Source organism: Equus przewalskii, chromosome 4, assembly GCF_037783145.1.
Source record: "Equus przewalskii isolate Varuska chromosome 4, EquPr2, whole genome shotgun sequence".
Taxonomy (NCBI): domain Eukaryota; kingdom Metazoa; phylum Chordata; class Mammalia; order Perissodactyla; family Equidae; genus Equus; species Equus przewalskii.
In genome coordinates, this window is record NC_091834.1 from 55,997,737 (window position 1) to 56,119,632 (window position 121,896).

The following is a 121,896-nucleotide window of genomic DNA, read 5'->3' on the forward strand; positions in this document are numbered from 1 at the left end:
CTGCCATTTTCATGGTCTCAATCACTCCATCATTTGGGGCCTTCTTTTTTTGTTTTCATTTTCGCATTCCTTCACCCATTCTTTCTGCTCACTTATTCATTCATTATCCATTTTCCCACAGCTTTGGTTGCCGTGATTAATTTTATTAATATTCCCTTCCATTTCCTCACTTCCTTGCCCGTAAAATGAACATCCCTAATTTACTGTGTAATCTTTTCTCTCATTCACTACGTTATTCCCCATCTCATTTGTTATATTTCCTCACTCCTTGTCCATTCTTCATCTCGTTTTACCCATTACCTCATTCATCCTATGTCACTTTTCTCCCATTTTCTTATCCCTGCAATTAATTCTCATGTAGTTTGTGTAATTACTTCTCATGGACTTTTTGCTGTTTTCTCATTTTAGACTTTCTTTTCTCATAATCTTCGCCTAAATTCCTTCTACATCTAGATTTTCCATTCTATTATGCATATTTTTAGCTTTTCATTCACCCCATCTGGAGTGAATGGAGTGTAACTCTAAAGCAACATCATAAGGTGCTCTTTTTAAAAACCAGGTGGGAATTTATTTGTCAGTCCACCATGGCATACCCTTCTTCCTCACCCCACTCCTTGCCCTTTGCATGGGCAAATGGCCACCACTCCGCCTCCTCAGTATGTCACAGACCTGTCCCCCTTCCCTGTTCCCACTACTGTTGCCTTCTGTCCCATCCCAGCTTCAGTTTTCTCCAAAGCAGGCTCTGAGGCAAGGATATGGGTACAAATAATTTGGGGGTTTTTGCTTTATTTACTTTTTTGGAAGTGGGAAAGTGAGATAGGGAAGAAAGGAAGTGTAGTAAATGTGCCTTAATGAGCAGGTTACCATGGGGGCACCAGAGCTGAATCCCACCAGGACCCTTTGAGAAACTCCATGGAGCACACCTCAGAATGGGCCCCTGAGTGGGGAGAAAGCTGGAGAGTTATCCCCCAGGGCCCACCTGCACTGGCGAAGGTCACCCCTGGGGCATTGGCTCTCTAGCATCCTGTCCTGCTCCACAAGCTGCGCACAGGCTCTCGAAGCAAGAGATCGTCCCCCAGCCCATGTTCCAGAGCTGTCACTTGTATGGGACTGGTCAGTACACGGCCTCCAGAGGAGCTGGCAAGGCCTTGGCAGCGTCGGCCATGTCTGCCCATCAAAACCACCTCCCCACAGTGCTCCCTCTGTTCTCGCTTACCCTAATCTATCTTCCACATAGTAACACCCACACTGACAGGCACATGGGAAAAAGGAAAAACCCGGCAGCACAGGCACCAAACTGTTAACAGTGGTTATTTTGAGGGAAGGTGTGTAGGTGGAAATTATAGAGGATATTAATGTTCTACATTTTACATGTTCTTTTATTATAATGAGCATATATTATTTATTTTTGTATATTTATATATGTACGAATATATACATGTATACATATACATACATATACTTATGTGTGGTATATACATATATAAATTCCTCACCTCACTTTCTGTTTTCTATGTCTTTTATATGTCTCCTCTTTTGTCCGGTTCCACACCCTCCAACCATCCTAAACCACCCATGTGTGTCCTTTTCCAACTTTTCCCACCTCTTTCTTTATTCATTTCTTTCCATTAGATCACCCTTACTTGTTACCTTGTCTGAGTTTTCTGTTCATTGTGCAGCTGTGTTTCCCAGCTTCCTGATTTATTCTTTTCTGTTTGGGATCAATTCTCCCTCCTATTGTCTCGACTCTGTGACTGGCCCTCGGCTCTCATGTAGAACTAGGGAAAGAGAGGTAGCTTTGGAGAGACCCACCCCGTCCGGGCTCCCTCTCATGTCAAACCTCCTTTTCTCCCTCCTGCCAGAGCTGCACCTGCAGCAGCCCCTGGAAAACACAGAGCCAGTTATGAGCAGGAGGCCCAAGGACAGCTGTTGATCCTGAAAACGATTTTAATTTGTCTCTGTCTCATTAGCGTAATGCTGATGCTAGCAGCCCCCAGGCTGCTGACCAAGCTCGGTGACTTTCTTTTCAACTTGGCCTGTGGCTTATCAGGTCCAAAGATGAAGCTGACAGTTCAGGCAACCTTCCCTTGGTGACTCTGGCCCTTTGTGTCCACTCACCAAGGACTTTCATTCATCCCTGAGCCTACAGTAATTAAAAGCAAGAGGGGAGAGTGCCTTCGTTGGCTAGCCTCTCTCTGTGAATTGGCATGACAGGCATAAATAAATGCTTACCGTGCAGGAACCACCTGGTAAGTATAGAGGTTGCTTTGATGACCAAGCTGGGAGAATTATCTCCCTGACATGTGCTGCTGTGAATAGGAGTCCAGAGGCTAAATCATGGCAAATTGCTTTTAAAATTGACCCCAGAAGGCAATCCATAACTAAGAAAGACACGAAGCTTAAAGAAATGTTTTTCTTTTCAGTAAATGAGTCAAGGTGCCACATTTGAAAAACAGGGGCTTGGGTTTGAAACTCTTCAAGTTAAGAATCAGTTCAGGCAGTATAGTAGGTAAATCTCTAAGACAAGTAATGGCCTATCTCTTGGTCTGAACCTCTATTTCTTGGTATTTCAGGCCGTTCAACTTGAACTTGACATCATGTGTATTTACTATGTTTAATGATCTTAATGTCCCCAGATAGTAAGCAGTGGTGACCCAGAAGAACCTGCTGAACTGGAAGATACACAGGTAGTTTTGCACGTACTCCACCAGCCCAGTATTCTAGATTCAGAGTCTGATCAGTCCTGGGCTGATATGTTTGTTTGGGTTTCAGGGAGCGACCCAGCTCCAGGGCAGAGGTTGATGAGGGTAACCATTCCTATCTAGACCTCATTAAGAAGGCACAAGCCTTGAACTTTGCCGTACCTCCCCACACCCACACTCCTCCAGAGCCTTTAGCATCACTGTCCATCACTAGGAGCCGTCCCTCTTCCCTCCCGGGACCCACTCTCCTCTTGCTGCTCTCTAGGCTGCCCACTCTGGGAGGCATCTCGTTAATCCCTTCATTCAAACAGCATTCCCTGGGTGCCCACTGAGTATCATGAACTGGTGTATGAGGACCTAGAGATGTATCCATAAGGGCTCCCACCTTATAGGAACTCTCAGGCCAGAAGTGACAGACACAGGAAACAGGTGGAAATCCTTATCAAGGAGGGAGCCACCATGTCTGGGAGCCCAGAGGACAGAGTTGTGGGATTGGGAGACGAAGGGTGCAAGGGTTCAAGGAAACTCCGGGAGTCTTCTCCCGCCGCAGCAAGCTCTCTGCTTGGTTGCCCAGCTGCCAGACAAGCTGCCAGTGTCCTGCAGGCAGAGCTGTGTGTGCCCAGCTCACCACGACATCCCCGGGGTCTGGCTGGCACTTTGCACAGTGCTTAGCACATAGCAGGTTTTCATGTTTGTTAATGAAGAAATCAATGTGGTGACTTTTGAGTTGGGCCTCAAAAGACACAAAGGAGTTCAGTTAGTGGCAGAGACAAATGGTTTATTAATTATTTTGCTTTATTAAAATTATTTATGTATTTGAATAGCTAGTATATACACATGTTCAAAAATCAAATCAATATAACAGGAAAGACATTAAGAAATCTCACTTTCACCCCATCTCCATCTAACCCTTTCCCTACCCCATCATACTCCGTTCCTGCCTACTGGGAGTTGTCTGGGTTTTTTGGTTTTTATAGATTATTCCAAAGCACCTCACGCAAATAAAATCATATACAGATACACATATATTCTTGTTTTTCCCCGCTCCTCACAAATGGTGGTATACTATAAAAATTGTTCTGCTTTTTTTACTCAGAAATATATCCCGGAGATCTCACCCTGCCAGTACATTGAGCATGACCTCATTCCTCTTTGCAGCTGCATAGTACTCTGCTGTGTAGCAGCACCTTAACTGAAAGGGCATTTTAAGCACTGATGTTGAAGTAGGCCCTCCTCCTACCCCACCTCTGCCTCAAAACTTGCCCCCAAAACACTAGTGTCCTTTAATTTAGTAAGCCAACTTGGCGGGCTAATTTAATAAGCCAGTTACACCAGTGCTTTCAGAAGATGGAAATTTATTTATGGGTATACTTTGTAAAATAGGCCTTTAGAGCAAACGTCCTATTGCAGAGGAGTCACCTCCCAAAGGAAGTAAGCTGTGAAGCATCCTGTCACAGGGACTGTCTCCAGGTCATTCAGATTCTTAAAAGGGTCTCTTCCCATGCTGGAGACATGGCAGGAGCTCAGCTCAATATGGCGGAGGAGAATTGATTCCAGTGGCGGTTGTCCCAGGTTCCACAGGCTGTGGATGAGGGATCTATGTGAGCTCGGCCCCCTGCACACCTTCTCAGCAGTCAGACACTCTGCCCACATACACGACCCTGGCTAGTGTGAGGGTAGAGAGTGGGTACCTTCTGGTCCAGTCTACCCGAGTTGCTCCAGATTGTAATAAGAGCTGTACCAATATTCCCTCACATTATTTTCTCCCTTAACTAAAAGCATTCTTAAAATTAAACCAGACGATTTTAAAGGTAATAGCATATTCAATTTTCCCTAAGTAAATTCCTTCTAGCCGAAATGCTAGAGTGCAGCACGTAAGATGTGAAACCTGAGAAGAGAATAAAGCTAACATTTTTATGTTGGTAATTACTGTTGCCTTGTTTTTGGCTTTTAGTATTCCAGGCAGCTCCACAGCTTTGTGTGACTGCTGTCTTCAGCCATTTTTTATAGGGTTTCTCCTCTCTCAACACTTCTTTTTTTTCGTTCCCACAGTTAAGGAGCTCAGGTATGTAATTCTTCCTGTGGAAGGATGTGGCTGTGCTCCTGCATGTGAAAAGACTAGATGATGCTGGCTGCCCATTTGTTTTGGTTGTCTCAACCGGGATTGTGGATTGCTACAAAACCAATTGGTCTGCAGCCTCTGGGTCGATATGAGCGATGGCCGAAACGAACAAAGTGGCCATGCTGTATTGCTGCTCTCTCGCCCCGTTCAGAAGTGGCTGGGAAGTAGATGATGGCCAGGGCAGGAGGACAGTCTGAAGGTTGTAAACTGCCAGGAATATCTGCCTCCCCAAATTCAGGGTGGCTTTTGTGCCCGTTTGTTCTCACTGGAGAAAGACTGAAGGACTGCATGCAGCAAAGAAAACCAATTGTTATTTCAAAGCCTGATGATGGAAACCCCCCTAAGAAGGGCCTTTTGTTGCTCCTGATTGCCCATTTAGATATGAGAAATGAGGCTCCAGGGCAGAATGCTGAAGAAGGAAGCAGAGCAAAGGGCTACGTTCCTTTACAAAGAGAAGAGAAAGTCACCCAGGGGAGATCCTGGCAGAGGCTGGGGAAGGAAGAGAGAGCAAAGGCCAGCAAGGTGTCGCGGCAGCAGAAATGGCCGAGGAATGTCCAATATCCAGTTACGAGTTGTTGTCTGTGCTGTAACTCCTCCTGTTCTCCCTCCTAAACCTTCTGTAAAATCTGCTACAAACGCAGCCTTATGGCAATAGTCCTCTGGGAGGGCACAACGGGGTGATCTGTGATATGAGGTGACGGGATACAGAACGGAAGCTCCACACACAGCAGTGGAAAGACAGACCTGAGGCTGAGGAAGGAGGCGATAGAGCTGGAGGGGCATCAGCCCTCTGGGGATTCCCAGAGATGTCTGAAGGGACTCTGGGTTTCTCACTCTACGTAGGCTGACGGCTCAGGTCACTTTCGTTCAATATTACAAAAAAGGGTAACCCCATAACTCTGGAAGAATGAGAAAACCCAGGCTACTGACAAGTATTATTGAGGTTAATTTATACAAATTTTCTAAGAAAAGAACAATGAGATGTCCTTGGACCAAAGTAATACAGATTTCTCCTTTGCGTAGGTCTACAAGAAAACACAGCGGGCTCAGAGTGCCATGGTCTTTGGTAACTGTAGGGGAGGGGAAAGTTTTCTCAATCCTCTTAGAATCTCTGGGTGAGTCTATAAATTAAACTGACAAAGATGGATTGATGGGAGAAAAGCATACACAATTTGTTGAATTTTTACCTATACACGGAAGCCTTCACAAGAGAATGAAGACCTGAAGAAATGACCAAAGCAGGAAGCTTTTATACTTTTTAGACAAAGAAACAATAAATTTGTGAAGAATTGACAAGACAAATGGGTCTAGGCCAAAAGTAGTCAATGGTGAAGAAGTAACTAGGAAGATAAAGGTGAGTTTAACAATGTTTGTTTGTATAGATTTTGGGGCCCCAAATTCCCTGTCTCTGGTGATAAGAATGTCTTCCCTCTTCCTGGCACAGGCAGAGTAACTTTCACTTGGGTGTTTTATGACTTGTTGCAGGGAAGAAAGGCAAAAGGAGGGAAGTCAGAGGAAATTTCCTGCTGCTGCTATTTTTTAAAATTCCTTCAGCTTAAGATATTTCATATGCCAAGGTACCATATTTTGGGATAGCGTGTCCTGAACCCCATCAAAAGAAAGAAATGAAACTTATATATATAGCAAAACTCAATTTCTGTTTCTATTTGGAGTTCCCATTCATCTCAGTCATTCGGTATATATGGGGTTGCATCTGAGCTGGGAGATAGTGGCTGAGAAGGGAAAGGTGTATATACTGCCAAGGTCCCACTGAGGTCATTCTACCTTCTGCTCTTGGAGAGACACCCAAGTGTCTTTCGTCATCGGTGAGTTGGGTAGAATTGTGCTGCATTCCCAACCAAAAAGCCCTTCCAGGTCCAGCTTGCCTCGAGCCCTTCCTATGTTCTCACAGGTTCTCAGGAATCATCTGCTACTTCTGGAACACCCTGATGGGAAGAAAGCCCTATGGATCTGCCTAAGACCCATGACCACCTGTGAGTCACTCTTTGGTGCATGCAAAACATCCCACCACTCCTGAATCATGCTAAGGCACAGGGAGCGCAGGCCTACCTCTCAGAGTAGACACAGCTGGAAATGAGGCTGCAGACCTGCCCGGACATCAGTTCCCTCAACCCATCTGGAGGTTTTATTTCCCCACCCCAGTGGGGGAAGAGGCAAGGCCCTGAGTCTCCTATCTCAGGGACTCCCAACTTCTAAGACTCCTCTCTTCCCTTCCAATGGTGCAACTCTGTGCACCAGCTGCTCTCCAGGGTGCCTCTCAGGAAGCCATGCTCGTACATTATCAGCTACTCTCCAGACCTGCAGGCCTAAACTGAGACTCAAAGAGCCTGTTTTTGCACTGTTAGGCACCTCTTCCCTGAGACAAAGGCCCAAGTGACAGTGTCACTGTTTTGACTATCGGTACGCATCACTGGGAGTTAACTGAGAGTCATCTGTCAGGGTGCCTCTCAGAACACTTCAGTTCAAGATCACAAAAGTCGGGGCTCGCAGGACACCACAAGCCAATGAGGAATGTGTGGAAAGTATTTGCAATTCATCCTCTTTTACTGAGAATGAGGATGAATTCTTTTTTAATTGAACCAGAAAGAATCTGAATCCTAAAGTATTTCCTTTCTTAAGGCTTCTTTGCGTATTCAAGTGTCTTCTGTCTTAATAACTTTTATTCAAATCAGAGATTCTGAACATAAGGTTCTTGAACTCTTTGAAATTACATGCAGAATTTTCTTGGTGCCTTTTTCTGAGGTGAGCATCCATGGATTGTTTTTTTTTCTTTAATCAGATTCTCCACAAAGAATTTGTGACCCAGATAAGATTAAGAACGGTTGCTTTAAGCCAAGGTCACAAATCTATTTCCCCATAACTTTCGTGCATCCTCTTGACCACATTTTGAAGTTCAGAAAATACAGATGTGTTCAAATGAAAAGGGAGATTCTGTGAACTGAATTAAAGTCTTAGAAACCCAAATTTTATGCCTAATGTCCCTTCCCACAGGTTCAACCCACAATGGCACCTTACAGTTTTGAGGGAAAGCTAATGTGACAACTGACATCTCTTGGTCACAAGGGCTAGACACATGGTTCTCTTCACTCTTCAAGGTGCATGCTTTTTGAGGCTGGGCATCTCATCTTCAGTCACAGCACGTGAGCGGCTGTGCTCCCCTGCTTGGGCATCCATCAACTTACCTCAACATAGACCTCTGCAGAGTAGGAAGTGTATTGTATTGGTTGACTGTGACCACAACTCCAAGGCAGATATTCTTGGCTCCATTTTATAGATGCAGAAGGGAAGCGTAGAGAAGATGATCTCTGGTCTACGGTCCTGCTGGAGCTTGTGCACAGCAGGGTGATGACCACAATTCTTTCAAAAATTGTTTTTAATTAAAAAGTAGTTACAAGACACTCATTTTGTTTTTATGCTCTGTTAAGGATTGAATTGTCTCTCCCCCCCAAAATTCGCATGTTGAAGTGCTCTCATCCCCCTCCAAGGTGCCTCAGAATGTAACCTTATTGGAAATAGGGTCCTTACAGATGTAGCTAGTTAAGATGAGATCATACTGGAGTAGGGAGGGTCCCTCATCCAATATGACTGGTGTCCTTCTAAGAAGGGGATACTTGGACACAGACACACCCATGGGGTGAATGCCACGTAAAGATGAAGGTAGAGATCAGAGTGATCCTTCTACGAGCCAAGGACGGTCAAAACTGCCAGAAGCTAGGTGAAAGGCAGGGAACAGATTCTCTTTCAAAGCCTTCAGCAGGAACCAGCTGTGCCAACACCTTGCCTCCAGAACTGTGAGCCAATAAGTTTCTGTTGTTTAAGCCACACAGTTTGTGGTACTTTGTTACAGCAGCCCTAGCAAACTAATATATATTCTGCAATTTTAAAAATTAAAGAAAAACATGAACTTTTGGTTGGTATAAGATACTAAAACAACACAGAAATATGTAGAATGAAGTGTGAAATGCCCCCTTCACCATGCCAATACATCCCTCTCCCAGTGTAACATGGGTATATGGGGTGGTTATCCCTCTAGAATTTTTTCTGGGCCTTTACATACATATTTGTAGAGACTCCTATATGGGGTTTTTTTTTTTTTTTGGCTGAAGAAGATTTGCCCTGAGCTAACATCCCTTGCCAATCTTCCTCTATTTGTATGTGGGTCACTGCCACAGCACGGCTGCTGACAAGTAGTCTGTGCCCAGGAACTAAACCCAGGCGACCAAAGCAGAGTACGCTGAACTTAACCACTAGGCCATGGGGCTGGCCCTCCCATATGTTTTTTTAAACCCAGTTTTTCTGACTTTGAGTTTTCTCCACCTGTTATCTTTCTGTCAGATACCTGAGGTAATGTTTACTCTTCCACTAGTTGTTGGTCAGAAGTGTTCTAGCTCTTCAACAACCCACTGCAGTTGTGTGTGTGTGTGCACATTTTAACAGTCATTCCCAGGAAGAGAGAAAAATTCAAACAAAAGGAGTGCCCTGAGTCAAAATATACACGTTGGAAAAGCTTTTAGAAATCGCAAAAATGGGTATTCCTGCTCTGCATTCATCCCAGCCAGGCACTGGGTGAAGGACGTGAAACTAGTTTTGTGAGAGATTTTCCACACAGCTCAGAGGATAACCCACGTTCCCACATAAACGCAGGTGGCAGTTGTTTACCTACAAAGATTTGACCGGCACCCTCCAAGTGCCACCTGTTAAAAATATAGCTTTTCCCACTGTCTGGACAAGGTGCCACTTTCTCCTTCTATCAACTCAGAAATTTCTGCTTTTTCAAACAAAGCAAAACAAAAAAGACAACAGTATCCCCAGATGGCCATTGTTGCAGAGCACATATGGTGCCTGAGAGGAGAGGGAGAACCTTGGGCTCCTCTGGTATTTTCCAGTGGAGACATGGACAAGGGGTCTAGAATCCTCAACCTAAAACAGGAGGGGAAGCTTAAAGTCTGAGAAGTGAAGTCGCCGCTCATGTCCTGCAGCACCGGGGGGCCTGCCCTGCTCCCGCGCCTGGTGTTCTTTCCACCTCACTCACCACTGTCCTTCGAATACTTCATTCCCTGAGTGCCAAACAAATGAGGCATCTCTGCATAATAGCCGAGGTTGGAAATATTTCATTAACTTTGCTGCCAATGGAAAATAAAGCAGTAGAAGAGAGACAGGACACACAACAGGAGGTTGAGCCAGAGAAGAGGTGCCTGGAGTCAAAAAGGAATAAAAGTAGAGAAAGGAAGATACAGAGAAGCAGCAGGGGTGGAAGGATGGGAGGAGGGGGTGATCAGAAGAGGTGTGAACAGAAAGAACATTGGCCTATTGTGGTACCTGGGTTCTAAGGTTAGTCCTTGTGCTGCTTAATTTTATGTGTCAACTGGTAGGCCGTGGTATCTAGATATTTAGTCAAACGTTATTCTAGATGCTGCAGTGAAAGTATTTTTTGGCTGAGATTAACGTTTAAATGAGTAAACGCTGAGTGAAGCAGACTGTTCTCCATAATATGGGTGGGACTCTTCTAATCAGTTGAAGGCCTTAATAGAAAAAGACTGACATTTTGCATGGGAAACCGGAGCAAGGAGAAATTCTACCAACAGACTGCCTTCAGATTCTAACTGCAATTCTTCCCTAGGTCTCCTGTCTACTGGCCTCCCGCAGAGATTTTAGACTTGTCAGCCTCCACAATTGCATGAGTCAGTTCCTTAAAATAAATCTCTCTCTCTCTCTTTCTCTGCATCCTATTGGTTCTGTTTCTCTGGAGAATCCTAACTAATACAGCCTCCAACAAAACCCCTCCTCCGTGGATATCCATGCCACTCCTCATGTCAAAAGGTATGGCTTATTTCTCCTCCCCTTGAATCTGGGTTGGCCCTGTGTTGCTTTGAGCAATGAAATGTGACAGATGTGAAATTCTAGAATCCTAAATCTGGGGCTTAAGAGACTTGGAACGCCCACTTCCTTCTCCTTGGAATGCTTGCCCTTGGAATGCTCCCACTTGGAACCCAGCCTCCAGGCCGTGAAAGATCTCAGCCACATCGACAGACTATGTGGAAGAGAACGTAGGTGCTCTGGTCGACAGCCCCCACTGAGGATTCAGCACCATCTTGGGTTTTCTAAAACCAGATGAGCCCTCAGATGACGGTGACTCTAGATGACATCACATGGAGCAGAAGAACTGCCCAACTGAGCTCAGTCAACCCATGGCATCAAGAGAGAGAATAAAATTGATGCTGTTTTAAGACACTAAATTTTGGGTTGGTTTGTTACACAGAAATAGATAACCCACCCATACATGGAATTAAGAGGCGCTGATTCTCTGACAGCTTAGATGGAAACAAAGATGATGTCCCCGGAATGCTGTGGAGAGGGATTCAAAAGTGACTCAAGTCACGTTAGTTACTTTTCTTACTGGGGAAAATAGGAGATTTCTTTATATTTAGATTTATTTTACTTGGGGACATAATAGACAAATGTGTATTTGTTTTGAGCTTTTCTGCTGTTTCTTTCAATTGACTCTGCACATACACTGAGTCACATTGGGTCCCAGCTAAATTCAGCTTTCACAATATAGTCTTTAAAGCCTACCTAAATAAAACAAGCAAAAATAACCCTTTTGTCTAAATTTCATTTATGTTTCAAGAGAAAATATGGCATTTAGAATCTATGTTACCCCCAAATATTTGTTCTGACATTTCTTCACATGTGAAGGCAATTTCAGAGAAAACTCAAGGTGAAATCTCAGAGTTGATAATCACACGTAAATGTGTTTTGAGCTCAGCACATAATTTCGTAGTATTACTTTAACTTGGCAAAGGAGAGAGTACAAAAGGAACTAGAACAAAAGTTTCTTTAGTCCTTGTGTTGATTTGGAACAAGAGAAGTGATGATTATAAGTATCTAGTCTTCTCCTGATGTGGCCTCGGTTGGGGGTAGAAGTCGTGAATTGGCGCCATGTAGGTCAGATCTGACCCACGGACTTGCTTTGTTTGGCTGCACAGTGTTTTCTGTTTGTTTTTACTTTTAATCAGTCCCCTTTAGATGGGTTTCACCAGCATCACCACTACTCCCTAACCTGCTTGCTTTAGTCATTTATGTTACCTTACTGGTCTCTGTAGACATTTTGTTTTGCAATCCTTGATGAGAGTTTATAGAAATTAGTTCCATAAGTTGACCATAAAACCTACAATCAATTCGGTTGTGTGTCAGTTGCTTTTTTTTAAAGATTGGCACCTGAGCCAACATCTGTTGCCAATCTTCTTTTTTTCCTCTTCTTCTTCCTCTTCTCCCCAAAGCCCCCCAGTACATAGTTGTATATTCTGGTTGTAGGTCCTTCTGGTTGTGCTATGTGGGATGCCACCTCGAGCCATGCCGTGTCCGTGGCCAGGATCCAAACCCGTGAAACCCCGGGGCCGAAGCCGCGCCCGTGAACTTAACCACTCTGCCACCAGGCCAGCCCCAAGTTGCTCTATCATTTCCAGATTTATGACCCAGTGGCCTCAGAAGAAAAGAGGGAGCATTTAGTTGGCTCTCTATGTGGCTTTCTTAATATTATGCTTTCAGTTTACTCATAACTGTGGACCTAAATACAATATTGTGGCACCTAGTTACCATGACGGTATTGGACTATTCCCTCTGAACAAAGGCCTTTCATGTTACAGCAGAATGAGATGCAGGTTCTCATGCTCATGAACATCAGAACTGAACTCCCTGAAAGAAAAGTCTATTTCAATGGTGAATAAAGCCTGGTGCAGGCATTTCAAACATTTCTTGAGGGCTTACTAAGAATCTATAGCATTTTTTACCTGTCAGCGTTCATTGTGTATTTCTTTTTCCCATTCTATTGACTAAATAGATTACAAAGAGAAGACTTTATTCTGAAAAGACCATGTCAGTCACATTAGCATCTACTTGAAATGATATTCCTGTGTTAGAATCCCTTAGTAAATCTCCTTCCATTTTTCTAGAAAAAATATCTGGGTAGCAATAATATGTGTTTAAAAATAAAAGCCAGCTGCTCATCACACATTCACAGCTTCCCCCCTCCCCCCACCTCTCCCTTGTGTGCAGGGCATACAGGAAGTCAAATTTTCAGTTTTATTTTGCTTTTTTTTAAATCTTCCACTGCAAGGCTATTTTCTGTTTAGATAGATCTGGTGCCTGGAAGTGGGTATTTTTGTGCCCTGTCTCCCTAAATATAAAAGGTATTTATCCGTTTAACGTCACCTATCTCAGCACTTTTTAGACCAGAGGAACTAGACAATGCTTACATTTGGAAGACTCATGTGCTGTTTCACCAATTAATAAAACTACATTTTAAGCAAACATCTTGTTCTCTTATCTACTTTTTTTAGGGGTAAAAATATCTAAGATATTAGACGTAGTAGATTAATTGCAAAAACGGCCCCAATTCTCTACCCCTCCTCATATCCAAGCTCTTTGCAAATCGACTCTTTAGCTCTACCCATCAAGGAGTAGATTCTGTTTCCCCCCTCTGGAACCTGGCTAGTCTCGTGACTCTCTTTGGCCAATGTGGCAGAAGTGGCCGCATGCCAGCTCCAAGCCTAGCGCTCAAGAAGCCTCGTGCTTCCATTCTCTCTGGGAACCTTGCCGCTGCCCAAGAGCAAGGCTGGGCTAGGTCGCGGAAGGACGAGAGAACACATGGAACGGAACCAAGTCACCCCAGCTGAGGCCATTCCAGATCAGGCAGCCCCCAGCTAACCTGCCAGCTGGCCATAGTTGCATGAGAGACGCCAGCCAAGCCCAGCCCACATCAGCAGAACTGCCCAGCCAGCCCATAGACTCGTGAAAAATAATGAAGAGTTCTTCTTAAGCCACTATATTTTGGGGTGGTTTGTTGTGCAGCAATAGCTATTTGACACACTTCCTCATAAAACAGGCCTTTTAGGATATGTGCACATATATCACAGAGAATGTGAACACAGATGCAGGTGCTGCTACGTTGTAGTTTGGAATTTAGTGTCAGTTTCACCTTGTTCAAGCCCCAGCTTTTATCATTCACAAAATGTGTGATGAAATAATACCTCTAAACTTCAGTTTCCTCGTGGAAACTAAGGAGAATTAGCACATTGAAGGGCTATTGTAAGGATTCAAGATGATATAGATAAAGTGCCTGGAAAATAGGCGCTCAACAGACGCAGGTTGGTAGTACATATATGTATATGTTTGATGTTATGTGACTTGTAACTAGTAAGTGTCCCCTTCCCAGAGCCCACAGGTTACAGGTAATGAATGGCTAACTATGAGAGTGCTCTGTGTATCTGGCCCTCACAAGGAGGGCTGCCTAAACCCCAGCCCCTCTAAGTAACTTTCTTCTCCTAGTTAGTTCTCCTTAGAGACCAGACCTTCACTCCCCAGCCCCTGGCAGTCACTTCTGTTGGGCTCCTGCTACGGTCCAGTGAGACTGTACAGACCTCCGTCTGCCTCCCTGGTTTATGGCTATTGTTTGATTGCGCCTCCTCTGGTCTTCATAACTGCTGACATGTTGACATCATCACTGTGGCTTGGCTTCTCCAGCCGTTAGCTCTATGCTGTTACTCTCTTTCACAGTACGTTTATCAGGTTCTCCTGGCAAAGACTGGCTAGATACCAAACCCCTTTCTCTCTCCGTGTATATAGTCAATCTACATTTTCCAGTCCCTTATATCTATTGGGGCCACGTGACGAGTTCTCAATAATGGAAATTTTTTGCAGAACTGATGTATAACTTCCAAGATGAAACCATTATAAGTGAGTGCACCTTCTCCATGCTCTCTTTTCACTCTGTGGTTAGCTGGTTGGAAAGGACAGCTCAGAGAACAATGGTGGCATACGGGATGACAAAAATACTAGACGGAAAGAGCCTAGATCCCTGTGTCACCATCTGGAAAAGAGCCACCTAAGAGAATGACCTGACCAGGAACATCTGCATTGGACTTTGCATGAGTTAGAAATAAAGTTTTATTTTGTTAAGTCTCTAAGATTTGGGGGATTATTTGTTACCACAGTACAGCCTAACATATCTTGACCAATACGACTCCCAAATTTTGTACTCCTGTTTTTTTTGTTTGTCTCTTAAACTGCTCATAGCATAATAGCTACAATTTGCTTCATTGTTTCTCACAGATCCTTTGCATCTTTAAAGCTGAGCAAGTTCCCTAGAATTTGGGTGGAAAGAAAATATAAACTAACTCAAAATGCCTACCATTTGAGAGATATTGTACTAGGCACTGAGGATGGATAGATGAAACACAAAAATGACATCATAGTGCCTCACTCAATGTTCCACCTCCCCAGGACTGAGTTCTGATATCTCCACTCTGCCCCCAAGTACAAATTCCCTGCCCATACTGGAGACTGCAAGAAGGGCAAGAGATGTCTTTCTCCCTCTGCTCCTCCTTCACAAATCTCAGTCCTGAGGCTACAGGGTAGCTCCAGCATCTTGTTCCTTTTTCCTCATAGAAGATTCTTTGGAGACTCCTGCAAAGAAGATCTCTCTTTGCCTCCCCTAATACTCCAGGAATTCAGAGGTGACTACGAAAATTAGGCAACCCCCACAAACATCCTCACGGTAGATATAAAATTTCAATGTCATAGTATTTTTGCTGTTATGTTGTTCATTCTCTTGCATAGATGCCAAGCAAGATGGATCAGAAGATTATGAATCTACGGGTTTCAGCCTAACATTGTGTACAAGCTGGAATGAATGTGGTTATTTAAAATGGAAAAATAAGTAATTGGTAAGTGATGCTTAGCTTTATTTCTCACTAAATAAATAAATAGATACCTGGATAAAGAGAGAGACTATTTGACAGAGGAAAGGTGAGGTTGATTTAAAAAAAAAAAAAAGTCCCAGCAGTGATACTTATTATACTCATAACAAATTTGCGTTCCCAACTTAGCTTCATAGTCCTGAAACATTTCTCCTTCCAATGCTTTTTGGTTTTTCATCTGCTACCAAACAACACGTTGCTAGATAATTAAAAAGTCACAACTGGGGCGTTTTCAAGGTGCTGTGTGTTAGTTGGATGGCGTTTGGGGCCAGGTAGGAAGGTGGTTCAGTAGAATTTCAGATTACATTTGTCTGTTGTACAATGTTAAAAGGGATTTTTTTTGAAAGCAGAGGTGTCTGCTGAGCCCAAAAAGAATCAGAGGAGCCACAACAGCTGGAAGCTATAAATGCCTCAGTACTGGAACTCATCTTTCAATCATTTCACTAACCATACACAGAATATTCAGCAAAAGGATGTTTGCCATGGAACCATGATCTGTTTTCCAGCTCCGCAGTGTCTGACACCGAGCGAGATCCTCTCGCTTTCATACTGAGTGTGTCGGATAGAGATAATTAATTCTCCGTCTGTGAAAGTAAATCATTGTTTCCGCTCTCTTCCCAGCTTTAATCAGGCTCCCACGGGCCTTCCACTGAGCATGCGCACCAGACCACGCACATGCTCCCTGTTAACGCTGTCAAATGCCGTATGCCAGAAAGCAAGCTACTTTAGATTTTAGACTGGATTTAAAAGACAAAACAGTGGGCTTCACTGAACAGTAATGAGATTCTACTATCTCCTTGATTTACAGACTAAACGTGACAGATGTGGCTAGTCTGGTGTTGATAATACTACAAAATACAATAAGATTCTATTTTTAAAATAGTGCCAGATGAGAACCTTTCTTCCATGTACATAACTCACAAGTTCCTTATTGGAGAAGAAACTCTGTTTTCTGATTATGCTGTAATTGGCACAAAATATTTCACTAATGAATTGGAAGCATTGCAATTGCTCAGTGTTAAAATTAAAAAAAGAAAAATTTAGAAGCCCAGCAAGGATAGCAAGACTGACTTTATTTTTACGGTTCTCTGACTATTGAGTTCAAGAACCTGGTAGCTAGTACAGAGCTGGCCACTCAACACACATCTATTGAACTAAAATCTTCGAATGTTTGTTGGATTGAAATGTCTGTTTTATCTTCAGCCTGACTTTTATCTCTTTGGAATGTTCCTCTGGCAATACTACTGTATTCTGACACAGTTCTTTTTTTTTAAGTACTAAATTACATTGCTGTTGGAGTTTTAGACTTTGAATATGCCCCATGTGGGACATTTCAAATGGTAGATGGAACTCCTATGCCACTGAAAATTCTAAACTATGTGAAAGAAAAATTTGTTCCTCTTACTCATTTCTGTTGAGCTATAATATTTTTTTATCTGTGCTGAGACAATAAATTCAACTGAAGTAAATAAATTACTCAGTTGTTTTTTTGTGTGTGTTTCTGCCTTTATTTTTCTTATGACCATTCTGAAATTCTTCTGTTGTTAAAAGGAGAAAAACTCAAAAGGATGTACCCTTTGAATTAAAATTTTGATAAAGACATATGACAAGAAAGAAAAGGAGAGAAATAGAAAATGAAGCGAAGGAGAGGAAGTAAAAGATGCTTTGATATAGACATAGGGGAGATCTTGATCTGGAGCCTTCTACTGTTCACTGTAGGGTCCAGACCCTTCTGGGCACATCTCTTGAACTAACGTGACATGTAGGCCTCACTGAGGCCTTTGACATGGTTGTTAAGAAGCCTCCTGAGAAACAGTGCTAGTTCTGTCCATTGCTAGGATTCAGAGACATGAGATACTTACCAGTTGAGGGGGATAATGGAATCCCAGGGGGAGGGGAGGTTTGAAGAGCTCATTTAGAGAGAGCTTACCCTAAGGGAACAGACCTTTAAGTGGAATGGTGCTATGGTCTGAATGTGTGTGTCCCCCTTGTATAAAAATTTGTATATTGAGATCCTAAGCCCAAGATTATGGTATTAGGAGGTGGGGCCTTTGGGAGGTGATTTGGTCCTGAGAACAGAGCCTCTCATGGTTGAGATTTGCCCTTGTAAAAGAGGCCTCATAGGGCTCCACTGCTGCTTACGAACCAGAAAGAGGGCCCTCTCCGGAATGCCAGAATCTCCAAAACTGAAAAGTAAATTTCTGTTGTTTATAAGCCACCAAGTCTATGGTATTTTTATACAGCAGCGTGACAGACTAAGACAGATGCGGACTCCTAACTGTGGCTTGAATCCATACCCAGCCTCACTTTCGGATCTATGTCTGAGTCTGGGATAAAAAAGCTGTGAGTGAAAACATGAAGAGTTGTTTCTCTAAACTGTGAAGGGCAACTGGGCACAGGCCGTACTGCTTTAGGATGCTCTAACAAGGAGGGTCCCAGTCTCCCCACCTTCCTATAAATCATGGTGTGACCCTGGCATTTGACCACTGTAAGAGTGGACACTTGGATCCAGCAAGCAGCCCAGAGCAGTGGCACGTCAGCCTAGGGGAGAGTGCGGAGTGACGAGCCAAGTGCAGTGGCCGCAGGCAGAGAGGGTGGCTGCTCCTGTGGATGGGAGGAGGAGTGGTGAGGTCCAGCAGAGTCCCATGGTCACCAGGGCCATAGTGCACATGAAGGACACCTTCTGGGGACACCTAATTGTAGTGGAGAGTGGGAGAATGGCTTCTCAAGGGATTAGAGGTGCCACAGAAGCAGGTGGAGGCACTAGGCCAGCAAAATGTAGGTATAGGTATGAATATGGCCTCATTTGTCCCCCAGAGGCGTCTGAGGCCAAGAGACACTTGAGACAGAGAAAAAGGGATCGTGAAGGAGATGTGCTTATCAAATGAAGTAGGTCAAGGAAAATTTTGTCTAAAAAATTAGGAAAACCAATGTAAAGAATTGAAAAACACACACTTATTAGACACCCAAGTATGCCAGTCTCTCTGCTGGGGGCTTGCCAGGGCTACCATACCCAGTCTCAACCACCTGGGGCCTTGGTCCTAGCTCATCCCTCTGGAACACTTTTCCCCCAGTATCAACCAGCCCTGTGAATGGACATTGCTAGTCCCATTTTGCACAGGATTAAACAAAACTCAAGGTATTTTAAAATAATGTTTCTAAAATCACAAAGCAAGTAATGGTGAAAACTTTAACTTCAATTCACATCTTTCTCGCTCAAAACCTTTATCCTTTCCATGGTTTCTGAGAGAAAACCATGCCCCCTAAAAGCAGCAAAATAATAGCAATTGACAAATCTAGCTGAAGGGTATGTGGAAATTCATTGTACTGTTTTACGATTCTTATGTAAGTATAAATTTTTCTTAAATAAAAATTACACAAAACCAAAATTTGGAAAGTGGAGGGAATCTAATTTATGATCTGCAGTGCTCACCAAGAGACTGTCCGCCTGGCATCCGTTTTCTAGGAACTGCTCCTCCCCTTCCCGAACTTCACTCTCACAATCGCCTGCGACAGGTAGAATTCTAAGTGGTCCCTCTGTTAGTCTCCTAGGGCTCCCATAACAAAGTATCACAAATTGGGAGGCTTAAAATTGGGACAGAAATTTATTCTCTCATAGTTCTGGAAGCTAGAAATCCAAAATCAAGGTGTCAGCAGGGCCATACTCCCTCTGAAGGCTCTTCCTTGCTTCCTTGGCAGCATCCTTGGCATTCCTTGGCTTATGTCAGTACACCTCCAATCTCTGCCTCCATCTTCACATCTTCTTCCCTGTGCCTCCTATGCTTCTGGGTCCAAATTTCCCTCTTCCTATAAGGATACCAGTCACTGGATTTAGGGCCCACTCATTCATTATGACCTCATCTCAACTTGAGGACGTCTGCAAAGACCCTATTTCCACGTAGGTTCACATTCACAGATTCCAGGTGGCCATGAATTTAGGGTGACACTCTTCAGCTCAGAGCTCCCAGGAGCTCCACCTCCTGGTGTACATGCTCAGAATAAAGCCCTCCCCTTGAGCTTGGGCAGCACCCGCAAATGCGATGAGAGAGTCATGCCTGTGATTACGTTATGTTATAGAAGACTCCATCGCAGCAGACTGGAGAGAGATTCTCCTGCTGGCTTTGAGCAAGTGCCTGAGGGAGGTCTTAAGGAGATGAGAGCAACCCCCAGCTGATGGCCAGCAAGAAAATGGGACCTCAGTCCTACAACCACAAGGAGCTGAACTCTGCCAACAACCTGAATGAGCTGGAAATGGATTTTCCCTGAGAGCCTGCAGACAGGAACTCAGACTGGCTGACACCTCGATTTCAGCCTGGTGAGACCCTGAGCAGGGAACCCAGTCAAGCCATACCCAGACTCCACACACACATAAACTGAGTTAATCAATGTGAATTGTTTTAAGATGCTACATTTGAGGTAATTTTTTATATGCAATAGAAATTAATGCATCATCTCAGTGGCCTTGTTCCCTGTAAATTGGCCTCCAGATGAATCAAGTTACAGGGGACTTCCTCAGAAATGGGAAATTTGGACGAGAGACAGTAAGGCCAGACAGCTTGCGTCCAAGTTAGACTTGTCCCATTTAGAGCTGCTCTGAATGATTCCTGGCTTCATCGTGACTTCGTTTTTATTGTGTACCTGGGGTCTTCCCCTACAATTTGCTCTTATTTTCCCCATAAGGAAACCAGAGTTGGTTTCTGCCTTTTGCAACCATAAGAACCTTAACTAATACAAAAGTATAGAATGTAACTATTGTGAAAGTATATAGTAAGTTGCCGAAATGATCAAGTGAGTCTAAAAAATGAAAGCTGCAATCTTTAAAGAAAGGTTTCTGTTAAGAAAATCAGTACTAAGATGTGGAGGTGACAACAGAGATTTTACTATATGCTAGTTACCAGGCCATACGCTGTACATACGGAAGCACATTTAATCTTCACAAAGACTGCATGGGCTCGGTGCTCCTGGAAATCTCACTTCTATTCGCGGATTTCAGAAGCGGCAAAGCTGAGGTTCTAACCTAGGCCTGTCTGATTCTAGAGCCTGCTTTATTCATCACTAAGCAATACTGCTTCCAGCGAAATAATTGGTGCCCCATGCTGGCCGCAAGTCATAACCCTGAACTTGGGAGTCTCTTATTCTACCAAATGAAAGAACGAGGAGTAAAAATTCAGCTTTTAAATAACGAAATAAAATCTGGGTGAAATTTTAAAAATTATTTACTGATAATGTCAAGACACACGAAAGCTATTTATGCTGGGAATTGATCTGATAGGACCAGAACAGCAGATAGATCGAACAGGTTCACAGCCGTTTGTGCTGGGAATTGACAGTATTGACCCCACTACCTGGTTTTCAGGTACCCCTCAGTGTCCCCCCACACCAGAGCTGACACAACTGACCCCTCCTTCTGTGGTCAGTCCAGCCCCAGGCTCCAGGGCCTGGGCTCTCAGCCTTGGCTGCACATTAGACCCACCTGGGAGTTTTTAAAAATCCCAGAAGCTCTGCCTGCACCTCAGGCCAGTTACATCAGAACCGCACGTGTAGGACTCAGGCTTCGGTTTTTACAGCTCTCCAGGTGCCTCCACTCGGCAGCCACAGCTGAGAACACTGCTCCGGGACCTGTGCAGGCCTCAGGAAGATGGGCTGAAAGGAAGCCTCGCCCAGCATTGTGCCCTGGGTCAGTGACAGGGCAGAGGGTGTCTGGGGGGCCACCTCTGCCTCCCTGACAACAGGCTGTGCAGGGGTGCCTGGCCCAGCTCCACGCTGGCATGTGGATCCACAGGTGAGAGGATTGCTTTTTCTAACAGGATCCTTATAACACTGCTGGCGTTATGGGATGACGATAGACGGCTATATTTATCTAAGTGATATTCTGAGGGGCCTTTAGTCTAGTGGCACTTGATGTGAAGACTTCAGATGTCATTTTGCCTTCTCCCTTCAAACATAAGCTTTACTGCAAAAGGGCCGGTTACATTTCTATTTCTCTCCACCACAGGCTTCTGCTAACTCGTGGTACTTTTTATTCGTTCTATTAAATATTCTTGAATATATTAAAATTGCTGAAATACCCACACACGCACAAACGCACAAAGTCACACAGCTGGCTGCCATCTAGCTCAGCAGGGGCCCCAGGCAGAACGCTGGACTTCCGCCTTTATCCACAAGCCCAGTCTCCATCGGGTGCATCAGATCTAATTACAGAGACTCTCCTGGTTCCTTGAGGCTGAGTTCCTGTTTTAATTACCTGCCTCAACTCCAATTCCTACTGCTTTGGGGCTTCACCTCTCTTGTTATTTCTTCCTGAACCAGAGTTCTAACTGCAACGTATCAAATTGCTTTAAGCCTGCAATTTGTGGACAGTCGTTCCTGAAGCCATCACCGATTCCTGCATCACCTTCGGCTGCGCTTTGCACACGGACACACCCTCCTGCTGGTGGCCATTAGTTGCCAAACTGGATCATTATCCTCCTTGTCCCAGAGTCTTCCTAGTCCCCACCACTGGGTTTGCCTCTGCCCCCAGCTCTGTCCCACACTGTTAGCTCCTCTCTGTCACCCCACTGCACTTAGTGGCATCCTCTCATGACCACGCAGGAGCGCTTACTTAAGTAAGCATCAGTCCATTTTAGATATTAATACATCTCATCCCCAAAGCTGTCTAGTGGTGTTTAAAATGCTTTGTAGAATATACATACAATTTACAATGCTTATTACCCAACAGATTAATAAAAGAATATCTATAGTTTATATGATTAAATACATTTTCATTCATTCAATAAATATTTAACCTGCCAGTCACAATTCCAGGTGTGTAGGATACAAGACAGACTAGATTCCTGCTCCATGGGGCTTACGTGTAGTTAGAGGAGACATATTAAGCAACTAAAGAAAATATTATTGAAGAATGGTAGGTGCTATGAAGCAAGTAGAACAGGGTGAAGTGATAGAGAGTGACTTTTAATTGGGTAGTTAATGAAGAGGTGATATTTGAACTAAGGGGTGAATGACAGAAAGGTCTGGGGGGGAAAGTGTTGTAGAGAGATGAGCTAGGACAAAGGTCCCAGGTAGGAACAAGTTTGGCATCGATGGGGACCAGTAAGAAGTGGAAGTGGGTTTACTGGGGAGAGTGGCACCTGATGAAATCAAAGACAGAGAATCTAACGCCAACGTTTGGATTTTATTCTAAGTGTCTTGGAAAGCCACCGACAGGTTTTAAATAAAGACCTGAGGTGGTCCGATTTCCGTTTGTAAAACATCACTTGGGTTGCCAGGCAGATGTTATAAGGGGCAGGAGTGGAAGCAGAGAGACCTGTTCAAAAGGAAAAGTGCATCAGTTCAGACACACTTGGTCTGCTTGGATTAACCGGTTATAATATAGATAGAAAGAAGTGGGTGGTCTCTGAATATATTTCGGGAGCAGAGTTGATACCACAAGGGGTCAGAGGTGTAGGAAAGTAAAGAAGCAAGAACAACTTGTAGATTGGAAGTTAAACAAATGGCTAATTGTGGCGTATTTTACTGAGATGGTGAAAACTGGGAGAAGAACAGATTTGGTAGAAGAAACCAAGAGATCTGTAAACAAGTTAAGTTTAAGATGCCTGTTCAGCACCAATCACTAAATAATCTGTTGCACACTCAATGAACTGGGCAATTTACACAGAAAATAAGAAAGCATAGCATCCCTACACTTTAAAAGATCTAAATAACGTTCAGTACGGGACAATGGCACACTCTGGCTATCAAATAATGTCGTCAATACTATTCTATTTTATTATTAGTGCTTTCAACAAATTGGCCAAAAAATACTTTTGACAGTCATCTGGTATTCAACACACACTTCTAACCTGGTGCCCATGGAATTGCAGAGTGTGTCAGTGGTAGAGCGAACAGACGGAGCTGGGGAGGGATATGTGGAGGGAGCCAAATGCAAGTCCTCTCACATTTCATCCTGGCTGCTGACTAACATCCGAGTATGGGAGGGAATTTCTGCTGAGGTCCTGCTTTCTTTTTCCACCCTTAGCTCCGCCATGACCCTGGGAGTACAGCACCCTGACCAGGAGCTCTCCCAACTCTCCTTCGAGGATTCCAGGCTCCAGCTCTAAGGTATTGATTCAAACATGGACTTGATAGCGCTCACATCAAAGTTTTGAATTTCAACAACTCTAGGAAGTAGTTGATTGCTACTTTTTTCTGAATTATTATTGTAGAGACTTTGGAAATTATAGTAAAGAAAATAAGCATCATTCATGATATCCTCAGCCCAGAGAGAGACACCCTTCACCTTTTGATGTATTTTCTTCAAATATGCATATATATACACACATGCATATTTTGCTTTTATAAAATTGGTTTTCTGCTTTTTTCACTTAAAAATATATACATTTCCCCATGTCATTACTTTTCTAAAACATGGTTGTGAATGACTACAATCATATGAATATCCCATTCTTTTAACTATCCCATACTGACAGATATTAAGATTCTTGAAGATAAATCTTTGTATATGTATCTGATGCATTTTTTAAATTTGTAATTAATTTTATTCTTTCCTAGAAATTAAATAACCGGGTCAAAAAATAAGAATTTTAAGGCAAATTGTCTGCCACCAGAATTATGCTAGTAATGATGACAACAGCTGTTTGAAATTGCCTATTTCACCACAGCCGTTAAGTGTGGCTGTAAGATTTTCTCAATTTGGAAAAAAATAAAGAGAAATGGCATTTTGTCTATTTAAGAGGATTTTTTTTTTTATTACAGTTTGAGTCTGAACACTTTTAGATGTCTTTTGGCCACAATCATGAGTGAGTGTATTGATAATTTGCCCATTATTCTATTAAGAAAGTTTATTATTGATTTAGGAAGCCCTTTACATAGTAATAAATGAAAACTGTTGAAAGTGAAAGTGACATCATTGTAAACATTTTCCTAGTTTATCCCTTACTTTTTAATTTTTACTTTTGTTTCATTCTTGAATCATACTTTTTGACGGAATATTGCAAAATTAATAGCAGATATTTGGGAGTCAGACCTGAGATCGAATCCTGGCTCTGCCTCTTACCGGCTGTGTCCTTTCAAATTATTTAACTTCTCTAAACCTCAATCTCACTATTTTTTAAAGTTACTGTAATAAGACCAATGTGGCAAGTTTATGGTAAAATGTGAATAAAATAATAATAATGATAATTTTACCATTTGTTTCAGGTACTATATGCTCTTTTATGTGGATCATCTCGTTTCATCCTCACAGCAGCCTTATTAGGAATCTTCTGACATTAGGGCAGATTACTCATGATGGAAAATGCAAATGCCAGGCTCTGGGGAGGCCCGTCGTAAAGGAACCTGGTAAGCTTTATTGATCCCAGCGTTTGCCAAACTTATTTAATCACAGAAATTATTTTTCAGGTAGAAACTCATTAACGTTACTCAGTACTGACATTTCAAGGACAAACTTATTTTTAATTGAATTTTGTTTTGAGATAATTGCAGATTCAGATGCAGTTGTAAGAAATAATACAGAGAGATGCCACAGGTCCTTTAGCCAGTTTTCCCCAATGATAACCTCTTGCAAAACTATAGGACAATATGGCATCCAGGACAGGGCATTGACACAGCCAAGATACATGTACCTCACCTCAAGAATCCATCCTGCTGAATTTCTACAGCCACACCCACTTCTCTTCCACCCACCCTCTCTTTAAGCCAAACTTTTCCCAAGTGGCTGCACATTTTCCCTTCTCATTAGCTACATATGAGTGATCTAGGCTCTCCACAGCCTTCCCAGCATTTGGTGTTGTCACTATTTTTTGGTTTAGACATTCTGATGGACGTGTACAGGCATTTCACTTTGGTTTTAATTGACATTTCCCAATGGCTAATGATGCTGAACGTCTTTTCTTGTGCTTATGTACCATCTGAATATCTTCTTCAGTGAAATCTCTCTCCATGTCTTTTGCCCACATCTTAATTGGATTTTTTAAGCTCAAATCTCAAGTTATTTAGTTATTCTAGATGCTAGTTCTTTGTTGTATATATGGTTTCAGACATGTTCTCCCACTCTGTTTCTTGTCTTTTCATACTTTCAACAGGGTCTTTCATAGACCAAAAGTTTTTAACTTTGATAAAGTCCGACTTCCCAATGATGTTTTCCCTGGGTTTAGGATTCCAGATGACAGTTCTTTCAGCATTTGAAAAACAAAGTGCCACTTTTTTCCTGGCCTCCATGATTTCTGATAAGAAATTCACTATATTCTAATTGTTTTCTCCCTATAGATAAGGTGTCATTTTCCTCTGATTTCAAGATTTTCATCTTTGTATTTAGCTGTCAGCAGTGTAATTATGATGTGTCTTTGGCATGGATTTCTTTTGGTTTTATCTTTTTCAGGGCTTGCTCAGCTTTTCAGGTCTATAGGTTTATGTCTCTTGCGAAATTTGGAAAGTTTTCAATCATTATTTTTTGGGTACTTTTTCAGCCTCACTGTGATATTGTGATTTATAATAAGAAATATATATTTGGTCTTCCTCCCCTTCCTGGCACAGAGCTCCTGAAACCCTAAGTGTGAGACCCAATAAAGGTGTCTTTTGTTATGTTAATGAGGTGACTTTGGGAATGCCCCTTGGTCACCTAAGGATGGGGGCTGCTTGCCAGTGGAGCCACCCATTTCGTTAGAGGATTGGAACTTTCAGCTCCACTCCCTGACCCCTAGGGAGGAGAGGGGGCTGGAGGTTGAATCAACTGCCAATGGCCAGTGATTTAATCAATCATGCCTATGTAATGAAGCCTCTGTAAAAACCCAAAAGGACAGGGTTCAGAGAACTTCCAGGTCAGGGAACAGGTGGAGATGCTAGGAGAGTGGCATGCTCAGAAACCATGGAAGCTCTGCACCCCTTACCACATACCTTGCCCCATGCATCTCTTCCATCTGGCTGTTACTGAGTTATATCCTTTTATATGAAACCAGTGATCTGTAACAAAGCTGTTTCTCTGACTTCTATGGACCACTCTAGCAAATTAATCAAACCTGAGGAGAGGGTCTTGGGAATCTTCAATCTATAGCCAGTCTGTTGGAAGCACAGGTGATGATACAAATGTTTTATCATTTGTTATAGCCCTATAGGTCCCTGAGGTTCTGCTCATTGTTTTCCAATCTGATATCCCTTTACTCTTGTTGAAGCAAATAACAAATAACCATTCTATATGTAAGAGAGAGAAAGTGAATTTTACTTGAGCCAGGATGAGGACTATAATCCAGGAAGGCAGTCTCCACAAAAGAAGAATGTTCTGGAGAAGAATTGTTTTTGGTACAGTTTTATACCTTTTTAGAACAAAGAACATACATCAAACATGCCCAGGATACATGTTCATCAAAGTTTCAAAGAGACATTCTGTTGCAAATTAGCAGGTCAATGTGACCTGATGTCCGGAAAAGGAAACTTATCTTCGGGAGTACTGATATGGGCGTTACTTGATACGTTACCCAAGAGCGGCATGGCATCGTAGAAGAGGACTTAGGGATTCTTATCTTCAAAGAGTGCATTCTCTTGCTTTGAGATAATGTTTAATGCATTCTTTAATGGTTAATGCAGATGTACAGTGTATGTTTGACAAGCTGTAAGTCAGGCTTCTTTAGTTCAGGCTGATTTAAAATCTTTGTCTGGTGAATCTACCATTTCTGTCATCCTGGTGTTTCTTTTTTCGTTTCACTTGCAATCTTCCTGATTCTTGATATGATGACTGATTTTCTTTTGAAACTTGGATATTTTGGTATTATGTTATGAGACTCTGGATCTTATTTAACCTTCTGTTACAGGCTCTTTCTGGCCCTGGTCCAGCTTGGGCAGTAGGGGATGCTGCCTCATTTGCCAGGTGCAGATAGAAGTCTGTGTTTCCCACTCAGCTTGCATCGACACCCAGGGAGGGAGCTCCTCATTTCTGCTGGGTGGAGATGGCAGTTCCAGCTCCCTGCTTGTCCTTCTCTGACACCACCCCGGAAGGGATGTTAAGTTGCCTCATTACAGCCTCTAAAGAATCAAAGTCTAGGTTCCCCCACAGCCTTTACTGGTGGGGGTGGGAGTAGGGCCACAGTTTTTCCTATGCTATTGGCTGGAAGAGAGTGGTTATTGTCTAGAAGTTTTCTGTTGTGCTAGGTTGCCCTTTTCCTGGAGCTTTGACTAGAGAGGGCAAGTTTTGTTGGGATCTTTTGATCCATGTCTGTTGGCATTTCCAGATGGCTGGCTTCTTCAGCTGCAAACCTGAGATACACGAGGCAAAAGGAGCTCTAGGAAATTCACCGTTGCGTCGTTCCTGAGGTCCCATACTCCCTAGCTGGTCTGCCTTTTCTCTCCACCTTTCCAAGTTGTGTTTGTTTTATATATAGCTTCCAGGATTTTTAGTTGTACTTGTCAGAGGAGCGGGGAAAATTATATCTGCTCTATCTTCCCTGAAACAGAAGCCTTTCAAGGGCACACTTGGAGAAATACAGCTCTTTATCATGCTTTGCCATTGTGTTGCAACATCCCAATATGTTCAATGTACTTTGTTACTTATAAAATGCCAAGGCTTATAAATGACTTACTCTTTGATAGATTAGAGCAGATACAAAGTTATCTCACCTTCCTATTAGTTTTTGTAGGATAACCAACCACCCCAAAACTTCGTAGCTTGAAACAATAACCGTTAATAAATAAGCTAAATAGCTCATGGAGGGTCAGAAATTTGGGCTGGGTTCCTAGGTACTTCTGTTCTTGACTGCGCTCCTTCATGTGTTTGTGAGTCAGCTTCATGAGTCAGCTAAAGTCACCCCTAGGCTGGGCTCCTCATATCTGGGGCTCCAGCTGGACAGCAGGGCTGACTCAGGACTGGTATACATGGTCTCTCATCCTGCAGGAAGCTAGCGAGGTCTGTTCACATATGGGAGTCAGGATCCAGGAGAGAGAGCAGAAATGTGCATGGCCTCTTGAGGTCTAGGTGTGGCTTTGGCACACAGTCAATTTTACTTCATTCTAATGGCCAAAGGAAGGGTCAAAGTCCATCCAGATTCAAAGCATGGGGGAAAAGACTCCATGAGAAGCAGCAAAGTCAGTTTATAAAGAATGTGGATTAAGGGAGGGGTGGAGGACTTTGGCCAGTTTTTCAATCTACACATCCCTGTAACAATGTCTTCTCCCTTACTTTGTCTAATGTGCTTTCTTGAGTAGGAAAAAACCTGGCCAGTAATTGCTCATAACCACTGGATAAACTCATGGGAGAATGTCACATGTTTCAGAGTCACTGGTAATAGCAGGAAACAGCTGATAGCCAGTCAGGGTGATTGACCTAAAATGCAAATCTGATCATGTCACTCATGAATTTAAGACTCTTAAATGACTTCGCAGTGTCTACAAAGAATTCCAAACTCAGCATAACATATAAGGCTGGGCGTGAACTCACCATCCTCCCTCCTATCTCACGCTCTGCTCACATATTCCCTTGGGATCTGCTCACAATTCCCTTGCACTCTGTGGTGTTCTAGACTTTCCACAATCCTTTGTGCAATTTCTTCTGTCTGCAGTACCTTTCCCCACCTGCTCCTCAGCCATCTTCTCTGTCCGGCTAGCTCCCCCTCCTTCCAGGCTTAACGTATGGGTCCTGCCCTCGAAGTAGGCTTCTCTGGCCATCCCTTCCTCCCAGGCTGTATTCATTGACTCATCTCTGTGCTCAAAACGTGCCCTGTGCATCATGCTAATTGGGTATTTCTCATATTATATTGAAATTTTCCATTTATAAATCTGGCTTCCCCACAAGACTGTGAGTTCCTCCAAGACAGAAAGCCCATTCTTATTTAACTTTGTAGCTATACTGCCTAACACAGTGCATATAATATTGAATAAATAATATAGCAGATGCTAGTGGTCCCCGCATCCATATCTCTGGGGCCTTACCTCTTTCCTGTGCTCTGGGTTTGACTTCCATCTGCTGGCTCATGGCAATTCTAGCTCCTCTTGAAGTAGTTCTCTGTCCTTGTTTCTTCAGATAAATAAGAGGTGGGGCAGAAATGCCTCCTATTTGAAAATGACCTAAAAAGAAAACGGTGATTTTTATATGCCTCAGCCAAAAAAAATGAATTTATAATAATTTGTTTATGGGATGAGGCATGCTTTGGTCTTAGTAGTTGAGGCCTCAGCTTTGGAATCAGAGCAATCTGGGTCCAAGTCTCTTTCTCATTAGATATTCGATGTAGGCAAAGAATCCAGCCTCTCAGTTACTTCATCTGTAAAACGGAGCCAGTATAACTGGGTTCTTGTGAGAATTAAATGATATGATCCTTGCAGACTGCATAAATACATGGAAAATTGCTATGATTGTTTTTGTTTTCAGGAAGGTTATGGCTAGAAATTTGCATATCTATACATAATCTGAAAAAAGAGTTTTGCAGAGGTCGTGCACTGAAAAAGCAAGTGTTTGTTGTAAAACCCAGAAAAACGTCCTTGCACAGAGGCATAAAAAGGTTAACTTCTTACATTTCAGATTGTCCAAGACCCAGTGATCTTTGGCCCTTTTTCAGGTTAAAGGGATAGAGTGAATTGGAGCAATTGATCTCTAGAGGCAGGGTTTGCTAGAGTCTCTAAAGGGGTGTGTGTGTGTGTGTTTTATAAAAAACTGGAAACTTCTCTGCTAAATGCTCTGTAAATAATTCTGTTGGATTAGCAGAACCTGCAAAAAATATGGCGACTGAAACCAGAACCGTCAGTATGCTCTGCTATGCTGTGGTTCTCAAAGGCTCTTATGTAAAAGCGATTTCAGCAAAGCTGCTCTGGTGGAAGAGGGAGAGGATGCCCTCCCTGCTTTTCCTTAAAGTGCCTGCCCCCCTCCTTGTGGGTACGGGGAACTGGGAGACCTGAGTTCCAGACTGAACTATCCCACTGACTGTGTGTGATCTTGAACAAGTTCCAGCCTCTCTGTTCTTAATTCTCTCACCCATAAGATGAAGAGATCCCACGGTCCCTTCCATTCTAATAGCTATGATTTTCAAAGTCTTCCTACCAGCTTTTTCTGGAGCCCCTCCAGTCTCTCTGAGCTATGGGAGCTCCACTTGTGGCTTCCATCTTCGGCGAAGGTTGTACTTTTCCCTTATCCAATGAGGAGTCAGAATTTTCGAGGTAACTAAATGATACTGTATCTAGTGCTGTAGATGAGATGATAGGTTGTGCCTGTCCAAATTTGCATTGTGGTTCGGGAGAAACTAGGAAAAACAAACATTGGAAGCCACAGATAATGAGCTAGTGTTCAGAATGCAAGGGGCAGGATTTCTGTGAACAATAATAACGTTGATGACAATAAACAACCAATGTGCATATATAGGTAACAATCAGCATTAATTGTATTTAAATCTACACCTCAGATACTTTTTGCTATCGTGTGAGAATGGTGATCCTCGATTCTGGTTGGGGATTCCACATTCCAGAAGTCCCCTCATATCCACCCCATGTATACACAGAAATTCCAAACCCAATTGATGTGGGTAGGGCTTAATTTTCTGTATTTGGGGAATTCTGAAGTCAGCCAAGGTTGAGAATCAATGTATTTAGAGAGCTGATGGGCCTGTCTGCTGCTTCCTCCAGGCAGACATTTCCATATGCCCATCAAAAGCAAGTAACAAAACTGAAATCCTTTTATCATTTACCTGAGTAAATCTAGCTTTCAGCGACTGTCATTATTGTTTCACTATTACCCAACCCTGGCTTGGCATGCAATAGACAAAGTTAATATTTATACTGTTTACGAAACAGTTCCGTAAGTACTGGAACCACGGCCCGCAGAAGCCAATTTGCTGCATCATGATCATGTTGGAACTCTCTGTTGGCCATTCAGTAGTCTGTGTGGCAGAGAGTTCAGGGACTTCGGACTATCAAAGCCTCAGACTTTGCAAGTGCCAGATAATAGCTCCTGATCTTCAATAATGTGACTATATATATAAAAAAAGTTTGGGTGAGCAGGATAATATTGCTCCTGCTGAAGCTTATTGCCTGGCACCGTAACCTTGTTTACTTGTTCTCTGAGACGACTGGCATCCCCGGTTCCAGCCCTGTGCTGCCAGCAGCTGTCCCTAAGTGATTAATGCAAGCAGGCAGATAAACCTCGGGTCATTTCTAAATCGGAGAACTACCTGAAAATTAATACACCAGCTTAACCTCGTCTGACTAGGATTGAAGATTTTCTCAAACTGATGTCCGTTTGACGTCGTGGAGGGGCTGAAGCTGCCCTTACTCTAAATCATACCTCTGTCACGGTGATTCAATCACCCATTTGCTTAACTCGGTCAACAAACTCATATTTCCAAGTAGTACTCCTCAAAAGAGCTTCAGAGTGGACTCGGAAAGCATCTCCTGCTTTCTTCCCTGCCTCTAAGACCAAGAAAACCAAGCGTCAGAAATGAAGAATTTCAGTGAATGGGGTCTACTAATTGAATCCTGTCTGTGCAGGGTTTTCAATCAGACTCCACAGTTTGCCTTTTCTAAAACACATAATATCTCCCCACTTTGAAAGAGCTCAATAAATGATTTTAAAAGAAATAAAAACATTATTCTTTTTGTCTCAATAATTCCATTGCCGGTGCTTTATAGTCTGCCTTTTTTTCCTCTTCCATGCTAGAAGGAAAGAAGAGAGGAAGGATGGGAGGAAAGAAAGAAAGGAAGAAGAAAGCATGTTACGTCAATAGATGTGCTTCAAACGAGAGATGCTAGTTAAGTAAATTGTGGTATATCAATCTGATATATTATAAATTGTATAATTATAGTATTATGACTATTATAAAATTATAATTATGAAGAGTATAGAATAACATGAATATGCTATGTTTGTGTGAAAAAAGCAAAATGTAACAATACATCCACACTCTACATTGTAAATGTATGTATGTATAAGAATAAGAACTAGCAAGAAATATGGAAAATAAAAAGTTGATATCTGGTAGCTGTGGAATAATGAGGTCTTTTATTCATTTTCAAAATTTCTATTACTGGTGTTACAATATGGGTTGTACAATAAAGAAAGTAACAATATCTCTTTTTTATAATAGCTTAAATGCTCTCTTATAAGATTGATCTAATGCTTAAGCGTACTCCAAAAAGTATAAACTCATTCTATCCTGAGAAGGCTTGAAGCTTCTTGAAGATTTCGTAGATGTATAATATTTAATATTTATAACACGGGTAGAACATATATATTATTACCCCTTGTTTGATAGATGAAGACTCAGAGGTGCTGAGACATGCCTGGTTCGACCAAGGTTGTATCATTTATCAGTGACAAGCAGGAACAGAAGGAAGAACACTGTAAATCCCCGAGCGCTGAAACTAAATCCAGTTCACAGTCTCGACCGTATTTTTCAGAGAGCCCAGTAGAGTACCACATCCTCTGTGGGAACTTGGTGAACACTGGTTTTTTTAAGTGCTAGGATTAGTATAGTATAAGAGACTGTTCGCCAGTCTTCCTGACTCCAGCCTCACCTTTGTCTAATTCATCATACACATACAACTGTGAGATGAATCTTGAAATAGAGCGTATATCATGTCACTCCTCGGGTCAAGAACCAAAAATGACTACAAATTAATAGTTGGATTCTAGAGGCTGGTTTCCAGAGCCATCCATAACTCCACTCCACTCCAGCTAAAGATTTTGCTTAAAGCTACCTGAGTATATATCCCTTCTGGCTTCTGGTCCAGCCAAGCTCCCTAAAACCTTCCATGTGGTGGGTAATCCCCTACAACAATTCTTAAATTTTGTATTTTCATTTTCGTGTTAATCTAAAAAGAAAAATATTTTTAAAAATCTGGGTTCTTTGGATGACCCCTTATAATTGAGTGCTGACACTCAGTGTTGGTGCCTGCTTTCTTGTCTATACTTAGGATCATATTGGCATCAAGGAGAACCATCTTTAATTGTGTTAGGCTGATGTGAAAAGAACAGAGGCAGGAAAAGGACACGATGATATGCCAGCACCGCATGAAGGCCAGATGTCACAGTGCTCCATATCAGCAAGGTTTCCCGGGAGCTGGCATGGAGCAGTGTGGTGGGAGAGTGGTCCCCACATGATGCGCATGTATCAGTCTGCCAAAAGCTTGCACTGTAGCATTCACCTTTTAAAGACGTAAGCAACAATTTGGCTACTGCAACACATCAAAATAAATTAACCTATTTAAACCGACCATCACTGGCTTTGTAGTTTTGTCGTTTACTTTGTAAATTTGCTTTGGTTTATAAGTGTTCTAACGCCTTTGATTATTGTTCCAGTTACTATGGGTGAGTAAAAAATTACTCCCAAATTTAGTGGCTTCAAATAGCATTTTATTATTATCTCTCAGAGTTCTACCAGTTGACTGGGGTCAGCTAGGCAGTGCTTGCTCAGGATCTCTCACACAGTTACTGTCAGATGGAGGCTAGGACTGGAATTAGCTGAAGGCTCGCTCACCTATCTGATGCTAGAGCTGGAAAGGCTGGAACAGCTGGGGCTCCTTGGGCATGCGTCTCTCACTCTCTGTGCTCTCCCCACATGAGAGCTTCAGGGTAGCCTGACTTCTGACAAGGAAGCTCAGTGCTCTAAAGGTGATAGATAGATAGGGCAACAGACAAATGGTATCACTTTTTCTAATTTAGTATCAGAAGTCACACAGGCTCATTTCCACCACATTCTACTCATTAGAAGCAAGGCATCAAGGCCAGCCCACTTTCAAGGTGAGGGGAATTAAACCCGACTTTTATGGAAGACAAGTACAACAATTCACAGACGTGTTTAAAACCACCACAGTCACACAGTTCCTTCCCCTTCCTATCTGCTTATCCAAATCCTGTCACCCTTTGCAACTAGGTTAAGTTCCCCCAGGCCCTGAAGACACCCCAGGTTGCTCCAGACCTCACTCATTTCTCCTTTAATAAAAATCGCACGGCCTATGGGCTATACCACAGAGGTAACCCCTGAATTGTATTCTGCCTTATATAGTTTTGTTTCTGATGATGGTAACAAAAACTATAACAGGCATTATACACATACGATCTAAGTAAATTAAAATCCTCACACCAGTTCTGTAAGGGATGCCCTATTAGCCCCATTTTACAGGTGAGTTTTTTGTCCAAGGTCACTTCAGCAGGGCTGGGTCTGTCTGACTCCAGAGCCCCTTCTCTTAAGCACTATGCCATGTGCTGCTTCCTGTAATTTAAGTCACATTTGTGGGGTATTATTGGGAAGCATAAAAGGCGAAAAACAGAAAAGGAAAAGGGGAAAGGGAACAAATGAGAGACATCTGAAGACACTAATGTCAGAGGAATGACCACAATGACTGCTTTGAAGGTGCCCCCCGCCCCCTGGATAGCCACTCTGCCCTCTACAGCTCTGTCAATCTCTCCACTTTTGAACTAGCAATCGTAAAATGTGCCCGCATCCACAGTGACATTTGGAGGTCAGAGGCACTTTGCAAATGTAAATGCCAAATGTGCACAGTGACCACTCTGAGGTGAAAAGTGGGTGGAGAAGCTGAATTATCCAGCGAAAGTGCCCAACACTGATTTACCGTTAGGTTCGGGAAGACCCTAAACCCAACACCCGCTCCAGTGCACACACAATATGACCTGTCACTCATCACGTTTGGTACAATCAATTTAATGTCTTCATTGAAATATCTCACTGAAAGAGGAGCTCTGGAAATGGAACAGATTGTCAGTGTTACCCTCAGCAAGTGAATTCCCATAATATGGGGGACCCTTTCTAGAGGTTTGCAACAATGTAAATAAGAACTGATAAATTTCATACAAATTTATTGCTGCTAGAGTGCTTTACATTAGCAGGGGTGCTGCAAATTTGCTTTTCATTAACCTGATGAGCTGAATTCAATAGTTGAGCAGGACTTGGAAAAAGCCTGCCAATTAGGTGAGGCACCACAACTTTTCCACTTGGAATCTGAGGCCAATCCATTAGTAAGATTGCACAATGATGAAAATGAATCTAAGTGTCTAGATATGTCTTCAGTTATATTTATGACATGCAAACTGGGTTGTCCTGCCAGAAATCTGAGACCTGGCCAGTTTGTGACTGCCAGAGAGCTAAATTTAAAAGCTATTTTTTAACCAAAATTGTTAATAAAGACAGAGAGGAGTAAAGTAAAATTAAGCTGAGGACTAAAGGGATAATGGTTAAGAGGGCAGCTTTGGGCATCTCTCTCGGGCACCTCCTACGCACATGACCTGGAACAGTTAATAGGACTTTCTAAATCTGAGTCTCCTAATTTGTAAATTAAAGATAATGACATAGTTGTTTGGAAAATTAAATGAGAATATCTTTGAAAGTGCTTTGAACAGTGCCAACCACAAAATGTGTTCAATGAATTGTTGTTAATGCTATCACCTGGGAGTAAATAAAAATGGCGTTTCTTCTACCTTCTCTCAGCAACGATGGGTTATTTAACCTTTTGTGATTTAAAAAATTCCTTTAAGACTCTGATGCAAAACTATAATCTATTTCTCTAGACATGTATACACACTGAAAATTTTGCAACTTCAGGGGGCCAGCCCCATGGCCAAGTGGTTAAGTTTGCATACTCTGCTTCAGTGGCCCTGGGTTCGCTGGTTTGCATCCTGGACACAGACCCGTGTACTCCTCATCAAGCCATGCTGTGGCCGCATCCCACATAGAAGAACTAGAATGACCTCCAACTAGGATATACAGCTATTTACTGGGGCTTTGGGGAGGAAAAAAAAAAGGAAGATTGGCAACAGATCTTAGCTCAGGGCCAATCTCCCTCAAAAACAAAACAAAAATTTTGCAGCTTCAGAGGTTCAAGAACATTTTTGAGTCTAAAAAGCTCTGCCCTCATCTATCTTTCCATTCTTCCTGTTATTTTTAAGTTCTGTGGCTATCTATATTTTACAACTACTTAGTCTTCCTTAATGACAGCTTCTGGAAGTAAGAAAGCCAACTCTGAATCTTTCAGTATTTATATTTAATATTTGAGAAAATTTAAGATCAAAGTAATCAGTCAATCAAAAATTTACATGGGGCTAATAATAAGAAAATAAATAACCTAGTTAAAAAATGGACCAAAGACCTTAACAGACACCTTACCAAAGAAGATATACAGATGGCAAATAAGCACATGGAAAGATTCTCCACATCATATGTCATCAGGGAAATGCAAAAAAACAACTAAAAGATACCACTACACATTTATTAAAATGACCAAAATCCAGGACACTGACAATACAAAATGTTAGCAGGGATGTGGAGCAACAGGAACGCTCATTCACTGCTGGTGGGAATGCAAGATGGTACAGTTACTGTGGAAGACAGTTTGGTAGTTTCTTACAAAGGTAAACATACTCTTACCATACGATCCAGCAATCACACTCATTGGTATTTACCCAAATGAGCTGAAAACTTATGTCCACACATAAACCTGCACATGGATGTTTATAGCAGCTTTATTCATAATTGCCAAACCCTGGAAGCAATTAAGATGTTCTTCAGTAGGTGAATGGGTAAATAAACTGTGGTACAGCCAGACAGTGGAATATTGTTCAGTGCTAGAAAGAAATGAGCATGAAAAGACATGGAAAAAAATTAAATGCATATTATTAAGTGAAAGAAGCCAATCTGAAAAGGCTACATACTGTATGGTTCCAACTATATGACATCTGGAAAAGGCAAAACTATGGAGCCAATAAAAAGATCAGTGACTCACAACTGAAGTATACAACTATTATCTACTGGGGGGTTTGGGGAAGAAAAAGGAAAAAAAGAAAGATTGGCAACAGTTGTTAGCTCAGGTGCCAATCTTTAAAAGAAAAAAGATCAGTGGTTGCCAGGGGTTCGGGGAAGGTGAGATGAATAGGTGGAGTGCAGAGGACTTTTAGGGCAGTGAAACTATTTCACATGATATTATACTGATGGATACATATTATTCGTTTATCCAAAACCGTAGGCTGTACAACACCAAGAGTAAACCCTGATGTAAACTTTGGACTTTGGATGTGTTCATGTAGGTTCATCAATTGTAATCAATGTGCCACTCTGGTGGGGGATGTTGATAATGGGAAGCTATGCATGAGTAGGGGTAGGGAGTAAATGGGAAATTTCTGTACCTTCCCCTCAGTTTTGCTGTGAACCTAAAACTGCTCTAAAAAGTAAAATCTGTCCCTTTTCCAAAAGAGTGATTCTACGTTGATGGTATAGAACGCAGAACACATTAGCTCTCAGTCACCATATTAAAAATGACAGTTCCATTACCAGGACAGTACTGAGGATATATTTAGCCTGTGAGCTTGATGCTGAACTCATTGGTTCAACCACCTCAATCTTCTTCCTGCCTTTTCCATCTTAAATTCTTGGGTTGATTCATTAATTCATTCTTTAATTCACCCATTCAGCAACTATACTAAGGCCTGGCAAGGTGTAAAAGAACAAATCAGACCCTACTCTCAGAAATGTAAAGTCTAGAGCAGAAAGATAGCTAAACAAAGGCGTCTGGGGGCTATAATGAAAATATGTACCAGGTGTTGGGAAGTGGGGTAAATTGTATGATTTTTCCCAGATATTCAATCTGTCCTTCTCTAGAACCAGTAAACTTCCTACATCACTGATGTTGGCTTGGCCACACAACTTGCTTTAGCCAAGTTTTTCCTTTGTTTCAGTCTTCAAAATATTTCATTACAAATTACAGTACAGGGCTCATGGACTGTTTCTCAATGTTTTCTAATACATACATTGCTGAATGAAGCACTGCAAAATACCTGGCAGTCACCCACATGCATCTAACTTCTATAACAATTTCAATCCCCTTAGAGTTACAGAAGAAATCTGTAGCAGGCAGTGGAATGGAGGTGGGCAGTCACTGCAGCTGGCTGGGCTCTTGACTGCTGAACAATCACATCGTTTCCTCCAGGGGTTGAAATCTATGTGCATGGCTGACAACCCACCAAAACTAGAATCCAAATTCATACAGAGACAGGCAGAATGGAGAGAAAACAACTCCACATAACCCAGACATCTCCAGCCACTACTTCTTGTTCCTGAGTTTTGGTTTTTCAGCTGTATCATGCAAGAAAGCATAATTTTTCTTTTGGGGATTATAAAATTCATGTCCCTTCAATAAGTCGTAACTGGAAGCATATGCAAATATGTGTCCATTGTAATTGATGCAATAAGCCGATATGGGTTGATCTAATGGTTCTGAAGTTTGTCCCAGCATCTTTATCTCTAAAGCCGAATCCACCATCAGATCCCATGGTCACAAGGGTTTCATGAAGAATGGAATGTGAATCATTTACTGCGTAGATGTTCTGAAATGTGAGCAGAAGCTTCAAAGCCAACCCCGGTTCTGCGAGGCCTCTCACTTGCACTTCTGACCCCTGCGACAAGAGGAGCACGTCCCAGGATTGCTGCTCCTTCCGCCTGGGTCCTGAAGGAAGACAGTCATGTGGAGGAAACCTGAAGGCAACCTGGAGCCTGGAGCAGAGCCGCAGCCCACCCTCGGCACTCCTGTAAAAGAGCAAGAGATGGGTGTTGGTTGTTCTGATTTGGAGTTGGTCCTGCAGCAAAACGTGACTGATACTGATGGACTTAAAGGAGAGCATGTTCATTTCTACCTTGGTATCTGAGAAGAGAGTATGATCAGAAAAAGACTGGAAAACTAAGGATGGTAGGGGTTGGTATGGAGGTTGTCCAGGTTTCGAAGCAAGGTACAGAGGTGGAGGTATCTGTATTGGTAATGAAGGACCTAGTATAGCATGCTGAGGGATTTGTACATATTCTCTAACACGAGAGCTTTGAAATAATATTAAGCAATACAGCAAAAGGGGCCAAATTTGCATTCCAAAAAATTATTTAATTGTAGTGTGGTTGTGTGGAGGATGTATAGAGATCTAAGGCCAGTAACAAAGATATCAGAGGACTAAAACAGTCTAGGTGAGATGCTTGAAGCTTTGAAGCAGGGCTGTTACGTGGTGCAACACTGCAACCCCGAGCAGCACTGGAGGAGAGGAAAGGGGGTGACATGTGGCATGACAAAGGAGTACAATTTAAGGACTAGGACACTGATAAGATACAGGAAGTGAGATAAAGGGAGGAACAAAGAGTGGCCCCACAATTTCTACCTTGAGTAACAAGGTAGATGGTAATGCCACTAACCAATATAAGACTTAGAATGACAAGGAAGAGGGAAAGGAAAGATAAATCATTTAGTCTTGGACACGCTGCCCTGAGGTTCCTTTGGGAACTGAATTGGAAAGCCTACTGTGGAGAGAGGAGGGCCATGCAAGGAATGCACCTGTAAAGGGAAGTGACAGTCCTGAAAACCACTAGCGCTGAGGCAGAGAGAAACGGAGGACGTGAAGCCCCCAGAGGAGACAGAGGTGGACTGGTCAGAAGGGTGGAAGAAAAGCTGGGAGGCTAGTATCACCAGAAGGAGTGTGCACACGAATGCCCTGAATCTTCTCTCCATTCAACCCAAGGTGAAAAAAGGCTCCCTCCAAACTGGAGAGAAGGGGCCTCTTCACCAGCCATAGCCACTAAAAGCCACAGAGAGAGGGTGAGCTGCTGTCATTCTGGAAAGCAGTCCGCTGACCATCACAAGAAAACTAATGAGGTGGCCCACACGGTACGATGGGAAGGGGGTGCACCCACTTCCATGCACAAAGAATCCTTTGTTCTGCCAGGGCCATATTTGTATCTAGAGTGCGGTTTGGAAGTCAGGCTTTTCACATGCTGGGGACTTCCGTCTTGCTGCACTATATGGGAAACTTGAGGCTGCTGAGTTAAGACAAGGAATTAGGGTGTCCCTGGGGGGCCAAGCCCAGCCTGGAGTCAGCATCAATCAGTTCAGTTATTTAAATACATGACCATGGCCAGTTTCATTTATTCATTCATTCATTTATTCCTTACTACTTTCTCAGTGCTTACTTTGTGCTAGATACTATGCTAGCAGTTGAGGATGCAGGAGTGAACAAGGTTGACGAGCTCAGCCTCATGGAATGCTTGCGTGGCAGGAGACACTGGCGTTAATTATGTAAATAAATAAACAAGATAATGTCTAACTGCGGTCTATGAAGGAAGTAAATAGGAAGATGAGATAAGCCAGAGGCACTCACACTCGAGCGAGCGTGGATCAGAACCACCCGGAGGATTTGTGGAAACACAGGTTGCTGCCGCCGCCCCCAGAGTTTCAGGGGTCTGTGGTGCAGCCTGAAAATTCTCATTTCTCACAAGGTCCCAGGCAATGGGGATGCTGCTGGTACAGGGATGCCTTTTAAGAACCAGTGAGATAGAGAGTAACTGGGGAGGGGGGGGTCATTTAGATAGTAATAAATAACACCTGTGTGGGCTTTAGCACATTCCAGGTACTAGTTTAAATGATTTGCCAATGTTGACCCATTTAATCCTTAGAGCACCTTTGGGAAGGAGGAACAAATCGGATGTGCCCATTTTAGAGATGGGAAAACAGACACAGAGATGTCAAGTATGGCGTCCAAGGTCTAACAGCTATTGGGTGTAAGTGCTGTGATTCAGCCCCAAGCAGCCTGGCTGCAGGGCTTACCTGCTGTCCCTGACTGTGCGTGTGCTTTGCAGGTAAGGGATGGCTGCTTTAAGCAGATGGTATTTGAACTGAGCCCTGCAGGATCAGAAAGAGGAGCCATGCAAACAGCTGGAGAGAGAGCATTTCCAGGCAGAGGAAATAGTAAATTCAAGGAGCAGGGGTAGGAAATAGCTTGATGTAAGTAAAGGAGAGTAAAGCAGTCACATGGCTCAAGTAAGAAAGAGAAAAGTAGTGTGACAAAAAGTTGGAAAGTTAGGCAAAGGACAGGATCACACGGACCCCTGTGGGCCACAGTAATAAATTTGCATTTCATTTTAAAAGCAACAGGAAGTAAAGAAATAACTGTTTTAATAAATGTTTTATTTTGAGGGGTAAATATAAATTCACATGCAGTTGTAAGAAATAATAGAGAGATAATGTACACACTTTACCCAGTTTTCTCCCAAATGGTGACATCTTGCAAATCTATTGAGCAATATCACAACCAGGATATTGTCATGGATAGGGTCAAGATCCAGAACATTTCCATCACCACAAGGATTCCTCATGTTGCCCTTTTATAGCCACACCCACTCTCCACTCACATTCTCCCCCAACCCTCCATACTTAACTCCTGGCAACTACTAATCTGTAATCGACTTTTATGAGTTTATGATTTCAAGGGGTTATATAAATGGACTCACATAGTATGTAGCCTTTTGGGGTTGGCTTTTTTCACTCAGGATAATTCTCTGGAGAGTCATCCAGTATGTTGTATGTATTGATAGCTTATTCCTTTTTATTGCTGAGCAATATTCCGTGGTAGGAGGTACCACAGTTTAGCCTATCACCCATTGAAGGACATCTGGGTTGTTTCCAATTTTGGTCTATTACAAACAAAGCTTCTATAAACATTCGTGTACAGGCTTCGTGTGTCCTTATTTTGCTGGGATAAATACACAGGAGTACAATTGATGGGTCAAAGGTAGATGCACTTTTAGTTTTTCAAGAAACTGTCACACTGTTTTCCAGAGTCGGGGCTCCATTTTACTTTCCCACCAGCAATGTATGAGCAGTTCAATTTCTCTGCATCCTCACCAGATTTAGCGTTGTCACTAATTTTTTTAAGTTAGCCATTCTGATAGGTATGTAGTAATATCTCAATATGGTTTTAATTTACAATTCTGAATGGCTAATGATGTTAAGCACTTTTTCATATGCTTATTGGCCACCTGTACATCCTCTTCAGAGAAATATCTCTTCATGTCTTTTGCTCATGTTCTAATTGGTTTGTTGGCTCTTTTACTCTTGAGTTTTGAGAATACTTTATATATTTTAGATTCTAATCCTTTGTCGGATATGTGGTTCACAAATATGTTCCCCACTCTGGAGCTTTTCTTTTCATTTCTTAACAGGGCCTTTCACAAAGTAAAACTTCTAATTTTTATGAAATTCAATTATCAATTTTTCCTTTCATGGATTGTGATGTTGGTGTCAAGTTTACGACTCTTTGTCCAGCCCAAGATCCTGAAGATTTTCTCCTACATTTTCTTAAAGCATGATAATTTTAAGTTGTGCATTTAAGTCTGTTATCCATTTTGAGTTAATTTTTTTGTGTAAGGGGTGAGATTTATGGTGAGGCATATTGTTTTGCTTATGGATCTCTAATTGCTCCATTTGTTGAAAAAAGCATCTTTCCTCCATTTAATTGCTTTTGTACTTTTATCAAAAATCATTGGGCGTATTTGTCTTCTCCTGGGTGCCCTATCTGTTCCATTGATTTACGTGCCTGTCCCTTCACCCAGACCACATAGTCTTGATTAATGTGGCTATCTAATAAGTCTTGAAATTGGATAGATTGGTTCCTCCCACTTCATTATTCTTTTTCAAGATTATTTGAACTGTTCTATTTCCTTTTGTTTTTTATTTAATTTTTGAACAATCTAGTTGATATCTTCAAAAAATCTTGCTGGAATTTTGGTAGAAATTGGGTTTAACTGTATGTTAATGTGGGGAGAATTGATATCTTTATTATGTTGAGTTTTTCAATCCATAAACAACATATGTCTCTCCATTTATTTTTTTTATTTCTTTCATCAGCATTTTGTAGTTTTCATCAAAGTTCTATATATGTTATCTTAGATTTACATCTAAGTATTTCATTTTTGCTTTTGAGCAATTGTGAACGGTATTGGAGTTTTAATTTCAGTGTCTACAGATTCATTGGTAGTATATTGAAATTTAGTGGAATTTTTAAGTGTTTATCTTATATTCTGCAACATTGCTGAACTCACTTATTAGTTTTAGGAAATTCAATAGATTCCTTGGGATTTTTCTATGTAGACTATCATGTTCTTTGCAAATAGGGAAAGTTTTATTTTTTCTTTCCAGTTTATAAGATTTTATTTCTTTTTCTTGCCTTTTGCACCAGCCAGAACTTCCAGCACTATGGTGAATAAGAGTGGTGAGTGAGAACATCCTTGCTTAGTTCCTGATCATAGGGAGAAAGCAATTAGTCTTTTAACACTAAGTATGATATTGGCTGTAGATTTTTTTCGAAGTGCTCTTTGTCGTGTTGATGAAAGTCTCCTCTATTCCAATTTTTCTGAGAGATTTTATCACGAATGGTGTTGAATTTTGTTGAATACATTTTCTACATTAAGTGATATGATCATGTGATTTTTCTTCTTTAGCCTGTTAATATGGTGGATCACACTGATTTATTTTCAAATATCGAATCAGTCTTGTGCCCTAGAATAAATCTCACTTGGTTATGGTGTATAATTCTTTTATATGTTATTAAATTCTATTTGCTAATGTTTAAAGATTTTTACATCTATATTCATGAGGGATATTGGTCTGTAACTTTTCCTTTTTGTATTATCTTTGGTTTTGATAGCAAATTAATGCTAGCTTCAAAAAATGAATTGGGAAGTTTTTCCGTCTCTATTTTTGGAAAGAGATTATGTAGAATTTGCTGTTAATTATTCTTTAAATCTATGGTAGAATTCTCCAGTAAAACCATCTGGGTCTAGAGATTTTGTCTTGGAGAGTTTTTAAATTACAATTCAATTTCCATAATACTTATGGGGCTATGCAAATTACCTACTTCACATTGGGTAAGTTGTGTTAGTTTGTGGTTTTTGAGAAATGGTTTATTTTGTCTAAGTTGTAAAATTTATGTGTGTAAAGTTGTTCGTGATATTCCCCTGTTATCTTTTCGGTGTGTGCAAGCTCTATAGTGATGTGCCCTGTTTCCTTACTGATATTGGTAATTGTGTCTTCTCTCTTTTTTGGTCAATTTTTGCAAGAGATTTGCCAATTTTATTGATATTTTCAAAGAACCAGTTGTTTCATTGATTTTTTACTATTTTTTATTTTCAATTTCATTAATTTCTACTCTAATCTTTATCATTTATTCCTTATGCTGGTTTGAATTTATTTTGCTCTTCTTTTTCTAGGTTCTTGAGGTGGGACTTAGATTATGGATTTTAGACTTCTTTTTTTTTTAAATGCATGCATTTAGTATTATAAATTTCCCTCTCAGTACTGCTTTAGCTGTGTCCCACATATTTTTTTATGTTGTATTGTATTTTCATTTTCATTCAGTTCAATGTTTTTTTGTGGGGCGGTGGGGCACGGTTTTTTGGTGAGGAAGATTGGCCCTGAGCTAACATCTGTTGCCAATCTTCCTCTTCTTGCTTGAGGAGGATTGTCCCTGAGCTAACATCCGTGCCAATATTCCTCTATTTTTTAATTTTTTTGGTATGTAGGATGCTACCACAGCATGGTTTGATGAGCGATGTGTGGGTCTCTGCCCAGGATTCAAACCTGCAAACCCTGGGCCACCAAAGCAGAGCACATGAACTTAACCACTATACCACCAGGCCAGCCCCCAGTTCAATGTATTTTTTAAATTTCCCTTGAGACTTTCTCTTTGATCCATGGATTATTTAGAAGTATTTTGTTTAGTTTTCAAGTATTTAGAGATTTTCCTGTTATTTTTCTGATTGATTTCTATTTTTATTCCAACAAATAAACACATTCTATGTGATTTTAATTATTTTAAATTTGTTAAGATTTGTTTTATGGTCCAAGATGTGCTCTATCTTTGTATGTGTCCCACGGACACTGCTATTGTTGAGCAGGGTGTTCTATAAATGTTGCTTCAATCCTGTTGCTTGATGTTATTGTCAGAGTTCTATATCCTTACTGATTTTCCATCTAGTTATTCTGTCAATTGTTGAGAGGTGTAGTGAAGCCTCCAACTATAATTATGGATTTGTCTAGTTCTCTTTTCAGTCCTATGAGTTTTTACTTGATTTATTTTGCAGATCTGTTGTTTGGTGCATACATACTTATGATTACTATGTTTTCTTGGAGGATTAACCCTTTTATCATTATATAATATCACTCTCTTTCTCTGGTAATTTTCTTTACTCTGGATTCTACTTTATCTGATATTAATATAGCCACACCTGCTTTCCTTTGATTAATGTTTGCATGGTATGTCTTTTTCCATCCTTTTACTTGCCTATATTTTTATATTTGAAGTGAGTTTCTTACAGACAGCATTTGTTGGGTTGTGTTTTTTAATCCACTTTGCCTATCTCTATCTTTTAATTGGTGTATTTAGACTGTTTACATTCAATGTAATTATTAATATATGAGTGCTTAAGTGGGCTACCCTAAAGGAAGAGGGGGTGTTTACTACTCCTGCTGGGTGGGAATGGGAATTCTGGTTCCCCATGTGGTCTCCACTGACACTGCAGTGGGGAGAGCGTTCCTACCATTGGATGATGGTAAAAGTCCTTACTCTCCACTAGGCCTCTCTGAGGTCACTCCAGTGGGGACAGGGAGAGCCATCTCATTACTGCTGGGCAGAGGTGGAAGTGTAGGCCCCCTAAGTGGTCTCCACAAATGTTGCAAAAAGAGTGGGCCTCATTGCTGGCTGGGGGCGATGAAAGTCCTAAGTCTCTACTTGGCCTCCTCTGACCCCACCCCAGCAGGGATGGTGAGCTGCCTTGTTACGGCTTCATGAGGGTGGAAGTCTAGGCTCCCACTTGGCCTTTGCTGGTGTGGGTGGGATGGAAGTCACAGTTTTGTTTCTGTGGTGTTTTGCTAAAGAAGAGTAGGTACTGTCTAAAGGCTTTTGTCTTTTTCCTGATCCTTTTACTAGAAAGAGCAGGGTTTTGTTGGGACTTGTTTCGTCTGCTCCTGTTTTTGGCATTTCCAGATGCTGGCTCCAAGTCTGAGATGTATGAGGTGAAAGGAAAACCCAGAAAACTCACCACAAGTTCATTCCTTGGGTCCTGAGATCCCTTGCCCACCTGCTTTCTTCTCTCCACTTTTCAGAGTCTTTTTGTGTTTGTGTTACATATAATGTTCTGGCATTTTAGTTGTACTTGTGTATTAGGCATGTTTCTTAATTTCCTTTATATTATAATATTTTGACATCTTAAAAACACCTTTCTGGCTGGAGAGAGACTGTCCTTCCTTGGGCTAGCCAATTCTTAGACACAGCAAAGGACTCAACCAGGAGCATGCCTTTGAAATGCAAACTAACCAATCCAGAGCTATACCTTCTCTCTCCTGGTACGCAGGAGGCAGTATTTCTCTCCCCTAATCATCCCAGACTAGTGCCAGACAACTGGAGATCACCACTATAGCCCAAAGACCCCTGCAGTTTTTCAAACTGGCCAGCCCTAAAGTGTTTACACTGTCCCACCTTGCCTTTCCCTCAGAAACCCCAATAAAGACTTCTGGCCTAGGCTCTCCCCTCACTTCTGCTTCTACTTTCTGACCAAAACCTGGTATTCTTCCTGTGACCCTGTGTAACAAGCTGTCTCTCCTGTTTCTAGGGAAACTGTGAGTAACAGTAAACTTTGTTTTCAATGGCATTGACCTCTCCATGTTGTCATTCAGTCGCCTTTATAAATTAAGACCCAAGCATGAAACAACTTGGCAAGAGGAAGGGGACAAAGTATATCTATTGCATCTTTCCAGAAGCAGAAGATTGAAAATGATTTTTAAGAAGGCAACTAGCCTGATTTTTATAATCACTCCCTTGCAAACACCTCACCCTATTTCGCGTTATTCATAGTACTCGCTTGGCAAAACTGCATCACTGGTTCAACTCAGTTCTCCCCTTGCTCTGTGTTTCTGCATGAATGCAGTTGAATCTGGCTGAAGCAGAACACATAACCATGCTGGCTGGTCTCATTTTATTTCATGACTGCACGCAGGACTCCCTCTGCATCCGTAACACTGCCTACAATCCTACCACATTTCTCTGGTCCATTCCATCTGCCCTCTCGCTTGCCCAATACAACAATTTCACAACTTTTCCTCTCCCCTCAAGCCTCCAACACCTCCTCCTCTCCTGTCCTTACTCAGTTGTCGAGCCTGCTCACTCACATGGTTGTTGCACCTGCTTCCTGTGTCACTGAGAAAATTAAAGCAATTTGAGGAGAAGCTCCACAAATTTCTTACTCCACATCAACTCACCTACCACAGCCTCTGTACTCATATACTCTGCCTTCTTGCCTGTTGCTAGAAAAGAACTGTCCATCTGTATTAGCCATTTCTTGCTGCATAACAAATTACCCCTAAAACTTAATGGCTTAAAACAATAAGCATTTATTATCTTGCAGTTTCTGTGGGTCAGAAATTAAGGAGCCACTTAGTTAGGTAGTTCTAGCTCGTGAGGTCATGGTCAAGGTGTCGGCTTGGGCTGCAGTCCTTGGAGGATTGGCTGGTTCTGGAGGATCTGCCTCCAAGATGGCTCACTCACGCCACTGTTGGTTGGAGACCTCAGTTCTTCTCCGCATGGGCCTCTCCATGGGGTTGCTTGAGAGTCCTTACAGCACGGCAGCTAGTTTCCCCAAGGAGGAGTGTTCCAAGAGAGAGCAAGAGGGAAGCTACAATGCCTTTTATGACCTCGTCTCGGAAGTCACGCACCATCATTCTCTTTGTTAAAAGCAAGTCATTAAGTCCAGCCCACATTCAAGGGGAGGAAAAATTAGACTCCTGCTTTTAAGGGAGGTGTGTCAAAATATTTATGGACGTGTTCTAAAAGCACACACTATAAAATGAATCCCTCCATTTATACTCAAGGACATCATTCCAGCAATTGTGTCCTTTCTCCTACATTATCCACTTTTATTTCTCTACTTGACCATCTCCATCATTATACAAATGTATTGTTATTTTCCCACCTTAAAAAAGAAGACCGCCCCCCCCCCGCCCCGATACACTCTAATTGTTTTCCCACTCTTGCACAAAAATCCTCAAAGGAGCTGCCATTAGTCTCTTCCTACTCCCAAACTCGCTCCAATCAGGCTTCTTTCCCTAACAATTCATGAAAACCGTTCTTGTCCAGTCACCAGTGACCTCACTGTTGCTAAATCCAATGACCAGTTCTAAGTTCTCGCCTATTTGTCAATCAGTAGCGGCGCTCATTCTCTGCTCCTTAAGACACTTTCCTCAGTTGGCTTCCAGGTCACCTCAACCTCTTGGTTTCCCTCCTACCTCATTGGCTACATCTTCTCATCCCCTGCACTGATTCCTCTTCTCTCCAACTTATTACAGCTGGAACAGGTCAGTTCTAGGACCTTGGTCCCCTTTTTTCTCTAACTGCACTCACGCCCATAAGAGATCTCATCCAATCCCATGGCTTTAAATACCGTCTAGAGGCCATGACTCACAAACCGTTATCTGCTGTGCAGACCTGTCAACTGAATTCCTGATGCACACGTTCTGCTGCTTCTTCAACATCATGTCTTCTCAAACGTTTGCTAGATATCTTAAATTCAACGTGTCTAAAACTGAGATGTCCATCTCGTACCGCAGATCTGCTCTGCACGCAGCCTTCCTCATCTCAGCTGATGGCAACTCCATCCTGTCTCCACTACCACCTGGGTCCTTCACATCTTTTCTCGGATGTCACCTTCTCGTTGAAGCCTATCCTGATCACACTGTTTAAAACTGCATCCCTCACTTCTGATCACCCGTACCCTGCTTTATTTATTCTTCTCCCCTATATAGCACACATCATCCTCTAAAATACTATGTAATTCACTTATGTATTGTGCTGATTACCTTTCTTCCCTCCACAAAGGAGAGGGTCTGCTTTGTTTCTGATGTGTCCCAACTTTTCTTGATTTGCTTACCGGTATGTATCATATCTCTGAGCACTTAGAAGCATTCACAGCGCATAGTATGTGCTCAGTAAATATTTGATTACTGAACAAATCTTGCTTCTGTTTAAAAACAAAAAAGAAGATTTTTCTGGATGTTGTGTGGATATGGATTGATGGGGGTGGGGAGAGAAGGTATATCAGGAAAGTTTTCATATTATAGGAAAATAATATGACTACTTTGGATTAAAGAACCAAGAGTTATTTTTCTCTCAGAAAATGATGGGTGAAGATGTGGCCTTTTTAATTAGTATATTAGAGCTAACGTTGCTATGATTCTGATGCCTTTTCTCTCATACTCACAAATGGCTGCAGCAGCTCCAGCCATCAAATCTACATTCTAGGCAGGAGAAGGAAAAAGGTAGATGAGGTGTTGCCAGCAATCAGCAAAGTTTAGGCAAAAGTGGAGATGGAGAAATGAAAAGAGAAAAAAAGAAATGAAAACAAAAAATATATATATTTTTGTTATGGATTGGGGAGGTGGTAAAGAAAAGAGTTGTTTTTTGTTTTGTTTCGTTTTGTTTTTAATGAGAAATTGTGTGAATTGTGGAACCATTTACTTAAGTGGTTAAAAATCAGGGAGAAAGAGACCCAGAGAGGAAAAAAAATCAAAGTCTCCAATTTGGACATACAAATCTGGAGATGCTTGCCCCTCATCTAAGTGCAGATGTCAAGTAGGCAGTTAGATATACAAGTCAAGGAATAAGGGGAGAGTTTGGGGCTGGAGATAGACATCAGAGAGCCATGAGCATATGGCATGGCTGGTGCTTACGGCCATTGTACTGGATGAGATCACCAGGGAATGTAGACAGAAAACGTCCAAGACTGAGCCAGGGATGAAGGTGGGAAGAAGAAAGAGTTAGCAAAAAGGCTAAGAAGAAGAAAGGAAAAAAATCAGAAAAATGTGTCATTGAAACATAAGAACAGAACATTTAAGAAGAAAGTTACTTAACCTTTCAGAGTCCCAGTTTTCTCATCTATAAAATGAAGTGAATGAGAATCGCTATCTCCTAGGGTGTTTACGGGGATGAAACGTTATAACGTACATAAATGACCGGGATATTGACTCATGATAGGCACACAATCAATGTCTGTTCCCCTCCTTTTTGGGTAGCCCTCTAGCCATGTTACCAGACCCAAGGGAGGAGAGAACATTCCAGGAAACCTTCTTATATTCCAGCAGTGTATGTTGATTCAATATGGTAAATAGCCAGTCGTCTGGGAAAATATTTATGCAGAATAAGTAGAACAAATATTGATTTTTTAAATTCTGGTATCCATATAATTCAAGGACAAGGGAGACTCAGTACATGAATTTTAGAAACAGTAAATGTGCTGCTCATATTTTCAAGTCTGTATTAGTAATGAATTAACACTCTGACAAATAAATGAACGTATGGATCATGTGAAAGGAAATGACATAATGTCTATTCCAGGACAGCATTAAGATGTTTGTGAGTGAATGTGTGTGTTAATTATCTTAAGGTGGTTGACATAGCTGGCTCCATAATGGTGTTATGAAGTCAATATTGAAGACTACTTGCTCTAATACTGCACACCAAACTACTGCCCACCCAGCAACAGATCAGTGGTGAGCCCATCACCACTATAGGAAACAACAAAAGCTCAACTCACGGAAGATGAACTCTACCTTAGAGAGTGAAGTTAGAGAGTGCACTCTACCTTCTGGAGAGTGAGTATAGGATGTACATCCTCGTTATATATTAAGACCAGGATTAGCTTCTGAGACCTCTTCATGCTACAGGTGTATTTGTGGATGTGTCTACCTGTCTGTGCAGGCAAGGTCAATTCATGTTTTAGGACCTTGATACCAGGAAAGATTTACCCACTTAGGGTCAAGTGAATGAAAATTAGAGGGGCTGGGTCTGGCCCCATGGCCGAGTGTTTGGGTTCGCGCACTCCGCTTCAGCAACCCAGGGTTTCACGGGTATGGATCCTGGGCGCGGACACGCAACCATTCATCAAGCCATGCTGAGGTGGCATCCCACATGCCACAACTAGAAGGCCCTCCAACTAAAATATACAACTATGTACCAGGGAGCTTTGGGGAGAAAAAGGAAAAAATAAAATCTTTAAAAAAAAGAGAGAGAAAGAAAAAAGATTTTTAGAGTGGAAAAAGCAAGGAACTGTAACTTGAAGTGAGAACAGTTTGGGGGTTTGTTTTATTTGTAGTGATTCTGAGTTCTTGGAGTCAAACATTTTTTTCTCATCTCCTAGTGCCATTTTGGGATTTTTTTCCCATTTGCTTTCTTTTTTGCAGCTTGCTTTGAAACCACTCTGGACAAACCAATAGTAAAATCAAATGGAGGGTTTAACTATGACCCATATAAAACTAGTCTGACATTTGGGGGCCAGGTACCTGGGAACTGTTCAGCAGCACTTCATGTACCAACCTCCTTTCCTTCACTAATGAGTGACTAATGTACACACTTTAGAGGATGTGGTTGAATGGTTATAGGACCTAATCTAAACCTGTTTTTAAACAGCAAGCAGTGTGTACTGGGCTGAAAAATCCATCTTGCAGCTGCCTACAGCCATTTTTTAAAAATCACTCTTTTAGGCAGCATCCCTGGAAAGTCATCCATTTACCCAACAGAGGGAGCAAGGACTCCCGCAAGGAAGCACTTCGGAGCTCACTGAGCACATATGGGAAGCACTGTTTATAGTTTGAAAACCTTCAATCTGTTGCACCCTTCAAATCTCGGCTGAAGATGTGGCCTAACAGATCGCAGTCCCAGAGTTTTGCTGGCAGTACTGATGAAACGAAATCAAGAAGCCAGTAAAATAAAAGTATGCTAGTCTGAGGAGTTCAAGAAACTCTGGTCAAAAACGTAATGTTTGTTAAATGGAAGGGAAATAAGAGTCTATCCTCTAGTGCCTACTCAAAACTTAATGATTGTCCTGGCAGGCTTTAAAGAAAGGGCAGATCATTGTTCCAAGTTCAATTTCATATGGCCCCTTGAGAAAGAAAACTGAAGGCAGAAAAGAAAAATTCTGATCGGGAGCAAGAATTTTGTTGCTGGCTCTCCCATCCAACCCCTGTGAGCCGGTGGAACAAGAGCAAATTTGAACTTGTTTTTCTCGGTGCCTGTGGGAGGCATTAGGAACCCCGGTGAAGTGTTGAAGGCAAGGTGCTGGACTTGAAAGTCTAAGCTAGGCAATAGACCGGTGCTCAGAGATGAGGCTGGCAGAAGTTAGGGCCGACAATGTTGTTGGGCAGCCTAAATTGGAACTCAGCTTAGAAGACAGTAGGGGACTGGCCTGTGGACCAGCGCTAGCTTGGGAGGCAAGGGGTTGTAGTCAGACAATAACAGCTAATTCTTATTAGGCACCAGGTGTACACCAGGTGTTGTACCAAGCACATTACACGGATTATCTTTTTCTTTCATAGAGGTTAGTTACTATTATTACTCCTGGTTTAAAGATGAAGAAACGGAGGCTCAAATAGGTTAAGAGCCTTGCCCAAGGCTGTCCTGCTGTGATTGGGGGAGCCAGGACTTAAATCCAAAAGATACGACTCCAGAATTTGGCCTCTTATCATATGGTGCTAGATCAGGCCTCTAGGACACAGCAGCTGAGTTCCTAGATTGGGCTGTGACAGTGACATCCTCCCCTCCTCTTCTTCTTCCTTCTGCCACACTTCTGCAGGCCTGGTCGTGAAACAGGCTCAAACACTGATGATGGGAGAGCAAAAGCAAAGAGAGCAGGTAGAAAAAGGAATCAGGGCAGGACTCCCGCTCCGTATTGGCTCTTCAGAAAGCTGTTTGCTGTAACTTGGAGAGAAATCTAAACTTTTTCTCTACAGTTGTCCAATTGTCTCATCAAGAAGTCAAAATAATGAAACTGGGACAGGAGAATAGCCAAATAGTGAATCAAAATCCACATTACAAAATAGTACATCTAAGAGTTTAATTTAAATTGGTGTTTTGGACCATAGTAAGGAAAAAGTTATAACTAATGTAGTTTAATATGTTGCAAACTGTACTGTCTTCAAATGTTTGAAGGGCTAACGAGTGCAGCAGGGAGCTGACTCATTCTACGTGGCTTCCAGAAAGGCATTAATTCCTTGATTCTAACAGGAAAAGGCTGTCTATCAGTGAAGGGCCACCCCACAAATCGGGGACTCTTTGTCACGGGGCAACTAAGCAGAAGCTCAGTCATTGGTCAAAACTTGGTTGCATATCACAGTCCTCAGGAAAGATTTTTAAAATGCTGATCCTTGGCCCTATTCCCAAAAATTCTAATTTAATTGATTTGGGGCAGAGCCCGGCTTGGGGGTCTTTAAAAACTCCCCGGGTGATTCTAATGTGCAGCAAAGTTTGGGAGCCACTGAGGGTGTCAGGGATGCTGGAGAACAGATTCTTGCTCCAAGTGGTTGGTTGGTCCAGATTATCTCCAACACCCCTTTCAGTCTAAGATCTTCATTTACTACCTAAGGCCCTTCACTCTGTGTGTGTGGTTTATGAAGGCTGCTGATAATTTTATCATCAATTATTAGTGAAAGAGACATGGACAAAGAAAACAGTTCAGTGGTTACCAGAGGAAGCGGGTAGGGGGTGGAAACAGGGGGTGAAGGGGAGCACGTATGTCATGACAGACAAGGAATAATGTACAACTGGAATTTCGCAATGATGTAAACTACTGTGAACTCAATAAAAAAATTATTAGTGAAAGAGGGCTGCAGGTTTTAACGTGAGGAAAGTAACAAGCTGTAAACAACGAAAGACCACATCCTCTATATTGGATTCCTGTCTCTTCAAAATTACATTCAAGGAAAAGAAGCAAAGAAAATGCATGATAAATTTAGAATGCTATTAATCTGAAACTGCCTTTCTTCCCTGGCCCTGTGTCCTGGCACACTGTGTGAAGAGTGTTTCTAGAGACTAATAATAACAGTGCACATGGATATACTCGCATCCTGAACATCCAATCTAATTATTTCAAGGGAAAAATGATTTGGGATTTAGAAGAATTTTCCAGAGGGAAAAAAAGAAAGTGGGGTCTGATCACCAGTTGAAAAGCAGAGGAAGAGCTGCCCCGTTGCAGGCTGTACTTGCTATCCCTGCCATCTTGCATCATTGTTCTCACTCCTAGATCTGAGAATTGTATTTGGCAGAAACGGTCAGAATCTCTCCAAGCCGCAGTCTGGACTCACACAGGGCCTCACCCCTTCCACAAAGGGACTTACAGTCACGACTGCCCGTGGACTATGTACAGCCAGAAGGGCAGCACTGGCAGCAGCAGCACCGCGTCCGGGATACGCGAAAAGGTTCAAGGAGTCCTGCCTGGTGGGAAACGGTCCTCCGTGTGATGTGAGCCTGCCACGAGCCTGCAGCGTGACTTTGGACAAACTCCGTCCCCCTCAGCGCTTCAGTAACCCTAGAAGTTAAACAAACACAGAAATGCTGACTCACTTCAGAGGGGGCATTGGACAGCTGAGAAAGACTCCTAAAGAGGCCCTGTGTCAGGAACACAAAAGGAAGCTAACCTGGGTTTTCATGATCCCAGACTAGAATCCCCAGAACTTTTAACTTGATACAGCTCTGTGGTTCCTGCTGCAGGAAGGACTGGGACAGATAGCAGAGTTTAAGTGGAGTTAGTGAGCATCTGTCCACAGGAAAATCCTAAAGTTTAATGTTTGGGATACTATGCTCTCTAAAAAGAACAAAAAAATATATGGTAACTGCACTGTTCCTCTGTGGGTTAAGAGTTTAATATTGATGAAAAATCTATTTCAAACTGTTCATGTTGAACGTGTCAAGCAGCTTTGGCAGGAGCAGAATGGGTTGGCAGACAGACAACTTCCTCATGTGTGTGGGTAGAACCATTTAGAAACCTGTGAGCCCAGAGAGGAGAAGGATGCTGGGAAAAGAGAAACAGGAGCTGGGCTTTGACATGTCTGCTCCTATATGAAAGTAAATCTCTATGGCCCCTAAAATGTTGACATCAGCTCCTCAGGTGGGTAAATGATGACTGGCAAGAACAGAAGGTAATTGTTGATGAACCCCTCCCCCCAGCCTCGTATGGCTGCAAATGATGGGGAAATCAGAGGGAGGCTGGGAAAGAGAAGACAGCAAGCCATATCCCACTTATCAAAGAAGAGGGATCATTCCCAATCCTATTACAAGAAAAGAAAAGGAAACAAGTATTACAGTAGGAGATTATGGCACACAAAACCAGTTGGCCAAAGAGCATTCTCAAAGAGATACTGAACTTTATTGAGTGTATTTTCCTAAACAACAATTTGGAACCTGATCCACAATTTTCGCTTTCTCTAACTTTCCTGATATCCTGAGCAAGGAAACATCTTTGGGGAGTACCCATCTCTCACTCTCGCCTGAAAGTTTCTTAATCTACTCAGCTCCATCCACCTTCACCTATGCCCCAGTTGAGCATGTGACTCTTGCAGCCACACCAGGATCTGTTTATGACTCTGAGCTATTCCACCACTGAGACCTTGAACTCTGATCAGCCACTCCCTGGCCATATCCCTTATGCGGCTAACTCCCTCTCTCTTTGCTTTCACTGTACTTGCCTGTTGACACCTTCTAAGACCTCAGTGTATGTATGCTGAATCCACCCATTGTTGCAGGCTCATCAGTTATCTGGGGCTCTACTTCCTTTCAGGGTCCACAGATAACCTTGCTCCTACTCCACGGAGAACAAGAAGTCATAAGATGTTAATTCCTTGTCATCACAGTCTCACCATCGAATTTATCTACATCTGCATTCATCCTCTCCAACTTCCCCCTGGTCTGGAAGGAAGAAGGGACCTTCCTGCATGTTTGAAACCATTGCTTCTTCCCCCTCAGTGGTCTCAAGCTTGTCCCTCCCTTTCCCCTGGTTTCATGCCCTCAACTTCACACCTACTCAAAAGTCTGCACTCTTTTAAAACAACAACAAAACCACCACCACCTTTCCTTCAATTCTGCAGCCCCCTCTAGTTAGCCTGTCTCTCTTCTTTTCCTTTCTAGTCCATCTGCTTTAAAATTATTAGTATGTTCATTGCTTCCAGGTCCTTACCTCCCATTCAAGCTTTGGTCCATGGAAGTGTGGCTTCTGTCCACTCTACTGGAATTGCTCTTGCCAAGATCACCAGTGACAAACCTCTAGATCTGAGGTATATTGTTTAGTTTTTATCTCATTGAACTTATTTCACTTTTCCGAAGCCCTTATCTCCCTTGACTTTGGTAACTCACCCTCTTCAGTTCTCCTTCTGCCCCCACACTGCTCTTGCCCCCTAAATGCCGCGCCTTGCTGGCTTTCTTTCCTCTTTACTGTTCCCCAGCTCCTGCCCTTGCTTCTGCAACACCTGCTTTTCATCTCTCCTCCATAAAGCCACACAGTGGGCTCGCTTTTCCCAAAGCTGATCATGTCATCACCCTACCTGACATTCTCTAGTGCCTCCCCAGCACCCACACAGTGAAGCCCCTTCCTCTTGCTGTACACAGGGCTCCATGTAATCTGTCCGCCTTCCCAGCTTCATCTCTTTTTCTGCTGAAAGGCATCCTGTGCAGTAGCCATTCTGAAAAACTTGCAAGATCCCTATTAAACAAGAACAAAATACGATAAATATTAATTACTATTCAACAAGAGGGCATTCTAATTACAAAGCATTTGACTAATGTCCCTTATCTTAATATTATTTAATATTTAAGTGATTTTTTTCCTCCAAAAAGGCTTTTTCATAGCTTTGTGTTTTTGCACAGCTGTTTCCTCTGCCTAGAGTGGTCCTTCCCAGTTAGTGAATTCCTCAACCTTCAAAATCCAGCCTAAACTAACGTCACGTCCTCTACAAAGCCACATTCGCTGCCTTCTTTCCAAGTGTCCCCTCCTGGCTCAGCAGAATCTCTGGCTCCCTCTCTCTTATCCACAGCATCTTGTAAACTTCCAGTGTAGCACTTGTCCACCTGTATTGCAATGTTTTATTCAAGTGTCTGTTTCCCTCCCTGGTCTGAGAGCTCCCTGAAGGTGGGGACCAGGTCTTAATCATCTTTAAATCCCCAGAACCAGCCCATGCTGCCACACAGCAGACTCAATAAATGATGAATTTTATTCATTTAAACCATATGAAATTGCCATTTTTAAAGGTTATAAATGGTCAAATACCAGCAATTTCTTATGGTTCAATCTCTTACCAAAAATATTTTCATTGTCTTTCTCCACACAGCTGAAAGCACCTTATGTGCATTGTGTAATTAATCCTGGGGAGATCCCTGTAGGATAGTGTGAGAAATTACGATCGTCATTCTATCGATGGTTCAGTAGGTTGTGGGCAGAAGTGGAGCTGGAACCAGATCTTCCTACACTCATTCCCTCATCCTTGGGTCCACCATACAATATTCATGGAATTCTGGAGAAAGGAAGAAATTCAAAGGGTCACCTGCCTGGCAGCTCCAGGCAGCAAGACACATAAATCATCCTCAGACGGTTTTCTATCTTTCCTCTCATGTATCCAAAGTTGAAGAGGATCTGCTCTCTCACAATAACAATTTAATATTTTCCTCTCACCTCCTCACCAGGCAGTCCATGTCCAACCCATCTCTCTCTTGCTGTAGTGTGTCAATTTCTGACTTTATGGAGATAAAGCGGCTGTGATGTCCCCAGCTTTGTAATAACCCTCCTACTACTTACAACCACTTGTTCTCCCCTGAGTTTTGTTTTATTCCTGAAAAATATCCCTTCTCTTTTAAACTCTATTTGTAGGTCCTTCACATCATTTTAATCAAAAGATTCCAGGGTTTTCTATAACAATGTTTCCCAGTTTCACTAGACCACATTAAAAATGGAACACCATTAACATCCTGCTGACCTAACATACACTGGAATAAAATTTGGGAAACAGGGCTCTGTGATGTTTGCACATTCCTTTTAAACATTAAGATTAAAGCTAGATGTACTATCCTTGTAAGAGCATCATTTGTGTCACACAATATAAAGATGACTTCCCAGACCTGGCAATGTCACATTTCTGTTTACATATTCATTATTGCAATTGTCTCTTTAACCACAGACTCATAATGCCACCTCATACTTAGAGCATTTTTGTGCTTTTATAGTCTTGAATAATAATTGAGCTTTTATTGTCTGTCTTGCATAATAATTGAGTTTGGGTTTATTTATTGCATATGCTGTCTTGATTGGGTTCTGACTACCATTTCATTTTTTCTCTAATTTTTTCTCATCTCTTTAAATTCCATCTGAAGTCTTAGCAACCACCCTATTCTGTCATCCCCTACCCCTTCACCCCTCAGAACTGGTGTTATGTACAAATTGTATTAGGATGCTTCCAAATATGCCACCTTCAAAATTTATTTTATTTTATTTTTAAGTATTAAATAGCTTTGGTGGGAGGTGTCCTGATAAGTTTCAGCAGGCATTTATTGCACGCTCGCTATATGTTTACCCCTGTGCTAGATACTATGACAGCTCTCAAAGTTCATGGCCACTGTGAAGAGGTTGTTCATCCGCACAAGTAGTTAACTAAGAATAGAAGGTACTATATGATCAAAAAGATAAAGGAATAATAAAAAAGTAAGTGTCATGCAAGTCATAAGAAGACGGATGTCAAGGTTGGACTTGATCTATGATATGAAAGGCTGGGAGTATTTAGGTGTTTAAAAAGAATAAAGAGGTGACAAGATGGACCACAGAAGCAACAGCAGATGCAAATTCGGGCATTAATGGTCCATTGCTATGGGGGCTACCCAGCTGGTACATAAATAAGTTACAGCCCCTATTACTCTGCACTATCATTAGGTATATAGAATTCTGACATCCTCACAGGTTTACAACTACAAGGACGGCAGGGATGAATGAATAGAAATGAATTTGTCCTTGTATACGCAATGGTTTTAAGAGCGCCTGGCCTATCAATATGTACACATTTAAGATTTTTTTAAAAAATTGGTTTGAGTGAAAAAGCAGGCTAATATGGGGAACGGTGATTGAATTCATGTTATGGAGGCCTCTGAAAGGCAACAGGGCCATTTCAGCTTCACTGGGTGGGAGACACTGAAGTCCAGGACAGAAAAGACAAGATAATGTGGTTTTAGGGGAATTTATCTGGCAACAGCGTGCAGAATGAATTAAAGAAGGGAGAGGGGGAGTTGGAGGAAAAAAGGAGTTATTGTCTAACTCTACCTATCACTCTATCTCTCGCCCTCCCATCTCATTCAAGCTTCTAGAAAGATCTTTGGCATCTCATTACCTTCAAGCCCCATTCACTCCTCAGCTTATTCTAACCTACCTTATGTTCTCACTTCACAGTATTTAACTACTCAATCTCTCTGCAGTATTTAACGTCATTAACATTTTGTCTTTTAAAAACAGCTTTATTTTTTAAAAAATTTTATTAAACTTTATTTTTTAAAGCAATTTTAGGTTCACAGACAGAAGGTACAGACATTCTCTGTATACTCCCTGTCCCCACACACGCAGCTCTATTTTTTTAATTATATAATTATTATAAAAAATTTAAGCAATACTTAAAATGCAAAGAAGAAAGTAAAACTTACCCCAAATCTCCTCTTCCAGAGATAATCACCATTAACATTTTGGTGAATATTCTCCCAAACGTCTCTCCAGTCTATGCCTACACGCACGAGCAGATGGCTGTGTGTATAGAGATTTACATAAATTGGAACATATAATACTCGTTTTTCAGTAACTTGCATTGCTTTTCCTGAACAATAAGTATAAATGTCAGTAAGCATAAATCTGTGTAATTTTTGATAGGGGCATAGTCCTCCGATGACTATGTGTACCATTATTTATATAACACGTTTGCAAATGTTAAAGTTTGTTTCCAGTTTTTAGTATCATAAATAATGTTGCAGTTCACATTTTTATCTTTGAGCCATTTCGCCATTATTTTAATAGACACTCTCCTTCTTAAAATTCTCTATTGTATATTGGGGGTTCTTATGATCTATCTCTGTTGTCCATTGTCTCTAATTCCTCTTGGTTCTCCCACCTCTCTGATGGTTTCTTCTCAGCCATCTTCATGGGCTCTTTCCCTGACTTGCCTTTAAGTACTCATGTGTAACTGGCCTTTATCCTTGGCTCACTCTTGCCCCCATTCTTGTCCTCCATCCTTTTCCCAACCAATCTCATTTATTCTCATAGTTTTGCAACCTCATCCTGATGGACAACTACAAATTCAGGATGCCTATCCCTGACGTCTTTCCTGAAATTCAGATAGATATCTGCAAGCTGCTGCACCCAGACATCTCGAGTAACTCAGTGCATCCAGTGTCTCCACTCTACCCTCAAGCCACCCAATGCTTATATACTCTGCCTTATAGATGCTTCACACAATAGCTTGGGGGTCATTTCTTATTCCTTCTTCTTTCTCGTCACTCTCCATCCAATCAATTATCAAGTCTGTGAATTCGGCTTCCTAAAAATTTCATGAAACGCCTTAAGATATTTCTCAGGAAGCTGCTGGAGGGTATGCTGCACCAAAACAAGAGAGTAAACCAAATAAAGGAAGATACGGTGACCAGGATACAGGGGACTCAAGACGGGAGGGAGAAGAATAGGATTCCCAGGATGATGAGGATGAGAAATTCCAGGGCAAAGGCTGCTCAACAAGGCCAAGCAAGAACCCATCCAAGGGGCAGTGGGATGACAGAGGACTCAGAGAGGGATACCTCCAAGAAGCAAGTGACACTGCCACCACATACGATGTGTTTGAGCACACTGGGAGATGTGGTTATGGTTCAGCAAAGGTTTGGGGATGAATTAGTGATGGCTTCACAGAAAAAATATATGTGTTTTTGTGTGTATGTATACGTGTATGTGTGTGTGTGTGTGTGAAAGGAAATGTAATCATTCAAACCTACATGGCCCAACTCTGAATAGTAATTCCATAATCACAATATTGTCAACACTGAATATTGATTTAATTGAAAATATGGATATAACTATACTAGAAAGATGGAATAAAAGAAAGTATTTAGTGTATGTGTTGGGAGGGAGTCTCAGAGAACCTATTGCTCATCTTCCAGTTTAGAATATGAATATATAGCATCTAAAATTGAAAAATCAAGAAACAGCACTTAAAGAGTTGATGGGAGTTGCCTGAGAAAAGTGGGAATAGGAATGGGGAGAAATGGGACAGGAAACTCCTGTTTTTCCTCATAAGCCCAGTAGTGTCATTTGCTTTCTTAAATTAGATATATACATTATTTTGATTTCAAAGATAAATTTAAAAAAAGAAAGAAAAGTTGGGAAGGATCTAAATATTCACCAATAGATAGTTAAATAGAAAATGTTTCATTCGTATAAATAATATATGCTGTCTTTTAAAAAAAAAAATTAGATCTATGGGAAAATGCAAGTATCCAAAATACACTGAAAAATGAAAAAAGCTAGTTGCAAAAAGATATTACGGCATTATCTGATTTTCACCCCACCCCAACATTAATAATAAGTCATTTATAGAATGAAACTAATTGGAGGAATTGTAACCAAACCATTAATGATTTCAGGGGTGAAATTTCACTTTTCCATATTATGTGTTTCAGTAATGTTTGAATTTTGCCTAAGGAAAATGTTTTGTTTGGTTCTGGTTACAAAATTATATCACGCAGATATTTCTCATTTCCACTATGTCCTCTTCCTTCCTAATACTCCTGCCCTGAAAGCCCTTAAGTGGCTTATTGGCAGCCTCAGAATAAATCCAAGCTTATTAGGATGGCATTTAAGGCTTTCTAGGGAGGGCGGCTGCCGATGTGTCCAGCCCAGGCCTTGGCCACTTCCTGTCTCGCACTATGGGGACTGCTTGCTCCTCATTCTTATGCTCATCCTGCTCCTCCCTGGGAGACCCGTTTCTGTACCTCTGTCCCTCCATTGACCCACTCTCTCCCCCTGTCAGCCTCCAACACAGTTTAGGCATCACCTTCAGGAAGTCTCCCCTTAATCCTGAGCTGGGTTTGGGGTCCCACCTCTGTACTCCCCAAAGCAGCTTACGCATGACTTACCCTAGGACTTACCACATTGTACAGAAATGATTATTTTCCGTGCCAGCCTCCTGTCACTAAACTATTAACTCCAAAAAGACAGAGGCCATGGCTTACTCATTTCTACATCATCAGAGCCTAATATAGTGTCCAGAATTTAATAAACTTTCAATTCATGTTTAAGTTAATTGAATAATTCAGGCATGAGTTGAGAATTTGTTATATGTCCATTTGGGTTAAACCTCACTATTAATCTCTACTTCAAGGGCCAGAACACTTTGAAAAATGTATGTGCACTGGCATTCTGGGATGTGGGAGAATGGAAAGGGAGTGGGTACGGTTGTCTTCACACCAATCTTCATGTGAACATAGCAGGGATCCTGTGCTAACTGGTGGAGAGGGTGTGAGCAGACCACCTGTGACTGGAAGTGGCAATGCTCACTGTTCCTAGCCTGACACTTTCCTAGATCTGAGACCCTCTCCTCAAGGCACTTGTGCCACACAGACACATGACATGCTCCATAAGGCTGACCTTATCTAGCCATTGAGCCAATCTTTCAATCAGTTATGAATCCACTCAATGGCAATCTGATTTAACACTGATAGGCCTAAATTCTCATTATGGTTGTGGGGGCAGAACCAATGTTCTTCCTTAAGTCCAGGCAGGTTCAGTCTATGACCACAGTTCTTCGACCTTCACAAGTCTGTGGACTCCTATGGGATCCCACTAATGGAAACGATCCAAATTTTACACTTACTCTCACACTTACTTTGACAGACTGCAAAGTGTGTCCCCCTACACCAGGTAGCATTTGGAGTCATTGAGGTGGTCTAAAGCGCTCACACATGTCTTTCCTCTCCCTCTGTTCTGGCCTGCTTCACTAACACCACAGCCCCCACCATCTCCAGGCAAACAGGCACCAGAGACCGTGTCACAGGGACCTCTTTCAGTGTCACATGGTTAGAGGGGCCCCAAATCAGGGCTGCATGGGCTGCAATGTCTTGGAGAGGTTTTAGTGAGATCACTCATTTTGTTTTCCCTGTTCTTCCTCCTCCCCACATACAAATGGCCCTGGGGCCTTCTGACCTTGAGACAAATTCACTCCCAAAAGGATCTATATTCAAAGTATCCAGAATCTGACTTCTCACCACTCTTACTGCTACCACCCCAGTGAAAGTCACCATCTTTTCTCATGAGATCACTAACGTCCTAACTCCCTGCACTCACCCTTTCTCCCTCCAGTCTATTCTCAACACACCCACCCAGAGTTCCTGTTAAAATCTAAGTCAGATCACAGCACTCCTTTGTTCAGAACATCCAATGGCTCCTGTCTTACTCTGCATAAAAACCAAGTTCCTCTCATACGATCCCACAAATCTCATCTCAAACTATTCTCTCCCCTTCTCTCTCTTTTGCCGCCATATTAAGCCTCTCTCCTTTGGCACACATCCACTGTTAGAATCGTCTCCTAGAACTTAGTAATCCCGAAGATATAAATATCAAATATTTTACATTTGGGAGTGTTTTTTATATTATATTTTCTTGGTAAAAATAGAATCTGTTTAATCAGTAAAATAAATAGGTACTAGATTTATAAGTGCCTATAAGGCACTCAGGTAGAAAGAATGGGGATAGAAGCTAAACTTTTCAAAATATATCTTGCTTTGTAGATTTGATTTTTGGACCATGTAAATATTTCACCTATTATAAATTATAAAACAAATTTTAAAAAGCAATCCCCATAAATAAAAGTAAAATGAAATTTAATTGTGAATCTAATTAATCTAGTGGCATAACCACACAGACAGGAAATTTACCAAGTGATTTTAAACACAGTAATTATGCACATCCCTAGTGATATATACCCTAATAACAAAAATAACTTCAGAAAAAAATCTTAAACTGTTTTCAGTAGTCTTATTACTGGTGGTAGTGTTGGTGTTCCTATTCTGAGACTGTTGTATGTATATTATGCAGTAAAAAAAGTGAGAAATTATACTGGTAGAATTGAGAACCAATTATTTTTGACATTAAGTAAGAGGGGATACAGATACAACAGTCATGAAATTAAATGAAAACACTATAGTCCTAAAATGGAATTGCAAGAGTCAATATAAACTCATGATATATTTTATCTTTAAAATAAAAAACATATTTCCTAGCTCTGTCCACTGAAAACAACTAATCCAGTGGCAATGAGCACCCCTGCTAAGTAGATTATGGTCTCTAAATACCATTTCCCAATAGAGGAACCAAGGTTCTTTGGAGGAATGGCTGATTCCAGGCCTGGGATTGAAAAGTACAAATAAGCCTGGAATATCTTATCATAACAGATAGCTCAGAATATATCAACGGCTATCAGGGTCATAACAAAAAGTACCAGGAGCCAACATCAGTAAGGAAAATAATAGCAATGAATTCAAACTCATCAAGTATGTTTTAAATCAATGAGTTCAAAATTATTCTAAAAGAAGGAAAATCTTATTTGTCATGTTCAGAGGATACTAGAGAGCCAACTCTTTGCTTTGAAAACTGATAAATATAGGAAAATAATTAAGCATTTATCCTTACTTTTTAATAATAACTGTACCACAGGAAAACTAAATAATTGATGAGAGGACATTACTTAGTATGGAACTATTTTAGTTAATAAAATGAAGAAGGAATAATAGAACATCTCCATTTTACAACTTTGAATGAATTGATGGATCCAGTCAATAATAATTAGGAAAAAAAGAGACAACCAGACAAAGTACCACCCAATGGAAAAACACAACACCATCTATAAGCCAGTCTTGCCAGAAAAAAAAAGATTAAATCTAAATCTGATCAAGTATCTAAATCCAACTACCAATTTATAAGAAATTCAGGACACTGAGGACAATGTTAAATGAACCACAGGGATACAATTAGCAAAATATGAAGTTTGGAAAACTCTACAGAATTAACAAATTCAGTTTCTTCAAGGAAATTTCAAGAAAAAGAAAAGAGGTATAGGGGGAACTTGTAGATGAAAGGAGAACCAAGAGACATATGAACCAATCACAAAGTACGGACTTTGTTTGGAGTCTAATTTAAATAAGTCAACCATTTAAAATTTTTTAAGGTAATTTGGATAATGTGAACATTAACTGGGGTACTGATGATAACGAGGAATTATTGTTAAGTTTTTTGAAGTGAAAATGGTATTATTGATTTACCTTCAAAAACAGTCTTTTTTTTAGTGCTATATTCTGAAATATTAACAGATGAAATTATATGATGTGTGGGTTTGCTTCAAAATAATCCAGAGTAGGTATTGTGGGTAGAGATGTAGGTGAAATATGACAACAAGCTACAGTTGATAACTGTTAAAGCTGAGTGATGGGTAAGTTCATTATACTATTCTATCTACTTTTTCTTGTTTGAAATTTTCCATGACTAGAAGTTTTTTTAAAGAAATAGATAAGTATATGTCATCAGAAAGAATGTCTGTTCTCAAAGAGATATTTGTACATCCATGTTCATACCAGCGTTATTCACAATAGCCAAAAGGTGGAAGCAATCCAAATGTCCACCTATGGATGAATGGATAAACAAAATGTGGTATACACATACAATGGAATATTATTCAGTCTTTAAAAAGAAGGAAATTCTGACACATGCTACAACATGGATGAATCTTGAGGACCTTATACTAAGTGAAATAAGCCAGTCACAAAAAGAGAAATCGTACACAAATACTGTATGCTTTCACTTATATGAGGTATCTGGAGGGGTCAAACTCATAGAGACAGAAGGTAAAATGGTTGCCAGGGGCTGAGGGGAGGAAGAAAAGGGGAGCTGCTGTTTAATGGGTGTAAAGTTTCAATTTTGCAAGATAAAAAAGTTCTGGACATTGGTTGAACAACAGTGTGAATGTACTTAACACTGCTGAACTGTAGTATACTCAAAAATGGTTAACAAGGTAAATTTTATGTTATGCATAGTTTACCACCAATAAAAATAAAATGTTTTTGAAAAAGAATGATTCTGGATCAGCAAGATTCTGGAAGAGAAGGCATGATAAAAGGGAAGAAATCATACAAGTAAGATAGTCTTAGGACCTTAAAACTGAGAAAGAAATTTAAGTGGAGTTTGGGAGTTGAAGAAGGGGACAGACATTGGAAGCCCATGGAAAAGCAGCTGAGCTATGGAGAAAAGGGGGCATACAAGCAGCCTCTGAGCTCCAGAACACCTTGGATGCCAAAGACACTGTACTGGCCTGTTTGGAAACCAGAGTAAATGAGCCACGTGTTCTGGGAACCATATTGCCTTACCAGTCCTGACATTGCAATGCCTGAACGGAGGGTCGGCATAGCTCATTCTCCTGCGGCCTTTTGTAGGTTGATACTGACTGATGGCTACTGAGCCAGCATAATACCTTGATCCTTCTCCCAACCTCTTGCTGTCACTCACAAGGGTCAAGACTTCCTGGAAATGGTAGACTAGAGGGAATTAAAAACTGCCTTTAAAGTTGCTGGCTTAATTTTAACAGCTTGGAGATGGTACATGAGCTTTAAGACTAAAATTTTTCCCAAAAGTTGGTAAAAAAGCTTTTATACTTAGATACTTAAATACTTTTTTAAGACATCAAGCATTCTGTTAAAAGATAATAAAGTATTAAGGCTAAGAAAAGGGTACTTTATATAATTGGAAAAAGCAGACTATTATACAACACCCATTAACATCTTTTACGACTGATGTGTAGTAAATTTTTACAATGTAATTAAAAGGAAAAAATAATGCAGATTAAGCATTAGGACTAAAAAGGGTGTCAGCACTCCTTGCGAAAACATCCTGGTGGAGTCTATGTCCAGAACAAGTCTTTAAAACTAATGAACAAATATGCATTCAGAGATTTGGTAGCTGTGAAAATTGTAAACGGATTCTGAATTATTTCTGTTCTAGATCATCTTTTCCAAGGCCCTAATGAAGTTAAACACTGCAACCAAAATAGCAATTTTCGTTGGATGACTAGAGGTTTTGTTTTGTTTTGTTTTTTAAGTATACCTTCTCTGCTACAGTACTTAATGGGGCAGAAAAAAGGAGTTGACTCAGGAATATTGAGAAATGAACAGAAAGAAGAGACATTGCCTAAAAAGTTTTTCGAGGTGATATCCGCATATCTTTAATATATTTTAAGGGAATATCTTTGTTATCATCAGTTGTTCATGATGAGTCAAAATCTCTACCCCTACGGTATTTTGTTTTCAGTGCCAGGACTATAGGAGGCTACAGAATGGGACAGACTGGCCAAAGTACTGCATAGGAGTAGGTCTCTTAAGGAAGGGGGCACAGGGACAAATTCTAATGATCAGAGCAGAGTCAGGAGTATGAATATACCCTATTAATGCAAGCGACATCCAGGCAAGGATCTGGAACCACTTTAGGTGTCCTTCCTTTCTATTCCCCTGGCACCTTGGGTAAACCTCAAACACTGCCCTAATGGGCGATATAGCACAATCATTGATTCACCTATCCGTTGTCTCCTAAAGACTGTAAGCTTCTTGAGAACTGTCCCCTTAACTTGTTCAACTTTTTGATTCTAGCCCTTGATACAGTGTCTGGTATGTAGTAGGTGTTTAATAATTGCTTCTTGAATATCTAACTAAAATATCGAATGAATAATATCTTCCAAGTCTACCTTCTTAGTCCTGATGTTTATTGTGAGCTCAAGACCCATATTTCCAACTGGGTTTTGGACAGGGCTACCTGCCTGCCCCAACGGCACTTCAAACATTAAAGCCAAAATCAAATTCGCCATCTTTCCCACCCCACACCACATAAGACTGTTCTTCCTCGCATTTTTCCTCTTCTTCTCCACAAGTAAGTCTTGAAGATTCAAGCAGGCAGGGTTTAGAGCAGATAACAGCCAGTCATGAAAGAAATGTAACTTTCTAGCCCTCAGTCTGAACAAATTGACAATATGGAAATGAAGGAGACCTCAATAAGAATCTCAAACTTTGCTAAGAAAATAGGGTGAATATGTGTGGATTTTTCTCCCTGGCTTTCCTTTCTTAAGGGATCTTCCCTGTCCCAGCTGCTGAGGTTCTGTTGGGCTGCCAGTCACAGGTCTTCACACCTCTTGTTCTCATTGGCCAGTCAGCCTCACTCCTAGGTTACGGCATATAGAGCAGAGACACACAGGCAGGGAGTTGAAGCTGAGTCACTCAATAACCCAAGCATTTCTCAGACTCCTAGAGCTGGCCTGACTTACTCTTCCCAGCATCTGGGGGTACCCGTCTTCCCTTAAGTCTGTGAGCATCCTCAGCATCCTTTCAATAAACCCTTTCTTCTTGCTTCAGAGTCTATTTCTGCAACCCGAAATCAAAGAACCCTGATACAAAGGAAAATTGAAGCGTACTCAAATAAGTGCACTGATCTTTTAAATTATTTTCAAAATGGCTAAAGAAAAGATGGGTGTTAAAGTTTTATAATGAAACTCAAGACTAGAGACTCTAAAAGGGAATAATTGGTCTCACAAAGAGTGAGGATTCAAGAAAAGAAAATTCTGAAAGAATTCTCTCTCTCTCTCTCTCTCTCTCTCTCTCCACACACACACACACACACACACACACACACACACACAGGAAATCTAAAAGAGAAAGAAAGGAGGAAGCATCTACAGAAAACTTTGTGAATATCAAAGAGTTTTGGGCAGAGTCCTTATTTTTAAAAGACATGTACAAAAATGGAAAAAGGGCTTAGAATCAAGGCCAAAATGCAAAAGATCCTACATAAATAGGATTTCAAGGCTCAGATCAAGGTGAAGCTTTTGAAAAATGCTGATGTTTGTAGTTGTGCTTGGAAGATGGGAAAAGTGAATGTGAAGGGGAAAAAAATGAGCATTTATTGAGCACCTCCTGTGTGTCAGCCTCTGTACTGGGTATTTTACATAGACTGACTCATTTGTTGTTAAAAAAAAAAAAAAGGCGGGGGGGGACAGAGTGGAAAGGGATAGAAATGGTCAAGTCTATTGTTTGAGGAAATTACTGTAACCCTAACAGACAGAATTGTCTTCCTTTAAACTAGAGGCATTGTAGTGTCTTGTCTGTATCCTGACACTTTTAGGCTGGGTAAATGAATATAAATGGAGACCACTTACCAGATGTCTAATATTTAAAAGTTATAAGTCAAGCTTTACTCATTCCTAGGCCATGTTTCCACCCAGAGCCCCACAGCCATCCTGGGGAATCATCCTTGAAATCCAAAGGCTGAAAGAGTTGTGCTTTCCCTTAAATGGTGGTACAGATGTGCTGGGGTAGGGGCAAGGAGGAAGCTGGTCCTGGGGCCCAGGAGCTGGGGGCTGGTATTAGGATAGGAACGGGCCTGGTCACCCTGGTCACTGCCAATGCAGGGAGCCCAGCAGGCTAATTCCCGAATCCCATGGCCTAGCTTTTCCAACTGAGGCAGTTATAAGCACTACCCCAAATTACTCCTTAAAGGGGTGGGGTCGGCTGGGAAGCCCAGTGGCCTCGACAATGCTTTGAGGGATTTGGAGTGGCCCACGTTAAACGGATCAGCCGAGCTCTTTCTCTGGTTTCCAGAAGGAGTCTGTGCTTTTCTTCTAACCAATACCCATTCTCACACCCACTACCCCATCATGCTCTTAGCCCAGCATCCTCCATCCTCAGGTGAGGCAGGGGTAGGGTCCAGTTCCACACGTGTGTCCCTTTCCCCAAATTCCCATTTGACCAATCAATTCCAAACATTCAAAGCTTTTTCTTAGGAGATGTAAAGAGGTAAAAGGGTCTTTTTGTATTGATGTTTGTGACATGTGGGCCCTTCTTGCCAAGTGTAATGGTGATAGTGTTTGTATGCATAAACCTCTTAAACTGTAGCATGCAAAACTGAACACACCAGATAAATATAATCTGACCAATGCAGAATAAATTGGGGCCATTACTTCCCACGATCTTGACACTGTTCTCACCGTGCAGTCCAAGATGATTAGCTTCTTTAGCAATCACGTCACACTGTTGGCTCACATTAAGTTAAGAGTTAATTTAAACTCGTAGGTCTTTTTCACAGGAGCTCCTACCAAGCCAGTCTCTCCTATTCTGTAATTGATGTTTTTGAATCTAAATGCAGGATTTTACATGTATTGCTATTACATCTCACCTCATTAGCTTTGAATTTCCTCTCAGTCATTTGCAGTGTTTGCCTTCCCTCCTGTACTTCCATCCTGGGGAGATTGGTAAGCTTATATTCCACATCTCCATTCAGCTATTTGATTAAAGTGGTAAGTAGGGCAAACAGCAGATACGGAATCAATGAGGGAAGCTCACCAACAGCAGGTTTCAACTCAGCTTTTTTGAAATGTTATTTCCAACAATTAGTTTTCCAACAATGGAATGGACTTCTCAGGAAGACAAGTGACCTCAGCAAAGGAGGCTATAGAAAGAATTTTTGGATCTGTAGACTTCTGAGGGCCCTTCTAATTCTAAGCTTCCGTGATTATATGATTCAAAGCCCAGAGTTCTGGGGGACTACCTCAGCATTCCGTGAGCCCTTCTCAGATTCCCGTAGGAAGCCTTCCTACGCCCCTAAACCGCTGTAACGGCTCCTCTAACCCGCCTCCCCGCCACTCTCTCCCTTTTACTGTTCTTACCATAGTCCATCTTTTATAGGGTTGTTGGCATAAGGGTCTTGTTTCACCTTTAGATTCTTACATTCAAGAACTACATTTTGTTTATCTTTATTTCTCTTATACCTTTAGAATCCGATCTGCACCTAGCAGGGATCAAATTTCGGGAAGGAAAAAAGGGGTGGATTGGCATTTTGAACTCAAGAGACAGATTTAGAGTTCCAACAGCAAAAGGGACTCTTGATCTTGGTCCCCCCGACTGGGCACTCCATGAAGGCTCTCTGTTCCTACTCCTCAGAAACCAACACAGTGTTTAATACATGATAGAAACTCAGTGAGTATTTGTGGAATGATAAATGAGTTGACAGTTCCTCCGGGAAGGAATTCGTTTTAATCTGTTTTCTGGGTATGGCTACAAGGGACGGGGGTCGGGTGGGGAGGAAGCAGGCCGTGGGCAGGGGCTGGGTTGATGGAATAGTAGACTCTGACATCATTTTGAAAGCACAACACAGATACCAAGGCCTGAATTGCCCTAATTATTCTAGGAACTTATCCCCAACCCTGACTTCAGACTTCCCAGCCCAGAATAATCTTCTATTTGGAGAGTCTCAGATCTCTAACCTCTCCCTCCTCCTACTCTTTCAGTCAAACCCCTGTCCTAGCTTAGTCTTGCCAGATTTAGCAAATAAAAACACAGATGCCCAGTTAAATTTGAATTCCAGAAAAACAACAATTAAATTTTTTTTAGGATAAGTATGTTCCATGCAATATTTGGAACATACTTATGCTAAGAAAATATTTGTCATTTGTGAAATTTGAATTTAACTGGGTGTCCCTTATTTTATCTGGCAATCCTGTTCTGAAGACACACTCTGGATTCGCTTTCCATACAAATTGCCTTTTCCTAAACTGTCACTGGGCACATGACCTCCATCTCATCCCCTTGCACACCATTAAATCTGGGCTTGTGATTAATATTGTGGAAGTAATGCCAAATGTCAAAGGGCCATTCATTAGCAGTCACACAACATTTGATAGAACTCTGATCCAACTTAGCCCTTGCACTCAGGTTAGAGAGGTAACAGAAAGAAATCAAGTTCCTTTCCTTAGTTTGCACAGCAAGTCACCGTCAGAGCCAGAATTGTGATCTAAGATTCTGAATTTGGAGGCTCGCTGGATTCTGTTGCCTCTGTCTGTGTTGAGGACTTTATTCTCTCATGCAGTCCTTCATCTCTTAGGAGTCTTAAAATTGCAGGGAAATCCCCTGGGGGGTGCAGCTTAGGGGTAAGGGGAGGGGGAGCAATGGCATTGTTCAAAGGAAAGCATCTATTACACACGAGCCTTCCAGCAGGCAGCCCATACGACCTAAGACATCCGAATCAGGCTGGAGCCCACCTTAGCATCAGCAGGCTAACCCCATAATGTTCCTTTAGACAGCACCTGAGGCAAGAGAACAAACACAGGTGACTTTCTCACTGTCTGCTGCTGTGTGTCTCTGTCTTGTCCTCGGCCTTAGAGAGATTATAAAGGGAGAAAAAGGAAAGAAGAAACAACAAGCCGCTTGGTTGATTTTTTTTTTTCCCTTAGTCTCTTAAACACTCTGAGTGAAACTCAAAATGGCTTAATTATTGAAAGATATTTTTGTGCTAAAAGACTGGATGTTTGATGCTTTCCCCCTGCAGCTCTCTCTCCAGCCCAGCTAGGATCCAAATCATCTTTCAGTAAAACCATCTGCTCTTTAAAAATTCCTATGTCTTAAAATGTGCAAAACTCAAGACCTACCTTCTCATCTAGACTCTGAATACATTCTCTTTGCGCCGGGTTCCTTGTGGAGGACGATTCATAACACATCGCTTATTATTTGGAAACTGGTCTACAGTTGGTCCAAGTTCATCCTTTGCCTGCCTCGTCATTTCAGACACGCTGGTATGGAAACAGGTTATTCACTTCTTAAGCTTCTATCTATAATACTGTACGGGAGTCATTCCATTTCATACCAAAACAAAAGACACATAACCTCCATATGAAAGTTATAGACGTGTGCATATAGAAGTGAACCAGTTCTTCTTCACCGGAGACTGTGCCCCAATTGTCTGAACTACAGTCTTCTGTGAAACCTATTGGGGATCCAGGACATGGAAAATGTCCGGGAATTTTACGAAAAGATCAAGCCAAAAGCACCTGTCTTCTGTGTTATTAAGTACTTAAGTACAGGCACCAACCATGATGCCAAGTCTCAAAAGGGCATACTTTTTTCGGATGAAAATATTTTAGTGACTTTGGACTAAACTTGTCCAGAAATACCTTCTTCCTTTAACTGCCAGAGTACGCTGACAGATAAACTGATGCTGTGGTATAATGACGAGAGCAGCACTTTGAAGCCTGGGCTGATGTCTTTGCATTTCTGCCAGGAAAGCAGCCTAGGTCACAGAAGCCTGACTTCCCAGCTGCAAGCCCCTCTTTGAACAGAGAAATTTTGGGGTCAAGCTCCTGCCAGTGTTTGTGTCTCAGAGTCCAAGAACTAAATAACCACATCTGAGCAGTCTTAGATCTTATTCTATTTTAGAAATAGATTAACAACATTTAATATTAATGAGGAAAAAATTAAGACATCTTAGTATAGAGGTGCATGGAGCCCTGGATGCAAACAATGTAGGTTCCTAAAAGTTCCGATAAGAACAAGACCACAGGCAGAGAATAACATGATGTTTGTAAAGCAGCCTGGCTCAATGAAGAATTTCTGTTCCACAGCCTGCCGGGGGCTGTGGTACAGGGGGAAACTGCATGACAAGCTCCAAATTGCTTTTCTGCAGTCTCGAGAGGCAGAATAGAGCAAAGATGGGCTGCCGAGGCTGCCGTGGCTTTTAAAGAATGAACTCTAAATGGACCCTCTGGTGACAGCTCTGTCAAAGAAGAAGGATCAGCTAGTTAACAATGAACGTCTCCATTCACATTTTGTGGCTGTGGTCAAACCTGTCCTGTTTTTGCTAAAAGATCAGCAAACTTGAGGGAGGGCTCTCAAGATAAGAAGCAGTTAACGTTTTTGAAAAGCACCACCCCAGGGAGGGTGGATTCGTATGTGCCTGTGAGCGGGAGCTAGTTTGCAGAGCACAACTTGGCTGTATTGTGCAAGATGAACACAGAATACAGATGTGGGGCTGAGGAGGGGCTGGGCGGAGCTGGACTTCGACATCACCTCCAGCAAGGAAAATGTTGGCAGCATTCTTCACGGCTTTCTGTTTACACAACTCGGCTCAGAACGTATTGATTTTTTGGTAGTTAATACCAAGCCATTCAGGGAACTAAAAACCCAAGCAGCACAAAAATCCTCTCTGGGTAAGATGTTTCGGTTTGCAAATTGCTGTGAGACAGACTCAAGCAAAACTGGATCTTCTGATGTTGTAGGGGTTTCCACACCGCTCTGCCTCTTTGTCCTTCTAAATGCTGGCTCCCAGGAAAGCTGGAGAAATGTCTGCCTGCCCAGGCACTGTCGCCTAGCAGGAAGCAGGCTCAGGCAGGATCAACATCTGTGGACAGCCTCTCTGTGGGAGATTTGTCTGCGTGAGATGTGCTGATCCCGCGTGTTCAGCTTGAGGTTGTCTTGAGTGGAAGATTTCTCTCACGTTGCTATGCTGTCTTTGCCAAGACAAATGCTGAATTATTTTTCTCTCCAAATGATATCCTGAGTGCTAAACACTGCAAGAGGAAACCAAATTCCTCTCTTCTGGATTCAGCTTGCACATGGCAAGTTGTGTAATCTCTTGGGACCGCTACTGTTGCCAACAGAAAATTAAAACCAATTTGGCTAGATAATAAGGAGCCACGAACATAACTCTTTTTTCTTAATTTGCCAGGAATTTGATGTTCCCACAGGGATGAAAGTCAGGCATTCAGAGCTGTTTTAAGGGAAAAGGAGTTGAAGGGGAAAGAACTCGATTCCATTTTCTTTTCACTAAAGAATTGTAATACTTAATTCAGACGTACAGCAAAAAAGATTCATGGAGTGAGAAGGTGTACAAGTTGTACTTTCTACCAAAAACACACACCCATAGTGCTGAATTAGTGAAAGGGAATATTTCTGTGGGGCCAAGTAGACATAGAGATCCTACGTAACAGAGTGTAAGTCAAAAAGATTTTGAGTTGTAATATGATTTTGTTGCTACATGTTTTTAATAAAGCCCTCAGAATTTTTTTAAGTCTGTAATAAAGATGACAATGAATGTCAAATGATAGAGATTTGAGTTAGGCAATAATTGTCTGTATTTATCGAATGCCTGCAGTGTGCCATGTGTGTTCTAAGTGCTTTGCACGTAGTGGTATATTCTTAATCCCACTTTACAGATACAGAAACTGAGGAACAGAGAGGTGTGCAACTTGCCCCAGGTCACCCAGCTAGCAAGTGGCAAAGCCAGAATTTAGACCCACGTGAGCTGGCACCAAAACCTGTGCTCTTAACTTCTGGGCTTTGCTGCCTCTCAGGAGCCCTTAATCTTGTTTTTTGCACTCTGGCAGATATGCCAGATGTGATGAGATAAGCATACAAAACAGCATTTTGGAGTGTCCCCAATTTCTGACACACACCCCCAATTTTACAGTGAAATCACATAGAGCTACACGCTCTTGTTTTTAACATGGCATCCATTGAAGTACTTATAAATGAGTAATGAAATCAGTTGTTTAAAGGCTTCCAATAATAAATATGCCTAATCTAACTATTTAATTGATTTTTTAAAGACTCAGTTTTACTCTAGACCTCCCCTCCCATGTTAATATTAATAAAGTCAGTGAATACCACAAAGAATAAATATAAAGGCACTGTGTTTCTATTGTTAAACATAGAAAATAAAACATATAATTTTAGTGTTATTAATATGAATAATGTTACTGCAAATTTTACTTGCGTCATTGCTCTGCCTTTGACTTAGTGACCATAAGTCTTTTGTCATTATCAACAGATAAGTTCACAGCATCATTCTTGCTCTCATGCAACGCAGATATGGACGTCGTTTACATATGCCCTTCATCTACCCTTGACTTCTTGCTAGTTAAAAATTTATTTGTGGGCAAAATTTAAAAATAAACAGAAGCAGCTATGATCACAAGCTGCACAGTCACTTGTAAGCACAACTATAACAGCAGATCAGTAACTATCAAAAGAAATCATATTAGGGACCGGCCCCGTGGCCAAGTGGATAAGTTCGCGCGCTCTGCTTCGGTGGCCCTGGGTTTCCCCAGTTCACATCCTGGGCACGGACATGGCACCGCTCATCAAGCCATGCTGAGGCAGCATCCCACATGCCACAACTAGAAGGACCCACAACTCAAAATACACAACTATGTACCAGGGGGCTTTGGAAAGAAAAAGGAAAAATAAAATCTTAAAAAAAAACAAAAAAGAAATCATATTAGAAGGGAAAAGAGTGAAGCAACATCATTATAGATATAACCTGAATTAGCTGCAATTTCTTTTACAAAATGAAAAGAAAAATCATTCCAGAACCCCAATATTTTATAATTATTAACCAATTAGTTGCTATAGATTTCATAACTTGTCACAACACATTGGTCTATCCCGACTTTACAGTTAAGAATAAGCTGAGCTGGATGAATTTTGCCATAGTCCAGTTCAGCTATTCATTCATTTATTCATTCATTCAACAAATATTTACTGAGTGCCTCCCATGTGTCAGGATCTGTTTGTCCTCTGGAGGCATGCTTGTCAGAAATTGAGTTCCTTACATGTTGTGCCCAATAAGAATGCTCTGTGTATTGAATGATAGCATTTTTATTAAAAACTTTGGGTTTTCTGCCTTCTAGCTTTTAATTCTCTTTCTTGGCAGCATCCCAGCCAAATGACAGGCTTCCTCCAGGAGAGCACAGTGGAAGTTAAAGACCTTTCATCTTAGTCCAAATCACCCTCTACAGATTTTGTTTCCCTCCTGAGTAAATCAGAGCTTAATAATTTCAACATCTCAGTGATAAAGCATCCTGAGGCTGGTGCTCATTGTCACCTGTCTCTGGCTGTTTGTCATCAGCCTTCCTAAAAGGTGAACTATGTTGTCTGTCCTTGTTGGGAAGCAGATGGAACAGAAATGAGCAGGGATGGTCACCGTTAGTGAAAGGAATCAACATTCCTAGTGAGAGGCAGACTCCTTAAGAAATAATTCAAGGGCTTTTCACTAAAAAGAAATATATATATGATTAGTAAATGGCTGTTGACTTCTGACTTTAATGTTGATTTTGGCTACAGGGAAGTAAAAGTCACTACTAGGGAGAAAGTCAAGGTGGTGAACCCTGAGAAAGAAAATTATACGGTAGTTCTGTCATGACTATATTCCAAGTGCCATAATTAGAAACCTCTGAAAACCTCTCTCTCTACAGCTATGAATTTCAAAAATATGATGGATTTATTCTGCTTGAAAATAACATTCTTAAGGATGAAAGACCCTTGGGAAATCCTAGAACAGGAAATTATCCAACCTCTACAAGGCAATTAGCAGTCAATCAAAGTATATTTATTTGCTTTTCATAAAAAAAACTTCATTGTTTACATGACTGCATTGAATTTTTATGAAGCCCGTAATAGAAACCTACTGACTCATCGACAGAGCTTGAATTGATTCAGAAAATGCTGTGATAAAAATCCCAGCTTGGTATTTTTGGCCTTTCTATAGAGGAGAGGGTTTCAGCAGCTCTTTAAAACAAATCCTGAAACACAGTCCATCACTCGAGAGTTTGTTTTTTGCTTTTAGCAATCCCGTATCTAGGTTTTTCTCCTGTAGTTAATCATTTAGTGGCGTTCTTTGTTCTACCATGAAATAACAGACAACAATGCAAATCACAATTGCAAAATTCGTTTAGCAAACAGTGGAGCAAATGAATCACGGGCCTGTTGGGAGATGGATTTTTAACTTGTTACCGAAGCACAAAACAAGACTTGGGTCTGAACCAGCAGCCTTTTTCCTTTCAGGGCAGGTGTGAAATGTGTTCTCTCCCAAGGGCGATGAGCCACAAGAGGTTGGGGGAACTGGTGTGGTTTAATTCAAAGTCACCTCAAGTCTTGTTTGAAGTTCGTGAAGGCAATTCAATTCAATTGCATCAACATTCACAGAGCTCCCTTGTTCAAGGAGGTGTGTGTGCTGAGGGGTGTGGAAGCCACAGTGATGCTCAGACGTTAGCACATCCACTCAGAACTCAAAAGACTGGCATCCCCAGCACCAGCATCGCACAACCTTCTTCCTAATTGGCTCAGTGATCCTATGAAATTCACTAGGCATTGAAGGATCTTGAAAATCAAAGCAAGTCTAAACAGCCTATTTCCTGGAATTTCAGGAGCCTGCACATTCTAGATCAAAACTGGGAAAGGAAAAGTCAAGTATCTAACACACCATTCACTTTGGAAACCCTTTTTGCATACGTCAGTTTTTATAGCTATGTGATTCACTAAGATTCATTAAACTTATTTAGATGTATTTCGACTAAGTTAATTTCATTTTTGACCTGAGTTCCAATTTTTAATTAGAACTTTAAAGTTTTCGTACTTAACTCTATATCTCTCCTATAATTTTTTTCAAAGCCTAATTATCATAGCTAATGTTCATTGCACTTGCTCTGAGCCCAGAATCGTATGAAGCACTTTAATACATCACCTCATCTAACCCTCACTTCACCCCTAGGAAGTGTGTGTGATTACCATCCCACTTTGACAGGCGATGAAATTGAGATTTGGGGAAATTAAGTAACTTGCCAGAAATCATAGCGCCACTGAGCGGCCATCCCGGATTTGAACGTTGGCTTATTTCCTTCCTCCCCGGCCCACTCCTCCTTCCACATTCCCTGTCTATTATGTTCTCCAGCCTTTCATGCTTCAGTTTTATTTGCTTCATTTACACTCTTTTCTCCACATGAACCAACCAGCAGAGCTCTGCCCTGGACTTTGTGAGCTCAAGCTTCTGCCAACTCTGAAGTCTCCTGACTCACTCCAGACCATAGTTCATCATTGTCTATATGAGTGGTTCTCAACCAGAGGTGATATGCCACCCTGGGGACATTTGGCATTGTCTGGAGACTTTTCTAGTTGTCACAACCAGGAGCAGGGATGTGCTACTGGCTTCTAGTGAGTGAAGACCAGGATGCTGCTGAACATCCTAACAATGCACAGGACAGGTCCCCACAGCAAAGAATTTTCCAACCCAAAATGTCAATAGTTCTAAGGTTGAAAATCCTGATCTACATGATACAGTCGTTTAAAATAGGCTCACTTCTCTTGTGAATTTTATGTTTGTGATATCCCATTTCACTAACTAGGTTATCCCTAGGAACTAATCCAATACTTCTGTGTCCCCAGTGTCCAGCAAATGCCTTGTCCAGAATAGCAGGCTCTTAATACATATATCAGGAGTGATGAGTCATCATCTCTTTCTTCACTCACTTCCTTCACTGTTCCACAGGTATTTATTGACTATCTTTTTGTGGTGAGTTCCAGCTGGACACTGGGAGTAAAATGTAAGCGATATAGACACACCCCTACCTTCAAGAAGCTTATAGTCTAGAGGAGACTCAAACCGTAGAACAGGTGCTGAGTGCTGGGATGGGAGACGTGTAGGAGCCACGGGCAAGGGAAGGCATAGCAGGAGCAAATAACTAGAGGGGACAGGTGGTGAGAAAGGCTTCCTGGAGGACGTGACAATTAAACAGACACCTGAAGGATGAGTAGGAGTTAAACAAATGAAGTGGAGGAAGTATTCTAGACGGGGGAAATAGCATGCACAAAGGCCAAGAGATGAGACAGTAACACAAGCAGGAGGTGGGCGCTCAGGCTGCAAGGGGCAAGCACAAGGAAGTTAAGGGCCTCAAAGCCATGTACAAATGTTTAAATTTTGTATCAAGGATAACAGGAAGCCAATGAAAGTCTTTAAGCAAAAGAGTGACAGGATCTGATTTTGTTTTTAAAGAATCACTCTGGCTCCACATCATATGTTATCAGAGAAATGCAAATTAAAACAACAATGAGATACCACTACATACCTATTGGAATGGCCAAAATCTGGAACACTGACAAGACCAAATGCTGGGAAGGAAATGGAGCAACAGGAACTCTTATTCGTTGCTGGTGGGAATGTAAATTGGTACAGCCACTTAGAAGACAGTTTGGCAGTTTCTTATAAAACTCCTATAAACTCTTATAAAACTCTAATAAACATACTCTTACCATATGATCCAGCAGTACCTCTCCTTGGTATTTACCCAAAGGAGTTGAAAACTTATGTCCACACAAAAACTTGCACATGGACACTTAGCTTTGTTCATAATTGCCAAACCTGAAAACAACCAAGATGTCCTCCAGTAGATGAATGGATAAACAAACTGGGGTACATCCAGACAATGGAATATTATTCAGCACTAAATAGAAACGAGCTATCAAGCCATTAAAAAACCTGGAAGAAACTTAAATGCATGTTGCTGAGTGGAAGAAGCCAATCTGAAAATGTTCCATACTGTGTGATAACAATTATGTGACATCTGGAAAAGGCAAAACTACAGAGACAGTAAAAAGATGAGTAGTTGACATGGGTCGGGGGTATGGAGGGATGAATAGGGACCGCACAGAGGAATTCCAGAGCAATGAAATGACTCTGTGTGCTACTTTAATGGGGGATACATGTCATTATACATTTGTCCAAACCCACAGAATACACAACACAAAGAGTGAACCCAATATAAACTGAGGACTTTGGGTGATAATAATGTGTCAATGGAGGTTCATCAGCTGTAACTGATGTATCACTCTGGTGGGGGGGTGTTGTTAATGGGGAAGGCTATGCATGTGTGGGAACAGGGAATATGGGAAATCTCTGTACCTTCCACTCAATTTTGCTATGACCATAAAACTCTAAAAAATAAAACCTATTAAAAAAAAGAAAAAGAATCACTCTGGATACTGTGCCTAAAATGAGCTGGGAGGTTAACAGCTATGACAGTCACAGGGAGGAATTTCCTTGGGGCAGCAAAGTGCCCCTGCAACTTGATGTTAAGGTTTTGAAAGACATGAGGGATGACTGAGCAGCCCTCTAAATCCTAATCAAGGAAGGTGACTGCAACACACAAAGCTGAAATCTTTTCAATTGTATCACACTCAGTCTGAAGAAGGCTGCATTACTAAAAGGGCATGCCAGACTTGGGGGCTAAAACAGCACAAGCAGAAAGAGTGAACATTTAGCAGTCTGTCTTCAGCACTAGCGTCCAGACTTGGAGGTGCAGCCCAATGGTATAAATAAGTATATTAGTCCATCGTAACTCGATGACACCAGCTGTTAATTTCATCCTGCCCAGTAGACATTCAATAAATATCTGTTTGCAGTGAATTGGATTAAATTGGATTCCATGCTCACCAAGCAACTTTCTGATCATGATTTGGCTTCCTGTGAGTCTTTTCTATGAGCATATAATGTCCTGATTAGCTGACACAAACTTTCTAGTCTGGTTTACAATCCTTTTTTGCCATAAATGATTACGCTGGCATTATGATTGACGTATCCATCTCCTTTGTGTTTGTTCAGTATAGCTGACACTTGGGGTTGTTTATCCAGCTTCCATCTCCCCTTTCCCCCTCCCATCAATAAACCTTTTTTCCATGTAGTTACCTATCCCCCTACCAGGTAGTCCATGGGCCTCTGAGCTAAATGACCCCACATCCATCTCCAGATGGACCCTGACTGTCTTAAGTCAATCATCACATTTAACCAAGACCACAGCGATTGGTTTAAGTGTTGACACATGGCCTAAACCTGTCTAAGCAAAATTCAAGAGTCTTTCTTACAAAAATTGGACAGAGATGGTTTCCTTCCTAAGGATGAAGAAGGAAGCACGTAGCTCCTGGACACTGCTGGAAGCCAGTTTGCTACTGGGCTCTTTAATTTTATGTGTCAATATTGTAAGGCTATAGTGCCCAGTTGTTTGGTCAAGCACCAGTCTAGATGTTACTGTGAAGATATTTTTTTTAGATATGATTAGCATTTAAATCAGTAGACTTTGAGTAAAGCAGATTACCCTCCAAATGTGGGTAGGCCTCATCCAATCAGTTGAAGGCCTTAAGAGAAAAGACTGTGCTACCCCGAAAAGGTAGGAATTCTGCCTCCAGACTGCCTTTGGATGCAAGACTGCAACATGGATTCTTCCCTGGGTCTCCAGCCTGCTGGCCCACTCTGCAAATTTGGGACTTACCTACCCCTACAATCATGTGAGCCAAACTTTTAAAATAAATTCTCTCAGTAGATAGATAGATAGACAGGTAGACATATCTATATAGATAGATAGAGATAGGAAGATAGAGAGATCTCCCATTGGTTCTGTTTCTATGGGAACCTAACTAGCGCATCTACCATCAGGGAACAAAGCAGACACACAGAAGAAAGCAGAGCAATTACAGGGGACAGAAGCCAGAGCCTGGATAAAATCTAGCCTGAAGCCCACATGTATCAACCAGGAGGATTTCCGCTGCAAGTAACAGAAAACCCAACTGTCCTAAACAATATGGGAATGAATGACTCACAAAGTCAAAATCCCAGTTGTAGAACAAGCTTCAGGGTCAGTTGATCCAGCAGCTCAGTGATATGGAAGTGGGAAGTGGGTGATGGAAGTGGGAAGTGATTTGGAAGCTCAGTGACGTCAAGAAAACAAGTTCTTTCCTTTTCTCTGCTCCGCTATCCATAGCGCCCCATCACAAATCTGATACCCTCATACTTTACTGGCAAACATTGATAACAATCATGGCTACCCACTTCCTCCTTCACATCCAGTGGAAGAGATTGAATTTCCATGGTTCTGTCTCTCAGAAGTAAGAATGATGCTTCCTTCACATCACATTAGTCCAGATTGGCATAGGTTTGCCCGACCATGAACTAATGATTGTCAAGAAGGCGGGAAGAAGGGAGGATTACCATGATTGGCTTAAATTAATCTAGACCAACCCTCAAAGCCCTGTCAGCCCCTCACCTTGCACTGCTGCTACACAATGAGGAGGGATGGAATGGACGTTAGGCAGGCAACAATAATGTCCACTGCAGAGTCCAACTGCTGCATTTCAGGTATATGAGCTAACAAATTGCCTGTTCAAGCTATTTTGAATTGTATTTTTAGTGATTTACTACCAAAGTTATGCTAACTGTTACAGCAGCCATTGAACTCATCCTTCAGATCTCATGGCCTCTGGGTACCTTGACAAAATTAACTTCCTGGACCTGCGGAATTGAAGACCAGACCCTAAATCGTGGTGAGCTCCCTGGGCTCTGTCACTCTATGAGGTCTTACCTGCACCTCCCGTAGCCCACCCCACACCTAAAACTCCCTGGATCTGTGACTCACCCAGCTTATTAGCACCCTCTGAGTGCTACAATCCATAATTAACCACACGGGGTGTCTCTTTCTCCCTGACCCCTGGCCTTGTGTCATGTTCTATGCACAAGTCATCAATTCAGGATTACATCCCTTGCCTGCTTCCTTTGGTGCTATTACTGGACCCCCAGAGAAAAAAACCAACATTTATCTGTCACCTTACTTAGCACTGGGTAAAATGCTTTCTAATTTAAGTCTCATAATAACCTTAAGGAAAAGGTATTAAAATCCTTATTTCACAAATGAGGAAACTGTGGCCCGGGAAGGTTAAATAACTTGCCCAGAGTCGTGCTGCTAGGAAGGAATTCAAACCCTGGTTGGTCTGTTCCCAACCTGCGTGCTTTCCACTACACCATAGAAAATCACACTGCCCTCGTCTACAATTGAATCCTGATACCCAGCTTGGGTTTGACCCTTGCTGGTGCTCTACCGTCCTTCTAAGTCATCTTTGATTGACTCCCTATCACACCATTCAAAGCTGTTATTCGAGCCCTTCCTTCATTCCTCATGACCCTGATGGCTATGTTTCCTATCCATGGAATATGGGAGATGACCCTGCCTCTACCTCACAGAGAAATCTGAGCTCATCTGCCCTCAGCTCCTTTATGTATCCATGTCTTCACCTTAGCACATCACATCTTTCCTCCCAACCTCATCGACAATCTCAGAGGTCAAGATCCATCTTCCCCGTAACGCTGTCTTACTTATTCTTTGAACCCCACCCCGTCCCACTTCCTGCAATGATCCCCTCTTTACCTACTACCATCTTTAATTCTTGTTCATCTGGCCCTTTCCATTACACCTTTAAATATTCTCAGTTCTCCTGAATCTTAAAAAGCTAACAAAATACTGATTGATTCTCCTGGAAACTTCTAGTTCTCATTAGTTCTCTCCTCTGACCTTTGCTGCAAAACTCTATCTACCCATTCCTATATTTATCCCTCAATATCTGATTTATTTTAAATCTTCCACCCCATCCCACCACTAACATCCCCACACACAATGAAACAACTCTCAAGGAAGTTAAAAATGACCTCTTTCTTCCCAAACCGTGTAGTCTTTTCTAGTGCTTCATCTTCCTTAACCGTGTGCAGCATTTGACACTACAATCCACCCACTTTGAAATTTGGCCTCCAATTGATTTTTGTGACAGTGCAGCTTCCTAGTTTTTCTTCCATCTCTCTTGCTGCTCATTGGCCTCCTCTTCTGTCTGGCCTGTTTCCTCCTCCTCACCTCTCTCTCTCCCAAAGAAGCCGACCGCCTGATCCACTCCCTGTCACTCGCTTCGTGGGGAAATGCATCTATTTTTAGTTTCCAATCTCACACCTATGTTGATTCCTAAAAATGCATCTCCAACTTTTATTTTCAACTACCTCCAGGACTGGCCTACCTAGATGCCCCCACCTCATCTACAACTCAGTGCATCCAAGCATAATTTATGGTTTCATCTTCCAGAACCGTTTCTCTTTCCAACTGCCCCCTTTTTTGACAACGTGTAGATGCCCAGGCCAAAAACCTCAGGGTCATTTTTGCTTTTTTTCTCTCCTCCCTTTTTATCCAGTCACCAGCCTTTTTCTTCCCTTCAAAACTTCTCAAAAATGTGCCTTTTTCCCTACAGTTATAAAAGGAGGGAGATGTGGGGCTGGCCCCATGGCCGAGTGGTTAAGTTCACCCGCTCCACTGCAGGTGGCCCAGTGTTTCGTTGGTTCAAATCCTGGGTGCGGACATGACACTGCTCATCAAACCACACTGAGGCAGCATCCCACATGCCACAACTAGAAGGACCCACAACAAAGAATATACAACTATGTACCGGGGGGCTTTGGGGAGAAAAAGGAAAAAATAAAATCTTTAAAAAAAAAAGGAGGGAGGTGGATACTGTGCCAACCTTAGTCCAGGTCCTCACCACCTCATGTTTGTATTGCTACAAGTGCTGTGTTTCTCCCTGCCTGTCTCCCTGCCTCCAGTCTCCCCACTCCTTACCACTTCCTTACCTAATGACGTTGTCTACTGCTGCTTTATGTCCTACTCAAAAACACACTCAGTAGCAAGCCCAAAGTCTTGCAGCTGTTGTCAGGGGCCTCTCTGATGAGGTCCCACCAATCTCCCTTCTCTAGTCAGATCTGTCTCTCTGATTCTTACATCCCAAGACGGAAGCTGGCACTGCACTGTGTAAAGACTGCTTATTCTGCAAATGAGCTGTGCAGGGCTAACCAAACAACTTTATTGCAAATATTAAAGATTTATTTTTCCACTTAGCAACTTGCATTTATTGGATTCCTTCTGTGTACCCTGATGCTGTGGGAAGTAGAAAGAAATAGAAAACAGAGTCCTGTCCTTGAGCAATTCACTATCTAGTGGGAAAGCCAAAGATGAGCATTTATAGAAAACAATCACTCCATCAAAAACAGTGGTTTTTAAAAATTAACCACAGAAAAACAAAAATTATCCATCACAATGGTTATATATACATACAGTGCATATAGTTTTAAAAATCCTAACAATACAGAAGTATGTAAAACAAATAGTAAAATATCCCTGCTGTTCTTCCTTCCTAATTCTCAATAAGAGTAATATGTTAACAGATAACACGAAATATATTTGTATGTACACATATATACATATATGTGTGTTTACTTTTACAAAAGATAGCATCATACTATACATAGTATCCTGCAAATTTTTCTCATTTGACAATAATGTCCTTCAATGATACACCTGATTCTTTTTTAATGGCTGCATAGTATTTATTTTTAATTCAACAGTCTGTTCTAGATAATCATTTATCCCTTCTGTTTTCCTCTATCACAAGTAATCATTCAACAAGCATTCTTTCACGCATTTTCAGTGGTATGCTGGTAAATGTTTTAACAGTTGGCTCTCCAAATTAAAAAAAAAATTTTAAATCAGCCCTGCTTTGTAACATTTGTCCATTTCCGTGGTGTAAATACTCTCACTCTTGGTGATTTCAAGCTACCAATGTGAAACCACTGAAGGCGGAGATAGGAAGAGGAGTAGCTCTCGCTAGCCAGTGCAGCCAGCTCCAGCAGACCACTGTAAACCTTATTGTGCATATTCTTCTGAGTGTTTTACAATACAGGAAAGCAAGATATTACAAGGCAATTATCACTTTGCCAGACGGGAAACACAACTAGCTTATTAACTGTAATACAGTTGAACCATGAATTAAATCCATTCCTTTTGGATTCTAAAGAAGGCCCTTTATCTGTTACCTTAAATAGATTCTGTTTAAAAGCCAAGGAAATTTCACAGCATCTCTTTTTATTTTGCCACCTGAGAAAATCACTTAAGGAAAATAGACTGGATGTATGACTAAATTATTTTAAAGATTCAATAGAAGACCAATTAAATTCACCACTTAGTATATTCAGGCACAAACACACACAGGACGAGGGAATGCAGACCCCTCCTCTTTGAAACACTCATGTGAACGCGGCTGAATTACACACAGGTGCACAAAAGAACTACCTCCAACTTGAGGTTGCATCCGACTCACCTGGAGTTAAGCCACTGCGTGCTGGGCCCCGCCCACACCGTTTCTGATTCCATAGGCCCAGGGTGGGGCCAAAAGTGTGAATTTCTATCAAGTTCCCAGTTGGTGCTGATGCTGCTACTCTGGAGACCTCACTCAGAGGACCACCATTCTACATGAACTCTGAGCCCAAAGTCCAGAGACTCTTCTGCCATGCTCCGGTGTTGTGTGAATTTCTACCACTAGATCAGATTCCTTTAGCTGGAGACTTTCTCCTGTTAAGGCACAGGTAATTTTAGAAATATAGTGAGTTCTTAGCACTAATCAAAGCATTTGAAAATGTGTTTCACTGGGGAGTGGCACAAATTCCTTGCTACAGCAAAGCCAAGGAAATTTCAAAGCATCTCTTTTTATTTTGCCGCCTGAGAAAATCACTTAAAGAAAATAGACTGGATGTATGACTAAATTATTTTATTTATTTATTTATTTATTATTATGAGATTTGTTTTCTGAAAATGAACGCCATGGTTAATGTTTGCTATCAGTGCCAATAAAAGGGTAAACTTTCAAAGGAGCTCAAACTTCTCATTTATTATTAGTATTATTAGTTAAGGAGCTCAAAATTCTCATTTACAGTGGTGGTCACACCAACATCTGTGTGGGAATTCTGACCCTGCTACTTAACTGACTGTGTAACCTTGAGCAATTTATTTCATCTCCCTGTGCCTCAGTTTCCTCATCTATAAAATGAGGATGATCATAGCAACAGTTAGCTCATAGGGTTATTGAAAGGATGTGATAGGTAGAGGACCTGACATGTGGGAAGCACTCAATGAATATTGGCCATGTTACCAATTAGAATTCCAGTTCTATGTTAAGAAGAAAGCATTCTTTAGGGAAGTAAATTTGGGAAATACTGAATTAAATAAAGTAAATGTTTCTTTGTTACAGGACTTCTGGGTGCCATTTATATGCCAGTGCACACCACAAATGCTCTAGAGGATATCATACATAGCGTTTCTAAGGGTTATTTAGTCACAGAACTTTTTTTGCAAGTAGCATTTTGAGGATAACAATTTTTATAATATTGTTACAATTATGGTAATAAACCAGTGTTTCTTGACTTAAATATACAACTGAGAGAAATTAGCATGTGGCTGCAGTATACCTAAGCCACAGGTGCAGGACTGGGATGGAGCAAAAAAGTCCTTGTTACCCATAAGAATTTTCTACAGCCCTTAAACGTGATATTTCCCCCATTCATTCCATTGTTCTTGCCTGCATTTAATATTTCCAACAAATATTTATTGAGTGCCTCTAAGTACTAGGCAATGTAGGTACTGAGGATTCAATACTGAATAAAATATAAAAAGTTCCTGTCCTCATGGAGTTTACCTTCTAGAAGTCAGATAATACACAAACAAGTAAATATATATATTATGTCAGACGGTGGTAAGCACTCTGAAAAAGAGGAGGTGGACAAACAAGTAAATATATATATTATGTCAGACGGTGGTAAGCACTCTGAAAAAGAGGAGGTGGGGCAAAGAGGAGAAGAAAAGTATGCAGGGCAGCTGGCTATTCAAGCAGAGACCTGGAGGAAATGAGGGAGCAAGCCACCGGGACACCTGAGGGAAAAGACAGTCCAGGAAGAGGGACATAAGTGTGAACAAACATCCTGAAGGGGGAGCCTGCCTGTGTGGCTGCAGCCCAGTGAGTGAGTGAGAAAGAGAGGGGCTGCAGTGAGGCTAGCAGGGTGCAGGAGGCCACACCAGGGGAAAATTGTACTAGCTATCTTTTGCTGCATAATAAATCACTCCAAAACTTGGTGGCTTAAAACGACAATGACTACTTCTTTCCTCTCACAGTTTCTGTGTATGAGGAATTTGGGAGTGGCTCAGCTGGGCAGTCCTGACTTGGATTTCCTCATGAGGTTCAGTTAGACGTCAGCTGGGGCTGCAATCATCTGAAGACTCGATGCGGGCTGGAGGATCCACTTCCAAGATGGCTGAGCACACAGCTAGCACGTTGGTGTTGGCTGTCGCCTGGAACACTCCGTTCCTCTCCATGTGGGCTCTCCATGGAGCTGTTTGAGAGTTCTGCACCACGGCTGGCTTCCATCAGAGACAGCCATCCAAGAGACTTCAGAAGGCAGAAGCTACAATGCCTTTTCTGCTCTAAATTTGTACATCACACACTGATTCTGATGGGAGGGCGTCACAAGGGCATGAAGATCAGAATGTGAGGATCAATGACAGCTGTCTGGGAGGCTGGCTAGCCCACCATTATAAGGTCTTTAGCTTTTACTCTGAGTGAGATGGAGAGTGATTAGAGGTTTGGGGCGGAAGAGTTATATGGTCTGACTTGTGCTTTGAAAGAATTGCTCTGAGTGCTGTGTTGAGAATAGACTATGAGGAGATGGGTAGCAAGGGTGGAAGCAGGGAGAGCAGTTAGGAGGCAATCTCAGTAATTCAAGGGAGAGATTATGATGGCTTGGACCCAGATGACAGCGGTAAAAGTAGTGAGAAGTGGTCAAATTCTTCTAGATATCCTTTGAAGCTAGAACGAACAGAATTCCTGATGGATTAAATGTGGGTGTGAAAAAAGAAGAGTCAAAGATGACTCCAAGGCTCTTGACTTGATTGCGCATATTTTGCCCTCTGTTATATCCTGGCACCAGGCCTACCCCTTGCCATGGAAACTCAGAATTAGGAGGAGGAGCTGCCAGGGTATTGACAGAATGTTACCCAAAGTCTGTCTCAATGGCACTAGTGCAACATCCCAGCATTTTGCATAAAACAATCCAGGTATCACTTCAAATGAAATATAAAAGCCAAAATTGTTGCAAATCATTAAGAAACTTTAAGGCACTTGTGGATGTTCCCAAAACTATGGCTAGGCTAATTATAATCTCTCTCCCCCAACTCCGCTACCTAGCTGTTCTTAGATGACAAAATATTACTCTCCATTTTTTGTTTTAATTCCACATTGACAGAAACATTCCTAGAACCTGTCAGCAATAGAATATGTTTAACCACTACACAATTTCAAGTAATCCTCCTTTGCTTTATGATAAAAGCAATGTTTATTTAAAACTTTTAATTTTCTAGGCATTAAAATATTGTTTATTTGATCTGCTGTCAGAATCTTTATGCTGAATATTCCAAGTCACTGTAGAGATCAGCACTCTGCAGAACAAGGTTAGAGTTACAGATCATATTTGTAGCTTAATTGCTTGACAACTGATCCATTCTGAAGAAGTATGTCTTTTCTTAGGTCCTGAGTTTTGGGGTCCCTGAAAATTTGCAAAGCAATCTTACTCAAATATTCTGGGAATCCATGTTTAATTATTAGACCAGGTCTTTGAAAGAGCTGTCATTCATTCCTTTATTCACTCATTCATTCCATATTGACCTCACGTTATATTCAAGCCTTGTGCTCTGTGGTGGTGACTCAAGCGTAGATAAATTCTTGACCTCAAGGAGCTTACACTGAATTGGGAAAGACAGATGAGAAAACAGACAAGACGCTACTCTAGAGTAAGGACAGGGCACTATGGGGACACATAATAAGGGCCCCTGCCCAGTCTTGAAGAGTCCAGGAAGGGAAGTTATGAATAAGCCAAGACTTTAAGTACAGAGATGTGTGCAAGGGTGTTCTAAGAAAGAGAGAACCCGGTGCAAGAGAGTGTAAGGGACATTCAATGAACATAAAATGCAATACAGTGGGGAACCACACAAGCTGATTCAATATGGTTGAAGCTTGAGGTAGATGGTGGAAAGTAAAAAGACATCTAGAGACGTTAGCTCGTACCAGCCCAGGAAAAGCCTAAAATTTCAAGGAGCTTGTAGTTTAATCCAGAAGCAATGAGGAATCACTCAATAGTTTCAAGCAAGGCAACACTAGGAAATTTGGTGTATGGAAAGATCACTTTGACCACAGTTCAGAGAATGGACTTGAGGAGATGGCATGGAATGGAATCAACCTTTCCACCATCTCTTTACCCTACCACAACACTCAAGTCACCATCATCTCTCTCTGGTACCACCACATCAGTCCCCACAAAAAGTCTCCTAATCCATTCTCATTAGCCAACTAAAAGTGCAAATCAGACCAGTCACTCTCCACTGAAACAATGGTTTGTGATCCCATTGTCCTTACAAAAAAACCAAAATCCTTAATAGAGTTCACAAGTCCTTGCTGAATCAGGTCCAAGGTTCCCATCCAGTTTTAAGACCATTTCTACTTTCTTAGGTCTTTCAATTCCAGTCATGGTGGGTTTTCTTCCAGTTCCTCCAAGGGACCAAGCTCTTGTTCCCATTTGTTCTGGAACTCCAATTGGGTTGTTTTCTCTTCCTAGAACGTTGGACTCATATGTCTCTGGTTAATTTATGTCCTTCATTCAGACTTCAGCCTAGCCTTCACTTTCTCAAGGATATGTTGCTTTATCACCTTGACTAAATTAAGCGCCCCACTACACACTGGACACTCCCATTACACCTTGTACCTTTCCTTTCATTACACTTTATTGAACATGTTTATTGAATGCCAGTCTTTCCCACTAGCCTGAACTTCTCCTTCCCACCTCTCTTGTTAGTTGTGGTACCCCCATCACCTAGCACAATATTGGCTCAGTGCACCACTTAATCATTATATATTGAATGAATGAATGAAGACAGTTAAGAGTTGTGTCTCAACTGAGAATGTAGTAAGAAAGTGTGGATTTGAGTCTTGAGTGCTCAGAGTGATTGGACTTGGAAATTAACTGTAAATGAGAGGAAAGGGCAGGGCCTAGCATGTGTAGTTCCCCAATATATTGGATGAACCCTGAGTGGTGCCTGCTATGTGGTAGAAGACTCAACAAATATTTGTGTCAAATGAATGAGATTGGACTAGTGGAGGCCATAGCTCAGGTTTCTGGCTTGGTCTAGTGTGTGGCTCCATTCCCTGAGAGAAGGAAAACATGAGCAGAGTTGCTTGTACTACTAACAGGGCTTTAACAGTACTACTCAGCTGTCTGCTTTCGAAACGACTATACGAGTATTCAAAACGACATTCTATCAATAGAAAGGAAAACAGCATGAGTGTGTGTGCGAAGTATTATTGGGCTATATTCAATTTAGTGTTTATATTAGTATTTTAATACTTTAAATTTTAACCACATTTTCATTAGAATTATTTCATCTGACTGATTTCAATTTCTGGTAAAGAAAAGACATAGCTTTGGATGGGCTGCTTCTGAATGTTGTGGTCGAAAATTCCAGAAAATTATCTCCTTCCTCTTAGAAGGGAAGAATTACAGAGATTCTTTAAAAATCTCTCTACTGTGACCAGTAATGCATCTTTTAACTTCAAAAATGTAACCCACAGGGCTTCTATTTGGGGTGATGAGAAAGTTCTGGAACTGGATAGTGGTGATAGTTGCACAACATTGTAAATGTACTCAATGCCACTGAATCATATACTTTAAAATTGTTACAGTGGTGAATTTTATGTTATGTGTCTTTTACCACACACAAAAAATTTAACACAAAACATGTGCTCCCCAGAATTAGAAGAGTTTGACCACCTTATGCAACTTTGGTATTTTAGAAATGTGAGAAGCTTCACTCTGCTTGTGACATGCTTTCTAGAAGCACAGCAGTGCAATGCTGTGGAGATTTTTTCTGGCAAGAAGATTTGGAGCCCAGCATCTGAGAAAGGAATGAAATTCAGGTTGTGTGTGACATGACTTTGATAGTAAGAAAAAGTGACTCTAAGTAATAACAGAAAACAATCACTTCCCAGGTCTATATAAGAAAAGGGCTGTCCTTGATTCTCTCTCGTCTAATTCTATTTGCTTCTCAAGAGTTGAATTCTTAGAGATTTTGAACTCCCAATGCAATTCTGTGCTTAAGAAATCCAAGGATGTGGTCTATACAGAAGTTTTCAGCTTTGTCACCAACAAAAACACATTTATTATTTTCCTTCAGGGATTGCATGTTTTGAAAGGTGGTATCTATTAAACAATATCAAACAAACTGCCTTTATTAAATAAAATCATTTTCTATTTTCTGCTTATCAGTTATATAATACATACATACTTCTCCATTGTATCTCTGATTAGCATGAGGTAGCCAGTGTTACTACAGTCAGTTGATATAAATCCAGGTAAAAGCGAAGAATTGACCTTTAGGTTTATCTGTCTGCTTTTTCATCTACAAACGCCTTTAGAATCTTTGAAACACTAAAAACTCATTAGGGTCTTAGAAATACTGAAAAGAGCTTGGGCCCCTCCATCACTCCCCTCCAGGGCCTCTAATAAGGAATCACCACTCTAATAATTAGTGTTTATATCAGTGTATCTTAACAGAGAGGAGGCAACCATCTTAATCAGGTTTATCGAAATCACCTCAGGGACTTTTTCAAGCTGCACGTTTCCCTGACGCCTGCAGACAGACTGGCACATCCTCTGGGTAGAGGCAGGGGGTGGGGATGTTTCTCCTCTTCTCTCTTGAGTATTACTACTGCTCTAGGGAACCACTCTTACTGATGAGAGTGTACTGTACCTGTCAAGTGTATTAAGGCCAAGAAAAGGGTAAGAACCAAACACTGACTCATATAATCCTCATCTGAGGCTTTCCCAGCAAAACAAATGTCTAAGGGCAAGTCATTTTCTCATTGCCTTGACTGAATAAGGTGGGCCGAGCAAGAAACTATTTATAAAGTGCTCTAACAAACTGATGAGAAAAAATATTAAATTTCTAATTAAAAATAAACAATAATAGACAATTCATAGGAGGAGAAACTAAAGTTACTAACAAACGTAGGGGGCAAATTTTTCAACCCGATGAAGAACCGAAAGGTAAAAACATAAAGCACACTCTGGGCTTGACTTCTGCTTCCAACCAAGACGGAATAACAATGACCAGATTTAACCTCATGCCTGAAACAACTGAACAGTGGACAAACTATAGGGAATAGTGATTTGAAAGACAGTGAACATCAGTCAATGAGGACAGTGATTCCTGAGAGATGAGGGAAAAATGAGGCAAGCCACATGATTGCCCAGCTTCTGCCTTGAGAGAGTTTCCAGGCCCTGGCACAGGGAGGGGCCACAGGAAGGAGGACTCAGACAGAGCCTAGCAGGCTCCTAGAATTGGAAAGATGGAGCAGAGAGTCCAGGGAGACAAAGGCATCTAAAATTTGCAGGATAGTAATGAGAAAGAGAAAGCTGCACAGAGAGAGAACCCCAGAAATCTGCAGAGGAAGGGTCCCTGTCCAGTCTTTAGCTGAGTATGGATCAGCACATGCAAGTGAGGAAATCACCAGAGGTCAGGCAATGAACCCCCTAGAAGGATTGAAGTAGATGGTGCCTGGTGCTCACACAGGGCCTATCCCACCAGCCAGACTGGAAAAACCTCAAGATTCACAGGTCATGGTGGAGAACTTAGAAGGGTCTTGCCTCACTAGTAGGGAATTAGTCCTTGAATGACTACTGCTCTGGTCTCACCTAAAAAACCTTAGAAGCAAGACCCAAAAAGATCAAACTGTTTCTTAGTAATTTACCTGCACCCTAAAACAAAGCCCAAGGCCATTATACAAATACAAAAATATTCAGCACCCAGCAAGTTAAGATTTACAATGTCTAGAAAGTTACGTAGACACATAGAAGACATACAAAAGACCCATATCACACTTGTAGAGATGAAAACTACAATTGGTGGGAATAAAAATATACTGGATGAGAGATTAATAGCAAATTAGACATTGCAGAAGAAAAACATTAGTGAACTTGAAGACATGGCAATAGATAAAATCCCAAAAATAACAAGAAAAAAGAGAATCAGAAAGATAAACAGAACATCGGGGAACTATAGGACAACGTCAAGTGGCTGGATATACATGAAATTGGAGTCCCCTAAGGAGAGGGGAGGAGCAGAAAAATATTTGCTGGAATAATGACCAGAATTTTTCCCAATGTGATGAAAACTATAAATCCACAGATCTAAGAATACCAACTAACCCAAAGCACAAAAATCTAAAGAAAGCTGCGAGGCATATTATAATAAAATTGTTCAAAATCAGTGATGAAGAAAAATATCTTAATATCAGCCAGAGAAAGAAGATGAGATACATGCAGAAGAAGAAAAATTAGTACGACAGCAGACACTTGACTGGGAAAAAAATGCAAGTGAGAAGAGAGTAGAGGAACGCCTTCAAAACACTGAAAGAAAAATGCTAAGAACCTAGAATTCTATACCCAGAGAAAATGTTTCAAAAACAAAGGCAAATTAGAGACTGTTTTAGACACGCAAAAGATACAAAAGCTAGAAGAATTCATCAGCGGCAGGCCTCCACTACAAGAAAAGTTGAGAAAGTCTTCAGACAGAAGGAAAATGATACCAGGTTGAAAAACAATGGAATGAGGAGATCAAAAATGGGAGCCATGTGGGTAAACGTAAAAGATTTTTTTTTTTCGTTACTTAAATCACTTTAAAAGATATAGGCTGTTTAAACAGGAATGATAACAATGGAGTATGGGCTTTATACCATTTGTACAAGCAAAATGTATAACAACAATAGCACAAAAGTTGGAAGGGAGAAGTGGAATATGATATTGTTTTTTATCCTATATCTGAAGTCATATAATATCACTTGAAGGTAGACTGTAATAGGATAAAGAAAATCAGTAAGAATATGGAAGATTTGAACAACTTTGTCAGCCAACTTGACTAATTGACATTTATACAATACTCCAAGTAACAAGAGAGAATACAAATTCTTCTCAAGTGTACGTGGAATATTTACCAAATTAGACCATTTTCTAGGCCATAAAACAAATTTCAATAACTTCATCAGGGTTCAAGTCATACTATGTTCTCTGACCACAAGGGAATTAAGTTAGTAAACAAAAATACATCCTAAACAACCAATGGATCAAAGAATAAGTAAAAAGGAGACTTTGAAAGTATTTTCAACTGACAGAAAATAAAAACACAACATACCAGAATTCATGGGGTGCCATGGCAGCCATGCTGAGGAGGGCATTTATAGCGTTTATAGCCATGTTTAGGGAAAAGTTTATGCCTACACCAGAAAAGAAGAAATGTCTCAATCAGTGACCTCAGCTTCAACCTTTAGCAACAAGAAAAAGAGCAAATTAAACACAAAGTAAGCAGAAGAAAGAAAATAATAAATATTAGAGCAGAAATTGAAGAAATAGAAAGCAGAAAAACACTAGAGAAAATCAATAAAACCAAAAGCTAACTTTTTGAGATCAATAAAATTAATTAATCTCTAGCCAGATTAATCAGCAAAAGAAAAAGTTACAGTTACCAAAATCCAGAATGAATATTGGCATTACTACAAATATTAAAGATAATAGGAGAGTATTGTAAACAATTTTATGCCAATAAATTCAACAACTTAGTTTAAACAGACGAATTCCTTGATAGACACAAGCTATCAAAATTTACTCAGGAAGAACTAGATAACCTGAATTGCTCTACATCTGTTAAAGAAATTGAATGTATAGTTAAAAAACATTCCCACAAAGAAAACTTCAGGCCCAGATGTCTTCTCTGATGAAATCTACCACAAATTTAAGGAAGAACTAATACTAATTCTACACAAACTCTTCCAGAAAATGTTACATTAATACCAAAATCAAAGACATTACAAGGAAAGAAAACTACATAGAAGCAAAAGTTTAGCAAATTGAGTCTGAGAGTATATAAAAAAAGGGCTAATACATCATGACCAAGTGGGGTTTATCCCAGGCATGCAAGATTGGTTTAACATTCAAAAAATTTAAAGGTAACTCATCATATTAACCAACTTAAAAAAAAAGTTTTGATTATCTCAAAAGATGTGGAACAAACATATGGACAAAATCCAATACCCGTTTCTGATAAAACTCTCTGCAAATTAGGAGTAGAAAGGGAACTTCTTCAACCTGATAAAACACATCTACGGAAAACCTATAGATAAATATCATACTTAATGGTGAAAGAGTGAAACAACCTAAATACCAATAGCAAGGGTGATTAAAATGATTATGGTGCATCCATTCAATAGAACATTTTGAGGGTATTAAAAGTCAGGTACTTGAAGAATATTTAGAAACAAAGAAAATTTCCTGTGATATAACGCTGAATGAAGAAAGGACTATATAAGCACATGATCCAAATGTGTTAAACACAGAGAGAGAGAGAGAAAGTGAAAGAATAAAACCAGAAGGAAATATTCAGTTAAGTTAACAGTGATTAACCTCTGCTGGGGGCGGGGGGGGAAGAATGATATTATTAGTAATTTGTTCTGTATATACTTTTCTGCATTTTCAAAATTTTCCTATCTTTAAAATCAGAAAAATTAATAGTACTAGATTTTAACAAATATAACCAGAGGGTGGAAAAAGAAAAATAAAGAAATTTAAATGACTTCAAGTTTGTATCTTTTGTCTTACTTTTTCCTCAGACTCTTCCAATATTCACAATCGGACATAGCCTCTCAGATATCCACAGATATTTAAATCAAAGAGGCCCACTATAAAGTTCATGATCTTTTCCCACAAATTTGTACTTCTTGTTACTCTCCATCTTGTTTAATAAGGTCACCAGTTAGTTAATTTATCTATTCCACAAACATATATTGAGTGTGTACTATGTGACGGGCACTGTAGTAAGCAATGGGGGTCAACAACAACCAGTAAAATACGGACTCTGCCTTCAAGAATCTTCTGGCATCGTGAGGGGGATAGACAATCATGCAGCATAGGACAGTAAAACATGTGTTACATAATGGGATATGAACAAGGTGCTACAAGAGTATAGATGAAAGACAGTTGACCTCACCTTGGATGGTCAGGAAAGTCTTCCTGTAGCAGAAAATATGTAAACTGAGTCGAGAAGATTGAGAAGAGTTAGACAGGTAGCTTGTAGTAACTTGTTTTCCGGAAAGAGATCTATTGGCACAAAGGCCAGGAGGCTCACTCAGGGGACTGCAAGCAAACATTTGAGAATATAAGGGCCTGATCAAAAAAGCTTGAAAATCAGTGAGGAATTGGGATTTTCTTCTGTGGCGATTAGAAACTGTTAAAGGGTTTTTGCTAGCACTCAGTATCCATATATCCACGCAGTTACAGATTCTGAGAGGCAGAGCTTCCTCTCCTCCAGACACCCAAGTATTTTTCAGAGTCCATTGAGTAGGGCAACATGGCTTATAAGTGGGTACAGGTCATCACTTGCTTTTGCCACCATTACTGGCCTCTGCCCTATTGAGACTCCCCCATGGTTGCTGGTTACTGTGCCAAAGATCTGTAAATATCACCATCTACTTTGGGGCACAGATCCCTGTTGATCACGCTAACCTCTGATGCATTCTGCGTTATAACATCTCTTTTGCTGGACAGTCCATTGTGAAATGAGGGAGAAGTTCTCCTCTCTGTATCATGCTTTATGGGGGGAGGGGGAAGTCGATTGTCTCCAGAGCACAGTGGCCGGGGTAAAGATGTCCCAGAGTCTATTAAGACTGCTTTGTTTGCATACATAGCCACCTGTCCCTGGGAAACACTCCCACCACACAGTGTTTAGGTCAGAAAAGTTTCAAGTAACAGCTACCATTATGTCCCCAGGACAAGTGGCTGCCATCTAATACTTAGAACCTGCTATGGAGTGTGGATGTTGATGCCATATTCTTTCTTCCATCAGGTGGCTCTCTCAGGGAGCCTTCAGTCATTCACTTTGATTTGGCTTGCTTTAGATATCCCAGAGTCTACCCCCTAGGATATATCTGAATGCCACTCACTGAATTCTTTGAATTCTTTCCCTAGCAGTTTCCCTAGTCCCCTTGCCTCGATAGAGCTAAACAGGTACCGGAAATTCAGAGTGGAGGGAAATCTCCTTGTTCCATCCACCAGCTGTGTCTGTATCTCAGCTATGGCCCAACCAGGGCACAATGACAGGTATAAAGGCTACAGACCAAATGTTAATGAAAGACATCTCTGGGCAATGGGAATTAGGGTGATATTTTTTTGCAGTTTCTTATTTTCATTTTCTAAGTTTTTTCTCAGAAACCATAATAACTTGCATAAGAAATTTCAAATAAATAAGTATTACCGTGATCAACAAACAAAGAGTGAGGTGGGTATTGGGGAAACAAGCATTCTCATATAACTGAGGAGGGAGTGAATTTTCTTTGAAGGCCATTTGGCAATATCAGTCAGATCTTTGCCACGGCCTATAACTGTCAATTTATCCTGCAGCTGGGATAAATTTATTCCCTTAAAGCTGGACAAATAGACGCATAGGGATGTTCAAGGCAGCATCATTTGCAATAATAAATAACTGCCAACATCCTAAATGTTCATCAACAGAGGAATGATTAAATAAGTTTTGATACATCCATATCAGGGATGTGGTGCTACAAATAATGAAATAGATGTCTATCTATTGATTTGTATTGTACTCAAGATGTATTAAGAAAAGGCAGGTTGCAGAATAGTTATATGTAGCGTGATATCACTTGAGGAGAAAGATAGGTGGATGGATAGATTGATAGATGACAGATAATAGATAAATGATAGATGGATTGATCATTTTAACACGCATAGCAAATGTCTGGAAGAATTCGGTGGAGTGCTATGACTTTTCATTATCATCTTGTGCTATTTATACTGTGAGCTCATTTGCATTCACCCCATGAACCCTGTACTCAGGCCAATATTCCCCAAGACACGAGGCCCCTTCATGAACCCTTGCCCATGCTGTGTCTTCTACCTGAAATGCCTGCTTTCTCCTCCTGCATCTCACAAACTCCTTTTCTTCCAGTAATAGCTCCACCTCAACGTTACCTCCTCAAGATGCTGTCTTCAGAGGTCCTAGTCTGCTTTCATTATCTGCTAGGACTTTCCACATTTTACTGTCCTTTTTTTTTTTTAAACATGCCTACTTCCCTCACTAAAAGGCAAGCTTTTCAAAGTAGGAAAACTATGACTTTATGTCTTTGTATTTCAGAATCTAAAGCCATGGCTGGCGCCTAATAAACACCTGCTAAATGTTTGCTATTAAAAAAAAAAAGGAATGACCTTTCTAAATATGAAAGTCTAACCTCCTAGAAAAAAGGAATTAGCCTCAGCACCCTAATCTGTTTACAAATCTGGAATTTCTTTTAAAATAAATGCCTGTTTAATAAAAAAAAAAAGCCTACAAGTCAGAAAGATATTAAGGCCCAATATTTTCTAAATAAGGTTTCATCAAAATGGATACTTTGAATTAAGTGAATATCTTGAGTAAATGTTCAGACTTAGTTATTACTTTAAAGAAATTATTCTGCATTAAATTTTAAGAATCATTTTCCATTTCAATTAATTTCTCAACTTTTATTTTTATGAGAAAAAGATACAAATGACTGGATTTTATTGGCGTTTGTCAGTTCTAATTATAGAGCTTATTTTACAGAGAAACATTTCATCACAGCTTTGGTTAAGGGTCATATATTCTGTGATCCTTTTTTTCACGTTGAAACTTCTGTTCTTGCCTTGTTCTCTACTGTAGTTCAGACGGGAGGAAAGGGTAAGGAGGGAGCAAAATTTGATTGGCAGCAAACATGAGTGTTAACCCACCCTCCCCAATGAGACTACAGTGGAATGGAAATGATGATGTAAATCATAGCAGAAAGTGGAAATCAGTCAGTTTCCACATATGGCAGGTGCCACTTGGTTTCCTGCGTGGAGGAAGAATCAGGATGATTGATGAATATGTGTTATGCGGATCATAGCGGTGTGTCTCAGAGTCAACTCTGTCGTTAGTGAATCACAATGGAGTCCCTTTGTAATGCTAATATCACAGTGATACAGATAAATGACAATGCATCCTAATATTCCCACAGATAGTTGTGATTTCAAATACTTTGTCCTATTGCCCCATGACCATACCTTTCATACCATGTGTCCCAACTTTTATTTCTGAAATCATGGCTTACTGGAGTTACAGACTAATTGTTATCTAAATAACTTACAAAAAATATTGCTTTGTTTGGGAGGATAGGATTCGATATGTTCTATTAAGTCCTGTAAATAAACCATGGAACTCTTCTGTAACAAAAAGTGCCTATGTTGAACAGATGGACCATCCGCAGATGACTGTTGTTCCTCATCACTACATCTTTCCCTTGGTACTTAGCGCCGTTCCTTACACAAAACAGACTTTCAATAAGCATTTATTGAATTCATTAAAAGACTAGAATTAAGGAGAAATGTCTTTAAGCTAGTCAGAGAAGTTAATCTTCTCTTCTTCTAACACTACTCTAATTTTGCACTTGCCTAGAGTTGGTGATTTTCTGGAGTGGTGTGACACATCCACCAGGACTTATGCATTAGGTCCTGCTCAATTTATTTCCAACCAACAGAGTGCTGGGATTTTCAGCATACCAATACCCACAAACTCTGCCATCCACTGCCCAGCCTACTCACTGTGGGCACTCCATTTGTTTGCTTTTGTGGCATTTGTCCTAGAAATTAAAAAGTGCCTTTGTTCATGTTTTTAATGGATTTCAAAATTCGAATGTGTGGAATGAGGAAAAACACTGCTGAAAACAAACTTTCTATGGTTTGTCCCTGAATAACCCAGTGTTTAAATAGCATCAGTTGAATGTGGTATTTTACTTGTCATTTCTTATAGAGAAATTTTAAGCTTCCTCTGAGTTTTGGAAATTCAGAAAATTTTGAAGTGAAGATGTGTAATTGAATTTTTAAAAATTTTTTGTCATGATATGCAGATCTGAAAAGTTTTTCACACAACAGCCACAGGGATCTCTTTAAAAATCTGATCACAACTCCACTGCTTAAAACTTTTCAATGGTTTCCCATTGACGCTTCAATAAAGTCTGAGGCTGTCACCCCAGCCTTTAAAGCCTTGCCTGTGCCATCCCCATCTAACTCATCCGTCTCATTTTATGCCCTTTCTCCTCAGCCCTCGCACCCAGCCATATAAACTTCTTGCTGTTAGATTTTCCTCCACCAGAACCTTCTCTCATACTCTTCCCCAGCCTGCAACACTCTTCTCTCCAGCCAACACCACCTACAACCACCTTTACCTTCACCTGTCTGACTACTCAACCTTTAGGTTTTAGCATAAAAGTCATCTTCTCGCCTAAAACGCTTTGTTTCCACAGGTCAGCTGTTCCCACAGCATGTAGCATTTTGCCTTCACAATTATTTCTATAATGTCTGTCCTCCTCACTGAATTGGATGTTCTCTGAGAGTGGAGACTAGTGTATCTTTAACTCAAGCACAGCATTCAACACACAGTACTGTAACAATGAATGAGACAATATCATTGCAGATGAAATACTAGAAATGCTCAGGGTTCAAATATGATATATCAATTTTTTAATCTAGATCTTAACGATGGACACACACAAAATAACCTTTTTCATCTGCCCATGGCTCAATGCTTAAAGCCACAATTGACCAAAAGCAACTAAAGGCTTTCAGCTGCAAAGAAAACAAGCCAGAATAAAAGAATAAAATCCTCCTTTTTCAAAAATTTTACCCATTGTCTACCTGCTGAGAACCCATAGATTTCAGCATTGCTTTTTAGTTTTTATTTAAGTTTGTGATGAACTTAGGCACTTTTATTTTATTTATTTATATTTCATTTTAAGGATGAAGGAGAGAAGGAAGGAAGGAAGACACCTCAAAGTGAATGTTGAGTCTGACTCACTTTTAACAAAAGACCACTAGGTCTGTTGGCGACACAGCAGCCACAGGTCTCCCTGTTGGATCCAACTTTACCCCAGCTCCCACAGAAAGCCATAAATCTGCCCACTAAGCTGTGTGCTCCCAGGGCAGGAAGGGTCGAGACTTTTGGTCTCTATACCCTTATCACTCTCCAGGAAGCATACCGTAAGTGTTTGGGAAACATTTTTACTGTACTTTACTGTATATCAGTTTTTTAATATAAAAAGTATATATACTTTGTATAATTAAATATATATAAAGTATATATATGTATACCTTATATAAATAAATTAACAGCTTTGTTGAGATATAATTCACAAACCAGACAATTCATCTATTTAAAGTATACAATTCAAAGGTTTTTAGTATGTTCATAGAGTTGTGCAATCATCACCACAAGCAATTTTCGTCACTCTATAAAGAAACCCCATATAGATTAGCAGTCCCTCCCCACTAGCCTCCGATCCCCCAGCCCTAGGCAACCATTAATTGACTTTCTATCTCTATGATTTGCCTATTCTGGACATTTCGTATAGATGGGATCATACAATATGTGGTCTTTTGTGACTAGTTTCTTTCATTTAGCACAATGTTCCAAGATCCAGCTGTGTGGTAGCATGTATCAGTACTTCATTCTTTTTACAGCTGAATAATATTCCATTGCATGGATATGCCACAGTACATTTATCCATTCATCAGTTTACAAACATTTGGATTGTTACACTTTTTGGCTGTGATGAACAATGCTGTTCTAAACACTCATGTACACATTTTTGTGTAGAGATATGTTTTTAGTATCTCTTGGATATACATCTAGGAGTGGAATTCTGGGTAATATGGTAACTCTATGCCTAACTTTTTGAGCAACTGCCAGGCTTTTTCAAAGTAGCTACACCATTTTACATTCCCACCAGTGGGGTATGAGGGTTCCAATTTTTCCACATCTTTACCAACACTTGTTAGTGGTTGTCTTTTTGATCATAGCCATCCTGGAAAGGATGAAATGGTGTCTCATTGTGGTTTTGATTGTTTTTTTTCCCTGATGGCTAATGATGTTAAGCATCTTTTAGTTTATTGGCTATTTGCATATCTTTTTGGAGAAATATCTGTTCAGATCCATTTTCTATTTTTCATTTAGGAAGTCTTTACATTATTGAGATGTAAGAGTTCTTTCTATATTCTAGACAAAAGTCCCTTATCAGCTATATTATTTGCAAGTATTTTCTCCCATTCTTTTCACTTTCTTGATGATGTTCATTGAAGCACAAAAGGTTTTAATTTTAAACATCCAATTTATCTATTTTTTCCTTTGTCACTTGTGCTTTTTGTGCCATATTTTAAAAAACTTTGCCTGACCCAAAGTCATAAAGTTTTACTCCTAGGTTTTCTTCTAGGATTTTCTATTTTTAGCTTTACATTTAGGTCTTTGATCTATTTTTAGTTAACTTTTGCATATGGTGTAAGGAAGGTATACAACTTGGTTCTTTTACATGTAGATATCCAGTTTTCTCTGGTTACAGGGGTACAACTGTGTTCTTTTCCCAAATGGATATCCATTTGTTGAAAAGACTATTTTTCACCATTGAGCTGTCTTGGTATCCTTATTGGAGATGAATTGACCATAAATATGAGGGTTTATTTCAGTACATTCAATTCCATTCCATTGATCTATACGTTTATCCTTATGCCAGGACCACAGTGTCTTGATTACTGTAGCTTTGTAGTAAGTTTTGAAATCAGGGAGTGTGAGCTCTTCAACTTTATTCTCCTTTTTTGAGATTGTTTTGGATATTCTGGGTCTCTTGCAGTTTCATGTGAATTTTAGGATCAGCTTTCAATTTCTGCAAAAGGTCATTTTGAATTTCAAGAGGAATTACAAAGAATCTGTAGATCAATTTGGGAATATTGCCATGTTAATGTTGTCTTTTGCTCTAAGAACATAGAATGTCTTTCCACTTATTTAAGACTTCTTTAATTTATTTCAACAACGTTTTGTAGTTTTCAGTATCTAAGTTGTATACTTCTTTTGTTAAATCTTTCCTAAGTATTTTATTCTTTTCAATGCTATTGTAAAGGGTATGGTTTTCTTGTTTTCTTTCAACTATTGTATTGGAGAAAACTGAGATGTATAACCAAGAGTGGAATGATGTTATAGAGTTCTTATAAAATGTTATATGAACTTTTAGTGTCCAAAAATGTATACCCTCATAAAAAATAAAAATAAAACCCACTGAAACTAAATACGTTACTCAATGAGAGGGACATCACCACCACAAAAGACCAGTCTTTCTTATTATTGGATAAGATCCTAGAATTCTAATGACTAGCTTCCAAATGTTAAAAGAGGCCATGAATTAATTGTTCAAAGATGGAAGGAACTTCCTCAGGAATGATAACTCAATGAGAATTTTAGACACAATAAGCCTTTTTTGACTTCTAGATTCTACCCTATTCATTAGCATGACCTGAACAAGTATTTAATTTCCATGGACCCCAGTCATTTCATCTGCAAAATAAGAGGATTGGACTGGGTGATCCCTAAGGTCCCTTCTAATAATGTTCCCTTATTATTACTTTATTAAATTTAATTGACAAAAACATTTAATGGCAAATGGTAATTTCTCCCCCAAAATAGGCAGACTCTTCCTAAGAAAGCACTGTGCACAAAGGGTTTTGTCTATCTCAAGGTGTATGCTAATGCTGTGCCTTTACGTATGATGCATATGGTCAAAATCTATAAATACACTTTAGCCTTCTCTCCTGATTTTTCTCTAGATTTCCTACAAACTTTATGTATTTATTTTGAGCACAAATGTTATATTCCCTTCCTTATTGCTCATTTTAGCATTTAAATACCTTTGGTGTCTAACTTGGCCCCTGACTATTTTCCAATTCAGAACGTCCTTGGGGAAGGCAGGGTTGACTACTGCCTGAGTTGTACCCTGTGATTTCTAGCAGCTGGAGATAGCCTCTGTAGTTCCTGATGTCCTTTACTTGTTTACCAATTCCAGAAAATTCTGTATAAAGGACTGAGACAACATTAAATACAAATGGGAAACATGTTTGACTTTAAATTTATAATAAATCAATTGACTTTTGAAAAACGCATTTATGTGAAATCCTTTAAAACTGTAAAGTATAATAAAAACAGTTTTTCAAGTGTAAAAAATTATAATAAAGTATAATAATAATGTTTAACTATTAAAGATAGAGGCACTGAGCATCTGACATGAGGGGTGGTGAAGACAAATAGCAAAGCAAACAAAATGGGCACCTGTGTGATGGGGGGTTTAGAGGAAATATGAAAATATATATACTGAGGACCCTGAAGATGATCTTCAACCAATTTGCCTAGGAGAGAGAGAGAGATAGGTAGATATAATCTCCTAGGCAAATTGGCAAATATTTATATTATGTTATACTAATATTATATTATATTATATTACATTGATGACAGTAAGAACTATGGAGACCTTTCATTGGGCATTGGAAATTACAGTGTACTCTTTAGACAGTAGTGTGCTCTGCCTTTCCCAAAATATGTTCTGAATAGGAAAATAATTGGGACTAGGTTAGATACCAAAGATATTTAATAAGCAATAAGAAAGCAGATTAGGTAGATAGATAGGTAGATAGAATCGCACACATATGTATGCATGTATATGTACACATACACACATATACACATATATATATATCACCCAAATTATATAAATCTCATTCCTTATTCATGAAGATAATATTTATGAGTGTCCGCTATATGCCAGGCACTATTCTCGACCCCAGGGGAATAGCAGTAAACAAACAGGTTATGTTTCATATTCTAGGGGGAGTACTATGTTATAGTAGATTTCACTGACCACTGCACCTAGCACGGTGAGAAGCACACAGGATATGCTTGTTTCTTCTGATTATAATGTGGAACATTATCTGTATCAGTCAGGGTTTGGTGAGGGGAGCACCATTCCTTGAGTATTATGGAAGAAGGGACTTCTTCTAGAATTGACCTCACACAGGTGTGAGGAGCCGGGGAAATGAAGGTCTTGTGGTAGAGTTGGAGTCACTAACCAGTTGCTCTGAGAAACCCAGGCTCCTGGCCCAGAAGGGAAGCTGTGGGGGAGGGTGACCGGAAGCTGTTACCTTGGTGCAGCTACTGCCTCAGCAGGATTCAGTCAGCCTCCAGAGGTGGGCGTGGGGCAGCTGTTGGTCAGCAGTTGGGAAGAGAAGCTGGACAGAGACCAGCTGGAACTGGCCAGGCACCTCTGCATCTGTCCCATCACTGATCTGTGATGACCAGCAGAGAGAAATGGCCACTCCATCACTTCTGCCTTCCAACCTCATGCAGCTTAACCAGGTTGACACAGGACAAAACACCACACCTGCCATCAAGATGACAACATGTGGTACAGACAGATCCTAGGGGTGGTCCTCATGACTCCTGCCTCTGAGTGTCCACACCTTTGTATAATAGCCTCTACCTGAGCACAGGTGGGACCTGTGACTTGCTCCTAATCAAGAGAATACAGCGATGGTAACAGCTGTCACACCTGTGATTATGTTGTCATGTAAGACTTGGTCTTAGCAGACTGGAGTGAGAGAGACTCTCCAGCTGGCCTTGAGAAGCGAACAGCCATGTTGTGAACCACCTATAGAGAGCATGCCTTGAGGGAGCAGCATACCACGAAAGAAAAATCATCACGGACATCACAAATTCTCGCTTCTGTCTTCTAATTGCACCTTTTCTGGTTTCATCCGAGCACAGGATTTCTCAGTCTCAGTAGTACTGGCATTTCAGGCTGGATCATTTTGCATATGGGGAGCTGTCCTGTGTATTGCAGGAGGTGTAACCGCATCTCTGACATCTACAAACTAAGCGCTATTATCACGCACCACTCTCCCCCAGTTACAACCAAAAATGTCACCGAAAATTGCCAAACGTATCCCGAGGGGTAAAATCGCTCTGTTTGAGAAATACTATTGCAGTATTAGAGCTACTGCAGCACTAAGTTCTGTGTAGCCAACAGGAAATCTTAAAAAAGAGAGAAGGGTGAGTCTTGAGCACAGTTACTTCCCACACTAGAAAATCTATTTTCTCACCACACACCCCTAGCAGTCAAAGCTGATGCTTGCAGCCCTGGGTCCAACGGCTTTTTCACTTTGCTCACCAGCTGATAATGAAGAAAGTGATCATGTGAACAAATTATAGGTACAACTTGTTTGGAAAAGAAAACTATATTTTTAACAATGCATGGAGAAGCATTTGACTCAACCATAAATAGCACAGTGTAGATGTACGTCCTGTTCAAATGGCTCCTATTCTGTGGGACAATCTATGAAAAGAGAGACCTTGGGAAACTCTTTATAAACAACTAAGCAACCATATAGGAGATCTTTCTGAAATATGTTCTTGGGGTTCCGGAACCTGTTCTCATCATTATATTTTGGCATAAGCTGCCGTTCTGCATAAAGCATTGTGGCCTGGGTGATGTTATTAATGCTAATATGAAATCCTATAAGTGACACCAATTAAACGCAGAATTATTTTAAAACAGATGGCTAGATATACTGCTACTAACATAACAAATCCTCTTGTAACAGAGCTTTTCTTTAACAAAGTTGACCAAAATGTGAATGAATGAGTGAATGAATTCATTCTTGCAGCCTGTCTTTACTGAGAAACTACTACACATCAGGCATTGCTGTCATCTCTAGAGACATAACAGGTAAGGGGAAAGGTTTAATGGCTAGGGTTACAGAAACAATAGGCTCCTGTTTAATGGAAGAGACAGAAGAATAGGTGAATAAATAGGGGGGATATTATGATAATGTCATGCACAGGGCATTGTGGGAGCAGAAAGAGAAGGCACCTAACTCAGCATGGAGATCAGCGAAGCTTCCCGTCAGAAGCGAAGGATTCATTTGCATCCATCAAGTGAAAAAGCTAGAAAAGTGTGCCCCAAGCAGAAAGAATGACATGAGTGAACTTGGGAACTGTGATCCCGGTAAGATGGAGGGAGAGAACAGGTGTATCCCAGTGGTAGGAAAGGAGGCTGGCTGGCAAGAGGGGCCAGGTGATGATGGGCCTTTAATGACATGCTAAGAAATTTTAACTACCTCCTGAAGGCCGTAGGAACCACTCTGCATTTCATGCAGGCCTGTGACATGGTCGAATTTGCGCTTCCAGAAGAACTGGCCTCCGTGTGGAGCACGGACTGGACCTGGACAAGTCCTGAGGCAAGAAGAACACCAGGCGAATAAAGCACTAGTCATGTCAAAGGCATTCATCAAAGCTCCCATGGAGACATGGGGGATAGAGGAGAGAGGACGGAGGATTCAGGCCAGTTCTCACCACCTCAGGGCCAGCTCTGTGAAGGCCCTCAGAGCCTGCCTCTCGGAAACAGAAGAAAGGCAGAAAGAACTAGCCTGCTTGGGTTCTGCAGGAGGCAACGCACATTAGAACACATTCCTAAATGTCTTAAATAAATACTTATATGATATAGAATATCAGTTCACTACCCCCAAAGGAAAGGTGTTGTTTGGAACACACATTCATTAAAAATAAATTATAATACTTTACAAAGTCAATCTGTCTGCGACTGCCAAATACTGCCCTTTGTATGTCTGAGGAAAATCACCAATGTAAATTTGCATGTAAAGCACACTTTGTTCTTCTCTCCTAAGTCTGGTTTGTAGACATCATTCAGCATAGCAAACAATAAGTAATCTATTTTATACATTTGTGCCGAATAAAAACCACTGGATTCCATTATACTTTGAGTGACAGAGCGATAACCCATAAATGCACAAAGCAGCAAGATGTTCAGACTAGGTACGTAAACACAACTTTTTGAGAATACATTTATTGTGGATGTCAAGATGCTCTTCTGCTATAATAAAAATGTTGTTTACAGGGCCAGCCCCATGGCTGAGTGGTTAAGTTAGGGTGCTCTGCTTCAGCGGCCCAGGGTTCGTCAGTTCGGATCCTGGGTATGGACCTACATACTGCTCATAAGCCATGCTGTGGTGGTATCCCACATAGAAGATCTAGAATGACTTACAACTAGGATATACGACTATGTGCTGGGGCTTTGGGGAGAGAAAAGGAAAAAGAAGAGGAAGATTGGCAATAGATGTTAGCTCAGGGCCAATCTTCCTCACCAAAAAGCATATCTTAAAAAAAAAAAAATGTTGTTTAGGTATGTCAGGTTACTGACTTGGCATCAGTTTGTAATTTTAAGCAAAGACTTATTCCTCACCCATTTCAGGCCCAACAAATTGGATAATTTTAAAATGGTGAGAAGCAGAGATGGAATGTGATAGACTTACTCACATAAATATAGTCCCGGAAGACTCAAGAATTTAGAGTTGATTTGCCCAGAAACCTCTAGAACTATGCTTATTAACACCCGAATCATTTAAAATGGAATGCACTCCAGATCAAGCCCAAACTGGCAGAATTGCTCCAATTGTTTCTATTTTCAAGTTATCTAGGCTGATCTAAAGTTTAAATACATTTTCAAGCTTAATTAAATGAAACACTTAAATTATACAAGCATTTAATACTTAGTTGGAAATTGAAAAACAGACACTATGAAATCCCTAGGTAAAAAGAAAAATCAAGCAACATCTGCTAGTCCCATTTCTCTGTCACTTGGGATGGGTGTGTTTATAAAGATCCAAATCTTTAAATAACCAAATGCCTCTGAAACAATTTTTTTTCTTTAACTTTTCCCACAGTGTTACTGATCGGTGGAAAGGCCTGGAGATCCTTACAAAGCTGTTGCAAAGAATGTTTTGTGAAGGCATCAGAATGAGGCTACACCCATACAGATCTTCCCATGATCCTTTCTTGGAACCTGGAAACTCTGGGAAGGTAGGGGAGAAACTAACTCCTGATCTGGGCTGTGCCAGGATCCAAAGACTGCTTACTATTCTGGTAGGAGTTTTCTAATGATCAATCTATAAAGATTTTTCTCCCTGACATTTAGCAGAACTGTTTTATAATGATGAAAAAGGAAAGCGATTTTAATAAGTTATGGAAAAATAGCACAGTGCCTTACGTATACTCAACACACGTTGCTGAATGAATTAATAAATAGGAGTGCCCCTCCCCCCAAAATAAAGCATAAGAATCAGAATTTAAAAACAGTAAGAAGCCTTAAAGATCACCTATCTTGGCATCCCATGGCACCCCCACACACTTAATTTCAGAAGTGAGTAAACTGAGATCCAGGGACGTTAAATAATGTGCCCAAGGTCATGCAGTTAATTTGATAGTGAGAACTAGAGATGCAACACAAATAAGAGGATATTATTCATTTATTTGCTCACCCACTAGGGAGTCTGCTAACTTTATTTATCTTTCTACATCACTAAGGCTTCCCTTTAGCCTGCACATTACAGGTACTCAATAAATATTTCTGAAATTAATCTGTTCACTATTTTATTTATTCACTCATTCATTCATTCAGATAATCTGAATGCCTACTCTGTGCCAGGCATCAGGGATTTCATCATTTGGATCATTTTCTCCTTCAAAGAAAACGTAGTAGAATCAAATACGTGTGTTCATTTCCTGAGTAAGAATTAATATTCCTATATCAAGTCGCATCATTAGTCTAGCACTACAGTCTGCCTCCAGCAGGATTCTCTAGCTGGGAATCTTGTGGGAAAGTTGAAGCTCCCCATCCCAAAGCTTATTTAGCCCATTATACAGTGCTTCACACAACCGTGAGGTCTTTGACTGGCTGACCACCTCGGGCTGTCAGTTAATACTCTGTTCCCAAGATTTGACTACCCTTGTTATGGTAGTTTACATAACCAGAGATGTTCCCTGGTACCTGCAAAAGAATTCAACTCATTCAAAATTGCTATAATGGTAACTCCATGAACAGCTCACTAAATTCCATGGCCAGCATAAAATAGAACACTTCTGTTTACTTTTGTGTTATTTATGGCATGTGCCCTTTGACATCATTATTTTTTTAATCTACCTTACCTTTTTAATTTCGCAAGTTTTCATCCCCATCCAGTTTCCACCTTTCAAAGATCACATTAGCCTAATTTAGCACTTTGTCATCATATATATTCTTGCTTAACGTGACACATTTTTATTTCAAACATTACTAAATACTTTTCATTTGGCATTGTAGCATTCCATACTGCATCCTTGTGAGATTACTGCAAGCAAAGAGGCATTATACTTCTTTGCCCTGAGTCATATGCTTCATACAAATTAACTTGCTATATCAAATATAGCTTAAAGCATTTTAAAAAAGAATTCTAGATCTGCCAAGATGGCATTAATCACTATACTTTTACTTCCTGTTAACCAGTGGTTTTCAAACTTTAGCATGAATGAGAATCACCCTGAGGGCTTGTTAAAACGGATTGCCAAGTGGACGCAAGCCAAGTTTCCGTTGATGGATGAATGGATAAGCAAAATGTGGTACATACATATGATGGAATATTATTCAGCCATAAAAAGGAAGCAAATTCTGACACAGGCTACAACATGGATGAAGCTTGAGGACATCATGCTAAGTGAAATAAGCCAGTCACAAAAAGACAAATACTGTATGATTCCACTGTATCTGGATTAGTCAAATTCACAGAAAGTATACTAGTGGTTGCCAGAGGCTGAGGGGAGGTGAAATGGAGAGTTGTTGTTTAATGAGTATAGAGTTTCAGTTTTATGAGATGAAAAGAGTTCTAGAAATGGATGGTGGTGTTGGTTGCACAACAATGTGAATGCACTTAAAATACTACTGAACTGTACACTTAAAAAATGATTAAGATGGTAAATTTGATGTCATATGTTCTTTACCACAATTTAAAAATACACACACACATACCCAAATTGCCAGACTCTACACCGAGTTACTGATGTAGTAAGTCCAAGGTAGAGCCTGAGAATTTGTATTTCTAACGAGTTCCCAGGTGGTTCTGATGCTGCTGGTTCGGGGTCTATATCCTGAGAACCACTGCAATGAACCAAGTTAGTGACAGCTCCCAAATTCCTATATAAAAAGGGTTTATGGAAAACAATCGGTTGGGAAAAGGATGAGATCTGCCTTTCCTGTTTCCATAGCAAGCACACTGTCTTTAGATTGCATGGTTATTTGGAGAAACTTTAATGGGAGAGCTGAAGAAATGATGACCAGCTGCCCACACCCTGAACCACCTCTTGATGACACATGTGTACCCAGCTAATTGCTCAGGTCATCTCATAAATCCTAAGTATAAAGAGGAAAATTTAAGAACTTCTTTCTTTCTTCTTTTTTTTTTTAAAGATTTTATTTTTTTCCTTTTTCTCCCCAAAGCCCCCTGGTACATAGTTGTATATTCTTCGTTGTGGGTCCTTCTAGTTGTGGCATGTGGGACGCTGCCTCAGCGTGGTTTGATGAGCGGTGCCATGTCCGTGCCCAGGATTCGAACTGACGAAACACTGGGCTGCCTACAGCGGAGCGTGCAAACTTAACCACTTGGCCACAGGGCCAGCCCCCTACATGCTTCTTTCTTTTATTTGATAGTTTTAAATTGGAAAAAGAGCCAATAGGTATTTTTTAAAAGAATATAGGAAAATACGAAACATTAATCAAGCGAAGAGCTATATATTGAATATCCGCTATAACTAGAACAGGTATTTATTGTTTTGTGCAAATTAAGCAAGAGCAATGTGATAATCCCTATGAAACTAAAATTCATAATCCGTCCTGGGGGTGGGAGAACAGCAGGCCCATCAACTGCCGTTGAGAATGTACACTACAGCACACACCCTGGAGACATTTGACCATATGTCAAATACCCACATCCCTTCACCCAGTAATCCCACTTGTAGAGATATAGTCTAAAGAAATGAAAGTGTATAATATAAGAATGTTGATCACAACATAGTATCTACCAACAAGACCTAGAAACAACCTAAATGTGAAGGTGGAGATCAGTGAGGGGCTAAATTAATTACAGTGTATCCAGACAAGCGAGTTTGCAGTGACAGAAGATATCGGTTCTTTTGGCACTGCCCTGCAACCTTTTCTTTGGGGACCTCAGCTTCCTTTATTCTGTTTGTTTCTGACAGTACTGTCAATCAAGGGATCCCCCTGCTCACCCACCCACCCACCTTCTCTGACACAGGGGAAGTGTTCAAGACTCATTCAGGGCCAGATCTCTTTTTGGGAGAACAGATGTAAGTACTTGACAAGATAAGATCTCTTGCCTTGTGAGATTGCAAACTGCAAGAGCAATGAAAAACTGGTACAAAGCGTACCAATAAAGAAGCCAGCACTGAGGAAAGCAGAGGTGAGATGGATCTTATCAATATTGTTTGAGTCCCTGGATCCCACTGTACCTGAAGCTAACCAAACTGCCTTTGGACCTTCCAAATATATGAATCAATAAACACCTCACTTTTTTCTTAAACTCACCACTAAAAGGTTCTTGATTAATATGCTATCATTAAAAATCATATTTTATATCAATATGTAACAATACACATTACATTATTAAGTCAATTTAAATATATACACATTTAAGGAACATTAAAATGCTTATGAGTTTGTAGCAGTATAGATAATCAAAACTTTTGCTTTTAAAGATTCTTTACTTTAAAAAAAAATGTACCAGTATCTTAACTCCCTGACTACTGAATATTCTAAAGTAAAAGGTCATAAAATATAGGTGCAGTTATCACAGATCACTTGTGGGAATGTAAAATGGCATCATTCTGATGGAGGGAAATTTGACAAAATCTAACAAAATTACATATGCATTCACCTTTGACACAGCAATACCAGTTCTAAGAATCTATGTCAAAGGTACAGTAGCAAAAATATGAAAAGACATATGCGCAAGCCTATTAATTGTAGCATATTTATAATAGGAAATGTTTGGAAACAACTGTCCATCAACAGGAGACTCATTGAATAAACTAAGGTACATCCACACTATTAAATACTATGCAGATGTAAAAAGAACTAAGGTTGTCTTAATACTTTGTATTACGTAGAGATCTCCAAGATATATAATTTAAGTGAAAAAATGTACAAAACAGAAAACAGTATACAGAGAGAGTGCTACCCTTTGTGTGATAAAAGAATGTGTGCATATATTTTTTTTTGCAAAAATAAACAGGGGAAGAATAAACCAAAAACTAGCACAAATGATTAGTCATCAGGGAAAAGCAAAATAAAAGCACAGTGAGATACCTACAAGAACAAATATCACAAAGACAGAAATTATCAAGTGTTGGCAAAGATGAGGAACAAATGGAACTCTTAAACACTACTGGGAGAAGTGTAAATTGGAACATCCACTTTTAGAAACTCTTTGGCAATATCTACTAAAGCCTGAACACACATATACCATATGACCCAGCTTTTCTACTCCTGGGAATATACCCACCAGAAATACATATATGCATGAAAAGACACAGACAAGGATGTTCTAGGAAGCACTATTGGTTAAAACCAAAAACTAGAAACCCTTATCTCCATCAACAGCAAAGTGGATAAATTATGGTACTATATATGCAATACAATGGAATACGCTAACAGCAATAAAAAACAGTGAACACTTCTACTACACACAACAGCGTGGATGGATCTCATAAATATATTGTTGAGTGAAAGCAGCATATCACAAAAGAATACATACTGCCTTATTTCACTTATGCGTAATTCTAAATCCGACAAAACGGCTCTGTGGTGTCTGAGTTCAGGGGAGCAGTTGTCTCTGGGGGAAAGAGACACACAGGAGAGCGAGAGGCACTAGGGCAATTTCTGGGGTGCAAGAAATATTCCATTTCTAGATCCGGGAGGTGGGCACATGATAGATTCAGTTTGTGAGAATTCATCAAGCTGTACTCCTATGAAGTGAGTACTTCACTGTGTGTATATTATACTTTTTAAATAGTTTAAAGCACACAGATAATTATTTCTGAAAAGAGGGAGGAAGCAGGGTAGGGGAGATGGAAAGGAAGGCAAGACTTTTCTGAATCTACTTTGTTATATAGTTTTGACTTTGGAATCACGTACATGTTTTACGTATTCAAAAAGTAAATTCAACGAAAAGAAGAAAAATGAATAGATGCATATATTAAATGGAGGCAGTTAAAACTATGTTTTTCCAGGTGTTAAATAAATTCCTATATATATGTATCATATGTAATCTTATATATATGATACATATTTTTTATGAATACTCTATAGCAGGTATAAAATATATATATATATGTATTTTGAAGAGTACTCTATAGGAGGCTATTCTTTCAGCATTTAACATGAGTCTGAAAATGGACAAAGCCAAGTCCTCGGACACACTAGAACAATAATTCTAGATTTGGTCTAACAGCTTGAAAAAATTCATGAATGCTAAAAGCTCAAGCTGTAGGGAAACAAAGAAGGAAGGTAGAAAATGAACAGCTGGAAAAGCACTCATTGTTGTCCAAAATAAACAGATGTACTGCGGTTCGGCATGTACTCACCTAATGGCCTTTGGAAGTGACAAAAATGTGTTTGAGAAGCTGTAACATCAAGGCAGGTGGCTCTGTGAGCTAAGCAATAAGCTAAATGCCCAGACAGAGCCCCCACCCGCTTAGCCTCGGGCTGAGTCAGTTGTTCAGAATATTCAGTACTAAGCACTGCAGAACTGTGCAAAATGGTGAGTGAAAAAGATGGTCAATTGGCTCATGAATGTCTTTTTTCATGAACTTTAGCTGCTTCTTCCAACTGCTTCACGCCTAAGATTTTCTCAAATTGTCCTAACCTAAGGGAGGGTGGAGGATAATGGGAAGAAGCCTAGAATCCTCATCTTGAGGCAAGAAACATAATTATACAGGTATACACAATGAACGATCTGAATCTAACCTATAGAGAATTCTCATGCCCAATGGATCTTATACCACAAATGGGGTCAGAAGTTTGAATACCCTTCTAGTTTGGAAGTTCAAATCCAGTTTTGCTTGTAACTAATTTTATGACTTTGGCCATGTTCCTTAATCTCCTTGGATTTCAACTTTTCTCATCTGCGAAACGATAAGGAATACTGTTGAGCTGTTCTACTATTAGATCAGATAAGGCACATGAAGTATTTAGCAGAGTGTAAGTGTTTAAGATCTGCTAGCATCACCATGCCACCACACTATATCTAATCTTCATGCATTACTAACTAGAAAAAAAGTGAGTGGAATGGATTAACCTTTTTTCACCACCTATTATGTGCTAGATGCTTCACTAAGCATTTAAATAGTATAAGATTTTTTTTCTTTTATTTCATCTTTACAAAACTTATATGAGGTTACAAATGAGGAACTGATGTTCAATGTCACACAGCTGATAAGCCGCAGAACAAGGATTTGAACCCATAGTTCTCTGACTCCAGAAATTATTTTTCTGTGTCTACAAGAAAGCAATCATCAGGATGAAAAAAGAACCGTATCAGGGGGATAGCCTGTAAGTGCCAAGAAAGCATTCATCAGTCGTTCCTTAAGTAGCTCACACAACATACTAAGAACTAAGCAAAAGGGCTTACTCCCTCTTAGAATGGACAGAGACAGCTCTATTTGAAAGATGGAGGCGGACTGGAATGGACAAAGTGTGGGCAAGTTGGAGTTGGTGGCCTGGAGAACAGTAAGTGCCTGGCACAGTAAGTGAGTGAATGAGGACACATAATATAGAGAAAAGGGGCCTCAGTCACCCTAAGTCCTCTGGCTGAACTTGAGGTCAGAATTTAGGGGGCCAGAGCAAACAAGAGGACTTAGGCCAAAGGACATATATTCTAAACCAAAGCCAGGGATCATAGAATAAAGTATTAAAATTGTCCTGAAAAATCCAGGCAAGACTAACAATTGCTATAAATATAAGCAATAGCTGGGCTCATAATTGATGTTGATAGCTCAAGGCTGGCCAGGGGTCATAGATGGAGGAGGACAATATGTGTACGGTATGGACCAGTGCAGTTCAGACTGGACAGCAGAATAAACAGAGAGGGAAGAAAACATAGACTAAGCAGGGAGGCAAAACTGGCTTACATCTATAGATCCCAGGACAATGGCTGTTTGCCTACAATTCTGGTTTTAGGTAATTAACATAATAAGGTAGGTATTGTTTCCTGAAACTTTCAATGCATGTGCTGGATCACATTACAAAATGTATTTTTTACTATAGGCCATGGCCAAAATATTTTGAAATTTTCTGCTTTAGGTAGTATGGGATCTACTAGAAAATTATACTCTTATAAGGGTAGTTAGAGAAATGAGCTACAGTTGTTGATTAGGGAAGACACATGGTCTGGACATGCCTCAGGGTGAAGCCTTACCTTCATAAAGTCACCATGTTCCAAGGTCTATTTTACTGTTCCATGGGTCAAGAAATTTGATTGTGCTGCCTGTGAAGAGATGGACAGTATCTTAGGACTGACTCATTTACTAATTTCCAAAGAGAAATATGGCTGCATGAAGCTATTTTGACCATTCCCTCCCTGCAGGAAAAATCTGGCTAGGTGGTTGCATGAGAATGTGGTTTGGAGTTCATTGAATCAGTGTAACAGTAATTAGTTGGATAATGTAAGCGGTAGTGACATCTGGGTGTGAAAACTCTGGTAATAATAATTAACAACAGCTAGCACTGATTGAGTGCTTACTGTGTGTCAGGCACTTTACTCAACAATTTACATTTCATTTAATCCTCACCCTATGAGATTTTTTCACGCTGACATGTACTTGCCAAGCAGATGGCATATAGATGTCAATTAGTCAACCTACCCTCCTTCTGAATATATGCCACCTGATTATCTCTTTGACTCCACTTTACCAGACGCTGCTAATCCTGCTGGCTAACACTGTGTTCCCACCCTTGCCTAAGGAATACACCTAATGCTACCCGAGGAGCACCAGTGGGCACACCAGCCACAGAATAACATGAATTTTCTGAAGAATCAATTTTACTTGATGGTAAACAATTTCAAATATTTTTATATAAAATAAACTGGATATATTATGAAGCACACTGCAAAATTTGAATGAATGTTAAGGATAAACCTTGAAGAAATTTCACCCTCAAAGTAAAAGTCTTGAGATCTCTTTTAGGGTACTTCGTGGAAAAGTTTTAAAATCATAGTCCAAGGGCGACAGAGAACAGCTGAATAGGCCTAAGTTTCCTGAATTATAATCACGTATTTGACAACCTTCCTACAACACTGCCTGGTTCACCTTGATTGAATTGGGTGTTTTAACTTTCATGAACCCCAAATTGACAATTAGCTCTTAGGTTCTGTCTCTAGATAGCTAATTTTATCCATTAACATTTTTCCAAAATCAGAATACATTCTCTTTCTCTGACTGAAAAAGAAAAATAAATTTATTGTAGAAAGGTTTTAAAACCTAGAGAAACATAAAGAAAAAATTTTTTAAGTTCCTTAAACTCACCAATAGGAAATAGGACTGTTAACATTTTGACAAATATTTTTGCATTTCTTCTATGTGCCCAGCAACTATTCTAAACTTTGGGGCTACCCTGTGAATCAGATAGCCAAAATTATTTCCTTCAAAGACATTCTACTTCTTCATTCTTGTAGATAAAGATGATAGAGATAGAAATAGAGATATACAAATACACACCTACATTTTTATAAGACTGGGATACTACTATGCATATTCTTTTATTAGGTGACTTTTTATTTAATAGTATGTTATAAACATGATTTTATTTTATTACACTTTGATCTACACCATACTTGTTAAAAGTTGCACAGTAATCTATTTTAGGGTCTGATTTATATTATCTAATAAACCTCCAACTTGTTAGAGTTTAGGTTGTTTTCGATTTTTCATTCTTATAAACATACTAAGATGAATATTTTTATAGACAAATTTTTGGTCATATCTATGATTATTTCCTTTGGATGAATTCTTTTTCAGATCAACATGATCCTCTTTCTGGTCAAAGATAATGCATAGGGGACAAGCGCTGTGGCCGAGTGTTTAAGGTCATACACTCCACTTCAGCGGCCCAGGGTTTCACGGGTTTGGACCCTGGGTGCAGACCTAGCACTGCTCAGCAAGCCATGCTGAGGTGGTCTCCCACATAGCAGAATTAGAAGGACCTACAACTAGACTATACAACTATGTATTGGGGGACTTTGGAGAGAAGAAGAAAAAAAAAAGGTTGGCAATTGATGTTAGCTCAGGGTCAATCTTTTAAAAGAAAAAAAAGGGTCGTGCATATTTTCAAGACCTTTGTTGCATTACCAAATTTTTCCCCAGAAAAACTTATACCAGCTTATATTTCCAAAAGCAGTTTATGATAATGTCTGTTTTCCCATACCCTCAACATTGTCTTTATTATTAAAATTTTTAAACCAATTTGTAGGTGAAAATTGCTTTCTTGTTTTAATATGCTTTTTGATTTCTCACGAGGTCAAGCATTCATTGGCCTCTGTAGTTCATCTTTTGTGAGTTGCCTTTTCATGTCAATTCTTTGGCCATTTTCCTATTGGCTGTCTTTCTAGTGGTTTTCTTTTTCTCTCCTATTTATAAAGCATATAATGACTTCCTGTCTGCCACATATGGTACAGCTATTTTTCACTGTTTGTAACTTACATTTTAATTTATTTACTGAGTTTTGACCTTGAGGAGTTTTTAAGTGTTATGTGGTCATATTTATCAATAGTATCATTTTATAACTTCTGCTCCGATTTGTAGCTTAGAAAGGCCTCTCCAACCTCAACATCTATTACCTTTTGATTTTCTCTAACTCCAAAGAATAACACCACAAAATTTGTTGGACACGTTCTGAATATCTCCCAGATTTGAGAGAAGTAATATGATCCTTCAACTTTCAGAAGAAGGAACTGGAAGGAGGGAAGGGTCGGAGAAACAGAGGAGGGGTAGGTAATGCTTTGAGGCATGCATGTTACTGCCTTTTCTTCCTAGAAAGCAACTAGACTCTCACCCAGTGGTCTTGGGGAGCATCCCAGAATTTGCATTCCTAGCAAGTTCCAAGGTGAGGCTTGAGGCTGCCCTAGTCTATCATACTAGGTGAGAACACCAGAATTTCTTGATATAGCAACCAATTTGAATCAACTTAGTTCATCTTTTTCTAATCCAACACATTAAGATCAACTTAAAAGTCTAAGCAAATTTTCTATAGTACACCTGCCCCCACTCAGCAGTGACCACTCAAGATCTGGCCAGTTGATGAAGACCGTGTCCAGATGCTGGATTTCCAGTAGGCCTCTATGGCTCCCTAAACACCTGAGACGCACCCGAGGTCGCTGGTCCAGGTTTGGTTCTGACTGAGTACTGGCAGAGGGTCCATTCTTTCCTGCTTCAGTAACTACTTTGTCAATAACCTCTGTGATAAATGGCATGAAATTCCCACTTCTGAGGTTTATATTTGTTTTGAAACTAAGAAATGGTGGCAAGTCATACCTCAAGGCCACTTAATACCACTATGCCTCTCATCCCCATCATCCTTGTCTAATGCAAGCCCCTGAGGGCTTCATCTTCAGTCTGCACTGCTCTGTTCTTCCTCTCCAAAGACCTCTTTGCTGGGGCTGGTCCCCCTCCCAGTCATTTCCACCGTGCTTTCTGAGATCCCTTGTTCTACTCCAAATAAGCTCTCCTTCCATGTTTGTCCTGCACCTGGGAGTCACCCAGACCCTTTCCTCACTCCCCACATCCAGGCACCAAATCTGGAAGCCCGTGCCATCTCAATATTTCTCAAACCTGTCCATTCTTTTGATCATTGTTGCTATTGCCTTAATTTGAGCCCTCATGATCTGTCCCATGGAATGGCAGCATCATACCGAAATAAACACACAGACAATTGGGCATCAGAGAGACCTGTGCTTGACTCACATCGACTGCTTACTAAGGACCTGAGCTTGGAACAATAACCTGAAATTTCTGAGGCCTCCTCCTCTTTAAAATGGGAGTCAGCTCCATCTCACAAGCACGCTGTAAGGGTTAATGAGATGGCATGTATGCGAGACTCATCATATTGCTCCACCGAGTAGGTCTGCAACAAATGGTTTCCTTCCCCTACTCATTTTTCTGTTCTTTAGTTTCAATCAATGTTTGTTAACAGGTCCCCTGGTCTCCAAAAGAATATTCACACTTCCACCAGAACAGTTTTTCTAAATGAGAAATCTGATGTTTTTAAAAGTGATTAGTGTCTTACTCACAGGACAAAGCCACTCAAGAAGATGCTCCATTCACTGTCCTCCATCTGCTTTTAGAGGATCATCTTCTGTGTCTCGCCCTCCAGATGCTTCCTGAAGTTGCACTCTCCTCTGAACACACCTGCATACCTTCCTGACTTCCCAATTCTGGTCAGTGTGGCAAATATCCTCTTTCCCCAACCTTG

The 121,896-nt window shown here is 40.7% G+C and overlaps 3 long non-coding RNA genes across 5 annotated transcripts in view; 2 read left to right on the forward strand and 1 right to left on the reverse strand.

The window, feature by feature from the left end:
- LOC139082833 (uncharacterized) overlaps nt 1-11,072 on the forward strand; it is a 14,601-nt gene extending 3,529 nt beyond the window's left edge. Inside the window, exons 2-4 of one of the 2 annotated variants that reach the window (XR_011539123.1) lie at nt 4,755-6,178; nt 6,737-6,818; nt 10,595-11,072. This is a non-coding gene — a long non-coding RNA (uncharacterized lncRNA). Of the gene's footprint in view, nt 1-4,754; nt 6,179-6,736; nt 7,847-10,594 lie in introns of those variants that run through there. The other variant, XR_011539122.1, reaches the window with a different exon arrangement.
- A 12,542-nt stretch (nt 11,073-23,614) lies between these two features.
- On the forward strand, nt 23,615-32,544 carry LOC139082834 (uncharacterized). Its single transcript, XR_011539124.1, has 3 exons — nt 23,615-23,702; nt 24,801-24,941; nt 32,227-32,544. It is a non-coding gene; the product is annotated as an uncharacterized lncRNA (long non-coding RNA).
- Nucleotides 32,545-36,556: 4,012 nt separating this feature from the next.
- On the reverse strand, nt 36,557-107,036 carry LOC139082835 (uncharacterized). Of its 2 annotated transcripts, none has more exons than XR_011539126.1 (6): nt 106,673-107,036; nt 59,869-59,965; nt 57,490-57,704; nt 56,739-56,896; nt 54,540-54,730; nt 36,557-39,100 (listed from the first exon to the last, which is right to left on the reverse strand). It is a non-coding gene; the product is annotated as an uncharacterized lncRNA (long non-coding RNA). The 2 variants fall into 2 exon arrangements; XR_011539125.1 differs by lacking the exon at nt 106,673-107,036 and adding an exon at nt 70,460-70,689.
- Between the last annotated feature and the right edge of the window lie 14,860 nt (nt 107,037-121,896).